Genomic DNA, 113,146 nt, shown 5'->3' with positions numbered 1-113,146 from the left:
GACCCCCATTATTTCTTTAAAAAACTTGATTAGAGCCAAACTATTTAAATAATTTTATTTGTTTCATCCTTTGGTAGATGAGAAAAATACATTACAAAATACATTATACAGAGGACAGCTCACAGTACACATTACTAAAAACACAATCTACATTTCAGCCAGGGCTGGTGATAAGTTCAGAAGAAAGCCACAGAGGTCTTGAAAACCAGATTTCAGCTCTACGGAATGCATTTTCCCCTGGGATCCCCACTTTATCTAAAAATCTCAACATTTTTTAGCACCCCGTATCAGGTGGATGTGGGTAGTTAGAGCAGCATTGAGGGGGACTGTTGAACTCTCCATCCACCCAAAGTAGCAAGACTAATAATATTCCTTAAAAGAAAATAGGGGTTAATGACCAATGTTAAAACAAAGCATTACAGAACTCCTGACAGCCTCTGAGTTCCCAGGTAGCTGTTTCAAGTCTGGGCTTTCTAAGACTAGCACCTTCACTTAGCCATCCCTGGCTTCTGTCATTGCGGTCATTCTTTAATCTGTAGGCATAGTCTGTCCCTAAGAGCCTGTCTCAACCCCAAAGCAAGCTTACTGACCAGGGGAGGCAGCAGGTGTCACACACTGACACCGTACTTACACTTTTAAGCAGCACGTACAAACCACACACAGCACTGACTGCTTAGCAGACTTCCCACCGAGCCTGGGGTGAGGTCACAGGTGTATACAACACCCCCTTAAAGCTAACCTTCCCAGAGGACCCACCTTATGGGAGTGGCTTGAAAGAATCCAGAATTCAAGCAAAACAACTTCAGTGCTATGCCTGTTTTCTCTTAGGAGACCAAGTGAAGCAAGAAACAGGAGGGTGAGCAAAGCAGCAACCAATGCTCCCCGTTCAGTGCTAACTAGAAGCCCTTTCCAGGCAGGGAGGAGCCAACACACAGCGCAGTTGCCGCATACATAGCACATTGCTGAGAACAGAGACCACATGCACACTCGAGCCTGTGCCCTCCACTCAATTCATTTAAAAGCAGTTTTGTGAAACTGCCTTTTAAGCCTCCTTCCCAATTTTCTTTTTCTTAGAAATCTGAAAACATCTGTGACTAGAAGAGAAAAGTAGTCCTAAGAATTAAGGTCATCATTTCAGCCTGCTACACTGTGGTTTTACAGGCCAGGCTCCGTGTGCCAAACGGGACAAGTGCTGGTCGCTCCAGAATCGCTCCAGAAGCCTTCAGAAGAAATCTGAGCACCTGGCATGTGCTTCAGCTCCACCTCTCGCTGGCTGTAGTGGTGAAGTGCAGCCTCTCATCTCAACCCCTCCCCCACGCCCAAGCAGTTCAGGGGATGGGGGGTGAGGGTGGGATGTGGGAATAAAAATAAAGATGAGTCAAGACCAGCATCTTCAAATTAACAAACTGTAATTGTTTTCCCAAAGATACATTTTTTTCATACACATCCATCATACACTGTAACCAAAAAAAGCAGTGTACATGAAATAAGAGAAAATAAATTAAAAATCCATAGCATAGGTAAGGAGGCTCTAGTCTGGAGCACAGCTGAGTTTCCAGCAATATAAGGAGGCTCGAAAGTTTCTTTTATAAGAATGCCTGCTAGCAAGGGTTCCAGCCAGGTGGTTGGTTGGTCTGTAAGTCAGTCTTGAGTACTTGAAACAGTTCTGTGTTTGTTTTTTTCCTTAGCGTTTAGAATAGCCATCATTGTCCTGCAATAGGCAGAGCTATCACGTCCAGGAAAAATGAGGGAGGGAACCACAGAGGCAGCGTAAGATCCAAATACAGCATTCAAAGGTAATTGGTCCAGTGGTGCCTTGGGAAAGAGGAGGGGGCGACACTCGGGGTTAGCCATCTTCCTTTGGGGGTGTGTACCAGCCTGCAAAGAAACCCAACAAAACAGTGAGGTGGAGGCTGAAGGCCCTGCTCCCAGCCCTGATCACTGATAACACCTCCGGGATTATAGGTGGCAAGGTCCTAGGAAGGGCTTCCCAGTTTAGGGAGAGAGGTTTATGGGAAGCTGAGAAATTGCCTACCTGGAGATCATAAGGAAGGGGAGAATGATGTGCCCAACCTGAGATGACATAAGAGGGAGATGAGCTTTCTCAAAGGGAGGTCGGGAAGAGGGGCAGCACCAAGTCCACATGTGGTATGATCATTGGTAGCCACCTCCAGCCCTTCTTTGGAGAACAGGGGCTGAGTTAATGGGTGGTAAAGACTCAAAAACCAAAGAGGGCTCTTGCTATTTGGCTGGAATTGAAAACCTCACGCCTTCCGAATGTCCAAATCTTGAGACCTGGCTCCAGCCTCACCGTTTTTTTCGTGGATCTGCACCAAGGACTTGTAGGACTGCTGTGCTCTTGTCAGACTGTATTGAGACTAGGGAGAGGAAGCCACCAAATCAGGCCATGGTCAGCTGTGGCCTTACTGTCCCTCACCTTCCATAGGCTGCCAACCTAAGGAAGACCCAGAAGTCCCAGCTCCCAACCTGTGTTCTATTAACATCCTAAGTACCCTCCACCTGGAGGGCGCTTTGAGGTGCAACCCCCATAGCCTTCCCTTTCCAGATCTGTGCCCCCCCCCCCCCCAGTCTTAGGAAGCCCTCAGGACCAGGATCTGTTCCTGTTCCCACTGTGGGTGTCCCAGGCCCATTCATTCAATGCCAGCAGCCCAGAAGACTTATCCTGCTAGTGGCTCAAACTGTGCCTGGCTCTCGCCAGTCCCAGCAGCCCCATGCTGCAGCTTCTTACTTTGTTGGCTCCAAACTGCACTCGTGCTTTCCCCTTCACCAGTGTGGCACTGATCTGCATGATCACTGACTCTATTGAGTAGGCACTGCTCCAGCCCTGGGAAACAGGAGGGGACAAAGCAAACAAGTCAGGAGAGTTCCCAGAGACCTTACATTTGTTCTCCAGCAAGGAGCTGCATCTATGGAAAGGCCCTTGCCCTTCACTCCTGGAACAGCCAGCACCAAGGTCAGTGGTTACAGGCTCTGCCTAGCAGTATGGAAGGGCTACATTATGTCCATCACCCAACCCATGGGGGGGGGTGTGAGTGGTAAAGCTCAGCCAAGCCCAGCCCAAGCCAGCCTGGCCAAGAGCAAGAGACAGGCTCACCTGTTTGGTGAGAAGTTCCATGCAGATGGCACCTCCGCCCAGAACATACCTACAGAAGAAAGGTTAGTCAGTTGTGCCTGGCAAAAGCTCCACGCCCCTTTCTCACTCTCCGTAACAGGAGCTGCCCCAGCTACTCACCCTCCGGACAGGACTGGAGACACAACCCTGACAAATGGTGGGTCAAAGGGAAAGTTATCCTGTGGAAGAGACAAAGGCAACAATCAGGGAGGGGAGACCAGTATCCATCAGGGGACTGTAAGGTAGAGGAGGCCCAGGAGAAGGAGGAAGGGGCTGGCAGGGAAACAGTCTTACTTTAAAGGAAAAGTTAAGTAGGATGAAGTCTGCGCCTTCTTTCTCTTTGAGGATCTGGAGATCGTTGTGCAAAGCGCTGTCCTGGTCAACTCTATGAAGCAACAAGCCTGGGCTCAGACTCCTGGTCCCAGCTCAGGAGTCTCATGACAGCGCCCCCTGCCTGGGGCTAGCAGCAGAGGGAAAAAAGACTGTCCACACCTGCTACTTGGACTCTGCAACCAACTAGCTCCTGGAACTGCCCTAGGGATTCCCAGCACAGTGGCTCCACACACACTATGCCTCAACTTTCTTTCCAATCCCAGCATCCCCACTCACTTGAGGAGTTTGACATTCCAATCATAAAGACTGTCATTCACGAGTTCCACTGCATAGTTTCCTGGAAGGCAAGGAGACAGGTGTTACCAGGATGGTCCAGGTTGTGAGTGGATCCATCTCCCAGGCTAAGAGGGAAAATATCAAAGGCTCCAGGTTCACCCAATGGACATGCAGCTAATCTAAGCCACTGGCTCAAAGAGCTACATTCTGGCCTGAGTTCATAAGCATTCATGTATCCAAAACTTCTCAGGACTCTGACCACTATCATATCCTCCTTTATGAGAAGCTCCTATTCAGGCCCTTCTCTGAGGCAAACTCACCACCTTTGAAACTCTGTGATCGGTATATATCCCTGAGCTCCTTCATCAGCCGGTCAGTGGCCTGCACCGAGCCAGACACTGCCCCCTGAAAGGAGGGAAGACAGAAACATCTCATTGTCATGCGGTTTGGAAACACACATATGAGACCTTAGGTGAGTCTGGCAGCTTGCTCAGAATTTAGGCAAGGATTAGGCACACCCATAACTCACCCCAAAAAGAAGTCTGCTCCCCACACTGATAATGCCTGCCATCTTCTAGCCAGTACTCGCCAAACCCTTTGCCCAACCTCTCCCTAGAAGGTACGTACATTTAAGTAATCTTGCCTCTGGTTCTTTTTAATTTTCTCTAGTATGGCCAAGTTTTCTTTTCCGATGCCATCATCTTCAGATTTCTTGCCTTCAGCTGGCTCTTCCTCTTTCATTTCATAGTGATCTAGGTCTTCTGTGTCCTGGGAGAGGTATGGGGTAGGAGTGAGATAGAAAAGAAACCAACAAAGAAGGGCCATCATCCTCCCAGTCCCACTGGGTCTAGAGCTGCAAATTTAGGAACAGTAGTCTATCTAGGGGGCTAAGAAACATAGCACCCTCTGTGTTGTTTCTGCAACAGTTCCCAGCCCCATTTCCGCCACAATCAAAAGGACGAGACAAATCTTCCCTCCCATTCAGTTCTCCAGCAAAATTAAAGGAAGGACGTAGGGAAAGCAAGCAGGGACTCAGTCCTCGTTTCCCAGACTAACCCTGCTCCAACCATTCCTAAAACTCTCCCTTGGCAGCAGAAACTCTTAATTCCTAGAATGACTTTGGCCTAACACTGTGACTCAAAGCTCATGTTTTACTAGATGACTACTGTACCCGGGAGTTCTCAGGACTGCAGGTCTAAAAGAGAAACCTGGATCAGTTACCTCCTAGGTGCACAACCTGACTCAAGGTATGCAAAGGTACCCACTACCAGGAAATGAGGAAGGAGGTATATATAGAGAGATGGTAGAGGTTAAGAATAGAATTAGCCCCTATCCACCCCACTTTAAGTGAGCAAGCAGTTCACTATGCATGGTGGAAGAGCCAATATCCAGGATTTGAACCCTGTTAAGATGCTGGAGGGATGGCGCAGAGGACTCACTGTCTAACAGGAGTAAGTTTCATGTTATTGCCAGTTCTTTCTGTCTTAAGACCCTAACAAAATGAGAGAACCTGGGACATAATTCCAAAGCTAGAAAACAAAGTGATCAGAGTGATCTGGCTCTAGCAGGATATGGTAATATTGACCTCCTAATTGTGCATTTAGCTGCTGACATTTACTGAATGTTTATTATACGTTAGGGTACTGTACTGGATGCTATACACACTAGCTCAGTTAATTCTTACAACCACCATGCCACTACACTATACTGCTCACAAAAATTAGGGGGTACTTCAAAATGAATACAGTGATAAAATATCCCCTAATTTTTGTGAGCAGTATATATTATCATTATCCCCACTTTACAGATGAGGAAGCTAAGATCTAGTGAGCTTAATTAATTCTCAGGTCCAAAGTTATACAACTCTTAGCAGAGCTAAAGTGTGAATCAAATTCTGTCTGGCTCTGAAGCTCAAGTTCTTAACTGTGATATTCTGCAAAAGCATTTATGTTTTTATAGACTATTTCAGATAAATCAGTGGTTTTCAACCGGCAGTCTGTGAAAGAGTTAATCATCCTGATCCTGTGTGAAGATTATAGACCCAATGATTATACTTTTTGATCTTCATACAACATCAGGGTGGTTAAATCTTTTGTGGACCTGTACGAAATTTCTGGCGAACCAGCACCAGTCCACGGACAGGCGGTTGAAAACCAATGAGATTATTTGGCATTTATCATGTACTACAAAAAGCATTTTACAGACAATGCCTCCTCTATCTTCAAGATAATCATATATGGAAGACATCACAACCCTGTTTTATAAATAAGGAAACTGCAGCTTAGCAAAATTAGGTCGTTCCCCAGTTAAGATAAGCTTGGAGATAGAAGAGGATGCAAACTCAGGTCTGATTCCAAAGTCATCTGAAATGAACTTGTTGCGATTTGGGGTAAAAAGATGTGTACTTAACTGTCATGCACTTAACCTGTTGCATGTGGGTGTCCAGTCTCCTCTATTACACTGGCCACTCCTCCAGGTCAGTAACTCTGTCTTTACTCCTCTGGCATTTTTCTCTCCTCAGTGCTAGACTGGAGCTCTATATATTGTGGGCGCTCAATGTTGCTGACTGTGTTTCCTGCCAATGCTACCTCAGGTGGCAAGCCTACCTCAGGCATTTCCTCATCTTCATCTTCTGAAGACACATCTTCCTGTGTGCACTGCAGCGGGGAGAGGAAAGTTGGGAGATCAGAGCCCCAGTGACTTTCTAGAATGTAACCTCTCACCTATTCCCGAGCCTCTAGGTCTGAAGTATGTGCCTGCCATAGTGCTGCCAGCCTCTCCACCAGCCACATCTGAGTGGAAGCAACAGCCCAGGGAATGACTTCACTCCTGGCCCATTACTCTCCCCCTACCATGTGCCAAAGAATAAGAAAAGCAAAATGGTTGTTTGTCACCCACTTCACAAATCCCAGGTTAATTTCCCCAAGAACCCCACCTTTACTCAACTATCTTTAGACTGATATTGCGTCTTTGTTCTTAATAAGTGGCCTGAGACCCCAATGGCCACCAATTGCTACTGGTAAAAGCCCCCCACTTCCTTTCCACATGAGGGATACTGCCCACAAGAATAAGTTTTGATAAAAATTATTAAGGCGAAATTATTAGTGTCCCGTTTAGCTGGGTCCCCCTCTGGAGAAGAAAAGAGGCCAAGAGTCACAATATATGTGTGTTGGGAGTGCATAGGGACGGAAACTACTGCAGATTTGTCTTAATCCACACAAGTGCTGTCTGTGGGAAACCGGTAAACAGCCCAAAGCTCCTCAGCTGCTCACCTGCTCTGCTGGCAAGGGCTGATCCAGCATCTCCACATCTGGATGCTGAGGGAGGTTATAGAGTTTACACAGGTCGGAGATGATCCTCTTCAGATGCTGCAATAGCTGGGGGTAGGGACCACAGTGCCATCAAATACTCCTTCCCCACCCCAATCTGGACAGGTACCTGGACGAGCTCTTAGCTCAGATCCCAAAGTGGTACCTAGTCCCCTGCCTAAACATCACGGACCATGTAGCTGTGGCAGTTTTCTAAACCAATCCCCCCAGACTCTGCCTAAACCAAGGACTAATAGAGGCTAATCTCTCCCTCTGGCTTCAGTAAGCAACTCCCCTAAGAAGTCTGCCCCCAAAGTTCAGCCTAATGCACCATCCACTTTTCAGATATAGCTCCCTTTCACAGGTCATCTTCAAGACATGTGCCCCACCTCAACACCCTGGCCCCCTCACCAGAGTATTCCCTTTCTTTATGTCCACCAGCCTCTCCAAGACAGCAGCCAAGTTAGGGTCATCAGACTCCACCGACCAGATGGGGGGAACAGCAGGGTATGACTCCTGAGGGGAAAAGAGCAGGGAGAGCAGTCAAGATGGGCGACTCTGGCAAAAGCTAGATTTTGCCTGCCCTCTGCTCCCCAAAACTTCTAGTTCCCTTGCTCTTCCCCCAGCTCATAAAAGCTCAGCTCAGCAGGTCAGTATCTAACCAAGAAGCTTTCCAACAAATCTTAAACCGTAAGAGAAAGTGGCACAGCAAGACTCTGAAAACAGTGAGGGAGGCTTCCTATCCAAGTTCCAGACTTGAAATTCTCCCACACCCAGCACCAAGTCCTCTTCTGATTTTCAAACTCCATAATCAGCTGAGGAACAGATCACCTCACCACAATCACACTGATGTGAAAAAACAGACACGACAGAGCACTTTCATTTTAGCTGGGGAAGGAGGGACTAAAAAACTAGGTTGTATCTCCAGAACCTAAAAGTGAAAGGGTAGCAGGGAGAACTTCCATCCCACTCCCAAAAGGATCCCTCAAGGCCAATTCTTCCCACCTCTCCCTTGGGATCCTGCCACCCTCTTCAACCAGGCGTAGGATGTTGGGCTCCACACATGGCAGGCTGGAAGAAAGAAGCCTACGCTGCGAACATTCCCAGCATTCCTGAGCCACGGTGCCAAATGCAGCCTGACCAGACTCCCCGGACTCTGCCTAAACCGAGGACCAGTAGAGGCTAAGTCTTCTGTATAGGAGCCACCTTCTAAATTAACTTCCTTTCAGGAACAAAGATAGCACATGGCCTCTAGCAACTGATGGGCAGCTAGAGGGGGCAAACCTATCCTTAAGGAATTAGAAACTTAATTCAGGAATAAAATTAACTCCTGAGGTCTCCACACATTCAAAAAAACCATACTGACATTTCCTGGGGGTTTAGCTCTGCCATAACGCTAATCCTTAATGCTGGAAAAGAACAAATTATTAAAGATGCTCAAGTGTTCACCCTAAGCCACACCTAGACCTTCAATCTTAACTTTTTACTTTAGTAGGAAAAAAGGTGGTGGTGTGGTGTGGGTGTGTGCGCGCGCGTGCGGGGGTCCCCTCCGCGGGGGGGGGGGGGGGGGATGGAAGAAGAAAGAAGTGAGACACATGAGTTTTGGTGGGGCACCATCCAATTCAAGCTGAGGCTTGCCTCACCAAACCTGGACCTGGTTTGGAGGAAAGGGATGGTACACAGGAACCATGTTAATTGAATTCAGGTCCCAAAGTACTACACAATTCACCAGTCTGCCTTTCCCCAGTTTACTCCAAATAACAGTCTGCCTGCCTGGATAAAGTAGTCTCCTGACTCCTTAACCAATGCCCCAGCAGCCGGGAGAACGCTACCACAGCGGGTAATACCAATCACTACAAGTGCTAGCCATCAGACATTCCCAGATTACCAGATGCCAACACTCTTCAAAGGATATGTGAGGGTGCACTAGCCAAGAGTCTACTAGTCCAGCATGTCTAGGAAGAAATGATGTTCACTGGGGAGAAAAAGAACTGTTACTGCTCAGAGTGGGATAGCCCTCAAACGTTATTACCATTACCAGGTCAGGCACACAACAAACAATCCAAGACAGTTGGGGATATCCACAGGGAACAGGAGGGGAGTGGCAGAACTGCGACCAGCTGGGGCAAAAGGAGGAGAATGAGAGGTTACACCAGAATAAAGGGGACTCGAAAGGAGAGGAAGAAGAGGTGTCAGGGTGCTGGAAACTATCACTGGGTAATATTCAAAGAGCAAAGAGGGGCTGCATGAAGAGATGCTTGGGCAGAGATCCCACAGGTGGAAACGTCCTAAGCTAAAGGTACCGATGACAAGGGGGTATCACTGAAATGTGCAGAGTTCCCAGCCAAGTCCTTCCAGCTGAGATCAGGACAGAGCCCTGGAATCTTGAGAGGACAGTGAGGGGAAGAAAAGAGCATTCCTGGGTGGCAAGGTAAAGTCGTGGAGTACTCAAAATCATGAACCTTGGGATGCAACTGGGTTACTGGAAAGGGGTAGTGGAGGCGCCATAGGTCGGGGTGTCCCTCACTATGAAAGGCTAATGGTAGAGATTCTGGCTATTCGGCAGAACCTCAGAGGGCAGAAACAAGTATAACCTGGAGAGAAGAAGAGAGCCCCAAGAAAGGATTCGGCCTCCCAGGTCTTTCGAGATCAAAAAGCTGTGTGGAGTGATCCCGAGTTCTTGACAAGGGGCCCCCAGAAGGGCGCACGCAAAGGGGTCCTCACCGTGATGTTGCAGTGGATGCGGACAGGTTCCCCAGGCACCGACCCCCGTGCGGAGAGATGCGGTCCGGGTGCGGCCCCCGCCCCGGCCCCTCCAGCCCCAGCCAGCAGGAACTCGCAGCTCAGCTCGTCCAGGCAGGCGCTGGCAATGCGGAAGCGCTCGTGGCCGCGGTGGAAGATGGACTCGAGCAGCTTCAGCTCCCGCCTCAGGCAGGGCCCTGGCCCCGGGCCCCCCCCTGGGCCGCCCCCGGCCCCCGGCGCCGCCCCCTGGCCCCCCAGATGCTGCCCCGGCCCCGGCTGCTGCTGCCCCTGCGGCTGCGGCTGCTGCATCCTCCGCTCCGCTCCGTTCCGGGGCCGGCGGGCCGGGAGCCTCCGGCCTCCGCTCCGGGCTCCGCCGCCGCCGCCGCCGCGGTCCGCACTTCCTGATCCCCCCTTCGCCAAGATGGCGCCGCCGCCACCTCCGGGACAGCCCCCCCCCTCCGCTCGCTACCCCCCAGCCGCCGGAAGCCGCGTGCCCCTCCTCCTCCTCCTCCTCCTTCTCGGCGGCCCCGCCTCCAGCCCTCACGTGACCTCCCAGCTTTGGCCTTTTTCACGTGATCTCTTCTTCTTTCCCGCCCCCTTGTTCTCTACTGCCACCCTCCACATGTGACCGGACCTTTGGGCTCGCGGCTTTCAGCGCCTCGCTGCGTGCTTACGTATGGCGTACGTGCGATGGCCCTTGCCTGTTCTCCCCTCTCACGTGACCCGGCGCCGCGTGCTCCCAGAGGCTAGTCGCACGCGACCCTGTTTCCTACTCTGGGCCCCTTTCTCGGCCTCTGCGCACGTAGCCGGCTTTTTGGGCACCCGGTGGACAGAGAAGAAAGAGTGGAAACTAGGGTCGCTGCTATGCTATCTTAATCCTGCGACCCCGCTCTGGTCCTCGGCGCAGGGTCCCCCAGCCCCTGCCCTCGTAGGGTTGGCATACTTGGTCACCACACTGAACAAGGGGTGTGCGGTTGGGAAAGGAGCCAGGGACCCAGTCACGAGAGTCTTGGATTCTCCTGGTCCTGCTGCTAGTTCGTTGTGTGACCTTGAGTTAACCACCTTCCCTCAGTTTCCTCATCTGTACAATGACTCTGTTGCGGGTAATGCCTCCCAAAGACTTGATGCCAGGAGACAGTAAAGTGTCGGGTGATAGATCGCTGGTCAATTATGTATGAGGAGTAGTCGATAGCTGACCCTTCGCGCTTATCAGACCCAGGGGCCTAGACGAGGTTGGGGGAGGGACAGCGTGGGTTTCTGCAGTGTCAGGAAAGAGTGCATCACCATTAGCTTGGCAGTAGACTGGAAGGAGACAGGCCCGGCGGGACCACATTATCCGTCTTAAACCCAAACGACTAACACTTTGTCGCAGCAGTCCCGGCAGTTGTCGGCGGCAGTGTCCCCGGGCTCTCACTAGGTGGCACTATCACCAAGGACAAAGCTGGCTAAAGTTCCAGAGACCCAGAGCTGGTGTTCCTCTGTCAAGGGCAGGTGTTAACCTGTGGCAGGCTGGTGAATTCTGCTGGGCCAAATCAGCGCTTGATCTGTTGGCAAATTTCCATCTTTCTCTCTCCTACACGGACCAAGATGAGTTATCCCTTGTTGGTAGTTGACTGAGCACCTTGGTTCTCAGTGCTGGGTTATTCATTTAGTCAGTGGTGGTTGATAAGGGCCTTCTTTGGTCAATGTGGACTCTGGGTATTTAAAGATGATTGAGCCCTGGCCGGTTGGCTCAGTGGTAGAGCGTCGGCCTGGTGTGCAGAAGTCCCGGGCTCGATTCCCGGCCAGGGCACACAGGAGAAGCGCCCATCTGCTTCTCCACTCCTCCCCCTCTCCTCCCCTCTGTTTCTCTCTTCCCCTCCTGCAGCCGAGGCTCCATTGGAGCAAAGATGGCCCGGGTGCTGGGGATGGCTCTGTGGCCTCTGCCTCAGGCGCTGGAATGGCTCTGGATGCAACAGAGCGGCCCCAGATGGGCAGAGCATCGCCCCCTGGTGGGCGTGCGGGGTGGATCCCAGTCGGACGCATGCGGGAGTCTGTCTGCCTCCCCGTTTCCAGCTTCGGAAAAATGAAAAAAATAAAATAAAATACAGATGATTGAGTTGTGTTCCTGGTCGTCCAACCAGAAACTTGTCTCCTTTTGGGAGCCTGAACAATTAGCTACATGTCACCTTTGTGTCTAAGTGTGCAAGTTGGTAGCAAGTTGAAAGGCTGTGATAAGAATTCCCATTTGGGCCCTGGCCGGTTGGCTCAGCGTTCCCAGCCAGGGCACATAGGAGAAGCGCCCATTTGCTTCTCCACAGAGCGTAGCCCCTGGTGGGCGTGCCATAGGGGAAAAAAAAAAAAATTCCCATTTGCTGAGCACTTCTTAAGCAGGGCATCTTGCAAATACTTCAAATTCCCCCATCCCCAACATTTTTTAATCCCTGTTTTACCATTGGGGGAAAGGAATGACTACCCAAGGATATACAACTACATAGTAAGTGGAGTTTCTGTGTATGGCTCCGAAGTCAGTTCCTTCCTTCCTTCCTTCCTTCCTTCCTTCCTTCCTTCCTTCCTCCCTCCCTCCCTCCCTCCCTCCCTCCCTCCCTCCCTCCCTCCCTCCCTGTATCCCTCCCTCCCTCTTTTAGCCTCAGCCCTACCTATACCTCTATACCTGTGTCCTACATCTGGGCAAGTGGAGAAAATCTGGGTGCTACCAGTGGGAGATTCAAGCCAGGCAAACCCAGCCTGAATGCATGAACCCTTATCTGAGCCCAGCCCTAGCATCACCTATTTTTGCCTGTGAGAGTTTACCCATGAAAAGCACTTAAGACCGCTCCTGGCACATAGTAGATACTATGTAGGTGTTACTAGTCATCACTGCTATTGTGATCGCTATCCTTGTTGTTGATGGTCTCATCACTAGAGAAAAGGATTGGGACAACCCCCCCCACACACACACACACTTGTGACTGTCTCTTCAACCTTGTGCCATTCCCAAAAAGGGCCCAGAGTGATTCCCAACCTCCACTTTTCCCTAAAGAGTAATTCCTTTTATTAGATATGGCTGGTTATTCATTCATCTGTGGAATTTGTGGACAACAAATTCCTAAACAAGAAATTCTTGGAAACAAGGACCTAACTTCATGTCAACGCCTCAGTAAAACTTTTCCTAATTTGCCCACATAGAGTTCATCACAAACTCTGCTTCCAATGTGGTCCTATGGCCTAACCCCATCAGAGCCTTTGCCACACCGCGCTGGAGTCTTTATATACTTGTCTGTTGTTCCCACCAACCTGTGAGCTTCTTACAGGCAGGAACTGTGCTGGTTCATTTCTGTATGCCCTTCCTTTTTTTCATTCTAAATTGGCCTTCTGAAGGCACAGCTCTTTGTGTTTATCCTTTTCCTAAACCTCATGCAGCCATGTTTTCCAGACCCTGTTCAGCCAGGCTTATGCAGACTATGGAAAGTGAAAATGTGGTTTGTTCTCCCACATGGCCAGAGATATTGTAGTCATTTCTTGATTGGTTTTTCTTTTATTTATAGTCTCTTAATCATCATCCAGGGAGCTACAGGACTTGAAATCTGTGTATCACCTATATTTTTATTCCTTAGACTTTCTATCACAATGCCTGACTCATGGTGGGATGCCAATTTTGAATAAATAAGCTTAAGATGTCTGGAAACTTCCCTCTACCAAAGAGGTGTTTAAAGCTGATGGCATTTCTTAGCAGAGGTAGTTTAGCTATAGTGTTCCTCTCTAATGCTGTCTCAAGAGGTTTTCATATGTCATTTGACTCCAGTCCTTAACCAAGAAACCCACAAATGCAACCATTTGGAAACCCTGAATTTCATATTTTGTAAAGGACTTTATTTAGAATAAAACAAAGTGATGAGATAGTCTCAAAATGTTGCACAAACTTCAAATCACCCCAATGAGGAAACTCAAAAGTCATGGTCACTGGGATGAGCTCTGTCTCCTCCTCTCTGCCGGTCTGTTCGGTTATCTCAGCTCTCTGGTTGAAAAAGTTCCTGTCAGAAGCCTAGTGTGGAGTCGTATTTGGTGTTCTGATGAAATGTGAAAGGAAGAGACATTAGAACTGGAACAGAGTGGTGAATAGGTTCTTTTAATGAATTCTTGGGTGCTAGGGAAACAAGAATGAATAAAACAAGAATCACTGCTCTCATGGAGCTTATATTCTTCTGGGGGAAACGGATATGGCAAAAGTGAAGTCTACAAAGCCAGTTGACTCCCTAGATGTGAGAGAAGATTAGCAAGTATTTACTTAGCACCTACCTGTGAGTCACTGGGGATGCAGCCTTAATGAGACAGAACCAGTCCTCACCTTTTCTGTGCATTCAGCTTGGTAGAAAGTCAGATACTTCCTGAATTGTTAGACATTCAGTCTTTTAATTGCAGTTACAGGGAGTCCTTGGATTACAACAATCTCAACATACAACCTTTCAAGTTAGGATGCTCACTGCCATAAAAACTTTAAAAAATTGAGATGTGAGTATTTCAGCTTATGTTGTTAGCATTGTACAGCGATGACAGTTTCAGTAAGGTCTACAGAGCTGTTATGGATGCCTTGCAATGCTATAGGCAGGTTTTGGAAGAGAAGTCATCAACCTTCCAGACTAGCCTGGAACAATTCTTTAAGAAGGTAGAGAGGCCTGCAACAGATCCTGTACCCTCTACCTCAGCTGCTTCTAGAGATGAAACACCTGTAGTACAGGTAGAATCATCTCCAGCGTCTCCTGCATGTTCCTCAGGCAATCCTGATTCACCTGACCCAGTGTCTCCAGCACCTTCTGCAGGTTCTCCCGCCTCTCCAGCTTCCTCCTCCCAACAGGTCACTCTCTCCAACCTTGCAATGCCCCTTCCAGTGTGCAAGCCAACCACAGGGATAAAGGTAAGGATTTTTTCTTACACTCATTTTTTGTCACCTTTTCTGTTACTACAGCACAGTGTATAGTACAGTATATTTATGTTCTTTTCCTTTTTCTGTGGCTTACTTGTGTTTTTATGTTCTAGATTATGATTTTACAGATGTGTTAGAATAGGTAAGTGACTTAGGCTAGGGTATGTTTTGACTTAGACCAAAATTCAGGTTACTTCATAGTCGTAGAAATGGAACTGTGTCATAACCCAAGGACCCCTGTATAGTAAGTCCCTCAAAAAAGAACAAGACCAGAGATCTGGGAAAGTGTCCCTGAACAAATGACATACTCAATTCTGAGGGATATTGGCAATTACCTATGAGGGGAGAGAGGGCTTGACACTAATACAGGCAGGAGGGACAGCATATGTCAAAGTTTTGAGGTAGGACCATGGCAAGTTGGAGGAATGGAAGGAAGGCCTATGTCTACTACAAGGGAGAGAAATGCAGGTAAGGTTGGCAAAAGTTAAACCTTGGGAGACATTCAAAACTATGTTTGGGAACCTAGGCTTTATTGAAGATCAAGGAAGATAAAAAAATCAGTAGAATTTTGAGACGCTCTGCAAGCTCAGGCAACCAATAATAGCAACACTAACAAAGAATGAGACATCTCAGAGGAGAGCTGAGTTTTGTGGAAAGAGTAAACAGTGGGTTATAAATATATCAAGTGTGTGGAAGGTGGGGGGATGTGGGATATTCTCCAGGAGACCAGTGGGGTGTGAGTTCTGAGCTCAGGAGAGGCAGAGCCATCAGTAATAGTCTTCTACAGCTGTCCTTTGAATTAGACCATAAAGGGTGCAGCACAGCTGAGAGGAAAGAGCATGGACTGGGGGGGTCAGACTAAACTGGGTTTGGATTTTAGTTCCTGTGCTTTGCTAGCTATGTGACCTTGGGCGAGTTATTTCTGTGATACTCAGTTTCCTAATCTGTAAAATGAGCATGATACTCTTTTTGCCTTGCAGTGTGAATCATTGTGCCAGTTTAGATGAAATGAGATATATAAAATTATTAACACTGGTGGGCACATAGTACATTGCTCAGCAAATGCTAAATCTATAACTGTTATGGTTACTGTTAATACTATGAAGTCAAGAGGTATTCACCAGTCAGTAACCATTTATGGGGGCTTTGCCATGTGTCAGACACTGGTCTATGTATGGAAATACAGCAGTAGACAGATAAGATCCCTTCTCTTATAGTGTGTGCTTTCTAGAGCAAAGAGTCAGATACTAAACAAATGAATTACCATAAGAAGATTGGTAAGGAGATGCAAATAATTAGAATTGGGTCATGTGGGAAAGAATGACTGAGGGTCACTTTAAGTGTAGTAGTCAGAGGAGGTCTCCCTAGGGAGTGGCATTTGAGCTGAGATTTAAAGAAGAGAAGGCAGGCATAGCAGGGACAGGGAAGGGCATTCCAGCAAAAAAGCAACAACCTTAGAGAACCTGAATGAAAACAAAGGTGGCATGGTCTAGAAGTCGGAAGCTAGTAATAAAATGAGCATTAAACCCCAACTCAACCAGCTGTTAATCGTGTGACGTAGCTTGTATGTGCTTTAGTTTCCATATCTGTGACATGGAGATCTTAATATACCTACCTCATAAGGCCAGTGGGAGGATTAAGTGAGATAACACATGGAAAGTGCTTAGAACAGTATATACAGTAAGAGCTTGCTTTTTCAAAAATAGAGAGGGGATCAGCATACCTCCAAAGCCTTGGGAACTCCAGAGGAGTAAGCACAAACATGAACACATTCTGGCTGTGTTGACTTCAATAGCTGGGTAGAGAGTTTGAGAACCCCACTCACCACACTGATGAGCTGGACAAATGATACCATGAACTGTACCATCACCAGGTCAGAGCCATTGGTGGCTGGGCGGATAAGCTTGTTGTAGCGGGAAGGATCCAAAAAATGCTCCATTCTTCTGTTCTAGCCATTCTTCTGTGTCCGTACCCCAGGCCCCTGGGCAAGGCGGTAAGAGGCAGGAGATAAGTAAGTAGGCAAGAAAGATCCACCCAGGATTTCATTCTCCCTGAGCAAGTAGGGCAATCAAGGCCCAAACAGGAGACTGAAGCTCCCCAATGCTCCATCCCTAAGGATACATCAAAATGCTTAGGATAGAGAAACCCCTTCCCGAGGTCACTGACCGAGTTACCCAGACAGCCCTACACAGACACCTCCAGACTAAGACACCATTCTGCAAGGATTAATGGAGATCTGCTTTTCCTGCAAGTACTCAGAGGGAACTTAATAGAATTTAATTTAATTTTATTTTATGTGATGGGCAGAAAGAAAGAGATGAGAAGCATCAACTCATAATTGTGGCACTTTAGTTGTTCACTGATTGCTTCTCATCTGTGCCTTGACTGGGGGCTCAAGCCAAACCAGTGACCCCTTGATCAAGCCAGAGACCTTGGGCTTCAAGCCAGCAATCCTTGGGCTCAAGTCAGTGACCATGGGATCATGTTGATGATTCTACCCTCAAGCCTAGTGACCCTGTGCTCAAGCTGGTAAGCCTGTACTCAAGCCAGATGAGCCCATGCTCAAGCTGGCAACCTTGGGGTTTTGAACCTGGGGCGTCCCAGGTGGATGCTCTGTCCACTGTGCCATCACTAGTCAAGTCATAGAAATATTTTCACTAGTTCAAAATAGGAACCCAAATAAGTGATGGGATATTTATACAATAAAATATTCTACAGCAACGAAGATGAATAAACTAATAAAAGTTTATTTATTTAAAAAAGATGAATAAACTACAACTATATTCAATAAAGTTCATGATTCTCATAACATAATGTTAAAAAATACAAAAGATCACACAGTGGTACCTTGAGATACAAATTTAATTCGTTCTGTAACCGAGCTCGTAAGTCAGTCAACTTGTATATCAAACTGCCAATACTGGACCTGTGCGCCAACGCTCCAACTAGCTGCAGCTTCCTGAATCACGACTCGTATCTTGGAATTTCGCTCAGATCTCGAACAAAAATACAGACCGAGTCACGCTCATATCTTAAAAAATTTGTATGTTGGTCTGTTTGTATCTCAAGGTACCACTGTAATTCCATTGATATGAAATTCAGTAGGCAAAGTCAATCTGTGCTCTTACAAGTCAGAATAGTGGCGACATTATTTTCAGTCATTTTTTTTTAATTGTGGGAAAGTACACGTAACATAAGTTAACCACTTTAAAGTGTACAACTCAGTGACATTCAGTACATTTGCGATGCTGTGCAAGCATTACCTCTGTCTAGTTCCAGGGCTTTAAGTAGTACCCATTGAGCAGTCACTCTCCATCCCTCCCTACCCATGTGATATTACTTTTGAAAGGAGAGAATAATGACTGGGGGATGGGGACAAAATAGAGGGCTTCTGGATATTACTAATGCTCTATTTTTAAAATTTGGGTGGGAATTATATTGCTGTGTTCATGTTGTGAAAATTTAGCTGTACACTTACTATATACTTTTTGTATGTATGTTTTATCTAAATACACATAAATATCTAAACTGATTGTAATGCCTTCGAAAAGAAGATGTTTCCTACCATCAGAGGCAAAGGCAGTGTTGCACCAAACTTTTCCTGGTCCCTATTTTGCCTCAGGGCTGATATTTCTATCTCTTCACCCTGCGTGGTTCTGAGCCTTTCAACTCTGCCTGGCTGCCTTTCTTCCTGGTAGATGTGGAAAGAGTGTGTGTGGGAGACATGAGGGAGACAGAATGTTCCAGCTCTCCTTGGCTACTGGGTGGTTGTGCTGAAAGGACACAATCCCTGCCAGGCTGGAATCAATCTTGACATAAAGCTGGGTAATTTGAAAAGAGAAGGTAGAGGCCAAGGTAGGCATGCTATCTGGACTGGATTAAGGGAGCATCAGGGAGCAACCAAGGGCTTCAAGAAAGCGAGGGACCCTCTCATCTGCCAAATCAGAGACAAGCAACCACTCCAGAGAGATCTCTTCATAAAGGAAGACTTCTTTAATCGCCCAGCATCCATCAAAAGGAAAGTACTTCCTGACCAGGCAGTGGCACAGTGGATAGAGCATTGGACTGGGATGCGGAAGACCCAGGTTCGAGACCCTGAGGTCGCCAGCTTGAGCGCGGGCTCATCTGGTTTGAGCAAGGCTCACCAGCTTGAGCAAGGGGTCACTCGGTCTGCTGTAGCCCCCCAGTCAAGGCACATATGAGAAAGCAATCAATGAACAACTAAGGTGCCACAATGAAGAATTGATGCTTTTCATCTCTCACCTTTCCTGTCTCTGTCCCTCTGTCTCTCTTTGTCTCTGTCACACATACACACACACACAAAAGGAAAGTACTAGTACTGTCTACATGTAAAGTTCCCCATCCCTCTCCTTCAGGAATTTAAAATGCCTTTAAACCGCCCTTGTCTTACTGGCTTTCTCATCTTTCAAATCTCAATTTTTATCTCTATCTCTCCAGGCACTCCGACACTATTAACTTTTTCCTCCTCTGTGCTTCCATGGTACCTTGTTTATATCTCTACAAAGCAGACACCAAATTGTGTAACAAGTCTTTGCCACCATACTGATCTCCTGAATAGCTGAGACTAGGTCTTTTATTTTTATTTACTGATTTTAGTGAGAAAGGAAGGGAGAGAGAGAGAGAGCAAGAGAGACAGGAACATTGATTTATTCCTGTATGTATCCTGACTGGGGATAGAAACAGCAACTTCTGTGCTTCAGGACAATGCTCTAACCAACAGAGCTATTTGGCACGGGCTGGGATTAGTTCTTTTTGATCACTGCATCTTCAACACCTATGCAACAGATGTTGATCTGATTTTTGAAAGTCTTCTTCCTGCCTTTAAATCTTTCCTCAAGCAGTGTGATTGCATATATTCCTTTTCTTTTCTGTAGGCTTTTATTCTTTGATCCTTTCCTTGGTTCCAAGATTTCTTTAATTCTTCAGACATTATACATGTTTATACATGCAACTTGCTTTGGAAATTGTGATGCAGATATATGGTCCACTTCCACGTGCAGTACGGGGCCTATAGTCACCCACTTCTCTCCAGTCTTTCTTTTCCTAGTACTTATCCTGGTCTTCCTCCACAATTTCAAGGACTTTTAGAGAGCAGTATCTCACTACATGTTAAAAGGTGTCAGTCCTGTACTAGCCCTTGTCCTTATTTGTTGAGCCCTCACAATATTCTAGGCACTGTACTGGTTCATGATCTATCAGGATAGGCTGCTACAGTATTAGGCTAATTTATTTATTCATTGGACATCTTCTGGAAACATCGCAAGTCACCTGATCTAATTCTTGGTCAGGCATAGCTTTCTTGAGGAACTGACATTTCTGCCAGATGTTCAAAGTTAAGTAGAAGGTGGTTGAGGGAAAATCGGTAACAAAAGAGCCAAGAGGAGTACATATTTAAAGGGTGGAGGGCGGAAGGGACAGAATGGTCAAGGATCTTAAAGACATTGCCAGTATTTGAAGTGTGGAGCTGGGGGTAGTGGGCCAGATGAGGTTGAAGAAGTAGGCAGGGATGGAATAAGAACCTTGATGTATGATAAGGCTGCTTAAGTCAGGAATCTTTTGATTGAAAGTGACAAAAATCTACCCAAGAATAAACGGAAGCCTTTATTGGTTCAGAAGCTAAAAGTCTAGGGCTTTCAAGATCAAAGATGTCATTGAATTTTGACACTACTCTCTGTCTCATCTTTGCTATCCTTTGTGTTAGCTTCATTCTTGGGCTGGCCTCTGTGAAATAGTCTTCTGATCAGCTTTGCCACACAGAAGCCAAAGACTGGAGTGGAAGGAAATGGGGGTGAGAAAGGCTAATTGATAAGAGACACTTATCCTTCCACTCTTCAAGACTTTTGAGTTACCTTCTTTTCAGGCCATATCCATAAGTGCTCACCTTAGACTACTTGGGGGAGGACAGAGCTTGGCCTTTTAAGGAAATTTATGGAGGGAAGTAAAGAATGAAACAGTAGCTAAGGAGATTCTGTTTCCAGACTCCAAAACTGTTTTCTTAAAATAACAAACCACAGCCCCTTGTCTCTTTACCTAAGGGCATTTTCTCTGCCGCATCCTCAGTTCTCCCGGGAGGCAGGATCATTTCAGTTTGGGAAGAGAAAAAAAGGAGGACCCCAGAACCTCCTCCCGACTTCTCACTCTGGCCCTCCCTCCTCTGTACGAAGAGGGCCCTGACCTATTTTCTGACTCTCAGTTTCTCCCACCCCCTTCTCAACCAACCTCCAGGTCCTGCCCCAACTTCAGGGCTTCAGAACTCCTCCACCGTCTGATGAGTCGCCCTTCTCTCGCTTCACACACAGCCTAACTAAGCGGGACCAGTAAAAGACTATCCCTCCCCGAGACCCCTTTTTTCCTGGGATCCGGCGCTTCCGTCTCCGGGGCGGAGACTCCTCCCCCTCACGGTCCCAATTGTGTTCCCGGTAAGAGCTGCCGGAACAGCCTCCGCGGCTCAGACTGGGATGAACGAGAAGCTGGTTCCTTCTCGCAGCCCACTCCCTGAGCGTCAGAAGCACCGCGGCATCCCACGAAGGCCGCGGGCACCTGGGCCCAGCTCCCCGCCGGGCGCGGTTTCAGCACCACGGATAGCACCCCCGCCCGCAGCGCGGTCCTGCCGGTCTAGGTGAGGCGGCGAGCTATGCCCGCAGCATGGCCCAGTGCTCCTGCCCCATGGCGCTGCTCCTCGGCTTCGGCCTCCTCCGGCTGTACTCAGGTAATGACAGGTCGCCCCGCTCTGTCTCATCCCGGTCAGGCTCAAAGGTAGGAGGAAGGGATTCCTAGAGGTAGGGGAATCTGTTGGGGGTTAGGGGAGAGATCTTCCGGCCTGCAGGGAGCCCGTGGGAGACTGAACTAGGAGGAGGACATACCCTAAGGAGAAAGTGATGCAAGGAAGAGATAGAAACCTGGGCTGTGGTGGTGGGGAGGGTGTGGGCACACAAAGGAAGAAGGGAAGGAATTTCGCCAGGCATTCTAGGTGGCAGGAGGGCAGTCGCTGGGGCTGAGATACCATTTGACTTCCTGTGAAACATTATATCAAGAAATCTACCTGATTCAGCACCCTCCCTTGGCTCTTCATCATTTCATGTCCACCACATTGGGCTCCCGGTTCTGGTCACTTCACAAGGGCAAGGCAGAATGGAGAGAAAAGTGACTTTTCAACTATCTCGTAGGGTGGAATAAGAGGCTTGGAAGGGAATAAGGTCTGCCAGACTGGGAGGAGCTCTCTGAGGGGTTGGTGTGTTTGTGCAGAGCTACAGAAGGAGACAGAGTATATGAAGGGCAGGTGCAAAGGGAATATATAACCTAACGAAACTTCCACACCTGCATGTCATCTCATGGGGTGCGGGCTCTTGTATATGTGGAATTTGGGACTAAATATATGCCCTGACCCACAACTTAGTCCAACTCTTCTTCTCCAACCCAGTGCCTTTGAGGGTGGGGATGGGGTCCCAGCTACAATTACATGTGGAAGCACATAATATGAGTTGCACAAATAGATGAGCACTTACTGAGGTGAGAGGGTGTATGGTGAGACATGAATAAATTTCCCCTTGACCACCTTCCAAAGCTGTCTCTGAATTGTAGGTATCTTCTAGGAGCATAGAAATATGGATTTCTCTTGAAACCACCCTCTGAGTACTTGCAGGAAAAGCAGATCTCCATTAATCCTTGCAGAATGGTCTCTTAGTCTGGAGGTGTCTGTATAGGGCTGTCTGGGTAACTTGGTCAGTGATCTTGGGAAGGAGTTTCTCTATCTTAAGCATTTTGATGTATTCTTAGGGGTGGAGCATTGGGGAACTTCAGTCTCCTATTTGGGCCTTGATTTCCCTACTTGCTTAGGGAGAATGAAATCCTAGGTGGATCTTTCTTGCTTACTTACTTATCTCCTGCCTCTTACCCCCTTGCCCAGGGGTCTGGGGTACAGACACAGAAGAACGGCTGGTGGAACATCTTTTGGATCCTTCCCGCTACAACAAGCTTATCCGCCCAGCCACCAATGGCTCTGACCTGGTGACAGTACAGCTCATGGTATCACTTGCCCAGCTTATCAGTGTGGTGAGTGGGGTTCTCAAACTCTCTACCCAGCTATTGAAGTCAACACAGCCAGAATGGGTTCATGTTTGTGCTTAGTCCTCTGGAGTTCCCAAGGCTTGAGAAGTATGGGAGGGACATGGGAGCTTGTGGTGGGACTATAGGCTGCAGGATGTGTGTGTGTGTGTGGGGGGGCTTCTCAGCAGCTTCTTTTCTTTCCTGTAGCATGAGCGGGAGCAGATCATGACCACCAATGTCTGGCTGACCCAGGTTAGTGCTCTTCCTGCCCACACCCTTGGTCTTCTCTTTCCTCCTTTTTCTTTTTTCCTTCCTCCCTCCCTTCCTTCCTTCCTTCCTTCCTTTTTTCCTTCCTTGGTGTGTATGTCTTCTTTTCTCTCTCTCTTTTAATCTCCTGAAGAGAGGCAGAAAGGCATAGACTTTGGAATCCTAAATAACTGGATTTGAATCATGGTTTTCCCACTCACCAGCTCTGTAATGTGAATGTGTTCAACTGTACAACATTTATTTTCTCATGTGTAAAATGTAGAATCTAATGTCTTAACTTACCTGTGCAAATTAAATGAGAATGTATTTTATGAAACATATTTGCTGGGCAGAGAAGTCGCTGTGAGGTGATGGCTTGAAAAGCTTCTTCAAGCCAGATGGGACTGGACCCCTCTTGTCCCTATTGTTGACCTTGAGCCCCTCCCAAGGCAGAAGGTGTTACCTCCTTCTCTCACTTTCTCAGGAGTGGGAGGATTATCGCCTCACTTGGAAACCTGAGGAGTTTGACAACATGAAGAAAGTTCGACTCCCTTCCAAACACATCTGGCTCCCAGATGTGGTCCTATACAACAAGTAGGTAACCTTGGAGCAATGGGAAGCCTGGGAGAGACCATGGGAGTGCTCATGGAAGAAAGAAGTCTTGGGTTAAGTAAATCAGTTCATGCTGGGTACAAAGAAGAGATTTCTCTTTGGCATAGATGCAGTCACTACCCAGCTAGAAAGACCCAGACCAGTGAGGTATAATATGGACAGCCAAGGTGATTGGCTCATGGACAGCCAATTAGGAATCCCAGTGTTTGGAGCTGCAGTGGGATACAAACAAAGATTGACAGCCCCCAGTGCTTAAACTGATTCAAAAATAGGCTTTTCTGGAGGCTTGGGCAGGAGCAGAGAACCTGGAGGTCTCAGCTTCTCTTCCATTTCCATCCCCTCTCTTGAAATAATCCCTCTTATCTCCAAGTTCCAAAAACCACAAGTAGGATCATCTTCTGCTCCCACCTGCTTTTGTCCCCCTCCATTGCATGGGGTGCCTCATTCAGGCCTCCCTGGCTCCCCTAACTTCTCCACCCTCATATGAAGCAAACAGTTTACATAATGCATGTCAAGTAGAAGATGTGTCACTCACCCTCTTCATCCACTTCTTCATCTCCAAGGGGTTTCACAGGTCTGAACAGAACACCTCTTCTCCTAACAAACCCACCCAGATACTGTTCTTGCTCAATTTCTGCTCCACCTCCCTGTACTCTGGATGGTTACCTTCAGACTTGGCTTTCCCCTCCCATATCTTCCTTTGGCTTTCCTCTCCTCCGGCCCAGGGCTGGGTTGGTGGGTAGGGCCAGAGAACGCTGATGCCAGGGCTGACTATGCTCATCCCTTGGCAGTGCTGACGGCATGTATGAGGTGTCCTTCTATTCCAACGCTGTGGTCTCCTATGATGGCAGCATCTTCTGGCTGCCACCTGCTATCTACAAGAGCGCCTGCAAGATCGAAGTAAAGCACTTCCCATTTGACCAACAGAACTGTACCATGAAGTTCCGCTCATGGACCTACGACCGCACGGAGATCGACCTGGTGCTCAAGAGTGACGTGGCTAGCCTGGACGACTTCACACCCAGTGGCGAGTGGGACATCGTGGCGCTGCCAGGCCGTCGCAACGAGAACCCCGATGACTCCACTTACGTGGACATCACCTATGACTTCATCATTCGCCGAAAACCACTCTTCTACACAATCAATCTCATCATCCCCTGTGTGCTTATCACCTCACTAGCTATTCTTGTCTTCTACCTGCCATCGGACTGCGGTGAGAAGATGACGTTGTGCATCTCTGTGCTGCTGGCGCTCACAGTCTTCCTGCTGCTTATCTCCAAGATCGTGCCGCCCACGTCCCTCGACGTGCCGCTAGTTGGCAAGTACCTCATGTTCACCATGGTGCTTGTCACTTTCTCCATTGTCACCAGTGTGTGTGTGCTCAACGTGCACCACCGCTCACCCACCACGCACACCATGGTGCCCTGGGTCAAGGTTATCTTCCTGGAGAAGCTGCCCACACTACTCTTCATGCAGCAGCCGCGCCACCACTGCGCCCGCCAACGCCTGCGCCAGCGGCGGCGCCAGCGCGAGCGCGAGGGAACCGGATCCCTCTTTTTCCGCGAAGGCCAGGGGGCTGACTCCTGCACGTGCTTTGTCAACCGCGCGTCAGTCCAGAGATTGGCTGGGGCCTTTGGAGCGGAGCCTGCGTCGGCAGCCGGCCAGGGGCGCTTGGGGGCGCCCTGTGACTGTGGCCTCCGGGAGGCGGTAGACGGGGTGCGCTTCATCGCGGACCACATGCGCAGCGAGGACGACGACCAAAGCGTGAGTACGGCGCGGGGACTCCGGGCTTGAGATGAGGGGCTGCAGTATCTGGAAAGCAGCTGCGTGGTATAGATGCGCAAAGCTAATAGGGCTGGATGCGGGAAATGTGAGTCTGCTTGGGGGTGTGGGCCTGGGCGCTGGCCAGGGCTCTCAGTTGGTTTTTGGGAGGAGGCACTAAGTTGGAGTCTGTACAGGATGACCTTGGGCATCATCAGTGTCAGGAAGGTGGTCAGGGAATGGAACAGGCCCTTCTGGGTTCGCAGTTGACCAATGGCCGCTTGCATTACCAAGACCAACTTGTTTGTTTGTTCCTTTGGAGAGGAGGGGAGAGAGTGGGACAGACTCCCACGTGGGCCCTGACAGGGATTCACCTGGCAACCCCCATCTTGTGTTGATGTGCAAATCAACCAGCTATTTTTAGCGCCTGAGGCTGAGGGCTTGGACCAGCTATCCTCAGAGCTTTGGCAGATCCAATGGAGCTATTGGCTGTGGGAAGGGAGGGAGAGAAGGGGAAGAGGGTGGGGGAGAGAAGTAGTCGCCTCTTTTGTGTGCCCTGATGGGAATCAAACCCCGGATTTCCATATACTGGGCCAATGCTCTATCTACTCAACCAACCAGGGCCAAGTCCAACTTGTTAATCTTCAGTTCTTAGCACAAACTGAGACTGAATTCTTTGTATGCCCCACAGAGGGCAAAATTGAAGGCAGTGGAAGGAGTGTGTGTGTATTGGGGGCCAGTTAAGAGGTTCCAAGGCCTGCTAGTGGAGGAGAGGACAGTCCCAAATCAATATACTGTTTCTACTTTTCTGGGGCCGGGGGATGGCCTTAGGAAATATTTTGGAGGTGGAGTAGGTAGAAACTAGGGCCTCCGAGACTTGCCCCTCCAGCCTTCTGCACAGCTGGCTTTTTCTACCACAGCTCCCCAAAAGGGGACTCCTGTGTTTCTGCATCTGGGAACCAAGTATGAGGAGTTGACTTGCCCCAGTTTGGGCTATGGCTGGCCTCAACCTGTGTTCAATCCTTGGGTATCTGACTGGTTCCAGGCTGCTGCTCACCTGTTGCTGTGATGGCTGGCGAGATTTCTGCTCAGTCGCTGCCATTCTGATGTGGGCGTGAGGAAGGGGAAGCTCTTGCACTACTGGTTGGGGGGAGGGAGAGGGGGGCTTCACAGCCTGGCATTTGAGCAGGTCCTGATGGAGGAAGAGGGTTTTGCCAAAGCTGGAGGAGCTGGGGTGGAAGACTCAGAGACAGCAGAGGCTAAGTGGGAGGTGCATGGGTGGGGTAGAGGCACAGGGCTCGGCCAGCTTCCTCACAGCCTCTGCCTCCCCTGCTGCAGTCCACTCATGTCATGTGCTTTTACTGAGCTGGCTAATAAGAATGCAGTGACCTACTTGGATGCTTCACAGGCATCTCAAACTTAACGTGTCCCAAACTGAGCGCTGGATCTACATTCCCACCCACTCCTCTTCTGATCTATCTTTTAGTAAATGGCATCACTTTCCCTGATGGTTCAGACTAAAATCCTGGAATGATTCTTGACTTCTCACTTTCTTATCTTCCCCACTGTGCAAATCATCAGAATCCTGCCTGACCTGTGAGCACAATCTCCAATATAATCCTTGGCTTCACCCTCTCTTCACCATTTCCACACTATCCCCTGGCTGTAGGCTTCCATCAATTCTTGCCTGAACCAGGGAAGAGACTTGTAATGGTCTTGATTCACCTTCTGTGCTGCCCCATCCAAACAAACAGTGTCTCCCTCACCTTTGTGGCTTCTCCCCCTTGCTCAGCTCACTGGCTTATCTGCTTGATTGTTTTAAGCAAGCTAAGCTCTTTCTTGCCTCAGGACTTTTGCACATATTGGTCTCTTTGCCTAGAATGCCCTTTTTTTCCTTTTAAAAATGATTTAAAATAAAAAATCTTTTTGAGAGAGGTAGGGAGAGAGAGACAGGAACACGGAGCTGCTCCTGCATGTGTCCTGACCAGGAAATCGAACCAGCAACCTCCACACTCCGGGACAACACTCCAACTGACCAAGCTATCCAGCTAGGGCTTAGTTTCCTTTTTATTTTCAGAGAGACAGTGAGGAAGGGAGAGAGAGGGGAGAGGGAAGGAGAATGTTCATTTGTTCTTCCACTCAGTTGTGCACTCATTGGCTGCTTTCTGTGTGTGCCCTGACTGGGGATTGAACCAGCAACCTTGTTGTTTCGGGACGATATTCTTAACCAACTGAGCTAACCGACCAGGGCCTAAAAGATAATTTTTTTTAAAAAAAGATTTTACTTACTGATTTTACAGAGAGAGGAGAGAGAGTGGGGGGTGGAGCAAGAAGTATCAACTCATAGTTGCTTCACTTTAGTTGTTCATTGATTGGTTGTCGTATTGCATTGACTGGGCAAGCCTGGGGTTTTAAACCTGTGACCTCAGCATTCCAGGTTGATGCTTTATCCACTGCACCACCACAGGCTAGGCTAAAATAAAAAAATAATTTAAAATGTTATTAAATTTTGATGTACTGTTTGAGAGTATGTTGTAGACATTGTGTTCTTTTATCCCAAATACTTCACTGTGTCTCCTAACAATAGGGACATTGCCTTGCATTATCCAGGTTCAATGATCAAATTCAGAAAATTTAGCATCGATACAATATCTAAAGTTCATATTAATTTTTTTCCAATTTTTTCAGTGCTGCCCTCTGTAGCATCATCCCCACCCCAATCCATTGACCTTGAACTGAATGTACTGGTCCCGCCTCTTTGGTTCCTCTCTGTCGGAAACAGCGCCTCAGCTTTGTCTTTCATGGTGTAAACATTTTTGGAGGGTGCAGGATCGTTGAAGTTCCCTCAGTCTGACTTTGCCTGATTGTTTCTTCTTTCAGTTGATTCTTGCCACAGATGGTTCCTTCTTGTTTATCAGCTCTTACCATAAATGTCATCTCCTCAGAGAGGCCTTCCCAGACCATACCCTAAATCAGGGGTCCCCAAACTACGGCCCGTGGGCCACATGCGGCCCCCTGAGGCCATTTATCTGGCCCCCGCCGCACTTCCAGAAGGGACACCTATTTCATTGATGGTCAGTGAGAGGAGCACATTGACCATCTCATTAGCCAAAAGCAGGCCCATAGTTCCCATTGAAATACTGGTCAGTTTGTTGATTTAAATTTACTTGTTCTTCATTTTAAATATTGTATTTGTTCCCGTTTTGTTTTTTTACTTTAAAATAAGATATGTGCAGTGTGCATAGGGATTTGTTCATAGTTTTTTTTATAGTCCGGCCCTCCAACGGTCTGAGAGACAGTGAATTGGCCCCCTGTGTAAGAAGTTTGGGGACCCCTGCCCTAAATTATACTGTCCCCTCAATTTTTCTATCTCAGTTCTTGGTTTCCTTATAAGCACCCAACAGTATGTAATTCTTTTATATTTTACTTATTTTGGGTCTATCTCCCTCAGTAGACTATAAACCAAAGGGTGTGTTTGTCTTGCTTTCATTATATTCCATGCCAGCATGGTGCCAGGTACATAGTAGGCACGGGTGGCACCAAAAAGTCATTGTTCAGCTGCTGACTAAATGAAGGCGCACACTTGCCTCCTTCCCGTCCTCCCAGCCAGCTGGGCTGCCAATGGACATGTGCATCGAGGCCCAGACTCAAGCTGGAGTGGAGAAGCCCCGAGGAGAGGCCAGCGCTTCCCCTGACCCACAGAGGCCACTGTCTTCTTGACTGAGTTGTTCACATCTCAGACCCGGTCCTCACTCATTGGAGCCTGCATACTCAAGATGGTGCCGTTGGATGGGGCTTCCCAAGCAGCCATATAAGGAGCAGAGGAAGCCATGCATTCACTAATTCAACACCCATTTACTGGCACTCTATGTCCCAGGTGCTGGAATTACAAAGATTAATTTGACGCGTCTCTGTAGTTTAGGAGCTGGGGAAGGGGGGTGGGCAGACATGCAAACTGAAGTGATGACAGAGTGCAGTAAAAATACTGTGATAGAAATGGGCACACAGTGCTGAAGGAACCCAGAAGGGACAATGGTTCATTCTGATCAGGGGTATCAGGAAAGCCTCATTGAAGAGGTGACATTTGGTTTGGATTTTGAAGGGTGTATAGGAGTTCACCAGGTATAGAAAGAGAGGACCAGAATTCTAGACAGAAAGGGAACCCAAAGGCACAGAAACCTGAGAGCACATGTGGGGTCTGGTAAATCTGAATTATAGCATGGAGGAGGATGGGGGTAGGCTCCTATTGTCATGGGTGGGTCTTGATTCAAGATTGGGGAGTTTGGATAGGTCCTGAAGGCAGTGCAGCCACTAGAGGCTTTTAAGTAGGTAGAATTGAAACCATGCTTTGGAAATATCATTCTGGGACCATGAAGGGAGAGCAGTGGGGTGTGTGTGTGTGTGTGTGTGTGTGTGTGTGTGTGTGGTGGGACCTGCTTATACCTATTCCACTCCTATCCTGCATCATGTGACTGATATATCTGGGAATCATTTGTCTCTTCTGTCCAGGTGAGTGAGGACTGGAAGTATGTTGCCATGGTGATTGACCGCCTGTTCCTTTGGATCTTTGTCTTCGTCTGCGTCTTTGGCACCATTGGGATGTTCCTACAGCCTCTCTTCCAGAACTACACCACCGCCACCTTCCTCCATGCAGACCACTCAGCTCCCAGCTCCAAGTGAGGCCCCCCGAGCTCCATGCTCCTTCACCCCTTCGCCCTCTGTTGTACAGTAGTTTTGGGTGGAGGAAGATGAGCTACCAAGAAGAGGGGCGCTGCCACCAGGATCCATCTTTTCACATCACCCGGAGCCCCTCCCCCCATACCTCGACCCACACACAGCCAGTTCCACCTGTAGGCTGGGCAAGCTGCAAGCTGCTTTTCTCCTTTTGCACCAACCCAGGCAACAGTGTTTGTGGTCCAGGATGAAGGCTGAGAATTGGAGGACAGAGATGCCAGAGACTTCCAGCCTGAGGAAAGTGTGAAGGAGAAGGGGACAGAATCATCCCCTGCCTCCAACTCAGGGGAAGGGGTGTGGGGGAGGAGGGGAGGTGGGACAGGGGCTTTGACTCTGTGCTGGGCTGGCCAGACACAATGGCAGCTCAGAAGGGGGAGCAAGAGGAGTGGCCCAGGTGTGACCTGACGCCTGCCCCTTCTCCAGTGGACAGCAGCTGGACTGGGTGGGCCCAGAGGTTCCTGCCCAGAGGGTTAGCTTGGTGCTGTAGTCAGACTCCTGGGGGAAGCCTCCAGCCCCTTCCCACAGCCTCTTGCGCCTAAGGGGCTGAGAGTCTTGGCCCAGCTCCTTCTCCTGGTGAAGAATTCCCCACACCCCCTGGACTTTCCTTCCTCTTGCTTGGCCAGGGTGTGGTAGGCAAGGCTGGGTATTGGGGAGCCTCTGAGTTTTGAGTCTTTGCATGACCTGCTTGGAGCCTGGAGTCTGAGTACTCAAACTTTGTGAGAATGACAAGTTCACAGGCTGTTTTATACCCCCAGTTGAACTGACTGGTTGCTTGAAGTAAATGCAGGATGTTAGCTGTAAGCAGACCCAGCATGCCCGCAGCAGAGCTGACCGCCAGGAGGGAGCTGGCAGTGGAGGCCGGCCCAGGGAGCACAGGCACGTCAGCGCTGCTCCTGCTCCGCCCTTCTCTGCAGGGCTCTGCTCTTCCCGCTGGCCTCGCTTCTTCCCCTCACACCCACACCTGAGCAAGGTTGCCGTGGGCCTGGGCTGCTGCCGTGAGTAGCTCCCTGAGAGCATCCCATCCTGTGAGTCCCTGGAGGCTGGAATCTGACACTGCCCCAGGGGACAGCTGGAGGTCACCTGGCCTGTTAGCACAGGAAAACAGACCTCTGATGGGATCATTTGCCCCTATCCCTGCCACATGACTGGCTCTGATTTATGGTCCCAGCCCGTGCTCAGTGCTGGGCCAGCAGGTGGCCAGTCAGAGAGGGGCCTGTCCCACATAGACTGCTGTTCCTGAGTGCAACCAGAGCCCTGCCTCTCCTGGCCCAGCACAGGTTGGGGGGCAGGGTGCTGATGGGTGAGAGGAGACACGGAGCACGTGCAGAGCACTGGACAGGGTTCACATCTGCATCCTGGTCACAGCTCTGCCACTTATTCAACCATCTGGAGCAAGCCTCTGCCTAATTACGTTGCAGCTTCATCTGTTAAAAAGGACAGTGATGCCTTATGGGGTTGCTGTGAGGAAGGAATGATGATTGTGGAAAAGCCCAGTACTCTCTGACACAGAGTAGATACTCTATGAACGTGGAGTCTGAGAGGCAGTCAGAACCGGTGGGAAGGGGGTCATCTGTCATGTCAGCCTCCCTCCAGGCCCTAGCTTATCCTATCTCTTCCTTGAACAAACCAATCCCCCAGAACGAGGCCCAGATGTGGGGGAACCAAGAGCTGGAGGGAATGCTTGGCGAGTCTAGTGGGTGGGTCTCTCTCTGGAACACCGTCAGCAGTTTCATTCCATACCTGGGTGAGCTCTGGCCTGTCCCTGACCTCCCTTCAGGGTCAGGTCCTCCTGCTTCAGGTGTGTGCTCAGGGCCCCCAAGCCGACCTGTCCCGTACTGCTGTGGAGTGAGTGTCTCCAGTGCTTTTCACCTACCTGCCAGAACAGGCTTCCGGACATCCCTCCTGAGGGGGTAGTATCTTGGCTCCATGGACATTCCCTTCTAGACAGCAAATTGAGTTGCCAGTATTATTACTAGGAGACCTGGACCTACCTCAAGCTCCTAGCCCTGAGTAAATACCCCAGAACTTGAAACAGCAACTGGAAGGAAACCCCTCTGAAGGGTTCGTGTCCCTCTGAAGGGTAGGCTGCTGGCTTGGGGCCCACTCTGCTGGCAGCTGTACTTGCTTTTAGTACTTCCCACACTGGCTGCTGCCCAGTAAGCCAGGAGATGGCGCTGGAGGGACTCGAGAGCAGCTTCTCCAAATCCTCTCCACGACCTATCCGACACAGGAGGCCTGGAGATTGCTGCCTGACCTTGTACAAGCACTTAACTGTGAACTTGCTCATCCTCATCTGTAAAATGGGGGTGACAGAGTAGCTGAGGGTTGCAGCAAGGAAGAGAGGGATTGATGTACATGGTGGGTTAGCTGGGCAGGGTCCCCAGGCAGTCCCATTCCCTCCCTCTCCAGCTTCAGCCCTTTGGGGACCATCCCAGGATTTGAACCCTCCCTCCTAGGCACTGGGAAGCTTTGGAGAATCAGTCTCTTCCATTCTTGGGACCTCTGTCCTATTCGCTTGGTGCTGTCTGGGCAGCACCTTGCCCCTTTCAAGGTGGGGCTGTTTCTGGAGAGAGTCAGGCACCCAGCTCAGTACTGGGCAAGGCCCGGAGGCCCGGTCTGAAAAGGGAGGTAGAGACGCTTGATTGCAGCCTGAGCAAGGGGGGTGGTGAGGAACGAGCTCCGTGGTCTCCGTCAGAGGTGGCAGGACCACAGGCAATCTCAGAGCTGTTTCCTTCTGAAAAGAGGGCCTGCACAGGCTCTGCTTCTGACAGTTGGCATAGCAGCAGCAGTAAGGCAGTTTCCTGGCAGCAAAGGAGCTAATACTGGAACAGCTGGCACTAAGTTATTGAAAATTTAATAGCAAACAAGATACAGGCAGCCCGCAGCTGGCATGTTCTGCAGAAGGGCAGCCATTTCCCTCTAAGGACATGTGGAATGCTCTGTAGAGATTTTGGGAGCCTTGAGTCCTGCTGTCTCCCCCCAATTCCAGTAGGAGCTACTGTTTACCAAGGGCCAGCTCTGCCACATGCTTCAGACGCAGTCTTTATTCCTCCTAACAACCCTGCAGGGAAGGGGCCCTATGGACAGAGAAGAAAACCAGGCTCTGAGACCAAGTGACAGCTGATGAGCAATGCTGGGCCTGAAACCTAAGCCTCGTGAGCTCAGAGTCCATGTTGTCGCTGTGGCCTTTGAGACAAGTAGAAAGAACATGAGGGGCATTTGGGATCTTTCCTGAATTCATTCCCAAACCCAGGATAGATCCAGTTGTTACCCTCTGCATCTGGGCAGTCGAGCTGGGGTCACAGCATCCCTCACAGCCCACTGGTGTCGGCCAGTCTCCCACTCACCCACCCAGACTAGACAGAGGATAAGCAGCCATCTTTTTAAAATTAATTTATTTTTTTATTTTTTCTGAAGCTGGAAACGGGGAGAGACAGACTCCCGCATGCGCCCGACCGGGATCCACCCGGCACGCCCACCATGGGCTCCGCTCTGCCCACCAGGGGGCGTCGCTCTGCCGCGACCAGAGCCACTCTAGCACCTGGGGCAGAGGCCAAGGAGCCATCCCCAGCGCCCGTGCCATCTTTGCTCCAATGGAGCCTTGGCTGCAGGAGGGAAAGAGAAAGACAGAGAGAAAGGGGCGGGGTGGAGAAGCAAATGGGCACTTCTATGTGCCCTGGCCGGGAATAGAACCCGGGTCCCCTGCACGCCAGGCCGACACTCTACCGCTGAGCCAACTGGCCAGGGCCAGCAGCCATCTTTTAATGTTCATCCCAATAGGCCCAAGGGGTGAGTCACACGGTTTCTAAGGAACTGTAGGTCTAGGAATCTTTAGGACACCTCACTCATCTGCTCTTGGTATCCCCATCTCACCCACAATGGCCTTGTTTGGCCTTCCTTGTCTGTTTTTGGAATATTTACACTGGTCTAGCCACTCCAGGCAGACTCATTAGGAACTCAAGATTTTTAAGTTGCTTCCAAAGATGTACATCTGTTATATTAGGGGGCAGAAAGGACCCTCATAGGCCTGGGTTGGCAAATATGGGGAAAACCACTCATTAGGTTGAAGGCATTATAAGAATCTAGTCAGTGGCAACTTCTATTATTGTGACTTGTTGCCATACAAGTCCATTCATCAGATGGAAATGAAATGACCAAATGGCTGGGCCTGTAGTAGAGCCCAGAAATCAATCCTGGGAGGACCACGGAGGACAGGGCAGAGGCAAGGACCAGTCTCCTGGAGGCAGGGATGGCTGGGGATTCCTCGTAGCCCTTGTGCTCTGGGGAGTCAAGGCTCTATCTAGTTTGTGTGGAGGCCAGACCTGCTCCCAGAACACTGGTTTGATCTGGGCCCAAATCCTGGAAATGGTATTAAATTGTAGGCCTCCTAAATTAAGTGCAGGGTGAACAGCAACTGAAGAAAACCCTATGGTCCTGCAGGGCAGTCTACTTGCCTGCCCAAGCAGAGGTGGGCAGTGGAGAAGGCAGCCCCGTTCCCTCTGCCGACATGTCTGGCACTCACCTTAGGTATGAAGAAAACGGTCTACTTTCTAAAAAAATCTGGATACATTTCCCTCCCGATGGAACTAGGAGCTGCCTGAGAATAGGACAAAGGTGCTCAAGGCTCCCGGCACATCACGACAGGCAAACACATCAGCCTCACAGCTTTAAAACCTATCTGGCTCACCCAGCACCATTTCAACAGACTGAACACCTAGAGGTCTTTTGTCCTTATTAATGTCTCCCCAAAGATGCGCTCAGGTCTTGAGATGGCAGGGCCTCTGTGCTTCTCTGGAGCATGTCTGCCCGACTTTGGTCCCCTCTGGCTCAGCTGTTACATCTGTATAATGGGTGAGGAAGGAGGCTTTGTTGTGACTTACCCTCTCCGTGGCCTCTGGTACATTGTTTTTAAAATGGCAAGGATGTCTTGTAGAAATTTTGGACTAAATTACAATGTGAAAAGTGGCACATTCTCCTTGAAACTCAAGATGAAAAAAAATACTCTGGATGCCATCTATGAAGTAAAAAAGCAAATGGCCTGTCTCCCAAGACTGGTCCAGGTCCAGACTACAACTTTAGTTCAAATATGAGGGCTGTAGAAAAACAACCCTCAGGAAAAAGTGGAATTCTGTGTGTAATTTGTAATATTGTCTGAAGAGATAGTTTCCTACCCTGGGCCTTGAAATCTTGCTTATCAAGTCTCTGAGAACAAGACATTTAAGGGTGCGCTCTAACGGGAACAGGCCGAGTCGGGGGCACGGTATTAGTGTACCTCACCCCACCCGGACCCAGCGCAGGGCCGGGCAGACACGGCCCGGGCAGGCCCGCTGAAGCGGGGTGCTCCCCTGGGCGGGCATGGCCCTTGCCCTCAGTGCCAGATGCAGCTGGTGCTGTTGCCAGAAATCCCTCTGCCCCCACTTTCACCTCCCCCAAGAAACCAAGACTTGAAGCTTTCTACCAATCCAGAATCTTTTCTTCTTTTAATTTATTTAGGAGGAATGTATATTGTTAGTACTTGTTATCAAGAGACACAAAAAAGCAAAAACAAAAACTGACTGCAGCCATCACGGCACCCCAGTCCATGCCTGGGCTCTTCCCCACTCGCTCTGGGAGCCACTGCTGAGACCCCCAAAACCAGCAGTCCCTTCCGAGTAAAGGAAATAGCTTCAAGCAGTGACAGTTTTTACAAGTGATTATTCAAAGAATGCACAATAGCCACAGTTCAGACAAATCAACTACAAATATCATTTAAAAAGGGGAGGGGGGAAGGCAGGGAGAAGGGGGACCTGCTGATTAAAACAAAGGTTGGACAAGGAAGGGAAGAGAATACTCTAGGCAGGGCTGTCTCCTGTGTGACTCTGGGGGGCACGGCGGGAGCAGCGAGCCCACGTCCAGGCTCGTTTTCAGCAGACACGGGGTTCTGGGGGCCTGGCTCTCTTCCTACGGCAGAAACCGAACCCTGCAAGGTTGCTAGGCAAGACCTTGTGGTGAGCAGGGCTCTGGCCTTTTGAGAGCCTCATGCTTCTGGTTAAAGAGCTAAGTCTTTAAAGAGCTCTGCAGGAGGTTCTAGTGCCCCAGATGGACCAAAAGGGCCGACATTCTGAGGAACCACTGGGTGACACCCTCCAGCCTGAAGAACCAGGAAGATGAGCTGCTTCCAAAGCAGGACTAATGTGCCTCCAGCAGAATCACAGGACTGGGGCAGGCAGGCCCCCTCTCCCCAGAACACCACACCGTTTCCCCCACCAGCTCCATGTGACACGTTGATGTTCTGCAAAGACACCCTTCATGTATTAATAAAACTTGGGTTTTCTTATTTGGTCAATTTGGGGGAATAGTAGCCACAAGAAGAAAGGTGTGCATGTGAATGTATCTACTGTTGAAAAGGCGGGACAAGTGGAAGTTAACTTGTTAGAGGAGCGCGGGAAGGGGGGAGAGATGTAAATCGTGAGGGAACTAGACTCGGCATGTTCACAGATAGAGGAATCCTCCAGAGGAAAAAGATGCGCTCGGGTCTTGAGATGGCACGGCCTCTGTGCTTCTCTGGAGCATGTGTGCCCGACTTTGGTCCAGAACCAGACTCCACAGAAGCTGATGGCTCTGACCACAGCATTGTTAGCGTGAGGCGTAGACCAAGGGTTCCAGCTCACAGAATTTGAGGACAACTGCCTTTTCACCTATAACCGCTGTCATATGTCAACCCTATAAAGAGTCTCTAACAGGAGGGAGACCTTAGGTGTGTGACCTGCCCATGAATAACCTTCTGAAACTATCTGGTAAAACAAAAGCACTGAATAAATGGACAAGTATGTCTGAATACAAATCTGTGCAATTACAGGTTATCTGTAGCAGTTAAGAATATTTATGGTATTCTTTTGAATACTTCTAATTTACCCATGACTTAATCAAGTTCCCTTGTTGTCACAGTCATGAGAAATATGCTAGGTGGAACAGTGATCTGACCCAACATCATTTTTTGCCTCATTCTTGCAAATCCTGTTTATGCAGAGGTGATTTGCCCTCTAGGCCCTAATCACCCCCCCTCCCCCACACACACTGGTAGGACAGATTCCTAGGAATGCTTTAGGAGGGGCAGCCAGGAGCTTGGCAACATTCCAAAGTTTGTCTGTGTCACCCCTGCAGAGCGGTGCCTCAGCTACTGCTTGGGCAATTCCCCCGGCCAGTCTGGCTGGTCCTGGCCTTCCCTGCCGCCTGGGGAAGGGATGTACTTTGGAGTGGCAGCTCTCCCTGACTTTGGTCCCCTCCTGAGCTGGCTGATGTGAACGATCTGAAGATTGCTGAGGATTACCTGCAGATTGCAATCACACTTGGCACCAGCAATTAACTGACTGCAGTTTGAAACTCCTGCCCTTAAAAATGTTTCACCAAATTCTTTTAAGTTCACCTCTTTACCCTCTTGGGGAAAAATAAGAAACTTGATCACAAGGAAGGAATCTTTGAAGGGGCAGAGGGGAGCTTGCAGAATCCACAAATGAAATCATCAGTCCCTGACATGATTCACAGAGTTGACTGGAACCTAACCAAGACCACAAGAGGTCAGGGTAGCAAACAGAGGGAAAGGAAATGGAAAAAACCAAACAAGCGGAGAGGAAACGGGCTGCAGGTGCTCAGTGACTGCTTATGTGCTGGGTGGAGAGCAGAAAGAACCCCTTTTCTCTCCCCTTGGGCCTCTACCTCTTTGCTTGGGAAAAGAGAAGGGGGCCTGGTGAGACCTGGCCTGGTATTCCCAAAGAAAGCAAGATAAACAAGAACCCCAAGGTCTCAGTATCACCACTTGTGGTTCCATTAAAAAGAAGGGAAAAGAAAACAAAAAAAGACCCCTTGACCAATGTGATGAGGGATGCTAGGATCTACCTCTCTCTCAACCCAGTGTGAAACAGCCTCAACTTATCAGTCACTGATCACACTATACTGGGCAGAGGTAAAAATTCTTTTCCTCCTGGGGTTTGCTTATCCAGTTCCCATAGCCCATGTCCTTCAGGCTTTTTTTGAAGTAGTTCTTGGCTATCTCGTAGTCACGGGCAGCTTTCTTGGCCTCACCATAGGAGAGTTTAAGTAGATCCCTGCGGCACCGGAAGGAGCAAAGCTTCTTAAATAGAAGAAAAATGTTCTTTTTGGAGACCCGGGACAGTTCATTCCGTGGCCTGGAGAAAAAAAAAACAAAAAAACACTCGTTACTCACCTGGGACCAGAAAAGTTGGGAAGCCCACGTGGAGACACCATGGCGGGGTGGGTAGTTCTTAAGCTCTGGAGGTTGGCAAACATGTCCCTGTGAGTCATTACTGGGCTCCCCTGCTCCTTACCCATCCACAGTGCCCCTGGTCCCATCCAGGATCTCCAGATCATAGCCGTCAGCCAAACACCAGTTGACGCTTGTCTCTTTGGTCTTCCCGGACTGTCTTTTGGAATCATATACGCTGACTCGGCCAACCTAGGGGTCCCAGGAGCACCAGGAGAAAGATGGAAACCTCTCAGGAAAAAGGTTATGAAGTAGGAATTCAAAACTCATAGGGAAAAGGGAGTGAGGGCTTATGACCTTTCTCCCTTAAGCAGGATTGTATTTGACTAAGACTCTAGGCATTCAAACCCCACCTCGAGTCAGATTAATTCCAGACTAAACAGAGGAAAGCCGCTGGCATTCAAAAGGAGGAAAGGGTAAGTTCTTGGGGTACCAACTAAGGCTCCCCTTGCTCATGCTGTACGTTTCTGCTCCGAGAAACAGAATGCTTGAAAAGGAGAAAAGTGTCGGGGAAAATGGATGGGGTTATAGCACCTTGGGGTGGTTGACAATAAAGGGATGTCGCAGTCCGTCCTCAAATGCCCTCCCATCTCTTGTCACACGACAGCAAATGGCACGAGTCAGATGCCCTTGGCTGAAAAGGTAACCTGGGTATGAAAAAGAAATGTACACACCTGTGTTTGCACCAAATACTGCTAAGAGGCAGAGGCATGTGGGGGAGAGAATGTCCGAGGGTACAAACAGAGTGGGCAAGACAGAGAAACAACTCCCTTGTTAGGAAGCACTTCTGACTGTTGCTACCTAGGGTACACACGGGATCATCAAAGCAGAATGTATGTGATTCCTGGTAAGGCTAAGGGCTGTGGAGATCAAGGAAATGAAGACCCTGCAGATTTAAGTTCCTGTGTTTCTTTAACTTGAAGGAACCTGCCTGGCATGTCCTTTCTTGGGCTTGCTGCCTAAACTCATCTTCCCATTATGACAGACTGGACACTGAGAATCCATTCCTGACCACTGACTCAAACACAATCAGAAAAGGGGAGACATGCTAACACCTGGTAATGAATGATGCAGTTTGCTGAGCTTTGGCTAGAATGATAGACTGGTTCTGGCTTCCGAGCCAGATCCCTTACCCAGTGTGACAGATTTGAGATACACGGGCTGCAGGAAGTGGGTCAGCAGTGCCCCTTGCAGGCCGAGCACATTCCAGCGTAGGATTTTGTCACTACAGGACATGGTACGGAGTCTCTCCCCAAGCCGAATGCCGTCCCACGTAGGCACAATGTCACTGGACTCCACTGGGATTGTGCCTTCCCCTGGGAGAGAGACTTGGGTCAGAACCACGGGGGCCCCGGGCCACATCACTCCCTGGCATGGTGTTTATGCCTTACACTGGGGCCACTGGCTACGCACTCCTTTGTTCTTCATGTTTCACAGCCCCTACTATGTGCAGGGCACTATGCTTGGTGCTGGGAAATCACCGTAAGCAAAATCAAATAAGATCCTTATCCTCCTAGAATGTTTACGGAGGTGCAAGGACAGAAAGGGAACAGGACAGACACCAAACCAACCGACACATATGCAAGGGTTCAAGTGGTAACGGTGTTCTGAAGGCTTCGAAGGACAGAGGGGAACCTCTGGGTTAGAACTGTCAGGGGAGCGGAGACATGAAGGAGAAGGAACAGCAGAGGAAGAGTGTTTCAGACACACAGAGCAGTGAGAGCAGAGGCCTGAGGCAGCACGGCGTGCAGCTGTTCAGGGCGCTGACGGAACCCGTGGGGCTGCGGGTTTGCTTTTATGTGACATGTGGTGGGAAACCATTCTAGGGAGCTGGTTAGCTTGCTTCTAAATAACAGCTTTACTGAGAGAGAATTCACTCATTTAAAGCATACAATTCGTCCTGGCCAGTTGGCTCAGCGGTAGAGCGTCGGCCTAGTGTGCGGAGGACCCGGGTTCGATTCCCGGCCAGGGCACACAGGAGAAGCGCCCATTTGCTTCTCCACCCCTCCGCCGCGCTTTCCTCTCTGTCTCTCTCTTCCCCTCCCGCAGCCAAGGCTCCATTGGAGCAAAGATGGCCCGGGCGCTGGGGATGGCTCTGTGGCCTCTGCCCCAGGCGCTAGAGTGGCTCTGGTCGCAATATGGCGACGCCCAGGATGGGCAGAGCATTGCCCCCTGGTGGGCAGAGCGTCGCCCCTGGTGGGCGTGCTGGGCGCATGCGGGAGTCTGTCTGACTGTCTCTCCCTGTTTCCAGCTTCAGAAAAATGAAAAAAAATAAAAAAAAAAATAATAAAGCATACAATTCAATCATTTTTTGTATATTCACAGAGTTGTAAAACCATCACCCCAATCAATTTTAAAGCATTCCATCACCCCCAAAAGAAACCTCCTACCGTTGCAGTCACACCCATTTCCCCTAAGCCCTCCCAGCCCTTGGCAACCACTAATTTACTTTGTTTCTATGGATTTACCTGTTCTGTAACTTTCATGTAAGTGGAATCATATCATATGTGATCTTTTGTGTCTGGTTTCTTTCACTTATGTTTCCAAGGTTCACCCATGTTGTAGCATGTATCAGTACTCCGTTCCTTTTCATGGTTAAATAAAATTTTGTTGTATGGCTATGTCTCATTTTGTTTATCCATTTATCAGTTGATGGACATATGGGTGGTTTCCACTTTTAGCTATTATAAATAATGCTGTTAAGAACTTTTGTGTACCAGTTTTTCAATGTGGACCTAGTTTTTCATTTCTCTTGGAGAGAAAGACCTAAGAGACGCTTTGTGTTCGTACTTTAGGGTTTGAGCAGGGACCTGACATAATCTGATTTGTGTTTGTGGGTCACTCTGATAACTGGAAATGGCCTGAAGGGAACAGGTGGTGAGGAGACAGTGAGAGACATCAGAGGCCAGTGGAGAGGAGCTGGCAGACGAGGTGTAGAACCAGCAGCCAGCTAAGGGGAACCAGGCACGTGGTGTTGCTGTCACCTCTGCAGGGCCTGGTTCTGCAGCACTTTTCAGTTTCTGCACCCTCCCCAGTGTGCCCGTTCCCACGGCTGTCAAGATGGACGATAGGAGGATGACTCTCATATTGCTATTTCCAGCTAGGCTCTCTCCTCTGAGTTCTAGGATTATCCCTGTCTCTTATTGGATCTTGATCTTCCCAAAGACATTTCCCCCACCCAGACCTTCCCTCTCCCTGTAAACAAAACCCTTATTCCCCAGTAACTGATGGCAAAACCCCAGCAGCTGTGCCCTTGTCCCTGCGGGGGCCCGGGCTTTGCAGAGCCCTTGAGCAGGGGAGGGAGGCCATGTAACTCACCATTCTCTACCTTGGTGCGGAGCTTGCCTTGCTTGGGGTTCTCAAAGACAGGGTAGTGGCGGGAGTCCGTGCTCTCCACCGCCCGGTCGCTGCAGGACTTGTCAAAGAGGGCGCCATCCCCGCACGGGGCCGTGCTACAGAACAGGGGCATCTGTTAAAACCTGCACATGCAGATGCTTCTCTTCCATTCCCTGGGCTCAAGAACCGTTCCATGTGGTGGAAGCAAGGGACTTATTCTGAAGCCTGCCATGGGTGACTGGGGTGGGCAGAAGTATACGGGGGAGTCATTCCATACTAGGTACGTGCAGAGTTGAGTGGGACCCATCAAATAGGCTCTGGTTTATGAACTAGGAGAGCATTCAGACACCCAACCCTGGAAGCTTGGCAGGGCCAGCTCAGGCAGTGACAAAGACAGTACAGACCTGATATAGAGATGGAACGACACTGTCTTCTTTATTTGGAGTTTTTCTCCTCCCCTAGCAAGCTCAAATATACTGTCCTTTGCAGTCTGGGGGTTGTACTTCATTAACTCGCTGTAGAGAAACCTACAAGAACAAAGTCTGGTTAAGAAGACAGTTGATTCTATGTGGCCATAAAAAAAAGAAGGAATCTTACCTCTTATAACAGCATGAATGGACTTGGAGAACATTATGCTAGTGAAATAAGCCAGTCAGAGAAAGACAAGGACCATGTGATTTCACTCATATACGGAATGTAATGAACAAAATGAACTAATAAGCAAAACGAGACAGATTCATACACAGAGAGCCGGCTGACAGCTATGGGAGGGGGCACGTAGGGGGCTGGGCAAGAAGGTGGAGGGACAGAGTTAAAAAGGACAAAAGCACCCCTTCAGGGACAAGGACAGCAGTGTGGTGACTGGGGGTGGGGGGGTGGAGAAGGGTACGGGGTTCAAATGGTGAGGGATGAAGACTTGATTTGTGGGTGAACACATAATACACCATACAGAAATGTGTTGTAGAATTGAGCACCCGAAACATGTATAATTATGTTAAATAGTGTGACCCTAATAGATTCAATGAAAAAAAAAAGTTTGATTCTGAGAAAAGCAGTTGCTTCCCAAATAACGAAAACCTCAAAAAAGAAAAAGCTTTTATATTGTAGACTTTTCACAGTTTCTCAGGCTGAAAGAGGTGGTGGGGAAACTCCCTGAGGACCTACGAATTTCTTACAGCCAAGTTAGCCTTTCAGGCCAGTTTCATTTCTGCCAAGATTCCCCAGCTCCGGCAGGTACAGGGTTCTGGGGCAGAACAAACGGCTTCATGAACTAAAGGAGGCTGTGGCTTCTCCCCGAAGGGCAGGTGAAGTGGAGGACGGAGCTGGCAGGTGGGGGGGCTGTTTATCAAAGACTCCAATGCAGATGGAAGGCTTCCTCATCCCTGAAGCCCCGAGGACCAAGAGGCCATTTTGCACTTTTTGAAAAAGGCACAAAGCAGTTAGCAGAGAAAGGGAGGACACTTCACAGCGGGCTGAGAAATAGGTGTAGCCTGGGCCACAGGTCCCAATGGCAGACGCTGTGGTCAGCGACCTGCCCGTGTGGCGGGCGTCAGAGAGGCCATGCCAGGCAGGCAGCAGGTGCCTGTCGCCCCACAGACCGCGCTCACCTGATGAAGCCTCTGCGGGAGATGATCTCTGCGTGGCAGTCGTTGACGGTCTCTCCCTTCAGGCTCAGAGAGTCTCCTTTCACGCAGCGATTCCCTGGAAAGCCACCGAAAGTAAATGTGAAATTTCCAAAAGAAAATAAAGAGGGCGGAGGCTCTTCTTAGCTTGAAAGCAGAAACAGCCTCAATTGATCAGATCCTGACTCCCCTACTCTTTTCCCTAGGAAATGAGAATTCACTCCTCACTCTGACTTAACTGTAGCTAAACAGAAATAGAAATCTCTTTTCCTGCCTTAAACTCGCCTCCATCAGACTCCAGGAGAGAACAAGGACACGGTTCCAGGTACTGTGGTGGGTGGAGGGGAGCATGCTTCAGAGTCTCACTGACCTGTCCCCAAGCTGACCACGACCCCCAGGTCTTCAGAGTCTTTCTTCATGATAATAGCAGCCAGGATCTTGCGGCCCAGCAGGGAGGGCTGGAAACTGTTGGTGAGGGCGTTGAAGCACCGGTGGCTCAGCATGGCTATCTGGTCGTGGAAGGTGCTGCCGGTGAGAGGGAGCTGTGGGGACAGGTGGCTGGGTCAGGGCCACAGACCCAGGGCTGCGGACACTATGTCTCAGAGAAGGTGGGGCGATCACGTTCACTCGGCTGTGAATCGTCTTTTCCCCTATCACATCTAGTGTCCCAGTTCCATGTTCTATGAGGCTAATATTAAAGCCCAGGAATAATTCACATAATAGCAACTTAAAAGCCAACTCCACTAGATAGGAGCAAGCTGGACCCCCCCCAAAAAAGATAGCACAAAAGTAGACGTCTTAACTGTCTTTGGCTGTGCTTCTGGGGACCTTGAGAGGAGGAGCATAGTTCTTCTGAGACTGGCCCCTGTCACTGGGGTTACCTCTGTGAAACCCATGCGCTCTGCCTTCTCGTTCTCCCCAATCAGGACGCGGAGAGCGGCGTCCGCTGCCTCCTGCTTGCCTTGCTTCTTGCTGTGCGCACAGACGGCTGGGAACCAGCGACCCCCAACTTTTGCTTGGTAAACAAACCTTTGGGATGAGAAGCGGGGGATAAAGACAAGCACCTGAACTTGATGGCAGTTGCAGGAAAGGGCCAGTTTTGCTTAAGATGCAGTCAGTCCCGGGACCATGAGGCCCCGTCACTCTCGCAGCTCAGTTTCTAAGGCAGCACTGCCCAGACTCTGGACATTCATGGATCGCAATGTGATTTCTGCTACATTCAGATATCACCTGGACTATTACTTATGTGACACTTTTCTTTAAATTGACTCTTTTGAAATGTAAACACATTTATAAAAGAAACTTTGTATCACTACTCTAAATGAAAAACATACAGTATGATTTGCTATAATTTGAAGGTGGCTGTAAAACTTAACATGACAAAGTCATTAAATTATGACTAGACACTAATGCCTGCAAAGGCCAAGGCTGGTCTTGGCTATAAAGGAAGTTTAGCAAGTACGACAGAGGGTTTAAAGCAGGGGTCCACAAACTTTTTACCCAGGGGGCCAGTTCACTGCCCCTCAGACCGTTGGAGGGCCAGACTATAAAAAAAAAACTATGAACAAATCCCTATGCACGCTGCACATATCTTATTTTAAAGTAAAAAAACAAAACGGGAACAAATACAATATTTAAAATAAAGAACAAGTAAATTTATTTTTTCTTTTTCTTTTTTTTTTTTTAAATAAATTTTTATTAATGGTAATGGGATGACATTAATAAATCAGGGTACATATATTCAAAGAAAACATGTCTAGGTTATTTTGTCATTAAATTATGTTGCGTACCCCTCGCCCAAAGTCAGATTGTCCTCCGCCACCCTCTATCTAGTTCTCTGTGCCCCTCCCCCTCCCCCTAACTCTCTCCCTCCCTCCCTCCCATGTCCTCCCTCCCCCCACCCCTGGTAACCACCACACTCTTGTCCATGTCTCTTAGTCTCATTTTTATGTTCCACCAATGTATGGAATCATGTAGTTCTAGAACAAGTAAATTTAAATCAACAAACTGACCAGTATTTCAATGGGAACTATGGGCCTGCTTTTGGCTAATGAGATGGTCAATGTGCTCCTCTCACTGACCACCAATGAAAGAGGTGCCCCTTCCGGAAGTGCGGCGGGGCCAGATAAATGGCTTTGGGGGGCCGCAGTTTGGGGACCCCTGGTTTAAAGAAATGCTAACACCAAATGTTGACATTTCTTTGTAAGCAGAGAAGGGAATACCTTTCTCCCCACTGTTTCTTTTTCTTTTTTCTTTTTGCAAAGTTGGGGGAGAGAGGGAGAGAGACAGGAAGAGAGAGAGATGAGAAGCATCAACTCATAGTTGCAGCACCTTAGTTGTTCACTGACTGCTTTCTCATTAAGTGCCTTGACCGGGAGGCTCCAGCCAAGCCAGTGATCCCTTGCTCAAGCCAGCGACCTTGGACTCAAGCCAATGACCTTTGGGCTCAAATCGCAATCATGGGATTATGTTGATGATCTCACACTCAAGCCCGCAACCATGAGTTCAAGCTGGTGAGCCAGCACTCAAGCCAGATGAGCCCACGCTCAAGCTGGCAACCTCGAGGTTTCAAACCTGGGACCTGAGCATCCCAGGTCAACACTCTATCCACTGTGCCACCACAGGTCAGGCTTAAAGCACTGTGTTTAATGCTCTGGTTTTTTTCAGTACCTAATTCCAATTCATTAGCTCAAGAGGACTTAACCTGGAGAAGGCAGAATGTCAAAGTCTTAGATCAGGGAATTAAACTTTCACAAGGAGTTATTTTTTGCTTCCTGGGAGCCTTGAGATGGCTATCGCAAACGGGAGAGCACCCAGGGCACGTGAGCTCTGCTGACTGTAAAGGGCTGGAGTGCAGCAGGGTGGTGGGCAGTGCTGCTAGGGACCCTGGGGTTCCAGCCCTTTCTGGCAGGGATCTCACATACACAGAGGGATGACTAGGATGGAGCAAAACGGCAGGGGCATCTACCAGACCAGGGCTCAAGAATCCTAGCTTTTTTTTTTTTTGTATTTTTCTGAAGCTAGAAATGGGGAGAGACAGACTCCCACATGCGCCCGACCGGGATCCACCTGGCACGCCCACCAGGGGCTACGCTCTGCCCACCAGGGGGCGATGCTCTGCCCCTCTGGGGCGTTGCTCTGCCGCGACCAGAGCCACTCTAGTGCCTGGGGCAGAGGCCAAGGAGCCATCCCCAGCACCCGGGCCATCTTTGCTCCAATGGAGCCTCACTGCGGAAGGGAAAGAGAGAGACAGAGAGAAAGGAGAGGGGGAGGGGTGGAGAAGCAGATGGGCGCTTCTCCTGTGTGCCCTGGCCGGGAATCGAACCCGGGACTTCTGCACGCCAGGCCGACGCTCTACCACTGAACCAACCAGCCAGGGCAAGAATCCTAGCTTTCAACCACATCGTAATCTGCTGGTTGGGGACCCTGCTTTGGCAAATCCAAATGCATATAGAAAAGGCTTCGGTATTAAGACTTAGCAACTCAGGTGGCAACAGGGATCAATCTTCATGTGCAACCACATGGAGCTTCTTGCTATTCCTTGCTTCCTCAGCACTGAATGCCTTCACTCCTTATTTTGCTGATACCAGGTTTGTGCAGGACAGTGGGCTTAAGTCCACTGAAGGACAGGGACAGTGGACCGAAAGACCCTAGAGAGGAGGTGGGGGGGCAAACCATGTAGAATCTCTGCCACAGGAGTCCGGGAGAATTTCATGACCGTTCCATGTGTTTGAACATGTACCATATATCTATGATAAAATTTGTGAATTAGGCAATTAGAATCCTTTAGAAATGCACTAATACCTACTATGGTAGCCACTAGCCACATGAGGCTAGTAACTGTAATTAAAATTCAATAAAATTAATAATTCAGTTAGTAACACTAGACACATTTCAAATGCTCAATAACCACATATGGCTGGTAGTTGGCCTTTTTAGTGAAATGCTAGGGATAAAAGCTCCATTGGAATGCATTAAGAAAGTGAAAACAAAGTCGATAATTCTTTTTTCTTTTCCAAATGAGAGGAAGGGAGATACAGACTCCTGCAGGAACCTCAGCCAGAATCCACCCAGCATCCCTGTCTGGAGCCGATGTTCTGCCCATCTGGGGCCATACTTGCAACTGAGCTATTTCTAGCACCTGAGGTGGAGGCTCCACGGAGCCATTCTCAGTGCTCAGGGCAATGTGCTTGAACCAATACAGCCACGGCTGCAAGGGAGGGGGGGGAGCTGGGGAGAAGGGGAGACGGGGAGAGGGGGAGAGGGAAAGAGAGGGAAAAAAGAGGGGGAGAGAGGGGGAAAGAGGAAGAGAGAGAGGGAGAGAGAGAGAGGGAAAGGGGAGGGGGAGGGGTGGAGAAGCAGATGGTCGCTTCTCCTGTGTGCCCTGACCCAGAATCAAACCTGGGACATCCACATGCCAGGCCGATGCTCTACCACTGAGCAAACTGGTCAGGGCTGATTAATAATTTTTTGAGGAGTTTGTGAGGAAAGCAGAGAGGTGGGTGGTACCTGGAGGGAGATGTGGGGTCAAGGGCATGTCTACAGGCTGACAGGAATAATCCAACATAGGGAACATCTGGTGGAGGGAGGTAAGCGAGGGTGCAGACAGAAGGGAAGGGGCCTCCAGTAGGGATGGAGGAAGGGTGCTTCCTGCATATGGTGCAGACAGAAGGGCAGATGCAGGAGGGAGGAGGGTTTGCTGATGGCAAGGTAAAGTATTTCTCATACGATTACTGCTATTTTCTCAATTAAGTGTGAATTAAGGTCACCAGTTTAGACTGAGGAAAAGGGGTTTTGGTGGAAATTTGAAGAAAAAGGCAAAGGTCTGAAATGGTTTCCTCAGAGTAGGAAAAATGCTAGGAAGAGGGCAAATGTGAACGGACAAGCGGCAGTTCCTTACTTAGAACCCTTCAAGGGCTTTCCACTGCTTGTCTGGTAAAAGTCTAACAGGCCCCCAGGCCCTGTGGGCCCCCCCCCCCCAGCCTCACCTCACTAGGCCTCCCCGCGCCGTCCGCTCTGCCTGCAATGCCTCTGCAGTCCCTTGAGCACCTCTGCCCTCCTCCCACCACAGCACTGAGCTGACTATTGCCTTTGCCTAGGACCCTCCCCCCTTTTCTCTTAATTTCCCTCACTCCTCAGGGAAGCCCCCGCCCCTTTCCGTTCTAAGTCAAGTCACATGTACATTCTCACTGCTTCACGCAACTCGAGCCCTTTCTAATAGATATCAAACATGAGAGCTTACACTTCTTTATGTGACTACTGATTAGTATCTGGCTCCTGTACTAACAAATAAAATGTACTCCATAAATATTTGTTGAACGAATAAACAGAGTAGGGAGATCGGGAGATACTGCCCTGGTTCCGTGACAAAAGACAGTGGCTTAGCCTAGAAGGTAAAGGTGGAGGTTGAAAGAGGAGGAAGGGATTTGGGGTAGAAACTGTAGGTATAATAAACAGAACTTAGGGATGGACAGAGGTGTCATTTACTGAAACAAAAAAGACCCAGGGCAGAAAAGGCGAAGGGAGCAAAAATCAAGCGTTCTGCTTTGGACATGCTGTGTTAGAGATGTCTAGCCAAGAAGTGGTGACAATAAGCAACTGGATAGAAGATGCAGGAGCTCTGAAAAGGTGTTCAGCATTTTGATATTAAAAGTCATAAAATTAGTGAAGGCTGCCAAGAAGAGTAAAGAGAAAGGAAAAAAATGAGGACCCAGCACAATTCACATCCAGAAGGAAGTAACGTGTGTTTATTGTATAAGACATTCAATAAATATAGCTTCTAAATTAGTATTTCCCTGCCCTGTGCAGCCTCCCCGACTCCCCTGCACGCCACCACCATGCACTCTGGGTCCTCACAGCACACTGCTTTCACCCCATTCTAACACTGCACTGGGTGACATGTCTGCAGCGAGTTCCAGGGCAGGCCTTTCTCATATCTTTAATCTAGCTCACAGTAAGTTCTAACTTCTGAATGAATGACCAACTTGAAGTTCTAGAGAGGATTTTATAGAAGAGAAAGAGAAAAATGGACTAAATCTATCACATGAAGGAAGGAGTTCAAGACAGGAGTGTGGCCTGACCAGGCAACAGCACAGTGGATAGAGTGTTGGACTGCGATGCAGAGCACCCAGGTTCGAGACCCCAAGGTCACTGGCTTGAGCCCAAAGGTCGCTGGCTTGAACCCAAAGTTGCTGGCTTGAGCCCAAGGTCGCTGGCTTGAGCCCAAAGGTCGCTGGCTTGAGCAAGGGGTCACTCGCTCTACTGGAGCCCCCCAGTCAAGGCACACATGAGAAAGCAATCAATGAACAACTAAGGAACTGCAACAAAGAATTGATGATTCTCATCTCTCTCCCTTCCTGTCTGTCCCTCTGTCACAAAAATAAACAAACAAGTAAATGGAGTGTGAAGGGCGTGAAGAGAAAAGCAGCTGGAGGGAACCTGCCTTCTCCTTTCCACTGGCCTCACACAAAGGGCAGAGTCCCACTGGTCTGACAGTCTGAACACATTCTGACACAGGAAAGCACCTGAGGGTCTTTGCCGGCCCCTCCCAAGTTGACTGTTCTAAATTGGGACATGCTGGTCAAAGTACCAGTTTTTTTAGTATGTTAATGTTCTTAATGTGTTAAGGAATAATAAGCCAAAAGAAAGATGGATAAGGACAAGAACAGGGAGCTCACAGAAAAGAAGTACAAATAACATAAACATGAATAGATGAACAACACTGCCTACTATTAAAAATATAATAAAACATAAGATATCATTTTATGAGCTTTTCTCCTTAATGACTTTTTAAAATTGAAACACTGAATACCACACAAGTAAAAATTCAAACATATAGTTAAGAGTATATATGAGAAGTAAGTGTCGCTCTTTCCCTAGAAGCAAACACAATTACCACCTTTCGGGAAAATACTCTATGCAGGTATCAGTACACTACTTACATCTCTCCCCTCACTTTATGCCTTGCTTCCTCATTAGAGGTCATTTCATAGAGATATGTCTTCATCTTTTTTCTGGCCACTCAGTACTCCTCAGTGTAGATGTGCCATGGTTTACTTATAGCCTGTCTAAATGCAGGAACTCGGCACCATTTCAAGTCCTGTGCTATTAGAAACAATGCTGCAGTGGGAAGCTCTGTGCTAACGGGGTGTGTGTGAGAGAGTGTGTGTGTGTGTGTGTGAGAGAGAGAGAGAGAGAGAGAGAGAGAGTGTGTGTGTGAGAGAGAGAGAGAGAGAAGAGAGAGTGTGTGTGTGAGAGAGTGTGTGTGTGTGTGAGAGAGAGAGAGAGAGAGTGTGTGTGTGAGAGAGAGAGAAGAGAGAGTGTGTGTGTGTGAGAGTGTGTGTGTGTGAGAGAGTGTGTGTGAGTGTTTGTGTGTGTGAGAGTGTGTGTGTGTGTGAGAGAGAGTGTGTGTGTGAGAGTGTGTGTGTGTGAGAGTGTGTGAGTGTTTGTGTGTGTGAGAGTGTGTGTGTGAGAGTGTGTGTGTGTGTGAGAGAGAGTGTGTGAGTGTTTGTGTGTGTGAGAGTGTGTGTGTGTGTGTGTGAGAGAGAGTGTGTGTGAGAGAGTGTGTGTGTGTGTGTGAGAGAGTGTGTGTGAGAGTGTTTGTGTGTGTGAGAGTGTGTGTGAGTGTGTGTGTGTGTGTGTGAGAGAGAGAGTGTGTGAGAGTGTGTGTGTGTGTGAGAGAGAGAGAGAGAGAGAGAGAATTCCTAATGGCAGCGTAGCTAAGTCGAAGGCACTGATCTCTATCCTACATCACTATTGCTTAAGTTCATCGACAAAGTGTAAATTTAATTGACAGAGTATAAATTTAATTGACAAAGTGAGGATGAACACCTTCTTTTCATTTTTAAATAATTCATTACTTTTTTTCCCTGTGAATGTATAGTTCATATACTTTCTCTAGTTTTCTATTAGATTTGAAAAGACTCCCTTATCTATTTGGAAATTAGCCCTGGGCTGTTGTATATCACAAGTGTCTGTTCCCTCAGGCAGTCCTTTATACCGCATATCAAATTTTCTTATAGTCCCATCTCTTTTTCCTTTATGACTCTATTGTCTTGATTGTAAAGGCTTTTTGCCACTCCAAAATTCTTAAAGAAAACCCCTACTTCTAATCTAGTGATTTTATGATTTCATTTACTTTATATTTGAATCCTAAATCCCATGGAATGTGGGTGTAGGGAAAGACAGGCATCGAGCTGGTTTTGTTTTCAGATGGACAGTCAGCAGCTTCAACACCATTACTGAATGACCCATCACTTCCCCACTGAGCTGAAGCCTCTTGTTTATAATTTACAAATTTTCCACTTATGTCTGTGTCTACTCTTTAAGTGCTTAATTCTGTCCCACTGACTGGCTTTCTATCCACACATCACTGCAACTTTATTTTATAATCTGCATGGGCCAGTTACTTTATCACTCTTTCAGAATTTTCCCATCCTTGCATGTTTGTTCTTCTAGTTCTAAAATATATATTTCTAAAATAAATAAATACATTCTACTGGCGTTTTTACTGAGATTGCATTAAAGGTAAAGATTAATCGGGAGCCCTGGCCGGTTGGCTCAGTGGTAGAACATTGGCCCGGCGTGTGGAAGTCCAGGGTTCAATTCCCAGCCAGAGCACACAGGAGAAGCACCCATCTGCTTCTCCATCCTTCCCCCTCTCCTTTGTCTCTCTCTTCCCCTCCCGCAGCCAGGGCTCCATGGGAGCAAAGTTGGCTCGGGTGCTGAGGATGGCTCCAAGGCCTCTGCTTCAGGTGCTAGAATGGCTCCGTTGCAGCCCAGATGGGCAGAGCACCGCCCCCTGGTGGGCATGCTGGGTGGATCCCGGTTGGGCACATGCATGAGTCTGTCTGTCTGCCGCTGCCTCCTGCTTCTCACTTGGAGGGGAGGGGAGACTAATTGGGGAACAAACACTATCATTAAATTATTCTATCCGTTTTTTCCTTGTAATCAGTCTTCCTTTATATCCCTCAGTAGCATTTTACTTAAGACAGAGCCCACACACACCTTCTATTAGGAAAGAGCCTACATCGTTTACTTTTTTAGTTTCTATTCAAATAGAGCATTTTCTGCTACATTTGCTAATTGCTTATTGCTGTATACAGAACAGTTCTTCATTCTTATATTTTGTAACCCCCTGATCTCCTAAACTCACTGCTGTATACAGAACAGTTCTTCATTCTTATACATTATTTTGTAACCCCCTGATTTCCTAAACTCATCCTGGTCTGTAATAATTTTTCAGTTTTCTCATGAACATTCCAGGTATACAGCCCTATCATTTGCAAATAATGTTAACTTTATGCCCCCTTCCAAATGTTGGAGAGGCTGTGGAAAAAAGGAACCCTCGATTACTGATGGTGAGAAGGTAAACTGGTACAATCACTATGCAAAAAAGTATAGTGGTTCCTCAAAAACATAAGACTAGAACTACCTTATGACCCAGCAATCCCTCTACCGGGTATCTACCACAAACATTTGGAAACACTGGTACGTAAAGACACATGCACCCCCATGTTCATCACAGCATTATTCACAGTGGCCAAGACATGGGAACAACCAGTGTCCCTCAATACAGGACTGAATAAAGAAGATGTGGTACATATATACAATAAAATACTACTCAGCCATAAGAAATGATGACATATTGCCACCTACAACAACGTGGATGGACGCTGAGAACATTATACTGAATGAAATGAAGTAAATCAGAAAAATAAAGTAAACCAGAAAAAGCTAAGAACTATATGATTTCACACATAGGTGGGATATAAAACTGAGACTTACGGACATAGATAAAAGTGAAGTGGTTACCATGGGAGGGGGATGTGAAGGAGGGAGTTGGGGGAAGGGTGTAAAGAGGAACAAGTATAAAGTGACAAAAAACAATTTGACTTTGGGTGATGGGTACACACAACATAATCAACAGTTCAAATGCTACAGAAATGTTTACAGGAAACCTATGTACTCTTATTGATCAATGTCATCCCTTTAAATGTAATTTTTAAAATAAAATTTTAAAAAATCAGGTAGTGTTAGCCTTCCAACTTTGCTATTTTTTTATTTAAAAAATTTTAAATTGAATTTATTAGGGTAATGCTAGTTAACAAAATCATACAGGTTTCAGGTGCCCAATCCTACAGCACAGCTTCTGTTTACCGTCCTGTGTGTTCACCTCCAGTCAAGTCTGTCCATCACCATTTATAACCCCTGCACCTCCCTCCACCCCCCCAACTTTGTTATTTTTAAAGTTGTTTCAGCTATTGTAAATTCTTTGCAATTCCAGTGAATTTTAGGATCAGCTTATCAACTTCTACAAGAAAAAAAATGCCTGCTGGAATTTTGAGTGGGATGGCATTAAATCTTTAATCAATAAAAGAAAAAACCAAAAACAAATGCCATTGGAAGTTGATTAAATAAATTATGTAAAGGTGGAGGCTTCAACAGTAGCAACGTTCTCTTTCTTAAACTAGGTGGACTACATGGTGTCCATTTTAGAAAAGAGCTTTCATATCTGTGGCTTCATAAAACAACTTTAAAACTGTCAGGGTCTAATCAATGAAGTATTATGTGTAATAGTTGTGCAATGCAAGAGTGACAGCTCTCCAGGCTGATCTGCAATGATCGCTAAGATTCACTGGTGAGAAAAGAGTCAAGGCAGAAAGGAACAGAAGATATGTTGTATAATTTTTGTTTAAAACAAAAAGAAAGGAAAATGTGCTAATCTATGCATGGAAATTTCTAGAAGAACTCAAGAAGCTGGTAATAGTGCATGGAGGTTCTAGGAAGGGAAACTAGAAGACTGAGCTAGAAAGAGGTATTTCGTTGCACACCTTTTTGAATCAGCTTGAATGATTTTTTAGTACATATCTAGTTCTTTAAAATTAAAATTAGTTAAAAAATTAAAAAGGATGATGCTCATTGGAAAAGTGATTGTATTCTCCAGGGGCCAGAGAGATAGGGCTGGACTTGTTTCCTTCAAGCTAACTCTTCCTGTCCAGTCATTCACAGCTAAAGCACATCCTCTCTTTCCCTGGGTTACGGGCTATCCCCACCCTGTGACACATGGCCACAGTCAGGACAGGGCACTCACTTGGGCTCATGAGGAGGTCCGGACTGGTCAACCAGCTTGAACTCAGCAGCAAAGCCATGGGAGCGGGCATATTCTAACAGGCCGCCCACGGGATTGGTGTTCAGGTATCGGACGAGCTCGCCAACCTTCCTAACCTTGTTGGGCATCACAGATTCCAAGTCATCAAATGGTTCTGTGTTGGTACTTCCGGGCTAAAGAGAATAAATCAAACAAAGAGGAACTGTAAACACTTAAGGAAACTGAGGGATTTCATGGGCAATCCTAAATCGCCCCGTTTGTTGCTAAGAATGACCTGTATCTTTTTAGTAAGAAACGGCCCCACCTGGTTATCCGAAGGTGATGAGTTGGTCGCCTCCCCTTGCAGGGCCTTCATGGCTTCCTCTGCAGCCATCTGCTTTGCCACTTTCTTGCTGGGGGCACTCGCAGTGGGGAAAGTATGGGTTCCCATTGCAACACAGTATTGGAACCTGGCAGATGAAAGGAGAATTAAAATGGTTTTGATTGAAGAGACTGACCTAGCCTTTGTCAGGTTGTCATCCTTTAGGATTTGAAATTTCCTTGCACACATCACCTCTGTGCCTTGGCTCATGCAGTCAACTTCTGCCTTGAAGAGCTGGTGCCTTTCTCCCTCCTCCTGACTCCAGTCTCTCTTAGCCTGGCTGACCCTACTCAACATTTAAGCATCAACCAACCTAGTTTCACCTCCTCCAGGAACCCTTCTCTTGAACACGTAAGTCTGCAGAGCCTCAGAGCAGAGCTTGTCAGGTATGCCCAGGTCTTGCACTGTTTTGTCCCACCACCAGTAACCGCCAGCCGTGTATCTCCCCTAGTGCTTGGTCCCTGCTTCACCCTTTGAATTCCTAGTCCCAGCTTCTATGCTCCACAAGCAGCAACCATGCCCTCAAGGCCCCCCATCTTCCATATTGAAAACAGGAGTGATTGCTCCGTGAAATAATCTGCCATCTCTGAGGAGGCAAGGAAGAACTGTATCTCTCTCTCTCTCTTTTTTTTTTTTTTGAGAAAACCTCAGCAGAGATACATGATACAAGAGATGTACTTGGGGTCATGGGCAGGGCCTTCTCTGGATAGGAGGCGGAATTCACAGGAGCTCCCCAACTTGTGCACACACTCAAGCAATGTAGTGACGGGGTTCTTCCCAGAAAAGAAGGAAGTTGTTGAAGGGGTGGTGGGCTGGGACTCTGCGTTCTGGAGAAAATGAGAGACAAGGAAAAACAAAACAAAAACAACTAAGAAAACATTGGCTAGTCCACAGCAGAGGGAATGGGGTTGGGAGGATTTCTATAGTTTATCTATATGCTAAGGTGGCTTTCCAAAGACGGTGGTGGGAATTTTGTAAGCATTAGAGGGAAGGGTGAGTTATTTAAATGTTCTGGGTCTCTCTCCTTATCTGCCAAGAGAGGAGATTGGATTTGATAATCTTTAATATCTCTTTCAACTTTGAAATGTCATTCTACTTGTTGGGGGGAGAAGGGAAGGAGCTGGGTATGAGGAGGTGAGGTGGGTTAGCGAGGGGGGATCAGAGGGAACAGGAGGCAGCTGACTCTGAGATACAGAATCAGTGGTTAGGCCGAGATTGCTTCAAGAGGGCCAGTTAAAGCCCTGATCCTTCACTGACAAGGAAAGTAACTGATACCCTCCCAGAGGTCAGGGTACCTACCTTCTCCGATTCTTTCTCTATGGAAGAGTAGTATGATTCTTCTGGTCTTCCACTGTCCTTGGCTTTAGCTTCCTCAAGCAGAATTGTCATGGCTTTCATAGCTGCATCCTGCTTGGCCACTTTCTTGCTGCCAGCTTCAGCTGGGGGAAACTCTCGGCCACTGATGACAACTTGGAATTTAAATCTTGATGGAAAGTGGTTAGATGTGTGAACACTAGTCTAGGCCTCCCTTTTGCCCTCTCCAAAGAGGAATTTCCTGCTACACTAAGGGGTTTTTTGACTTGTGGATGGATGGTAGGTCAAGGGACTCCTGTCCCTTCAGAGGCTCAGTTTGTCACTACTTTTTGGAAACAAAGCAGCCAGTGACTCTCCACATGGCTCATTAGAGCCAAGAGCCACAGGCGATATGAAGCTAGCTCAGGGGAAACCCACTATCTCTCTGCAATGAATTGATATAAAGTCTGTACTAAAATAAGTTAAAATCACCATTACAGTCTTGTTACCAACCAATAAGCCTTCATCCTAAAGCAATCGTGGGAGACTGGCCAACTCAAGGGCAGTTCCTAAAGCAAGTGAAGGCTTCTCACCGCGCTGGCTCACACACCCGTCACCTACAGGGAGCAGACACCTGCCACTTCTCGGGGCCTGTTTTTGTCTAACCTACCCCATACCACACACACAGACACACACACACTCTTGTGGTTTGAATCATTCTACAGCTCTGAAGCCTGAGATGAAAGGAATTTCCCCGTTATGTAGAAAACCAAAAAGCGTTTGTTCTAGGCCTCTGGACTGAGCTTAGAATTCCTTTGTTCAAGCTTTCAAATTTATTCAGCTCTTTGCTCGATCTGGGATTTCATTTAGAAAAGTAGGTCAGATTTCTTATTTCCTGGGTCTTCTGAAATATTTGAGCATGGCATCAATGTTTCTTATAGCTGGAGTCCAAAGAAAGGTTAGCCACAAAACCCACTGCTTTTCCCCAACCCTGGGGAGGGGGAACAGAGGAAGAAGAGAATGGTAGCCATCTAGTCTTGACCCCAAACAGAAACAAACCAGTCTAAGCCCTGTCAGCCGTGGGACAGACACATGCCCTTTACTTAACAGCTGTATTGCATGCCATCTCCGTGTCATTAAGACAGTTACAGTGAGGGATACAGGTCAGGTGGGGAATCCTTACCCTTAGAAAACAGCCTAGGTTACGCTCGCCCACCATCACCACCTGGGGTGTGCAGCCACTCAGCTTCAGTGGGTTCAGCTCTCTGCTAGGCCCTGAGGCAGTTCCTCTGGGTCCACTATCTTCCTCACTCTGTCAGGCCTGCAGAGCCGGGCCAGCTGTCTGAGTGAGGTAATTTGTGATTTCACAGCTTAGGAGCAGCAGCAAGTGCTAGCCCACCCATCTGTGCAGAGGAGGTGTGTAAAATTAGAACCACCACCTGCAGCAGGCAGGCAGCCATGCATGCTCTACACCGTCCTTTCCCAGCAGGGGCTGGGATGGGTCTGAATCCATTGCTGCCAGCAGCACCCACCCCTGCTCCGTGTGTGTGCAGCCTGCCCCAACCCACCTGCTCCTATATGTCTCTTCTCTCTGGGGAACTTAGTGTAGGGAAAGGGGGCATGACACATCAAAGGGGTGGGAAGAAGGTCGTTTTCACTACCTCTGGCCTTTGGAGGCAGATGTCATTGATGCATGAAAGCTAATCATCTCCCAAGAAGCTTCATTTTAGCCAATAGGGTCAACCTCCCCCTTGCTCAGCCAAGATTCTGGCTGCTCTGGGGACTACATTCCCTGCTCAAGACCTCGAGGAAGGGCCAACAAGGGTGCTGTAGCCTAAAGGCAGAGAAGGAAGAGGAAAAGACACGGGCCACCACGTGGCACTGCGCATGATTCAGCAGAGACTGTGTCAGGAGCAAGAGCGCCTGACCCCAACCCTAGGTACAATTCCTGGGGTCTCTTACCGAGGTTCATGGGGTGGTCCGCTCTGCTCTATCAGGTTGAACTCACAGGTCTGACTAGCGAACTGAGCATATTCTAACAGCCCGCTGATGGGGTTCTTCAGCTGGCACTCGGTCAGTTTCTTGTAGGGTGAACACCGTGGCAAGCCATGATTGTAGAAGGAGGGCATCTCCATGATGGCTCGAAACTCACCTGGGGCTGCGTGGATACTATTCAAGTCATCTGGGATGTCATCTGTGGCCCACTGGCCATTTTCAAAGTCAACATACCCTGTTTTTGAGGGGCCATTGTCACAAACAGGTGGTTTCGGTTTTACGGGTTCCTGTGTGACCTCCTGCCTACTTTCTACCTTTATGACGGGTTCCTGCCCATTCTCCACTTTTTCTGTGGTTACGTTGTTTGAGGCATCTGACACAGGTAAGTTACAGGTGGGAAGCTCTATGTTTCTTTTGGTCTCAGGGATAGCAGCTTGAGTGGTTTCAGCAACAGTGTTCATACTTCTCTTGATTTGTATCCTCTCTCGCTTCTTGTCAGTCAAATACCATATTGGAGGGGTTGTCCCTTGCCTGTAGACGTCCCCCTGCCTTTCCAAGTCAATCAGCACAGCATTGACATCTCGGGCTTTTGTGAGGCCAATATTTTTAGCCAAATTCAGGGAGGAGGACTTGAACACATTAAATAGGTAGTTGCAGATTTCCTCCTTAATCTCAGCCATGTCAAAAGGCTCAGGAGGATCTTCTAAGCCAGAAGTGGGGATTCTGTCTTCAGTTTCCAAACTGGGCTCTGAGTTTGGAGCTTCTTGGCTACAAGTGTCTGCTATTACTTCTTGGTTGTGCTGGTTCCAAGCCTCAACTGAGACTGCAATTCTCCACAAAGGGGGTGTTCCTGCCTCCCGATGCACCTTACCCTTCTTTGCCAGAGAGTATAAAATGTGATTGATTTCCTTCTTTGGGGCTTGGAGCTTCCTAGCAAGATCATGTGCTGTGGTGGCCTTCCCTTTGCCAAGCTCCTGCAAGAGCTCTAAAATCCTTTGTTCCTGATTCTGGCTGATACTCAGTTCCTGGAAATGTGAAGAAAGCCTATCAATAGCCCTCCATGGCAGAACCCTGCCCCGTGGGGAAGGAGGCTGAAACCCTCTCTGGAGCACCTGACTTCTGGGAAGCACACCCCTGGGGACACCCCAGATCTCCTGTTGCCTGCCTCTAGCAGGTGGTCCTGGAAACCTTGGCCAGAGTCCAGGGAGGGATGGTGGCTGAGACGGTATCTGCTTTCCAATTAGGGGTACTTCTGGGAGCCGCCCACTGAGAAACTCTATTTGCTGAAGCTGGAAATAGTGAGGATAAGATCCTGACCCTGGCTGCTGGTGTCTCAGTTTGCTGTGTTCATAGCCTTGAAATGGGTATCTGCTGAGGGAACACCCCTGCAGGACAAGAAGATGGAGAAGAAAATGAATTAGGACTGCAGTGTTGAGCCCGGCCCTCACAGGGTGCGGGGATGGAGGGTGCGGGGATGGAGGGTGCGGGGATGGAGGGTGCGGACCTGCTTCCTAGTGGCTAGGAAGGCGAGTGTGCCGAGGGCTGGGAACTCAGCTACGACGCCTGCCCACCTCATAGGCACTCCCTGTTGACCCACCAAAGATGAGAGAGAGGGGCAGGAGGGAAAGCCACAGAGGTCCCGGGAGCAGCATGGCTTCTCCAGTAACCTAATTCATTCTTTTCTTTTTGGAAGAATTTTAGAGAGCTGAGAATGAATTCTTCCCACGCATCAAAAAACTTACCCTTCTAAAATCAGAAAAACAAATATTTTGTTTAAAAAAACAAAAACAGAACAATAACCTAAAATGCAAAGGGAGCCAGGGGACCAGGGAGCGGACTGGTCTCTAAAGATGACCCCTTGTCTCTAAAATCTATCCTTTGGATGATTAGAACAATATATAAGGTCTACCGGAAAGTTCTGTCCATTTTTAGAATAAAACAAAATACAAATTTTTCTTACCGTCAATAAACTTTATTAAATAATATAATTGCCATTATTATTAATGATTTCTTGTCAGTGTGAGGGCAATTTGTATATCCCATTTTTGAAAAAATGTTTTATCTTTTGATGCGAAAAATTGAACCAGTGCTTGTTTGATATCTTCTTCATTTTTGAATTTTTTGCCCTTCAAAAAATTTTGTAAGGACAAAAACAAGTGATAGTCGAAGGGTGCTAAGTCCGGGGAATATGGTGGATGCGACAGACATGCTTCTGTAGCATTTCTTCCTTGTTGAAATTTGTAAAAATTACAGTGGCGTAAATGAACTTTATCAGTAGCCATGGGTACACTATGGCTTCACACATAAGACTAACGTGAATCAACTTTGTTTTAGTTAATTTGCTACGTCAGTATGTATACATTAAGTGATAAAAATAGAGAGGCACACATGCGCCAAATAAACATGTGCTTACGTGTCAAAACTTGTGATAGAAATGGACAGAACCTTCCGGTAGACCTTATATGTAAGTGTCAGCCCAGTCCCCCAAGGCTGTAACAAAGGAAACCTACCCAACCTGGGGTAGGAAGCAGGAGAACACAGGTTCACCTGCATGTCCTGCCAGAACTTAGTATTAGGGCAGCTGGAAGAGTTCTTAGAAAAAAGACACATTCTTCTGACACTCAGTGTGGTGCTCAGGCTCGGAAGGGACACTGCGTACTTACTTCTACCCAAACCACCCAGACTCACCTGGATTAGGGGAGCTGGCCGGTCTATTCCTGGGCCCCTCAGCCCCACCCTCCCATACTCCTTTAGTTCCTTCCCAATAGGTGCTTCCACCATGTGTCCTTCAGGACCCAGTTCTATAGGGCACAGCTACACCATGTCCTCAGACTGCCATCCATTTACCAGACCTCTCCCCCCACCCACATCGACCAATGCTCATCCTTCCTCCCCAGTCGTGGTGGGGGGCAGGAGGTTCTTAGGGGACTCAGGATGGGACTGTCAGAAAATACTTTGCTACCTTCCTCTGGGGTTTGCAGACTTGTGCTGGCGAAGTGGAGGGAACAGCTAGGAATGTTTCCTCATGCTTGTCTGTCCCCCTTGTCTAATTGTTTTGAATGCAGAAGGAACCTATAGGCAACTGCGCCCTTTTTCAATAACTTCAGCCTTCTACTTCCTCGTATCCTCTGTTGCAATCAAGGGATTTTAGCCCTCTTGCTATCCGGCTTCTCACTCAATCTCACTGTTACTCTCTAGTTGGAGCCACCATGAAACCTCAAAATCTGAAACTCTTTTTCTAAGGGTCAGGAAACTTTTTCTGGAAAGGGCCAGATGAGTTTTCAATTGTAGCACAAAAGCAGCCACACACAATATGAAAACTGTTAGGACAAGGAACTCAAAGTCTAGGAAGTTCTCAATGTTATTTCTTGCTAAATGGTAAAATGTAGCACAGCATTCTGCAGATAAAACTGTAAACAGGAAGAGCTGACAGGAATTCAACTGGATGAAAGTAGCCAACTGCAAAGACATAATTAACATGTAATTGACCAAACAGTGCAAATAAGGTTTGGATATGAATCCCATCTCCCTTACTTGCTGCAAGTAAATAAAACTACCTTGTAACAACTAGTTTTGAAGAGAACACCCCAAGTGAACCCCCTGAGTTCGGTAACAAAACTTCATCTACAAAACAGGTGGAACATGCACTTGTTGACCCCTGCTCTTTTCTGATGGAAACTTCCTTTTCTACAACTTCCTCTCCTCACTCTTGTGATCTCACAGTAGCTATGGGTCAGCCAATCCCACTTATCCCCATTCTGGTTGCACACTGCTCCTCATTCAGTCCAGTCAGTTCCCTTCTCCACCCAGGGCCCGCCATCCCCTTATTCTGTTCCAAAGGCTCCACATGCTACTGGACAAAGACACTGACTTGCTAATGGGGCCGTACAAATTCCTCCTCTTGAACTGCACTTAGGTTTTCACTGCAGTTTGGTGGTCTGTTCAGTTCAGTACTGCATTGGTTTACTGCATTGGTTTACTGCATTGGTTCACTGCATTGGTTCACTGTGAACTGAGCTTTCTTTTTTAAAGTCTCTTTCCACAGTTTGGTGACACAGCACCAAAGGTCTCCTGTCATCTCTTTTTCCTTGTCTGTCCTCATCCCTTTCTTCTACCTCTTACATATGATTGGTCCCCAAGGATTTGTCCAAGGGCCTTCTTCCTTCTCCAGGTCGATTTCACCCACACCCTCAACCAAACTAGCCCTCTTGAGAAATCATTCAAATGTTATCTCCTGCCACCTCCTTGTCCTGAAGCTTAAGACTGGAATTTCCAAATGCCTAGATAAGCTGTTGTTCACTTAGATATCCTGCCATCACCTCCAATACCATATATTCCAACCAAATTAATCTTTCCCGCCAACGCAGCCCCTTCTTCTGCTGTTCTTACTGCTGTTAATGGCATCAGTCTCCTCTAAGGCTAGAAACCTGAGTCACCTTTGCTGCCTGCCTGCCTGCCTTCCTCCAACATCAGGTAGTGCCTTCCTCCAACCTTGTCGTCCACCTCTGTATTTTCCTTTAAATGTATCATTTACCATTCTAGCCCCTCCGGACCTCTCACCTGTGTTATGCAGGACAAGAGCCTCTAATCTTTCCATCTCTCTACATTCCAATCCAATGGCCTGCTCCTTCCTCTGTAGCAACCTAGTCCAAGTCAGACCTCTTCCTAACAGATCTTAAATGCCATTCTCCTGGACACTTCTGACTCCCATCTCCCTTGGCTTCCTGTCTTTGAACTCCCACTAACTAGGCACCCTAACTACTGGTTTTTTTAGTGTATGTGCTACCAAAGTAGGCACTCGATTGATTTTTTTAATGGAACACATAGATTGTGGTACATCTGAAAGGTGATTAATAGTATTAGGTGTCCTAGATTATACTCAACTCTCCAATCTCGACATTGCCCAGGTAGTATTGATGGGGGGCTGCAGTCGACTCCACAGTAAGCTCCTGCGGGGGGGGGGGGACACGACAAGGACTACGCTTCAGTTGTCTTCAGTTGTCTTTGCATCTGCGGCACCTAAGAGAGCACTAAGCACAAGGTTGATACTGAACGAACATTTGTGGGGTTAACAAATGCCTGAACTATGTAGATAAGCAATCCCGTCTCTTCTTGCTCCTCGGCTGCACACACCCCTTTCCCCAACACAATGCTAGGGGCCAAGGTGTGTGTATGGGGTGGGAACCTAGCTCAGGCTGATGAATTATGGGGATTTCAGCACTTTTCTGATTAATTCTTTGAGTGACCTTGGTAAAAGAATTGTTTCAATGTGGCTAAAGTCAGTTACTAGCTAAATGCTTTCTAGATTTAAACTGCTTCCATTTGGCCAAAACTAGCAAAACATTCCAATGCCCATCAATATAAGAATAGAATAAATCACAACACATCCATGCTGTGGAAGAGCACGCATAGTAAAAAAAAAAAAGTATTGCAATCTACTCTGTAAGCAAAAGAAAAACTCCAGGAATATGTGTATGTTTGTGTGTGTGTACACACTAGAATGAACACAGAGAAAAGAAGGATACATTAATTTGTTAACAATTGTTATTTTAGGGAAAGATTTAGAGAGAGATTGTAAATATTTTCTTACCTCACCCCCAAGTCTCCTCAAAGCCAAGCCAAAACACCACTTGAGAAGAGCCATTTGGAAAGCCAGGTGAATAGGACAGCAAGAAAGTGGGAACCAACTCATAGTAATCACCCCTAAGTCCCCTACGTCTCTCCATGCCCACTTCATGTCTATTATGCAAATTATGTAGCAAACCATTTAACAGTCATTGCCCTACAAAACCACTTCAACCTAGTCTCATATATTTAGGATCAAGAGATGAGCTCCTACTTTTACCACATAAGCTCCATAGGGTAATATATTGATATGCATGAAAAATTGCTTTTTCTTCAAGTCAGGGGTTCCTGATTTATTTTCAAAAAAGAGAGATAAATAAAAACACAAAACGAAGAAAGATATATGTAAGTATGTATGTGTGTGTATATATATATGAATGACTGAAGTGGTAGTTATAAGGCTATGTGGACTTTGACTCTATGTAGTCAAAAAAGAATTATATACTAAAAAGAGTTTTACTGTATGTAAATTTACCTCCATTTTTAAAATATAAAGTATGTATATATAAATATACATTCTTTTAAAGAAGGAAGATATATATGTATGTATGATGTATGTATGTGGATATATATACATACATATACAAGGTGGGCAAAAATAGGTTTATAGTTGTAATACAAATAAATATAATAAGTAATAGTACAAAAATAAACTTTTGCCTACTCACCACTGTAAGCCTACTTTTGCCTACCCCTGTATCTATCTCCCTTCTTTAAAAGAATGTGTATATACATACCTATATCCATGCATTTTATATAAATATATATATATTTAAAATGGAGGTAAACTTATATACAATAAAACTTACCATTTTAGTGTATAATTCTGTTTTGACTACACAGAGTCAAAGCACAAACAGCCTTTTAACTACCACCATGATCAAGACACAGAATATTTCCATTTCCCAAAAATGTTTTCATGCACTTTAAAATCAACTCCTTCCACTCACATCCAGCCCTTGGCAACCACCCATCTGTTTTCTGTCCTTTTAGCTTTGTTGTTTTTTCCCCCAGAATAAAGCTAAAGGGACTCATATAGTATGCAGTATTTTGCTTAGCATAATGCATTTGAGATTCACCCATTTTGTTGCATGCATCAGTTGTTCCTTCCTTTTTCCCCCCAAGCATTATATGGATGTTTCACATTTTGTTTATCTCATTATCTGCCAAAGGACATTTGGATTTTTCAATTTTTTAGAATAATGAATAAAGCTGCTATAAACTCTCCCACAGGTTAAGAAGGATGGTTTTTCATTTCCCAGATGTCTTCAGGAAGTGCAAAGGGTGCAGAGGACCAGAGGACTGCTAAGAGTAAGACATGCCATCCAAGCAGGGATAAAGGGGGGCGGAGGGGCGGCGCACCGGGGTCAAAGCAGAAAGGGAGAGGGGGCTTTGCCTTGACCTAGGTTCAGGCCTTATTCCTCAGAAGGCGGTGTACTTTCCCACAACCCGTCTTACACCTATCGCTCAACACTACAGAATTAATTAAAATGATACAAATTACTAGAAGAGCAGCAATTCTGCTCGACAGGAAAACACGCACGCGCACACACTCACAGTGCACACATGTCACGGACTGAAACACGAATGCAAGTAAGGTGGCCCAAGGCGCGCGAGTTCCAAGTGACCCACGCTTACCTGCCTCGGGTCCATGGCGCCCCCGAGGCATTTCCAGGCAGTACGACTCCCACCGCAGCGTGACCCTCCCCGCGGGTGGCCGTCAGTTTCCAGGGTCCAGGTTTCGGTTAGGCTCCGCACACACAAGGGGCGCCCCTGTAGCGCGGACAGGAAATACTCCTGGGCCAGGCGCGGGGAGCTGAGCTGAGCTGCGAAATGGCTCCGGTTCAATTTCACTTTCGTTTCTCAGGAAGGACAGCCTCTTTGGAAAGTTTAGCGAAGGGGAGGGGCTTGGCAAGGCTATCTTGAGCAGCTTGGTTTCACTCTGATTACAGTGCTAATCCTTCCATGCCTGAGAACTGGGCAGCATGCTCTTTCTTTAGGAAAACAGCTGTAAATACTGAATTGATAAGGCCCTCTCAGGAATACAAGGGCTAAAGCAAAGGAAAACAAAGACGCACCAGGAAGCCCAGCAATGTAGAAATGGCCTTAGGCTCTATTCTCTGTCACCCTGGTCTGGCACTTGAGTCTCTAAAGTGAAAAGTGGCAGGGGTAGAGGTGGGAGGCAGACCTCTTCAAAAGGCTAACATTCCCTACTGTGCACTAATTTACTCATATTCCTTGAATATTATAAACTGACATGAACCTAGAAGAGCTTCTAAAATGCAGAACGACGATAAGAGCAACTGAAATATGTAGAATCTACACCCATAAAGGCCATTCCCTATTCATTGATCCAAGCAGGACGAAATACTCGACATGCATATCCCCCTAATCTTCACACCTGATTTGCCAGATGGACATGTTTCCCAAATTACAGAGGTGGGAAATGGGCTGTCCAGGTCTGACTGGAAAACTCACCATCATTACACTCACTCAAGTTCCCACATGACTTTCCAAAAGATCATTTGTGTTATTTAGAGGGAAAAAATTCAATTGATTTTGTGATTATGCTTATGTATCCGCTCTATTTTGTTCAAGATACCTAGGAAAGATTCCACAGATCAATTTTAGTGCCAAACAAACCCTCACCCGTGAAAATTTTCCTTTTCTGTGTTTAATTTTATCCCCACTGCTTTTGCGATTTACAAGGTAGCCCCTCTACAGCAGGGATCTCAAACTCGTTGCCATGCGGCCCGCCCACCAATTTTGTGCGGCCCGCAGACTAATCAAACTTCGTGGATTAATCTGCGGGCCAGTCTGCGGGCTGCACAAAATTGGTGGGCGGGCCGCATGCGGCCCGCAGCTGCGAGTTTGAGACCTCTGCGTCTACAGCATTACCACTAGCTGACACCCTTTCTCCACTGTCCTCTTATACCACTGACCCCAAGTGTCAGTCACCCCAGATTTCACATTTAGCATAGACTTTTTTCTCGTGTCTGTATCTTTGCACACTCTATTTTTTGGCTTAGAATGCGCTTCCTGCACTACTTCTGATGAGTCTTTCAAGATCTACTTCAAGTATCACCTCCTGGGGAGCATTTCTCTACTCTGGGTTGGGGGAATTGGTGCAATTTGTGGTTCCTCATTTTGTGCATTTGGTAATCTGCAGTTACCCTGCTAAGAGTACTTTCACCATCCCAGAAAATGCTTTTTTCAATCACTTGACACTTGACTAAGCACTAACATATGCCAGACCTGTGTTAAGTACTGAGGACACCACAGGTATAAGAGGCCTCATCCTCCAGCTGACAGTCAGCCTGGTGGGAAAGACTGATCCTTCAACATTCATCACAACCTTATGAACTACTTGTTTACATATCTACCTTTAGAGTGTAAAGTCTTTTTCTCTGGTCAGGGAACATGTGTTACATACACATCCCATATCCCCTGCATGGTGACTTTCAAAGGGTTGTTTAGTTGACTGAATAATAGACTGTTCAGTAGGAAGAACAATGGGCAAAACAGTGGCACAGGAACTTCACACAAAAAAATTAAAAATATCAGTAAGCAGGGGAGGTAAAGAAGGTAAAGGGGGGATAAACAGTGATGGAAGGAGACTTGATTTGTGGTGGTGAACACACAATACAATATATAGATGATGTATTATAGAATTGTACACCTAAAATCTATATAACTTTATTAACCAATGTCACCCCAATAAAGTCAATAAAAAACATTGATAAGCATATAAAAGAGTATTCAGTCTCATCCCAAAGGGGGCATGCACAAAGCCAGAGAGAGTTCCTGGCCACCCACCAGACAGGCAACATTAACCAGCTGAGCGGGCCAGCTGGGAGCAAGGCAGCAACGCAGCTCCTAGTCTCCAAAGGAAACCAGTTTACCATTATTTAGGAAAGCCTTGAATATTCACACCCTGCAATTCAGCAACTCTACTCCTACACCTGGATAGTGTACAAGAAGTTCATTGTTGCATTATTCAAAATAGTTCCCAAACTGGAAACTGATATAGTAGGCAATTAGACAGACATGAGCAGAGTAAGAATCATAGGCCAGGTGTGGAAGGTCATCAGGGCAGAAAGCCCCAGGGGCCTAACAAATAGTAATAGTAAGGTGGGACCTCCCCCCAGGGTGACTGTTCCCTCCCTAGCATACAGTATCCCTGGTCATATAGTTTAGACCCCCTGGCTTTTCCTATTGCTGGTCATGCAGTTTGGACCCTCTCCTGACCTTTCCTCTCCTAGCATGTAGCTAGTCAGGTGGCAGACCTCCTGAGAGGAGGTACAGGGGGCTGGAAAATAGCCTCATAGGACTCCCATGTAAACTCTTGCATGACCACTCCCTTAAGGACAATGAGGTTCTGGCCGCATCATAAGAACAAAGCCTTGGGTTTGCTGACCACAGAAATAGAGTTTTGGTCAAACGAGAAATAATTTCTAGGCCTCAGTTGTGTTTCAGGTCCAGGTCGAAAAAAGCAGAAAGGCCAGGCAGGGTGACACCATGGCTGACATCAGGACCAGCTGCCAATGACCAATAAGACCCTGCCCTGGTACGAACCAGGGCCCTGAGGAGACCACAACCCTGAGGAGACACACCGGGAAGGTTGATGTGTATTATACTGAGCTCCTTCCAAGACCTGCAGATAAAAACCCTCCAGACAAGGACCCAGGGCTCACTCCTTCTATCTCTGGGGCACACCCACCATTCCCTTTCCCCCAGGTGAGTTCGCTCCACTTTCTCTTTCCTAAGCTCCAGAGGTCCTTCATTTGCCTCTATAACTCAATTCCAGAGTCTATGCAGACCAACTGGCTCACTTTTCTACCTCTGTGATTTTCTAAATAAACGTTATTTTATAATTTTATTTCCTTGGTTCTGAATTCTTTCTTTGCTGAAATCAAGTCCTGAGGTTGCTGGACCAAGGTCTACGAACATTCTGGTGCCATTTTGCTGATAACAAAACAACCCAAATGTTCATCAAAAGTAAAATGCATAAATGGAGGCATATTCCTATGATGGAATATTATGTAGCAACAAAAATGGAAGAACTAGGACCATGTGCAACAAGGTAGGTAATTATCTAAATATGATATTAAGAGAAGCCATATACATACTACAGGGGGTCCTCGGGTTACAATACAGTTCTGTACCTATGACAGTGATGTAACCCGAATTTGGGTGTAAGTCGAAACATACCCTAGCCTAAGTCACTTACCTATCCTAACACAGTTGTAAAATCATAATCTAGAACATAAAAACACAAGTAAGCCACAGGAAAAGAGAAAGGACATAAATATATGTACTGTACACTGTACTGTAGTAACAGAAGAGACAAAAAATGAGTGTAAAAAAATTCCTTACCTTTATTTCTGTAGCTGGCTTGCATACTGGAAGTGGCATTGCAAGGTGGGAGAGACTGACCTATTGGGAGGAGGAAGCTGGAGAGGCGGGAGAACCTGCAGAAGGTGCTGGAGATACTGGGTCAGGTGAATCAGGATTGCCTGAGGAACATGCAGGAGACGCTGGAGATGATTCTACCTGTACTACAGGTATTTCATCTTGAGAAGCAGCTGATGTAGAGGGTACAGGATCTGTTGCAGGCCTCTCTACCTTCTTAAAGAATTGTTCCAGGCTAGTCTGGAAGGTTGATGACTTCTCTTCCAAAACCTGCCTACAGCATTGCAGGGCATTCATAGCAGCTCTGTAGACCTTACTGAATCTGTCATCGCTGGGGTCCTCAGCCTGAAATTTTGCCAACCCATCCTCTACCATAGAAAAACCTTCTGCCAAACCCTTGGTAGTAAATATCTTGGGTTCTGGGGTTTCTATCTCTTCCTCTTCAACCAGCTGCTTCTCCAGCTGAATGAGGTCCTCAGCAGACAGCTCCTCTCCGTGTAATGCCAGTAGCTCTGTGACATCCTTAGCCTCCACCTCCAAATTAAGCTGTTTACCAATGGCAACAACCTTCTCTGTTACAGCCTCCACTGACTCCTCAAAGCCGTGGAAACTGGGGACACGGTTTTTTCCACACACCACTTAAATTTGTTCGCCTCACTTCATCCCATGCAAAAGCAATGTTTCATACAGCATTGTAAACGTTATAAGACTTCTAAATGTCTTTGTCAAGTTCTTGTTCTTCTCAGTTGCATTAAGGCATAGCAAACGTCCTCCGGAGGTAGCAGGCCTTGAAAGAGGCAATGGCACCTTGGTCCATGGGCTGCACAAGGGCAGTGGTATCAAGTAGAAGGTAAACCACCTTGACATTAGGGTTAAAATCACTCAAGGAGACAGGGTGACCAGTGGCACTGTCCAGCACTAGCAACACCTTAAGGTACCCCTTGCTAACACAGTAGTCCTTCACTGCTAACACAAAGTGGCTGGAAAACCTCTCCACTCCTTAAAATTCTGAAGCAGCACCCATGCCTTCTTGTTAGATCTCCAGATGACAGGCAGTTGACCCTTCCAAATGCCCTTTAGTACCCTCGGGTTCTCTGCCTGGTACACCAACAAAAGCTTGAGTTTGAAGTCACCTGCAGCATTCCCCACAAGAGGCAAAGTCAGTCTCTCCTTGTCAGCTTGATGACCTGGTGCTGTCTTTTCCACCTTAGCGATGCAGGCCCTATTAGGATACACTTCCAAAAAAGCCTGTCTCGTCAACATTAAACACTTGTTCAGCACAGTAGGTCCACTCTTTAATTAATTCAGCCAACCTGTTAGGAAATTCGCTTGCTGCTTTCTCATTTCCACTAGCAGCTTCACCCTGCACCTTAAGGTCATGCAAGTTGGCACAAGCTTTGAAACACATGAAATCAACCCCTACTAGCTACAAACTCTTTACTCTTTTCCCCTTTTCACTTTTTATTGCCTCAAACAATTGTTTAGCCTTGTCCTGAATCAACCTTATACTAACTGATACATGCCGCTGATGCCCGACTTCCAGCCACAAAACTAGCAATTTTTCCATCTCGGTCATTATGTCACCTTGTTCTTTAGTAATCACAGTTAATTTCACATGGGTTGATCCCTTTACATGCTCTGGGATACAATCTTTATCCTTGATAATTGTTGCTACAGTAAAGTGGCTAAGGCCTAGCACGTGGCTGATGTTCATTGCTGTTCTCTTTTTTCTGATCTCTTTACAATGACTAATTTCCATTGTGATGGCTTTCCTCTTCTTCGAAGCACTACCATCTGAAAACTCTGACTTTCATTTAGGAGCCATGATAAGGGCCTAAAAGTCACCAATCAAAGCAACGCAAAAGTAACACTGGCGCTTTTAACAGTCCAAATGGTATAGGTAAACGTACTGGGAGACGCCAACTCACCCACTCATATGCTGTGTTACTGCGTCTTCTTCCGCCACGTGCAACCAAACTTGTTCACTGACATAGTCCATAAGTAAGACACATCTCAATTTTTTAAAGTTTTTATGAGTAAGCATTGTAAACTCAAAACATCATATATCGAGACAGTCGTAACCCGAGGACCCACTGTATATGGTTCCATTTAAAGTCCCAAACCAGGCAAAACTAAACTATAGTCTGCACTGAATAAAAGACAAGATGGTGGTTACCTCTAGGGAGGAAGGGAGTGAGGGTTTGATTGAGAAGGAATGTTCTGGGTGCTGGTGATGTTCTAGTCCTTGACTTGGGTAGTGCTACATATATGGTTGTTTTCCAATAGTTTTTAAAGTTACTCACTCTTTATGCTACACGTCACAATTTTGTAAGGTGAAAAACAAGAACATATTCTCACTGTAACAATTTCAGCCTGTCTTCCCACATTCTATTTTCCATTTAGGTCAAATGAGTTATGTCTTATCCCTGCTTTCTTGCCTTCAGCTAAACAATCCTACAGCCTTTAACCCTTCTACAAGATTGTTCCAGAGGAGACTTAATCACAGCTATGTGTGGGGAAAGCGCACTGTGGCTGCCCTTTTATATAGATTACATAGGATGCAGGGGTAAACCAGAGGGAAGTTTGTTTCCTAAGCAGAGGGTCAGTTTGTACCTCGAAGAACAACTGCTCTTGTCATTTAATCTTAGCAGCTCAAGTAACTGCAGACAGTCTTGCTCATAAACATTTCACCCCACTCCAAGTAGTTGTTTCAGGACCCACAGGGTTGTGAGGTGGTGACATAAATCTCTGTGCTATTCTATTGTAGAACGTTGATGAGTTGGATGATGCGCTTTAAAAAATTAACCAAAAGTAATAGGTTGATTAGAGAAAATTTCAGAAAATACTGGCAAGCAGTCACAGGACCCCTATTCCTGCCTTGTTAATTCATCAGTGCCTTTCCTTCCTGTGTTTTCCCTGTGCAAAGGCACCAGGAACAGCCTGGTGCCCCTCTCCTAATGCTGGGTGCTCCACTCCCTGCGGGTCTGTGAGTGTGTGCTGCCTGGCTGTAAAGCAACCCAGGGTTATTGCCTAACAACCACCCAAATGATTAAGAGTTATCATCGAAAATAAGGTGTGCATAAAAATAATCCTCAGTCTAGAGCAGGGGTCCCCAAACTTTTTACACAGGGGGCCAGTTCACTGTCCCTCAGACCATTGGAGGGCCGGACTATAAAAAAACTATGAACAAATCCCTATGCACACTGCACATATCTTATTTTAAAGTAAAAAAAAAAAGGGAACAAATACAATATTTAAAATAAAGAACAAGTAAATTTAAATCAACAAACTGACCAGTATTTCAATGGGAACTATGCTCCTCTCACTGACCACCAATGAAAGAAGTGCCCCTTCCGGAAGTGCGGAGGGGCCGTAATAAATGGCCTCAGGGGGCTGCATGCGGCCCATGGGCCATAGTTTGGGGACCCCTGGTCTAGAGTCTGGCTTTCACGTAACACTGTCAAATTCCCAATTCATATGCCTTCAGGGGCCTGGACTTCCCCATTATGAGGAAGGACAAGGATGTTAGCATTTGGCTAGTGAGCTGGTTTTAGTTTCCAATCCCTGCTATTCTTGCTTTTTCACTATAAATGTTAGTCTGGTTTGTTGTGCATCTTCTGTTTAACCTCACTGTGTGCAGGGATGTGGATTAACAAGTCTTTTTAGTCTGCAATTTCCTATAACCAGACTACTGCACATATGGGCTACATCCAAATGGATCATCTTTCTCCCTATGGTAAAGCAGATGTCTACGAAGTCCTTCCACATTTGCTCATATAGTGACACTGCAACAGAAATGTACTGCTTATGAATATATATACTCCCAAACTTGCAACACAGCATCAAAAAAGTAATAAATTACTGAGTTATTTTTAATTACTAGGTCATTGTTTTAGAAAAGGATATGCATATAAATAAATTCATGTTCCTATTCTTTAGTCCTAGAAAATACATAATAAGCTACATAAGAAGCAATTTGTAGAGTGGCAAGGCATAAATTTATTGTTCTCTTTTTTTGTTGTTTCTTTTAATTTTTTTATCATTGGATTTTTATTCCACTGTAACAGTTACTGCCACATCAACATCATTTCAAAATCCTCAGGGTCTTCCCACTAACCCCACTCACTTTGATCATCTGCAGGGCTTTCTATACCCCTGGTCGGCAAACTGCGGCTTGTGAGCCACATGCAGCTCTTTGGTCCCTTGAGTGTGGCTCTTCCACAAAATACCATGTGCAGGCACTACCTCGATAAGTAATGTACCTACCTATATAGTTTAAGTTTAAAAAATTTGGCTCTTAAAAAAAATTTCAGTCTAGCCCTGGCCGGTTGGCTCAGTGGTAGAGCGTCGGCCTGGCGTGTAGAAGTCCCGGGTTCGATTCCTGGCCAGGGCACACAGGAGAGGCACCCATCTGCTTCTCCACCCCTCCCCCTCTCCTTCCTCTCCCGCAGCCAAGGCTCCATTAGAGCAAAGATGGCCCGGGCACTGGGGATGGCCTCTGCCCCAGGCGCTAGAGTGGCTCTGGTTGCAACACAGCGACACCCTGGAGGGGCAGAGCATCACCCCCTGGTGGGCAGAGCATCGCCCCCTGGTGGGCAGAGCTTCGCCCCTGGTGGGCGTGCCGGGTGGATCCCGGTCAGGCGCATGCGGGAGTCTGTCTGACTGTCTCTCCCCATTTCCAGCTTCAGAAAAAAAAAAAAAAAAAATTTCAGTCATTGTACTGTTGATATTTGGCTCTGTTGACTAATGAGTTTGCTGACCACTGCACAGACAGAACAGTGAGTTGCCCAATTGGCTGAGTAGTGCTCTACAGCTGTATTTATGCTGATGGATATATTCTATTGACATCAATGACTATACTGGCTTTTAAAGTTACAAGAAACAAGAGATGCCTCAGGTACTCCCAGAAGAGACAGGTCTCCAAAAGTGGGTAAGTGCCTGTACTCAAAGTTATCTAGTAAATAAAAAAAAAATGGTAGCTATAATTATCTATAGGCACCAGGCACTGTGATAGTAGGTATTATCATACATTAGTAATAATGTCAAAACAATACTACTACTAACAATGGCTAACAGGCCTGTGCTGAATATTTTAAACGTAAGTTTAAACAGTTAGTGTACATTTAGTCTCGCAGCAACCCCACAGATGACCCTTCACAACTTACGGTTTTATGCATTAAGTCCTGACCCTTGCACTGCCCTCCTATGCTCGGTTGGTCTGTCTGCCCTTTAGTTCAGCTCTGATCAGCACAGAGAGGTTCATCTACTGGCCCACATCTCAATTCCACTGAGTCTGGGTACAAAGGGGGGACATCCCTCTCACTTTTGCCTTCTCTTCCTATTTTCTATGACCCAGCCTATGAGAGGCTGGGCTGAGCCCCACCCTCCTGCAAGGGCAATGTCCCCATACCCACAGCTTGTAGAAAACAGAGGGAACAAGTTCAGTGCTGTTCTGGCAGGCTTGTAGGTAGCCTCTGACTGAGTTCTGCAGTGTTTTCTAGAGAAGTACACTGATTTCACCAACAGCCAATTGCAGGAAGCCAATTTGTCAAATGGTCAATTCCCTAAATAAACAATTTATTTACTAAGCAACCAATATGCTGAATTGCCTTTTTTCTTTAATCTCTCATCTTAATTGACCAGTTTTCATTCTGTCTCTGCCTTCATAACAGTGTTTGAGAAAATGTACTCTGCCTGTCTCCCTGTTGCTGTAGCTGGAAACTGAGGAGGAGACTAGGCAACAGTGGGAGGGGTTAAAGTTGAGGGACTCTTGTAGAATTGATGTTCAATAGACAGATTTTCTGGAAACTGACCTAGAGCCATTTCCAGATGTCTACAGCCTTCTAGCTAAAGGGAATAAACAAGGCTTTGCTATTCCTAACATATATCTTTAAAAGCATTACCTTCAGGCCTGACCTGTGGTGGCGCAGTGGATAAAGCATCCACCTGGAAGCACTGAGGAAACCAGTTTGAAACCCTGGGCTTGCCAGGTCAGCGCACATAGGGAGTTGATGCTTCCTGCTCCTCCCCCCTCTTCTCTCTCTCTCTTTCTAAAAATGAATGAATAAAATCTAAAAATATATACATAGAGAAGATGTGTGAAGACAACACAGAAAGAGATTTGAAGATGCTGGCCTTGAAGACTTGAGTCATGCAGCCATAAGCCAAGTAATGCAGGCAGCTACCGGAAGCTGGAAGAGGCAGATTCTTCCCTTGAGCCTCTGGAAAGAGCGCAGCCCTGCAATACCTCAATTTTGGCCAGTGATGCTGATTTATGACAGTGATGCTGATTTATCTCTGGCTTCCAGAACAATGAGAGAATAAATTTCTGTTGTAAGCCACCAAATTTGTCACTGCTGCTCTACGAAACTAATATACCATCCTTGTTGGGCAGTGCAACCAGGCAAGTCCAAGGGCAGGACTGGAGAGACCCCGCCCTGGAAGCTGTGAAAGGGAAAGGGCTGATACAAACTCATCCTAGATGACACATGCAAGGCTACAATGACCACTTTTTAGTTAAACCAAACTGTACAGTCTTCTCATTATTGTCTAGCAGACTTAGAGCTGTTAATATTATTTGAAGAAAAAGGATATTTTTTAATATAAGAAAGACTATCATAAATCAACAGCCAATATCATATTTAAAATGGCATTCCCTAGCCATTCCCAATGGCTAGGCATTCCCACTAAAACAAATAAAATGAGGGTCACCATTACCACTATTATCTTAGTTCCTTAATTCTGAGATGTACTTCAAGTATTTCTTTTTTTAAAAAATTATTTATTTATTTATTCATTTTAGAGAGAGAGAGAGAGAGAGAGAGAGGGAGAGAGAGAGAGAAGTGGGGGAGGAGCAGAAAGCATCAACTCCCATATGTGCCTTGACCGGGCAAGCCCAGGGTTCCGAACCGGCGACCTCAGCATTCCAGGTCGACGCTTTATCCACTGCGCCACCACAGGTCAGGCCCTTCAAGCACTTCTGATATTGGGATATGAATTATAATATATATACATTTCATTTAGTAGCCCCCAAAAGCTATTATTAAATCAATAGCACGTTCTTATGCCCAATGATCTTAGAATCAAAGAAATATGGTCTTTAACATTGTTTTGGAAATTCTAACATATTCTGTAACACAAAACAAATAAAAGATAAATTTTAAAAGGAAAAAATAACCCAGATTATTTGCAGATGATAATATCATAACCCTAGTTAATATAAGATTACCTGAAAAAACTCTTCTTTAGAACCAACATCAGTCAAGGAATATGGTGGGATATAAGAGAAATATATAAAACAAGACAATTTCTTTATAGGAAAAATACTATATTCTTTATTTTTTTTTAATAATTTTTTTTTTCATTTTTCCGAAGCTGGAAACGGGGAGGCAGTCAGACAGACTCCTGCATGCGCCCAACCAGGACACACCCGGCATGCCCACCAGGGGGCGATGCTCTGCCCCTCTGGGGCGTCGCTCCGTTGCATCCAGAGCCATTCTAGCGCCTAGGGCAGAGGCCACAGAGCCATCCCCAGTGCCTGGGCCATCTTTGCTCCAATGGAGCCTTGGCTGCAGGAGGGGAAGAGAGAGACAGAGAGAAAGGAGAGGGGGAGAGTTGGAGAAGCAGATGGGCGCTTCTCCTGTGTGCCCCAGCTGGGAATTGAACCCGGGACTCCTGCACACCAGGCTGACACTCTACCACTGAGCCAACCAGCCAAGGCCGGAAAAATACTATATTCTTAATAGCAAATAAACTTTTTTTTCCTTTTTTTGCAAATCAACATTTTTAAAAAGAGAAAAACATTTATGAATAATCTTAAGAAATGTCAAGAGCCTACATGTGGAAAAGTATGAACTCGGCTGAGGACTATATGTCTTAAATAGGATACTAGCCCCAAATGTAATGGCCAAACAGTTTATAAATGTCAATTAGAGCCAAATTAACAGTTTTCTGCAAATTCTAATGTATATAGGGGTAGTAAGGAGTGGACAACTAACAAAATGATTATAAAGTTCAAGTGCAAGAATAGGCAAGAATGACAAAAATATTTTTTTTTAAAGAGAACATCTATACTGATTAAGTCAAGGCAGTACTGGCATAATACAAGAACGGAGCTACAGACTAACAGAGCAGAAACCGAGTCTCCAAATAGACCCTAGACTAGTGTGTACAGATCCAATCCTGAAAGGTAGGAGGCCAAAAGCAGCAGCAAGGGGAAGAAGGGTTAGTCAACAGATAGAACCAATTTGTTGGCTTTTTGGGAAAAAAAAATCTATTTAGAGCCTTGCCTTATATTAATAAATGAATATAAATTATAAATGGATTAAAGGACTATTTGAAAAGTATTTTAAATAAAAGCATTAATAAACAAAGTCAGTGTGTATGACCTGACCTGTTTTACAGCAAGGGGAAACATTACAAAAAAGAGAGCGACATCTGTTCACTGCAGGTAAATTCTGTGCTTCAAAAAAATGACACAGTGCTTGAATATGTTCATAGTAAAAAGTAAAAAAAGCCTGACCAGGTGGTGGCGCAGTGGATAGAGTGTCGGACTGGGATGTGGAGGACCCAGGTTTGAGACCCCAAGGTCACCAACTTGAGTGCGGGCTCATCTGGTTTGAGCAAAGCTCACCAGCTTGGACCCAAGGTCGCTGGCTCACGCAAGGGGATACTCAGTCTGCTGAAGGCCCACGGTCAAGGCACATATGAGAAAGCAATCAATGAACAACTAAGGTGTCGCAACAAAAAACTGATGATTGATGCTTCTCATCTCTCTCTCCATTCCTGTCTGTCTGTCCCTATCTATCCCTCTCTCTGACTCTCTGTCTCTGTAAAAAAAAAAAAAAAGTAAAAATATTAATAATAAAATGAAAACAGACATTGAATCACAGTTAACATACATATGCAGGATACAGTTAATACGAATATATGTGTAAAGCCCACATACGTACTTAAGACATGGTATCACATATATATACAATGCTCCTATGTGTTATCACTATAGTTTACCTTTTAATCCTCATGATCACTTTATCAAAGAGATACACTACTACCATCCCCATATTACAGAAGAGGAAACTGAGGCAGAACAAAGTTATAGAGCAGGGGTTGGGAACCTTTTTGGCTGAGAGAGCCATGAACGCCACATATTTTAAAATGTAATTCCGTGAGAGCCATACAATGACCTGTGTACCTTACGCATTATCCAATAAAAATTTAGTGTTGTCCTGGAGGATAGCTGTGATTGGCTCTAGCCACCTGCAACCATGAACATGAGTGGTAGGAAATGAATGGATTGTAATACATGAGAATGTTTTATATATTTAACGTTATTATTTTTTTTTATTAAAGATTTGTCTGTGAGCCAGATGCAGCCATCAAAAGAGCCACATTTGGCTCGCAAGCCATAGGTTCCCAACCCGTTATAGAGGCTGTTCAAGGTAACAGTCGGCACTTTGGCTCCATTACACTAAAACTGCAGTCAATAAAAGGCAATTCACAAAAAAGGAAGCACAAATGCCCATCAAACACTTGGGGGAAATATCCAGTCACACTATTAATTAAAGACATGAAAATGTGATATGATTAAGTGTTCATTTATAAAATTAACAATTAAAAAATGAGATTACTCAGTGCTGATTAGGGATTCCATGGTGATCTTCACAATCTAATTTTGCACTCTGGCCCCCTTCAGAAGGTTCTCACATATGATCTCACTGCTATCTCCTTTCTTTAAACCTTTCAGTAGCTTCCCATTGCTCTTTGGATGAAGGCCCAAGTCCATACCGGTGTGTGCCACTCCACGACCAAGCTTATCCTAACCAGACTTCACAAAAGGCATCTTCCATCCTGTATGTCAACAGCCACAGAGTACTCTTGGCTTGGAACCTTGGGAAAAGCCAAGTCACAGTTTTCTCCTCCACTCCTGTCGCTATGCCAGAGGGCAGAAGGCATATAAAGTTCTTAGTACCCAAAATCCTAGGAAGCTTTCTTTATAATACTTATCACTAGTTTTAATTACTACATGCCTGTATGATCATTTACATTGTCTGTCTTTCCTGAGCAGGACAAGTCTTGTATAGCGCTTTGGCTGTAGAAGGTACTCAACAAGTATTTGTCAAATGAATATACATTAATGATTGAAAGAAAGACAGAAAAGGGAAAACTAAGTTGGAAAAACAGGTACTCTGCTATATAAGACTGAACTGATGGGTTTAATCTTTTTACAAAGCAATTGCACAGTGTGTATAAAAATTCTTAAATATGTTCATAACCTCAGTTAATAGTCAGCAATCATTATTAATAAATATAAATTATTTTTATTTATTTTTGAGAGAGAGAGAGATGAGAAGCATCAGCTTATAGTTGCGCCACTTCAGTTATTCACTGATTGTTTCTCATACGTGGCACTAATTAACCAGGGGCTCCGGCTGAGCCAGTGACCCCTTGCTCAAGCCAGTGACCTAGGGCTTTAAGCCAGCGACCTTTTGGCTCAAGCCAGTGGAATCATTTTGATGATCCCAGGCTCAAGTATGCAACCCCATGCTCAAGCTGACAAGCCTGCACTCAAGCCAGTGACCTTGAGTTTTGAACCTGGGTCCCCAGTGTCCCAGGTCAATGCTCTATCCACTGCACCACCATCTGGTCAGGCAATAAATGTAGTTAATAAAATCATAAAAACTTTGAGATAATTAGAAATCTACCAAAAAATCTTATGTTTGCTATAGTATTGTTTACAATAGCAAAAAGTGAAAATAGCTTTAATGTCCAGAACTGGAGACATGGCCAAGTAGATTCAGGTACAATCATAAATCATACAACACATAAAAGTGATATTTAGAGTATCATGAAAGTGGAAAGAACATAAAATTGTAAACAGAGAACAATTTTAGCTTTGAAAAACAATATGCCTCAATGGCAGACAGTGCTGACTGCCTACCCTAGAACTATGCCTTCCTTTCTGAGAGAGGTCAGATTCTGTTTTTTCCTCTCAGAAGGCCTGGCTTCCTCCCCAGACCCAGAGGGAGGAATGGGATTTGTCTCATAACCTAGTCCTGGCAAGTCCATTTCTCTTGCCAATAATACAGGTGATACAATTCTGGTCAACAAAGCACAAAAGGAAGTCTGTCTGGGGCCATGGCTGGCTGGCTCAGAGGTAGAGTGTCGGCCCCACATGTAGATGTCCCAGATTCGATTCCTGGTCAGGGCACACAAGAGAAGCGCCCATCTGCTTCTCCACCCCTCCCCCTCTCACCTCTCTCTCTCTTTTCCCATGGCTCAGTTGGAACGAGTTGGCCTCTGGTGCTGAGGATGGCTCCATTGCCTCCACCTCAGGCCTAGGAAAAGCTTGGTTGCCTAGCAATGGAGCAACACCCCCCCCCCATGGGCAGAGCATCACCCCCTACTGGGCTAGCTGGGTGGATCCTGGTTGTAGTGCATGTGGGGATCTGTCTCTGCCTCCCCTCTGCTCACTGAATAAAAATAAAAAGTAAAAGAAGTCTGTCTGGGGATTTCTCTGACAAAATTTCCTAGCTGTAAATAAGTAATGCCCCGAGGATGACAGAATGGAGTGCTGGACACTGCTAGGTTGCCCAATCAACCCACCCTGGAACTGCCTCATCTGTGGGATAACCAACAGAGCCTTGCACAAAAAACACCAACCTGTTCATGATGATGCCCGAGAGGTAGTTACCTATGGTTTTACTCATTTTAATCGTTTTCTACAATTTTCAAGTTTTCTATAATAAAACATCATTATCCCTCAATAGGGAAATAAACATGTATTTCATGAAACTTGCCCTTAAGAAGCTCAGCATAGGCCCTGGCCAGTTGGCTCAGTGGTACATCGTCGGCCTGGCGTGCAGGAGTTCCGGGTCCGATTCCTGGCCAGGGCACACAGGAGAGGCGCCCATCTGCTTCTCCACCCCTCCCCCTCTCCTTCCTCTCTGTCTCTCTCTTCCCCTCCCACAGCCAAGGCTCCATTGGAGCAAAGTTAGCCCGGGCGCTGAGGATGGCTCTGTGGCCTCTGCCTCAGGCACTAGAATGGCTCTGGTTACAACAGAGCAATGCCCCAGATGGGCAGAGCACCGCCCCCTGGTGGGCATGCCGGGTAGATCACGGTCTGGTGCATGTGGGAGTCTATCTGCCTCCCCGTTTCCAACTTCAGAAAAATACAAAAAAAAAAAAAAAAAAAAGGGCTCAGTATAATAATAGAAACAGCCATGTAAATAAATCAAAACATGATGTGGTAAAACCACAGAGATATCACTTCACAGCCATCAGATTGGCAAAAATAAAAAACTCGTGACATCTAATGTTGGCCAGGATAATGGAGCAACTAGAACTCTTATACACTGTTAGTGGGAATGGAAAACAGTACAACCACTTTGGAAAACAATTCAGCTGTTTCCTTTAGGGTTAGATACATAACCACCCTATGACCCAGCACTATCTACTTGATTCAGAAAATGGCCATCAAGACATACCAGAATGGTCCTACAACCAGGGGTAGGGAGAAGGGGCAAGGGGAGTTGCTGCTTGATAAGTACAGAGTTTCAGGCTGCAAGATGAAAACGTTCTGGAGATGTTTTACAATGTGAATACACAGAGCAGGGCAAAAGTAGGCTTACAGTTATGCAGAAGGTGAAATAGTTTATTCTTGTATTATTACTGTTTTACTTATCAGTTATATTATTTTCCATATGAACAACTATAAATTTACTTTTGCCCCTCCCTCTATGTACCATTACTAAACTGTAACTCAAAAATGATTAAGATGGTAAATTTCATTTCTTTTTAACCACAATAGTAAAAAACAATATTCATAGAGCTTTATTCTTAATAGCCTCAAACTAGAAACAAACCAACTGTCTATCAACCAAGTGATGAATAAATGAACTCAGGTATATTCATACAGAAGATAATGATGCAATCCACATGGTTTAAATTTGCTGTAAGTAGCCATGCACAAAAGTACAATTCCATTTACATGAAATTTTAGAACTAGCAAAACTAATTTACGATGACAGCTATCGGAACAGTGCCGTCCTTTGGGGATGGTGGTGACTAGAAAAGAGCATGAGGGAACTTTCTTGGATGATGGGGGTATTTTATTTTCTTGATTTGAATGGTGACTAAATGGGTATATTATATATTTTTCAAAATTCACTGAATGTATCACATAAATTATGTGCCGTTTATTGTAAAAAAGAGTTCGCATCCCACTAATAAGGGCACCAGAAGAAGCTAGACTCATCATCTGGGTGGGCTACATACTTGGATGTTGTTAGCAGAACCAGGAGTACTGATTCAAACCAGATCAAAGACACTGATAAACACTGTTTCATGCAGCAATTTATGAAAATGCCAAGGAGATTAAAATCATTAGAATTATACATATAGTTGAATCTGTTTTGTGGAACAAGTTTTGATATTTTAAAAAGGAAAAATATATAATATATACACTAATGCAAAGATCTTTAAAACAAAACATAGACCTTTATCTAATTCAAACGGATTTTATTTAAAACATTACACAATATTTTCATCAAATATCTTGTCATAATCTGAAATAAACTGAATATTAGCTTTTTAAAGTAATATGTCAAAAAGCAAACCATAAAATACTGGAATACACAATGAGAAAAAAACACTTTAAAGCTTACAAGCAGCAGAAGAAATAAAAACACAAAATTTGTCTACAAAAAAATGAAAAATACGTATGTTTAATGATAAAGCCAAAATTATATGGCAAATACCAAATTGGAAAAATATTCAAAGCAAATAAAGTTTTTTGTTTTTATTATAATGGACATACTCATATTTTTTAGAGAATTTGTATAATCTATAAAAATAACACAATAAGTGACTATAGACAAAATATTGAATGACAATTTGAAACACAAAAATAGTTAATAGGCATATGCAAAAAGTTCAATCTTTTTTTTTTTTTTGTATTTCTCTGAAGTTGGAAACGGGGAGGCAGTCAGACAAGACTCCCGCATGCGCCCGACCGGGGTCCACCCGGCATGCCCACCAGGGGGCGATGCTCTGCCCATCTTAGGGCGTCACTCTGCCGCCACCAGAGCCATTCTAGCACTTGAGGCAGAGGCCACAGAGCCATCCTCAGCGCCCGGGCAAACGCTGCTCCAATGAAGCCTTGGCTGCGGGAGGGGAAGAGAGAGACAGAGAGGAAGGAGAGGGGGAAGGGTAGAGAAACAGATGGGCGCTTTTCCTGTGTGCCCTGGCCGGGAATCGAATCCGGGACTCCTGCACGCCAGGCTGACGCTCTACCACTGAGCCAACTGGCCAGGGCCACGTTCAATCTTAATCATAACAAAAATGCAAATCAAAATGAGATGCCACTTTTCAACCTAGCTAAGATTTTCCTTTTTTAGTTAAAATACCCCATCCTGGTAAGGGCAGGTTGAGACAGAGCACAGCAGAATGGTTGGGCATTGCACTGAAAACTGGTATTCACTTTGTTGGATGAAAATCAAGACTAAGCACTAGAAGAGGGTGATGTTTGCAGCTAAGTATGGGGTTAAACAATTGCATCTCATCTCAAGTCTCTACAATACTTTCATGAGAACTCTCCTTTTGTGTTAAAAAATAAATAAATAAATGGGAATTCCCCACCTCCCTTTTTTTGTTGTTGTTAGGAGGTGAGAGTGATATGGATAGCATTCCATAAGGTCCCACAAAAACCAGGAGAATGGGGATGGGTAGAAGGTAAGGTTTGGGTCCTCCCTGGGTGAGAGCTGTAGGACGGATTTCACTCCCTTCAGCTCTGCCACACACCCTGAGGCAGGGAGGCTGTGCTCCTGAGGGAGTAGGGGTGGGTGCAGGAGAAGCAACCTGAAAACTATGAAACAGGCAAAGTGCACATCGGCATGTGGAACCTGGCTGTATTTGGGCGAAAACCAAGCAACAAGATATATATAGTATATTTATTTTACTCGTAGCTGTCAATCTTAAGAAAAGGTCAAGAAGGAGACACACAAGCTATGATTAGTAGCTCCACCTCTGGAGAGTGAGATGAACTGGATGAAGAGTGGTCTTTTTTTATAAAATTTTAATCTGGATTTTTTTTGGCCTTTCTTTAGTGTTCTAGTACTTAAAAAGAAATTTTTTTTAAAGTTTGCAAGTCTTGATCCCAAAACCATGGCCAAAGAATGAGTTATTTATAAAGAGCTTAGAATAGTACCTGGCTCAAGAAAATGCTTTTAAAATAAGTAAGGAAAAAGACTCAACCTGTAGAAAAATCCTTAATATATATCCATCCTACCATAATTCAGAAAGGTCTGAAGGGAATACAACATCTCACAGAGTGGAATTTCCAGGTGGCTTCTCCTTGGGGCCTGACCCTTGGCCTCTGCAGCTTCAGACAGACGCACCTGGGGAGAGAGTTTCTGCCTTTCCAGGATGGACCCTCGTGGTACTCGAGTGTACACATATTTACTGTGAGAACTGTATCTACCATGTAGGTCGGAATCCTCATCAACATGATACCAGCATTTTCTCCCCATGGGGAGATTTTCATTCATTTGTTTAATAAACGTTTATTAAGTGCATACTATGTGCCTGGCACTGCCCTAGGCCCTAGAGATACAGCAGTAAACCAAGCAAAAATTTTTTTTAATTTTTATTTGTTGATTTTTAGAGCAAGGAAGAGGGGGAGAGAAACACTGATTTGCTGTTCCACTTATTTATGCACTTATTGATTCTTGCATGTTCCCTGGGGATCAAACCCACACTCTTGACGTAATGTGAGGATGCTAACCAACTAAGCTACCCAGCCAGGGTCACAAAAATTCTCTTCCATTATTTTCAGGAAGCTTATATGGCAATAAACAAATAAATATAGGCCTGACCTGGGCCATAGTAGATAAAGTGTCAGCTTAGAACACTGAGGTCACCAGTTCGAAACCTTAGGCTTACCCAGTCAAGACACATATGGGAGTTGATGCTTCCTGCTCCTCTCCTCTTCTCCTCTTTCCTCTCTCTAAAATGAATTAAAATACGAAAATAAACAAAAAAGAATAAAAGAAAAAGCCTGACCAGCAAGTGGCGCAGTGGACAGAGCGTTGGACTGTGATGCAGAGGATGCAGGTTCGCAACCCCGAGGTCGCTGGCTTAAGTGCAGCTCATCTGGCTTGAGCACAGGATCAGAGACATAACCCCATGGTTGCTGGCTTGAGCAAAGGGTCACTCGCTCTGCTATAGCTGTAGTCCCCGGGTCAAGTCACATATGAGAAAGCAATCGAATAACTAAGGTGCTACAAAAAAAAGAACTGATGCTTCTCATCCTTCTCCCTTCCTTTGTTCCCAACTGTCCCTGACACCAACCCCCCCAAAACAAAATACAAATAATATACAATGTCAATTGGTTGTATGTGCTACAAAGAAACATAAAGACAGTTAAAGATGGGAGGTGAGGAATAAAAAGCAAAGAGCATCTCTGTTTTCAAGGGTTCCCAATCTAGAGAACTGACCAGTTTATTATGTTTTCTTCCATTGCTTTGAGCAAGAGAGAGAAGCATCAATTCATTTCACTTAGTTGTTTCCTTTAGTTGTGCACTCATTGATTGCTTCTATATGTGCCCTGACTGGGACCAAACCCACAACCTTGGAATGTAGGACACCACTCTACCTACTGAGCCACCCTGCCAGAACCAAGAACTGACCAGTTTAGACAATTAACAAACAGAAATCAAATCCACAGGTGGGTTGTGCTCAGGCGTTTATGGAAGCAGAGAAGGAGTGCCTAATTCATTGATGGAAGCCAAGGAAGGCTTCTGGGAGAAATCTGATCTGAATCCAAAAGGAAGTCAGCCAGATGAAGCAGCAGGAAAGGGCAACCCAAAAGTCAGATGCAAAGGCACGGAAGCGACAGAGAACCCACGATCAATACCACAATAGAATGAGTGTGTGATGGACAAACAAAACGAGGTGGGTTCATTTCAGTTGGAAGGCTTTGGAAGGGCCTCAAAGAAATAGGATATGAAAGCACATACAAACATATGTGTGCGTGCAGACACACACACCTGTGTAGTCATTGGCTGTTTTTTTCTGCTGAGTACCTCTGTACTTCCCTACCCCATGTGGTTACAGAGAGGTAGTTTACTCCTTCATTCCAGGAGTGGGACTGTGACACAGACCTGTCCCATCATGGCATCCCTATCTCCTTGTCCATAGTAATTAGTTTACAATGATAGAAGACAGTTCTAAGGTCATAGCCTTGGGAATGCCGGTAGACAGCCTTTACAGTATTTGTAGAGAAAACAGGAGAAACTGAAGCCAATAAACAAAAAGCAGCGAGAAATGCAGGGACAAAAGAGTCCTCAAAATTTCATTTCAGGCCCTGGCCGGTTGGCTCAGTGGTAGAGCATCGGCCTGGCGTGCAAAAGTCCCAGGTTCGATTCCCGGCCAGGGCACACAGGGGAAGCGTCCATCGGTTTCTCCACCCCTCCCCCTCTCCTTCCTCTCTGTCTCTCTCTTCCCCTCCCGCAGCCGAGGCTCCATTGGAGCAAAGATGGCCCGGGCGCTGCGGATGGCTCCTTGGCCTCTGCCCCAGGCGCTAGAGAGGCTCTTGTCGCAACAGAGTGAGGCCTCGAAGGGGCGGAGCATCGCCACTTGGTGGGCAGAGCTTCGTGCCGGGTGGATCCCGGCCGGGCACATGCGGAAGTCTATCTGACTGTCTCTCCCCGTTTCCAGCTTCAAAAAAAAAAAAAAAAAAAAAATTCATTTCAGCCTCATGATCCAGCCATGCCTGAAGATCATCTCTGCACTTCCTAAATGATCAAAAGAAAGGAAACCTATTTTTGCTTAAGTTAGTTTACACTGGGTTTCTGTCATTTGCAATTAGATTAATATCCCCTTTTTGGGAAAGAGCTTCATCATGTGTGTGGTAGTTGGGTACAGAAGAAAAGGAGGATGAATTATGTCAGAGGGTTTCTTCCATTAAGTTTGTTAAAGATGGTGAAATAGTGGCTTCAAGGTATCTGGAAGGGTATACAAGTAGCAACAAGAACTCCTTGGGGTGAGTGTGTGTGTGTGTGTGTGTGTGTGTGTAAGTCACAGTTTATATGGATGGGTTAGATAAACCTTGTGAGTTCCTACTACTTCACTATATAACCCTAAGTCTTCTTACACAGAGGGTCAACACAGAATAGGTCATCAAAAAACATGAAGAACATCATCTGTTTAAACCACTTTGCTATCCCCACATTAATGCACATTAGTCACAGATCTTTCCCATTTAATTTTGCAACAAACTAGTATTTTGAATACTGTATCCCTGATATTAAACAATCATCCAGTGTTCTCCAGCAAACTTAACTCAAGCAGCTGTATCCATTATGGCCCAAGTCTAACATGTTATAGCAATGTAAACTGCTGTGTCTTAAGAGATCACTACAGAAAGCCCAAAAGCTTAGATCCTGTTGTTCACATATATGAAAGCTCTAATCAGTTGGTCACAGATAATAATACCAATCTTAGTCTGAAACACAGCCTCAAATCTTTAAATCCATGAATCAGAAAGATGCTCATATTACATATAGCTAGGCTCAAGGGAGCCTTTGTGTATTAAGCAATGGGTCTCTTTCTGGCAGAAATAACAGTACCTTATGAATTTTTCTTCTTTCCACAGGAATTTACCAAATACCTATTGAGTGCCTACAATCCCAGCACCGTGTACCCATGAACCTTTCTTTTCTCTGGGTGAAAAGGCCAAATCTCATTTAACATCTGGACAATGCTAGGCAAAATAAAAGATAATTTATCACTGGACAATTTGAGACGTTATTCTTGCAGTAAATACGGGCCCTATCCCTTCCCCCACTGCACAGGTTCACAGTCCCAGGACTCTAGTCTGTGAGAAATAACAAGACCCAAACTACAAGCCTGAGGGTCTGGGTTCAAGTTTCAGTTCTGCCATTAGCTAGTTAGTGTCAGGATCTTGGCCAAGACTCACCTTCTGCATCTGTAAAATGAGGATACTAATTATTGCTCTGGGTTGCTGGAGGGATTAAATAAATAAACATATGTAAAGTGCTTGGTACAGTGTAAGGCACCTAACAAGTTCTCAATAAAAAGAAGCTGTAATTAATAAAGTGAGGCCTTAACCTCTTTCCAGTACTACAATGTTGAGGTCTATAGTAGAAAAATTATGGGCTTGAGGTTCTCTCTCCCCCCCATGCTCCTCCCCGCCCCCCACTGCTTTATCATATCTGTCAGAGGAGCAAACATCCAAAATAGCAAAACGTTTGCCTGTTTCTCAAGCAGCTGTACCAGTGGGAAATCTTCAACATGGAGGGAGCAAATTCAAGTGCCTGGGGACTGTGCCCTTACTAATAATAACTAGACACTTCAAATTCTGACAACAACCCTAAAAGGTAGATATAATAATCCTCATTTTATAGATAAGACCAAGTAGGAGTAGAGAGGCTAAATAACTCAATGTCACACAGCTGCTAAATGGCAGACCTGACTCCAAAGTTCATGTCCCTTTTCACTGTTTCCCTGCCCTCATCTTGCAAGCACTTTACTGTACATCAAATAATGAAATAAGGGGGAAAATGTTTTTCCAGGACCTTTGAAACGATAGAAACAAGCCTCCTCTGGTAAAGAAAGAAGTTGGTATCATCACTCACATTTGCTCGACAATTTAATGCTCCTGTGCTCTCTGCTCCCACTGACCTAGTAAATCTGGCCTCCCTCGCCAGCCACAGCCACTGTGCAGGCCTGTCTGCTCCCTTAGCCGCTTCGATTCTGCTCCCTCAGCTAACCACACCGTATTTAAAAATCCAACGACAGGTGTCCCTTTTTGAAAAGCAAGTTTCTCAAACTCTGACACCAACACGGAACACCTGAGGCAGGCTTACCTTCTAACCGGGCGCAAGAATCAAACCAAGCAGCTAAAGGAAGGGGAGGTGACGCAACTAGGCCTCCTGCACCAGGACCAGACCGAGGCAGAGCGCGGCCGCCGTGACCCCGCAGTGGGCTCTCCACGGCGGCCGCCTACGCCATCCTTGTGTAAGGCACGCCAAGGGCGGCGGATGTTATCCCAGGGATGCGGCGCGGGCCTCTGCAGCTAGGACAACGCGGCGCAGGGAGGCGCGCACCAAGACCAGTCCCAGGCGCCTCGCAATCCAGTCCCTCTCCGTGGCGAGAGGGAAACAAGGGCCTTTGGTACCCAGCTGTCGGGCTCGGGTTGGCACGGGCGCTGGAGCATCCGTACTCTGCCGCCCACAGCCGCGCACACACACGCACACCAGCACACGGGCCCAGGCGCCCGCCTCCCCGCCAGGCTGCAAGCCCAGCCGCTGTCCCCAGCCCCCGCATCCCCACCGGGCCCCGCGGCCACCCTCGGAGCCCCCCGGGAGCCTCCGCGCTACCCGTTCCATCAGTGTCGGAGCCTGGAGAGGCGGAGCGAGCCAGGCGCTCGGCCGAGAAGGTGATGACGAAGAAGGAAAAAGCCTCTTACCCGGTCTTGAAATTCTCCGGGACGCAGACTACAGCGGAGGCTGCAGCTGCCGCCGGACCCTCCCCCCGCCCGCCCCACCACGTAGCCCTCTCTACCTACAGTCGGAATCAATGGCCCGGGCGCGGCTTGGTGACATCATTGGCGCGCCGCGCGTGGGAGGGAGCAACACGTGATTCCTCCCTCTTTTGTTTGCGTCCTAGTTAAACTAGGATTTTGTTGCTCTGTCTTCCTTGGATATTTACTGATCTATTGATGACGTGTGGCACGATGGGGAGTAGGTTCTTGGTTGTGGGATGCTACATTTTTGCTCATATCCTTGATTAAACTCTCACTTATTTATAACGTAGTTGGGCCAGAGCCCTGAGAGGTGTGTGGGTACCGTGTACATGTTTATTTAAATGAGCCTCAAGAACACTGAACTAGTAATGCACTATAATCGGTAGTCCTTGGAAGCCCGTTTATATTAAGTCAATTTATTTTTAAATTATGTAATGAACACCTTAACTCTCCACCTCACCACCCCAACCCAAGAATGAAAATATTACCAATAACTTTCACCTACTTATACCTGGCCCTCATCACTTAACACTGCCTCCCCCTCAAAAGTAACCTCCATGATTTGTGTTTACATAATTCTTACATTGCTTTAATTTTGTTTCACATTTATGTGCTTTATTAAGCAATATATTTGTATTAGTTTTTGTATTTTGGAATTTTAATCTAGTGTTCTGGACTTATATTTTCAGAAACATGTTACTAATGTCTTAATCCATCCAGGCCCTCTAAAAAAATACCAGATTTATAAACAACAGAAATTTACTATACACAGTTCTGGTGGCTGGAAGTCAGGGTGCAAGCATGGTGGGTGATGACCTTTCTCCAGGTGAAAGACTTTTCCTGTGTGGTAGAAAGAACTAGGGATCTCTGTGGGGGTCTCTTATAAGAACACCAAGTCAGTTCATGAGGGTTCCACCCTCACGACTTAAGCACCTCCCTAAGGCCTCACCTCTTAAGACCATGGGATTTTAATATGTGAATTCTGAGGGGACATAAGCATTCAGACCACAGCATTAAGATTCATCTTTTTTGTTGAGTAAAGTTGAGTTTCATTCATTTTTCACTGCTACATAACTATCTATTATGTGAGAGTACCATAATTTATGCATTTTCAGTCTGCTTGATATTAATGCAATTTCTAGGGTTTTCTTTTGCTGTTTTAATCAATATTGCCTTTTGGTGCTTCTGTACAAAAATTTCTCCTGGGTGTATTTACCTAGGAGTGGAATCTGTGGGTCTTGGGTATTTAGTGTTCAACCTTATATGATAATGCCAAATCTTTATTCAAACTGGTTATACTAGTTTACACTCCTTCCAGCATAAACATCTTCTCTAAGACTTCGGATTTCTTGATGTTTGGCAATGAAGTGGGAGTTAAACGGTGTCTCATTCTGGTCTTGTTGGCATATCCCTGAGGTTAACCATCTCATGTATTTATAAGCCACATGTAGCTCCTTTTCTATAAATTTTAGTGTTCAGGGTTCAAGCAATTTCCAGGCAGATCAAGGAAGAAGATATGATCATGAGATGACAGTAGCACACATAAGCTTTATCTGGGCAATCTTTGACAGATTTGCTGCAGGAGTCCCTAGTAGAACTACTAGATAATACTGAGATTATGGGAGGAGGGTGGCAGGAACACATCCATAAAGAGAAGGGCAAGGAGGCCCTGGCCGGTTGGCTCAGCGGTAGAGCATCGGCCTGGCGTGCGGGGGGACCCTGGTTCGATTCCTGGCCAGGGCACATAGGAGAAGCGCCCATTTGCTTCTCCACCCCCACCCCCCCTCCTTCCTCTCTCTCTCTTCCCCTCCCGCAGCCAAGGCTCCATTGGAGCAAAGATGGCCCGGGCGCTGGGGATGGCTCCTTGGCCTCTGCCCCAGGCGCTAGAGTGGCTCTGGTCGCGGCAGAGCAACGTCCCGTAGGGGCAGAGCATCGCTCCCTGGTGGGCAGAGCGTCGCCCCTGGTGGGCGTGCCGGGTGGATCCCGGTCGGGCGCATGCGGGAGTCTGTCTGACTGTCTCTCCCCGTTTCCAGCTTCAGGAAATTAAAAAAAAAAAAAGAGAGAGAGAGAGAGAGAAGGGCAAGATTTTTAAGAGATGTTGCTCAGAAACCTAGCAAAAATCTCTGGGAAAGAAAGCTCCTAGGGCATCAGCAGCTTGAGGTCTTTACAACTACAATGTTTACCTCGTCTATGACTAGCAGATGTTGGGTGCAGTTTCGGGAAGTATGCAGAGCAGACAGCTTTAAATGGCTAAAATTCTGCTTATTGGGGGGATATGTTTAAGAAAACTGGATGTGGGTGAGGGAGTTGTGAGGCTAGGTGAGAACACTGAAGGTATTAAGGGGGAAAAAAAACCTCATAGACACAGACAACAGTATGGTGACAACGAGGGAAAGGGGTAGAGGAGGTAGAAGAGGGTATTGGGGGAATAAATGGTGATGGAAGATGGCTTAACTTGAGGTGGTGAATACACAATGCTATATACAGATGATGTGTTATAGAATTGTACACCTGAAACCTATATAGTGTTTTATTTTGTTTTTAGCAAGAGAGACAGACAGGAAGGGAGAGAGATGAGAAGAATCGACTCGTAGTTGCAGCACTTTAGTTGTTCATTGATTGCTTCTCATATATGTTTTAATGAGGGGGCTCCAACCGAGCCAGTGACCCTTTGCTCAAGGGACCTTGGGCTCAAGCCAGTGACCTTGGGCTTCAAGACAGTGACCTTTGGGCTCAAGCCAGTGACCATGGGATCATGTGGATGACCCCACATTTAAGGTGGGGACCCCGTACTCAAGCCGGATGAGCCATTGCTCAATCCAGCGACCTCATGGTTTTGAACCTGGGACCTCAGCGTCCCAGGTTGATGCTCTATTCACTGCACCACCACCAATCAGCTGAAACCTATATAACAGGGGTCGGGAACCTTTTTGGCTGAGAGAGCCATGAACGCCACATATTTTAATATGTAATTTCATGAGAGCCATACAACGACCCATGTACGTTATGCATTATTCAATAAAAATTTGGTGGTGTCTCGGAGGACAGCTGTGATTGGCTCCAGCTACCCACAACCATGAACATGAGTGGTAGGAAATGAATGGATTGTAATACATGAGAATGTTTTATATTTTTAACGTTATTATTTTTTTTATTAAAGATTTGTTTGCAAGCCAGATGCAGCCATCAAAAGAGCCACATCTGGCTCATGAGCTATAGGTTCCCGACCCCTGCTAACCAATGTCATCCTAATAAATTCAATTAAAAAATAAAGAAAAAAATGGCACAAACCAGCACGGCTAGTAAGTAATTCCAGGTCCCTGAGTGGGAACGGGCGGAATTAAGGATGGGCTCAGGAGGCTTCTGCAATGCTGATGGCAAGAGCAGAGCGCACTCCAGGCAAGAGCAGAGCGTGCTTCACACCCGCTTCTTGCTTTATTTATAGGGCAAACTGGGCCATTAGCAAATCAGAGATCTCTGATCACATTTCCAAGGCAACCCAAGGATTTTACCAAGTGCAGAAAATCCTCACCATACATAATATCTTAACTTCATAAAACAAAGGATAAAAGAAACATACCTCCAGTCTTTACCGGGGACATGATGAGTAGGATGAGTATAAACAATCCAGCACCACAGCTTGACAGCCTTTAGCAACTTCACAGAACAAGTGAGGTGGGGGGTTGGGCAGACTGTCAGCTTACTGCCAGTTCCCCACACCTCTATTCCCCAAAAATTTAAACTGCAAAGACCCTGTTGTCTTTCAGTCCCCAACAAAAAACCACAAAACTCTCCTAGAGTGAACCAGAGTAAAGAAAAGCAATTAGGGATACCAAGTATATTTTGTCACAAGTTTTCACTTCTTTTATTAAGAAGATATGGGTTTTGGCCCTGGCTGGTGGCTCAGTGGATAGAGAGCATCAGCCTAGCATATGGATGTGCCAAGTTCAATTTCTGGTCAGGGCCCACAGGAGAAGTGGCCATCTGCTTCTCTTCCCCTTCTCTTTTCCTTCCCCTCCCACAGCTAGTAGCTCGATTGGTTTGAGTGTGGCCCGGTGCTGAGGATGGCTTGGTTGGTCAGAGTGCATCACTCTCAGGTGCTAAAAATAGCTTGGTTGATCTGAGCATTGGCCTCAGATGGGGTTGCTGGGTGGATCCCGGTCAGGGCACATGCTGGAGCCTAACTATCTCCCCTTTTCTCACTTAAAAAAAAAAAAAGAAGATGGCGATATGGGGTTTACCCTAGTTTTAATTTAACATTAATATATCTTTCAGTATTTATAGTGTTGATCAAGAGATCAAGATTGCATTCAGTAAGATGGTGACTGACCTGTTCTCTGTTCACTGATTTTCTGAGCCTTTTTTTTTTTTCCATTTTTCCGAAGCTGGAAACGGGGAGGCAGTCAGACAGACTCCCACATGGGCCCGACCGGGATCCACCCAGCATGCCCACCAGGGGGCGATGCTCTGCCCCTCTGGGCCATAGAGCCATCCTCAGCGCCCGGGCCATCTTTGCTCCAATGGAGCCTTGACTGTGGGAGGGGAAGAGAGAGACAGAGAGGAAGGAGAGGGGGAGGGGTGGAGAAGCAGATGGGCGCCTCTCCTGTGTGCCCTGGCCAGGAATCAAACCCGGGACTCCTGCACGCCAGGCCGACGCTCTACCGCTGAGCCAACCAGCCAGGGCCCAATTTTCTGAGCTTTTAATGCCACTGATAATAGCCCATATTACTGTGTCCTGCCCAGGTAACTCTAAAGTATTTAGTCATTATACAATAGATACTGTGTAAAACCAAAGTGAAGTCTTGGGACTATTATTATTGTCATTTTGAGAAGGAGTAGGGGACATATAGTCTTGGTAGGCATGGCAAGAGAACAACCTTCACTGATCTGATACCAGAACTGCAACAGACTTTAGATGCTGGACTTTTTTTTTTTTTTTTAATAAATTTTTATTAATGGTAATGGGATGACATTAATAAATCAGGGTACATATATTCAAAGAAAACATGTCTAGGTTATTTTGTCATTAAATTATGTTGCGTACCCCTCGCCCAAAGTCAGATTGTCCTCCGCCACCCTCTATCTAGTTCTCTGTGCCCCTCCCCCTCCCCCTAACTCTCTCCCTCCCTCCCTCCCATGTCCTCCCTCCCCCCACCCCTGGTAACCACCACACTCTTGTCCATGTCTCTTAGTCTCATTTTTATGTTCCACCAATGTATGGAATCATGTAGTTCTTGTTTTTTTCTGATTTACTTATTTCACTCCTTATAATGTTATCAAGATCCCACCATTTTGCTGTAAATGATCTGATGTCATCATTTCTTATGGCTGAGTAGTATTCCATAGTGTATATGTGCCACATCTTTTTTATCCAGTCTTCTATTGAAGGGCTTTTTGGTTGTTTCCATGTCTTGGCCACTGTGAACAGTGCTGCAATGAACATGGGGCTACATGTGTCTTCACGTATCAATGTTTCTGAGGTTTTGGGGTATATACCCAGTAGAGGGATTGCTGGGTCATAAGGTAGTTCTATTTGCAGTTTTTTGAGGAACCACCATACTTTCCTCCATAATGGTTGTACTACTTTACAGTCCCACCAACAGTGAATGAGGGTTCCTTTTTCTCCACAGCCTCTCCAACATTTGCTATTACCCGTCTTGTTGATAATAGCTAATCTAACAGGGGTGAGGTGGTATCTCATTGTAGTTTTGATTTGCATTTCTCTAATAACTAATGAAGCTGAGCATCTTTTCATATATCTGTTGGCCATTTGTATCTCTTCCTGGGAGAAGTGTCTGTTCATGGATGCTGGACTTTTTTTTTAGGAAAGATGTCAATCCTTCTTTTTGCTTCTTTTCTGAATGCATCTGATTTGATCATATATTTTGGTATGGTGTAGCATCTGCTTAAGAAATTTCAGACAACAGAGGATTCTGCTTAATGGAATAATCTATGTATATGTGTTTGTATATGTGTGCCTGCACGTGTGTACATGTATGTATGTGCATGTTTCCACCTCTAACTCTCCTGCCCTGAACCACCAAGCAGTGCTGTGACAATGAGAGTTCCCTCTTGTGCTCCCAGACTCTTTCAACACTTCTTTTTATCCTGGATAACTTTTCATGAGTTACAAAAAAATAAAAATAAAAAACACCTTAAAAATTATAGGACTAATTTAACATTAAAAAATTAATTTTAAGTGGTATTTTCTCATGAAAGCAAACAAGAGCTTTTGAACTTATAGGTCCCAGCCTACTGTGAAGAAATAAAAACCGTAGGGGCCAATATATAGAGGCTGTCCTGTCTTATTTTTATAATAGTCGGCTTATGTCTTTTGCCCCCCTTTTTTTAGTGGCTTCTCAAATTCTTTATATACTCTGAACACCAAAATTTTTATTTTTGTAATTTACATGCGTTGCAAATTTCTTCATTCATATGTAACTTGCTTCTCTATTTTGATAAATGGGTGTTCTTAATTTTGAATTTATAAATATTTATTGTGCTTTTCTTTCTACCCTAATATATATTAACTTACTCTTCTAAAAGTATTTAGTTTTGCTTTTGACATTTAAATCCTTATTCTTTCTGGAATTTATTTTTGTTTATGGTGTGAGGTAGTGATCCAATTTTACTTTTTACATACAAATGACTTTTTTCCAGATTTGTTTGTTTACCAGACTCATCTTTTCCAACTGATCCATCATGCCAACTTGGTCATATATCAATATTCATTTATGTATGGGTCTTTTTCTGAGCCATCTATTCTGTTTTACTGGACAATTTGTCTATTTTAGTGTCAACACCACACTGTTTAATTACCATAGCTTTATAAAAGTCTTCATTATTTAGTAGGGCAAGTCTTCCTTATTTTTCTTCTTCATCTTCTGTCACGGCTATTCTGGGTCCTTTGTTTTTCCATACATATTTTAGAACAAGCCACTCAAGTCATATGCTGCACATACGCACATATAACCTGTTGAGTTTTGTTTTGTTTTTTTAGATTTTATTTATTCATTTTAGAGAGATGAGAAAGAGAGAGAGAGAAGGGAGAGAGGAGCAGGAAGCATCAATTTCCATATGTACCTTGACCAGACAAGCCCAGGATTTGAACCAATGGCCTCAGTGTTCCAGGTTGACATTTTATCCACTGCTCCACCACTGGTCAGGCAACCTGTTGTGACTTTAATTGGCATTGAATGAAGATAGATAGATAGATAGATAGATAGATAGATAGATAGATGATAGATAGATAGATGATAGATAGATAGATAAATAAATTTGAAGAGGATTAACATTTTTATAATTCTGAGTCTTCCAACTCATGAACAAGGGATAGCTCTCTTTTTATTAGGTTTAATTAATGTATTTCAGTAAATGTTCATTATCTTCTGTCTGGATCTTCCACTTTTGTTGGATTTATTCCTAGATACTTTGTAGTTTTGTTGCTATTATAAATTATGTATTTTAAAATTATGTTTTGTAATTGTTTGTTGCTGTTGTAGAGATAAATTGGACTTTTGTATATTGATAGTGTATCCAGCCAACTTGCTGGATACAGTAATTTGTCTTTGATTCTAATCATTTGTCTATTGATTCTTTTGGATTTTCTAATGTTAAACAATCATTATCTGACAACAGTGCCAGTTTTTTCCCCCTCTCCCGTCTGGGGGGGGGCACAGGGGAGGGGATGTCCTGCCTTTTGTTTTTCTTTAGATATTACACTGATTAGGACCTTCACTACAATGTTAACAGAAATGTGATATTTTCTTGACATTCTTGATTCAGGTACTCTAGACTTGATCTTGATTTTTGAGGACATTTAGAATTATTTTTGTAAATTTTTTTATAAATAAATTTATAATGATATTTTGGTAGGCTTTTTGTAATCCCTTTTTTCAAGTTAAAGAACATTCCTTCCATTTCTAGTTTACTGAAGATTTTTAGAATCTTGATATATACAGAATGTATATTGAATTTAATCAGTTTTCTACACCTATTGAGATGATCATATATATTTTCTCTCCCTTTAATATTTTAATATGATAGATGACTTTTATAGATTTTTCTAAAATTAAATTATCCTCGTGTTCTTTTTTTTTTTTTTTGTATTTTTCGGAAGCTGTAAACGGGCAGGCAGTCAGACAGACTCCTGCACGGGCCCTCCCGGGATCCACCTGGCATGCCCACCAGGGGGCGATGCTCTGTCCATCTTGGGGCATCGCTCTGCTGCAATCAGAGCCATTCTAGCGCCTGAAGCAGAGGCCACAGAACCATCCTCAGCATCCGGGCAAACTTTGCTCCAGTGGAGCCTTGGCTGCAGGAGGGGAAGAGAGAGACAGAGAGGAAGGAGAGGGGGAGGGGTGGAGAAGCAGATGGGCGCCTCTCCTGTGTGCCCTGGCCAGGAATGGAACCCGGGACTCCTGCACACCAGGCCGACGCTCTACCACTGAGCCAACCGGCCAGGGCCATTATCCTTGTGTTCTTAAGTAAACAACTTGACCATAAATGCTATTGGACCCAGCTTACAATTTGTGTAGAATTTTTGCATTTTTATTAATGAGCAACATGGGCTTGTGATTTTCCTTTCTCATTTCATCTTCATCTGTTTGGACATAAAGCCTCATAGAATGATACAAGGCATATTCCTTCTGTTTATATGTCATCTGAAAGAATTTTAATAAGATTGAAATAATCTTTTCCTTTAAGTTGCAGTAGGATTCACCTATAACACTGGATATTTTCTTTGTGGGAAGATTTTTAAATACTGCTCTCATTTCTTAAATAATTATGGGTCAATACAGGTAACTATTTCTCCTTGAATCCGTTAAATAAGTACTATGTTTCCATAAATTTTTCCATTTTATCAAAGATTTCAAATTTATTAGTATAAAGTTGTTTTCTTCTTAATCTCTGCTGTATTGCAGTCATTCCTCCTTTTTAATTTTTAATATGTCTTATGGTAGACTGTATTTATTGTTCCCCAAATATGAATAACCCTTCTTGTAAAAGGACTATACATTCCCACCAATTGCTGTGTGGTTGGAAGTGCCTCTTGTGTGAGGAATATGCATATCCACCCTGCTGACAATAGATTTGGTCACAGTGACATCATAGCTGAGCAGGAACTTTAAAAGATATTGTGTGTTCTCACTATGCCTCTTGCTCATTTCCCTCTTCTATGAGAATAGCATGTTTCTGAATGGGGATCCCAGAATGAAGAAGATACATGGAGCAGAGTCTGGCAGTGGAACCTATAGTCAGCATGTACAGCAAGCAAAAAATAAACTGAGACTTGGGACTTTGTTAGTTATCATAACATTATAGTGAAAACCGATAAATGATCTATGCCTTCTCCTCTTTTTTTCTTAGATAAATCATTGCAGAGGTTTGTTTATTTTGTTGATCTTTTCGAACTGAATTTTGGCCTTATTTATTCTCTCTATTGTATCTTTGTTTTCTACTTCTATTTATACCCTTATAATAATTATCATTTTTATCATTCTATTTTCTTTTTCTTGTATTTTTCCAAAGTGAGGAGCTGGAAGGCAGACAGACAGACTCCCGCATGCACCCAACTGGGATCCACCTGGCATGCCGACCAGGGAGCGATGCTCTGCCCATCTGGGGCGTCACTCTGCTGCAACCGGAGTCATTCTAGTGCCTGAGGCGGAGGCCATGGAGCCATCCTAAGTGCCAGGCCCACTTTACTCCAATGGAGCCTTAGCTGCGGGAGAGGAAGAGAGAAATAGAGAGAAAAGAGGGGGAAGGGTGGAGAAGCTGGTGGGTGCTTCTCCTGTGTGCCCTGGCTGGGAATCGAACCCAGGACTTCCACACACCAGGCCAATGCTCTACTGCTGAGCCAACCGGCCAGGGCCTCCTTCCACATTCTTTGCATTTATTTTGTTGTTTGTTTTCTTCCTCCTCCTCCTCTTCTTCCTCCTCCTCCTTCTTCTTCTTTTTGACAGACAGAGAGGGACAGACAGACAGGAAAAGAGAAAGATGAGAAGCATCAATTCTTTGTTGTGGCATCTTAGTTGTTTGTTGATTGCTTGTTTATTGATTGCTTTCTCATATATGCTTTGACTGGGAGGCACCAGCAAAGCGAGTGACCCGTTACTCAAGCCATTGACCTTGGGCTCAAGCCAGTGACCTTGAGCTTCAAGCCAGTGACCTTTGGGCTCAAGCCAGCAACCATGGGGTCATGTCTATGATCCCATGCTACAGTCAGTGACCCAGTGCTCAAGCTGGTGAGCCTGCGCTCAAGCCGGCAACCTCGGGATTTAGAACCTGGGTCCTCCACATCCCAGTCCAACATTATATCCACTGTGCCACCGCTTGGTCAGTCTGTTTTCTACTTCTTAAGTTGTGTGCTTAGTCCATTCATTTTCTTTTTTTGTAAAAATTATTTAAGGTGCCTGACCAAGCACCTCCCTCCCTCTTCTCCTTCTCTCCCTCTTCCCCTCCCATAGCCGGTGGCTTGCTTGGTTCAAGTGTCTGCCTGAGGTGGGGGTTGCCAAGTTACCAGTTGCAGCTTATGCAGGAGTCTATCTCCTCTCTTCTCAAAAAAAGTGTGGAGCTGAATGCCTACTTTGGTTTGTCCCATGTCCCTTCTGTCCCTCTTCTTATAGTAGAACCCCCCTCTTTCTTATGAGAAATCTATCTGATTGGTCAGTTTGGGCTAACCTTCCCCTCTCTAGGGTGGGCCTATGACCTGTCTAGCCAACCAGAATCCTCTTCTACTCTTCTGCCACCCAGATTAGTTGATGGCTGGGCATGCAACTCATTTGGGACCAATCAGAATTTCTTCTAGCTTTTGTAAGGCTTTTTCCTCCAGGTTGTTAAACTAGGCTGGTATGAGAAGAGGCCTTCCTGAGGTCATCTCACCACCATTTGGGGAGTGAATGTAGAAGAAGAATGAAGTCAAAGAGGGATAAATAAAACTAAAAGATAAAGCAAGCAGAATCCTGAGGAAATCTCTGATCCATTAGAATCCAGAGTTGCCCTTGGCCTTCTCAATTTGGGGAGTCAGCACATTCCCTTTTACTGCTTAAGTTTCTGTCATCTATATTCAAAAGAACCTTATCTTACATAAGAATTATATTGACCTTTATTTGAATTTAATAAAAACAAAGCAAAATTGAAATATAGTGGAAGAAATAATAAATTTGAGATAAAAGCTTTTTTGGGAAACAGATAATTTCTTTTTTTTTTTTTTTTTTTCTGAAGCTGGAAACAGGGAGAGACAGTCAGACAGACTCCCGCATGCGCCCGACCGGGATCCACCCGGCACGCCCACCAGGGGCGACGCTCTGCCCACCAGGGGGCGATGCTCTGCCCATCCTGAGCGTCGCCATATTGCAACCAGAGCCACTCTAGCGCCCGGGGCAGAGGCCACAGAGCCATCCATCCCCAGCGCCCGGGCCATCTTTGCTCCAATGGAGCCTTGGCTGCGGGAGGGGAAGAGAGAGACAGAGAGGAAAGTGCGGCGGAGGGGTGGAGAAGCAAATGGGCGCTTCTCCTGTGTGCCCTGGCCGGGAATCGAACCCGGGTCCTCCGCACGCTAGGCCGACGCTCTACCGCTGAGCCAACCGGCCAGGGCTGAAACAGATAATTTCTAAAATGACTTTTAAAGTTAACATTATGAAACACTTCAAGATTGAGGCAATTGTGTTTTATAGTTTAACTTGGTTTCTAAATAAACATAAGTTTAAGTTTCCAGAACAACTTAGTCAATTGTCTTAATAACTGAAAGCCACCTCTGATGTCTCACCAGTCAACCAACCAACCAAACAAACTCCTTAATATATTTTTTAAAGCAAAACAAACCATCTTTTAAAATGTAAGCCTACATTTAGGCTCATTCTTTAAATTAGTAGGGGAAGAAATTAATAATGAAGTGAATAATCTATAAGCAAAATATTCTTTATGAAAAGAAAACACTTTTCAGGAAAAAGAAAAACACCCAAAAGAGGAGAAATAATGATTGCTATTGCTTATAATAGATTTGAGGTAAACTCACTTAATCCAAATATTGCCAAAGCATCATTCAAACGATTCCCTTCTCCCTCTTTTGCATGTGGCCGTGTAGATTAAAGCCCATTATTATTGTGTTCATGTGTTCATTGTTAATGCGTCCAATTTCTTTTAATGTCCCAAGGGTTAAAAAAAAAAACCAATTCTCTTTGAGAAGCTTCAGAATATTTGAGAAAATATTTAAGCTAATTTAACTACTGGCACCAAATATTCCCCAGTGCATTTTATTCCAGGAAGAACCATTTAGTCTATATGCTATTGAAAGTAATCTGGTTATCAGAGGGAAGAGCCTATCTTGTCAAATGGCATATTTAATAAAAGTAAAACATACTTTGTATGACCATCTTCTCATTCTGAGAATGAAGGTTGCTCTGCAGTGGAAGTGTGACCTGTTCATAGTTTCACCAACTTAGAAAGGATCAAGCCCAACCTGGGCAGTTGTATGTGACTTTAGGGAGGCCAGCTGAGGGTCCCGGTTCAGTGAATGCTATAGATTAGCAATGCTCAGATTAGGGAAAATTCTCTCATGCTCATATCTCTTGTGGGGGGTTTAGCTATTTTGAGAATCCCTTTCACCATAAGCTTTCCTGTGACTTCATAATAAACGGGGTAAAACATTTCAATCAGTTAGCATAAAAATTGTAGTTATACTGTCTTTTAGTTATTCTTTGTCTTTTATTCTAGGAAATACTTGTGTTTTTTTTTTAAAGATTTTATTATTTATTCATTATAGAGAGGGGAGAGAGAGAGAGAAGGAGGGAGGAGCAGGAAGCATCAACTCCCATATGTGCCTTGACCAGGCAAGCCCAGCGTTTTGAACCCGCAACCTCTGCATTTCTAGGTTGATGCTTTATCCACTGCGCCACCACAAGTCAGGCCAATACTTGTGTTTTTAAGCTGACTAACAGATTTCTATATGACAGGCAAAGTTGTGTGGTGCTGTCAAGGATGGGGCAGCCTAAGATTAGACCTTTGAGTCCTGGCTCTCCTGAGTGTGAGTACTTTGACCCTCTTTAGTCCAAGTCCTGAAATGGTCAGAGCCTCAGTTTTCACATGTATGAAACTGGCATGATAAAATAGTAATGGATAGGAAAGGGCTTTGGAAATGAAAGGGGGCCGGATAAATATGTTGCTTATTGCCCACATAGCATTCTGAACTATTTTTAAAAAATTCCTTCATTTGTTAGAACTTGCACACCTAATTACCAAAACACCATTTGCACAAGGCTGTCACGTCTATGAAGTTTCAATAAAATAACTTCCTTACTTAATTCCTAAGTAAACCACCACCACCACAAACCTATTTAGTGAAATGTAAAAACATGTACTTTTAAACATCCAAGAGTAATGTTCTTCCCTTTTGCATTTGAAATTAGGTGTAAGCCTTCCTCACTGCCTGCTGCTAATAAGCTGCACGTTAACAAATAGCCCTCTGGTTCCTGGAGAGAGAGATCTTTCAGAGATCCGCTTTTTCCAGATGTTGGCAGTTTTTCTCACCCACCTTGGAGGTTGTGACTAGGGCTCCCCCTGCAGTTGATTAGAGCTCTGGCAGCTGCTGGGGGGGGGGGGGGGGGCTGGGGCTGGGGCAGTAGTCCTGCTGTCTCTGAGGACAGGAGCCAGGGCACTGCTCCATTTGCTATTTGGCCACTAGTCTGCTTCTCTGGATGGTGCGGTTTTTCTTTAAATGTTGGCTTCCCAATGTGGCTGAGCATTTGGCCCAATGATAACAAGTCATTTTGCTAATAGCTGTCTTTTAGCCTATCAGCTTGGGAAGAAGAATTGAAGCTTTAAGATACCATTTAAATACCAAGACAATATTAGTTATATATAGGAACAAACAAAAAAAATAAGCTTCTATGAAGAAAGTTGTAAACCATTACTGAGACAATTAAAAAGAAAAAAAAAAAAACATTCGTGGATAGGATGACTCACTATCATGGCAGTTGCAATTCTAATGAATTTCCAGGCTCCCTCTCCTTGGCTACTCAACCACCTGTTGGTTTTGCTTCCTTTTCTTCCATCTGTCCACTTCTCTCTTTCTCTCTCACGGATTCTAATTTATTCCAAGTCCTCCTATATCTCTCCTAAATTACCGAAACAGCCTCTTAACTGTGTTCCTTTCCGAAACATCTTTCCACAACTGCAGCTAAATTTAGCTTTCTAAAGTGCTTATCTAAGCATGTCATTCTTGCGTCCCACCCTCCAACGACTCGGCATCACCCTTGGAACAGAGCCTAATCTGTATAGCCAGACATCCGAGGACTCCTCTCTCCTCCCACTCCAGCTTCCCTGGCTGATGTACTGGTTTCCCAGGAGGCCCCCGTTCCTTTTGCCAGGCACACTTCTTCCTGTACCCCTCATCTTCTCTTCCCTTTGTCACCCGATGAACTCCTGCTAATCATTCCAAACTGAACTTGACTCTAACCTCCTCTGGGAAGTTTTCCTTGGTTTGCTAAGGCTCAAGGAGCTGCCCTTCTTTTTTTTTTTTTAAGGAGCCGCCCTTTTTTTTTTTTTTTTTTTGTATTTTTCTGAAGCTAGAAACGGGGAGAGACCGTCAGACAAGACTCCGGCATGCGCCCGACCGGGATCCACCGGCACGCCCACCAGGGGGCGACGCTCTGCCCACCAGGGGGCGATGCTCTGCCCCTCCGGGGCGTAGCTCTGTTGCAACCAGAGCCACTCTAGCGCCTGGGGTAGAGGCCAAGGAGCCATCCCCAGCGCCCAGGCCATCTTTGCTCCAATGGAGCCTTGGCTGCGGGAGGGGAAGAGAGAGACAGAGAGGAAGGAGAGGGGGAGGGGTGGAGAAGCAGATGGGCGCTTCTCCTGTGTGCCCTGGCTGGGAATCGAACCTGGGACTTCTGCACACCAGGCCGACACTCTACCACTGAGCCAACCAGCCAGGGCCAGGAGCTGCCCTTCTTAATGTCCACTACGCTGTACAAGCAGTCCCTGGGTTCCAAACGAGACAGGTTCTGTAGGTTTGTTCTTAAGTTGATTTGTATGTAAGTTGGAACCTATTAGATGTTTGTCTTAACATAACATTTATTTTTACCTTTCTGTGCATATAAAAACTTAAACATTTTCAAACTTACAGAACCTATCTCACTTATAAACTGGAGAGTACCTTTAGATCTCCAGAACGTATTTATCCTGAATACCTGAAATTTTATGCTCTTTGATGGTCTCATTTCCCTCCCCCCTGCCCCTGGCAACCATCATTCTACTCTCTTTCTATGAGTCTCCTTTTTTAGGTTCCACATAATTGAGATTATGAAATATTTGTCTTTCTGTGTCTGGCTTATTTTCCTTACTATAATGTCCTCCAGGTTGTCACAAATGACAAAGTTTCCTTCTTTCTTAATGCTAAATAATATTTCATTGTGTGTGTGCATAGGTGTGCATGTGTGCATGTGTGTGAATGTCTGCATCACATTTTCTTTATACATTTTTTTTTTGTTAAGAGAAACTTAGGTAATTTCCATAGCCTGGCTATTGTAAATGATGCTCCAAAAAATGTGGGAGTGCAGATATCTCTTCAAGATGTTGATTTTGCCTGGCTTGTGGTGGTGCAGTGGATAGAGCATCAACCTAGAATGCTGAGGTCACTAGTTCAAAACCTTGGGCTTGCCTGGTCAAGCCACATACAACAAACAATCAATGAACAACTAAAGTGAAGCAACTATGAGTTGATACTTCTCGTTCCCCCTCCTCCTTTCTCTGTAAAATCAATACATAAAATCTTTAAAAATTAGATATTGATCTCATTTCATTTGGATATGTACCTAGAAGTGTGATTGCTGGATCAGACAGTTAGTTCTATTTAATTGTTTTAGGAACCTCCATATACAGGGTTTGACAAAAGTAGCTTTACAGTTGTTTGTATGGAAAATAATACAATAATAATAATAATAATACAAGAATGAAACTGTTTCATGCACTCACAATTGTAAACCTACTTTTGCCCTACCCTGTATTTTTTATTATGTCTGTACCAATTTACATTCTGTGTGATGGGATTTAAAAACTGTGTAGAAAAACAGTATGGAGGTTCCCCCAAAATTGAAAATAGAACTACCCTACGGCCTAGCATTTCCACTTCAGGGTATTTAATCAAAGAAAATGAAAATGCTAACTTGAAAAGAGATATGCACCTCCATGTCATTGCAGCATTATCTAAAATAGCCAAGATAGGAAAACAACCTAAATGTCCATAGAATGGATAAAGAAAATGTGGTGTGTTTATATTGGAATATGATTCAACCACAAAATGAGTGAAATCTTGGCATTTGCGACAACAGGAATGGACCCCAAGGGCACTAAGCTAAGTGAAATAAGTCAGACAGAATAATAAAAATACCATATGATTTTGCTTATATGGAATCTCAGAAAAACAAACTAACAAAAAAACAAACTCAAAAATACAGAGAACAGATTGGTAATTGCCGGAGGCTGGGCAGTGGGGATGGGAGGGTAGGAGGAGAACACACTGGGTTAAGGGAATCAAAGCGTACAAACCTGCAGTTCTAAGATAAGTATCATGAGAATGTAATGTACAGTATGGCGGCTATAGTTAATAATACTGTATTGCATGTTTGATAGTTGCTAAGAGAGTAAATCTTAAAAGTTCTCATCACAAAAAATTCTATAATTATGGTGACAGATATTAACTAGACTTATGGTAATGATTATTTTGCAGTATATAGAATTATAGAGTCATAATGTTGTACACCTGAAACTAATATAATGTGTATGTTGATTACATCTCAATAAAAATGAATTTAAAAGTATCCTATTTTTCATCAAACTTTTTTTTTTTTAAGAGAGCGACAAGGAGACACAGAGAGACAGGAACATTAAGCTGCTCCTGTTCCTGTATGTGTCCTAACCGGGAATCGAATCAGCAACCTCTGAGCTTTGGGATGACACTTCAACCAATTGAGCTATCTGGCCAGGGCTTCAGACTTTTTTTTTTTTTTTTGAAAAAGAGAGAGACAGGAAGGGAGAGGGATGAAAAGCATCCTCTCATAACTGTGTCACTTTAATTGTTCATTGATTGTTTCTCCTATGTTCCTTAATGGGGGTGGTTGGGGTTGGGATGGGGGGTATGGGGCTCCAGCCAAGCCAGTGACCCTTTGCTCAAGCCAGAGATCTTGGCTCAAACCAGCAACCATGGGGTCACGTTTATGATCCCACGCTCAATCCGGCAACCCAGTGCTCAAGCTGGCGAGCCTGTGCTCAAGCTGGCGATATCAGGGTTTTGAACCTGGAACCTCATTGTCCCAAGTCGACACTTTATCCACTGCGCCACCACTGGTCAGGTTTTTATCAAACTTTTTATTTAATTTATTTAGATCAGTATATAGACTCATGTTTCCTATTTTATTTAATGAGCTATAATCATTGTTTTTCAGATTTGGCCATTGGGAGTGCTTTCAAGCTGCCTTCCAAATCTTTTTTGACATATTCCACCATTGTTTTAGCCAGTTTCTCATTCTGGTAGGTAGATAAGAATTATATTTTTTTCTTTTTCTGAAAGTCTGAATTAGGTATACATAGAATTCAAGTTAGTTACATTTGCTCAAAGGATGGCATTTTTGTGTTAAAATGAAATATCCTCCCAGGATTTTAAATCATGAGGAGTGAACAGATACAAATGAGAGCTCAGTTTATCAATGAGAGCTCACAGAGCCTATGTTACATCAGGAGAGAAATGAATCCGTTCCACATTTTCTCTATTAAGAGACTATAATTAGAAATGGCCTTTGAATAGCATTTTAAAATTTCTCTTAATTTTTAGTTTCTCACTTAAAAATCTGTATATTTGTTGTTTTGTGAAAAGTTATTAATAGTTCTGCAAATTCTCTGCTGCCCTTAGGGAACAGGTTGTATATTTAAATAGTCTTTTCAGGCACCAGAGAGTAAGTAAGCACCTCCTTCCACTGGTCCTGCACTGGGCACATAACTGTCTGTTCATATGCTCCTCAGGCCAGGGGCTTCAGAGGCTACACCTCTGTACCGGCCTGGACCCGGATTGGGGCTGGTATGTGATAGATGCCCAGCATTGCTGGTTGGATTGCCAAGTGGTCATGAACTATCTCTCGCTTCTGCCCACAGGATGGCAGCATTTAGTCAAGGCTTCAGCCCCACCAGTGGCTCGGCTGTTTGGGAATTGGAAAGTACCTGGTTTCTTTTTGAAATGAAGAAACCTCCTCCTATGAAGGAGCCACATAAAATAATGCACCATGTTATCTGCCCACCCTCTCTTCAGTGTGCTTCCTGGAAGATGACTTCTCTGAGCTGAATTACATGTTTTGGGACTGAGGGCATCCATCCTGGAAGGACGGTTTTGTTTAGAGTTTGTGTTATATGAAACCAATCAAGGAGGCTGGAATCATTAGCTCATTTCACGTCTGAGTCATTAGGTACAAAGAATTGCTGGTTGGTGCTATGTAAAGAGAAAGAAGGAAAACCGAACTATTGAGCACTTGCTGTATGTCACGTTCTTTAAACCAGGCGCTCTCACATGGGAGTGGCCGTCAGAATCACCTGGAGGACTGGTTAAACCAGAACTGCCCCACCCCAAGAGCTTCTGATTCAGTAGGCCTGGGCAGGGCCTGAATTATGCATTTGAACAAGATTCCAGGTGCTGCTGATGCTGGTCCAGGGAATCACTGCTTTCAAACAATCACATTGATTTTTATTTTTATTTTTTTGGTATTTTTCTGAAGCTGAAAACGGGGAGGCAGTCAGACAGACTCCCGCATGTGCCCGACCGGGATCCACCCAGCATGCCCACCAGGGGGCGATGCTCTGCCCATCCGGGGCGTCGCTCTGTCTCTACCAGAGCCACTCCAGCGCCTGGGGCAGAGGCCAAGGAGCCACCCCCAGCGCCCGGGCCATCTTTTGCTCCAATGGAGCCTTGGCTGCGGGAGGGGAAGAGAGAGACAGAGAGGAAGGAGAGGGGGAGGAGTGGAGAAGCAGATGGGCGCCTCTCCTGTGTGCCCTGGCCGGGAATCGAACCCGGGACTTCCGCACGCCAGGCCGACGCTCTACCACTGAGCCAGCCGGCCAGGGCATCACATTAATTTCTAAGCAGCCCTTTCCCATAAGTATTATTGTCTTCATTTTGCAGATGAGAAAACTGAGATTCAGAAGCTTAAATAACTTGCCTAATGATACACCTAATAAAAGTAAGACTGGAATGTGAACTTGGTCAGTCTGACTCCAAACCCTGGCTCTGTCTACTACATCATTCTGTAAGAAAAAGGGAAAGACTCTGTATGAAAGTGAGAGGTGTGTGGGGGGGTGTTCCGTAAATCATACTTCTCCTAAAAATGTGAAACAGTGCCCAATGTCAGAGTGATGCTTTTTACATTTAAGAGTATAGTAATAACAATTAATCTTTGCAATTCTTCTGATATGAAAGTAGTGAAGGAAATGGCCAAACTGGAATAAACAGGTGCACTTGTATATGATGCTTTGCAATATTCATTTAAAATTAAAGTGTCTTTGGAAACAAAATATTGATGTTATAGGTATTTAATCATCAAATCCCAACTTTTAAACTCAAATAGGATGTGAAAATAAGGCAGAAGTAAGTCATTATAAAATTCATTAGCTTGCCCATGGAGAGGAAGTACACAGTTTGTCTATGGAAATAAATGAGGAAATCAAAGCTGGTGGGCTTTGTCTGGAAGTGAGTCAGCAGATGAGAGAGTACAGGTTCCAGCAATTGTTGAGTCCCTGATGTGTCAGCCTATGATGTATTGAGAATCTGTTTTGTATTTATTATTCCGACACAACTTACCTCCAACTCTCTTCCTCCAATTTTGCAAAAAAAAAAAAAAATAAAATAAACTTGATCTCTCAGAGGCAGGGATAGATTTTATTGTAAACATTTGTGGAGAAGGGGTGGCACATGGAGCAAGAGGCTATAAAGAGAGAGATGACTTTGGCTAAAGCTGAGGCTTCCCGTCTGGCTGAACAAAATGGTGCCCTCCCTTTGATGGCTCCTGTTTCTCCTCTGCAGTCAGGCGTCACCTGTTTGGTTCAAACTGATCAGGTCTGCTTGTGCTGGCTTTTGAATGCAGCCATCGATTGACTTATTAGTTCATGGAGGGGAAGAAGTGGCCAAGCTGGAGGCCTTGACACTCAGGATACTGCCATGCTGCCCACTTCCGGTCACCTCCAGGTGAGTCTCACCTGCTGCCTAGAGTAGTTGTCTCTAAAGAGAAACTTGTTTATTATAACCTGTTTGATCTGAACTTCCAGAGCCTGCCTCAGACCTAAGGGTTCCTAAATATTTCCTCTGATTTCCTTCCCCAAAAGGGGTTATAACCAAACACCTGGAAAAGAGAATTGTCTCTGTTGGGGAAGGGATGGTTCTCTGAGGGCACTGGGAACAGGGAGTGTGGAGACAGCCTGTGTGCCTGTGGAGCATCCCGTCCCCTCCCAGACAGCAGGGTCCCAGGTCAAAGGCTGGGCTGCAGTCCCTTCACCCTCACACAATGCACTTCCCAGGGAATCTGAGCTCACAGAGGGAAACAGAGGCTTTTGAGGAACAGAATGCTATAAAATAAAGACAATAAACTGAGAAGCTTATACGATACAAAGTAAAAATAATAACTGAAAATATTACTTGGTGGTCTGGAAGTTGGGAACCATATTGTGATCTTGACTCATGGTCCTCATTCTTTACTACCCACTGAGCTCCAACACTGGTCCCTGAAGCACAGAGTGACGCCTTGCTGGTTTAGAGCCGGCTTAGGCTCTCTTTCCGGGTTCAGGTGTTGGTCACTGCTGCTCTCCCAGCCAGAGGGAGCTGTAGTCACATGACTTCCACCCATCAGAGAATGATTCCTCTTCGTTAAATTAGGTTTTCACTGCTGTTCCATTGACATTGACCAGTTGCTCCTCCAGGCCTCCCTGGGTGAATGAAGTCCCTACAACCTACCACATGCCTCCTTCATGAGACACATATGCTTTAAAAAAACCAAACACAGCCTGACCAGGTGGTGGCTCAGTGGATAGAGCATCAGACTGGGATGTGGAGGACCCAGGTTTGAAACCCCGAGGTCATCAGATCGGGCACAGGCTCATCTGGTTTGAGCAAGGCTCACCAGCTTGAGCTCAAGGTCTCTGGCTTGAGCAAGGAGTCATTCAGTCTGCTGTAGCCCCCCAGTCAAGGCACATATGATAAAGCAATCAATGAAAAACTAAGGAGAGGAGAGACAAGATGGCGCTGGAGTAGGCGGACGTACCAACATCTACCTCCCAGAACCAAAGTGGATTACAAACTAATTTTAAGAACGATCATCTGGAAAAACCAACTTTGGACTAAACTAAGAGGACTCTTCAACCAAGGAACACTGAAGAAGCCACACTGAGACTGGTAGGAAAAGCGGAAACGTGGAGAGGGTTGCCCAGCTCCCTGGAGCGAACGGCAGCAGGGAGAGACTCGCGTGGCGGGAAGTGAGTTTAGCAGAGGGGGAAGGGTCCTGAGCCCCAGGAACAAAGCCCCAGCCTGCAGCCCCAGAGCCCAGAAGAGGCGTAAGGACAGTATTTAGCTGGAAACAAGTCAGGATACTGTTTGTGAGAAAGAGTCTGATTTCTCAGATCCAGGATCCTTCTTAAAGGGACCGCGCAGAACATCTCTCTCACAACCACTCACCCGGGGCTCCTGGGGACGGGGGGAGAGAGGAGAGGACCAGAGTAACAGGAAGAGAGTATAATCTAGGAGGCACAGGGAGAAACATTTTGGGAGATAGCCACCCTAACCCCTGGGACGAGTCACTCCCCAAAGCTGAAGTGAATATTTCCCCCCAGAAACAGCAATACCAGCAAAGGGAAGCAGGAGAGCAGCCAAACAAGCTCCCCCATGGCACTCAGAGCAGAGTCGCATAGAAGGAGGGAGCTTTTGGGTCTATAGTAGTGAGTCTTAGGGTCCGAGCTACAACGCCTCCACCCACGTGGCTGAGGGCTCGCAGGAGGGCAGGCGGCAGCAGGAGACAAAAGCGCGGTTCTGCTGGCAGGGGTGGAAGCCAGCTGGCCACCACTGGGCTCAGGTGTGAGCTCAATCTTGCCTGGCCAGGGAGAAGGGGGCGAAGGGGGCGTGCAAAAGCGGTCAAGCTCAGCTGCCAGCAGCCTGTAATCCAGCCTGTGGGAGAAGGGCGGGAACCCCGGAAAGGGTGGAAACCAGCCCCTGAGCAAGGGCACAGGAGCACAGCCTTGCCCCACCCGTGCAACCCAAGCTTGCGGTCTGACTTGGTAGCTGGCTCCTCCCGCAGGGGTGGAGCCAAAAGCCCAGAAGAGGCGGAGTTCCACTACTGAGCTGAGCTTGGGCACGCAGTCCTGCCTGGTGGTAGAGCCAAGGCTAGCAGCTGTTCCTTGAGCGGGCTCCTCCTGCAAGGGCAGGGCAAAAGCTCAGAAACAGGCAGAGACCCGCAGCTGAGCAAAGGTGCTTGCCAGTGCCCTCAGGACCGAGCATAACATCACACACGGGGGCAGGGCAAAGGCCAAGGCCACCAACGCTTGTGCACCTGAGCGCGTGATCACAGCCACTCCTGTGAAGAGAAAATGCGGAGGCAGAGAAATACAACACAAATAAACCAAGAGAAATCCCCAGAAAAGGACCTAAGTGAATCAGATATAACCAAATTACCAGATGCAGAGTTTAAAATAACGATTGTTAGGATGCTCAAAGATATCAGAACAACCATAGATGGCCATTACGAAAACCTAAATAAAGAGATAACAAATATAAAAAAGGACATTGAAATAATAAAAAATAATCAGTCAGAAATGGCAAATACAATATCTGAAATAAAGAATACAATGGAAGGAATTAAAAGCAGGATGGATGAAGCAGAGAATCGAATCAGCGAGTTAGAGGACACGATAAATAAAGGCACGGAAGCAGAGTAGAAAAAAGAAAAGAGACTCAAAAAGTCTGAGGAAACTCTAAGAGAGCTCTGTGACAACATGAAGAGAAATAACATTCGCATCATAGGGGTTCCTGAAGAAGAAGAGAAAGAACAAGGGATAGAGACTTTGTTCAAACATATCATAGCAGAAAACTTCCCCCAATTAAGGCAGGAAAACATTTCACATGTTCAGGAAGCACAGAGAACTCCATTAAGGAGAAACCCAAAGAAACCAACACCAAGACACATCATAATTAAAATACCAAAGCTAAATGATAAAGAGAAAATATTAAAAGCTGCTAGAGAAAAAAAGACTATCACCTACAAAGGAGCCCCCATAAGGATGATTTCTGACTTCTCCACAGAAACACTTGAGGCCAGAAGGGAATGGCAAGAAATATTCAAAGTAATGCAGAACAAGAACCTACAACCAAGACTACTTTATCCAGCAAGGCTATCATTTAAAATTGAAGGAGAAATAAAAAGCTTTACAGACAAAAAAAAAAAAAAACTCAAG

General features: G+C 45.9%; 3 protein-coding genes and 1 long non-coding RNA gene across 12 annotated transcripts; 1 reads left to right on the top strand and 3 right to left on the bottom strand.

Annotated features, from left to right (window-relative positions):
• Positions 1-1,392: 1,392 nt before the first annotated feature.
• On the bottom strand, positions 1,393-10,239 carry UBE2Q1 (ubiquitin conjugating enzyme E2 Q1). Of its 3 annotated transcripts, XM_066261996.1 has the most exons (14): positions 9,775-10,239; positions 7,462-7,566; positions 7,015-7,119; positions 6,349-6,399; positions 4,370-4,510; positions 4,063-4,147; positions 3,743-3,803; positions 3,428-3,518; positions 3,254-3,312; positions 3,116-3,164; positions 2,750-2,845; positions 2,312-2,378; positions 2,036-2,073; positions 1,393-1,878 (listed from the first exon to the last, which is right to left on the bottom strand). In XM_066261996.1, the coding sequence occupies exons 1-14, from the start codon at positions 10,099-10,101 to the stop codon at positions 1,642-1,644; spliced, it is 1,512 nt and encodes a 503-aa protein (XP_066118093.1). In that variant the 5' UTR covers positions 10,102-10,239; the 3' UTR covers positions 1,393-1,641. The 3 variants fall into 3 exon arrangements, with proteins under 3 accessions (XP_066118093.1, XP_066118094.1, XP_066118095.1); XM_066261997.1 differs by lacking the exon at positions 2,036-2,073 and having other exon boundaries at positions 1,393-1,815; positions 9,775-10,238; XM_066261998.1 differs by lacking the exon at positions 2,036-2,073 and having other exon boundaries at positions 1,691-1,878; positions 9,775-10,236.
• Positions 10,240-13,622: 3,383 nt separating this feature from the next.
• Positions 13,623-21,054, bottom strand: LOC136326280 (uncharacterized). The gene is made up of 3 exons (XR_010729421.1): positions 20,936-21,054; positions 16,521-16,676; positions 13,623-13,841 (listed from the first exon to the last, which is right to left on the bottom strand). It is a non-coding gene; the product is annotated as an uncharacterized lncRNA (long non-coding RNA).
• On the top strand, positions 20,985-33,526 carry CHRNB2 (cholinergic receptor nicotinic beta 2 subunit). Its single transcript, XM_066261995.1, has 6 exons — positions 20,985-21,425; positions 22,623-22,768; positions 22,970-23,014; positions 23,493-23,602; positions 24,412-25,384; positions 29,891-33,526. Exons 1-6 carry the CDS (start codon positions 21,362-21,364, stop codon positions 30,059-30,061), a joined length of 1,509 nt encoding a protein of 502 aa, XP_066118092.1. The 5' UTR covers positions 20,985-21,361; the 3' UTR covers positions 30,062-33,526.
• Positions 33,527-34,550: 1,024 nt separating this feature from the next.
• ADAR (adenosine deaminase RNA specific) lies at positions 34,551-89,718 on the bottom strand. Of its 7 annotated transcripts, none has more exons than XM_066261994.1 (15): positions 89,618-89,718; positions 58,060-59,477; positions 56,104-56,287; positions 55,483-55,631; positions 54,748-54,892; positions 54,426-54,616; positions 44,137-44,362; positions 43,704-43,875; positions 43,319-43,412; positions 42,116-42,238; positions 41,694-41,827; positions 39,509-39,691; positions 38,910-39,022; positions 38,440-38,567; positions 34,551-38,280 (listed from the first exon to the last, which is right to left on the bottom strand). In XM_066261994.1, the coding sequence occupies exons 2-15, from the start codon at positions 58,770-58,772 to the stop codon at positions 38,043-38,045; spliced, it is 2,793 nt and encodes a 930-aa protein (XP_066118091.1). In that variant the 5' UTR covers positions 58,773-59,477; positions 89,618-89,718; the 3' UTR covers positions 34,551-38,042. The 7 variants fall into 7 exon arrangements, with proteins under 7 accessions (XP_066118091.1, XP_066118085.1, XP_066118089.1 ...); XM_066261988.1 differs by lacking the exon at positions 89,618-89,718 and adding an exon at positions 65,356-65,560; XM_066261992.1 differs by lacking the exon at positions 89,618-89,718 and adding an exon at positions 65,356-65,560 and having other exon boundaries at positions 44,215-44,362.
• Positions 89,719-113,146: the final 23,428 nt, after the last annotated feature.

The sequence above is a fragment of the Saccopteryx bilineata genome, chromosome 2, assembly GCF_036850765.1.
Source record: "Saccopteryx bilineata isolate mSacBil1 chromosome 2, mSacBil1_pri_phased_curated, whole genome shotgun sequence".
Lineage (NCBI taxonomy): Eukaryota > Metazoa > Chordata > Mammalia > Chiroptera > Emballonuridae > Saccopteryx > Saccopteryx bilineata.
The sequence above is the reverse complement of the archived record's forward strand: the minus strand, read 5'-3'. Positions and strand labels throughout refer to the sequence as shown.

Excerpts from the sequence above, each read along its gene's own strand:
- UBE2Q1 (XM_066261996.1), bottom strand. The coding sequence starts at position 10,101 with ATGCAGCAGCCGCAGCCGCAGGGGCAGCAGCAGCCGGGGCCGGGGCAG. Across the intron at positions 3,313-3,427 it reads TACTTAACTTTTCCTTTAAA|GATAACTTTCCCTTTGACCC; the intron begins GTAAGACTGTTT and ends TCTCTTCCACAG. Across the intron at positions 2,074-2,311 it reads GCAGATCCACGAAAAAAACG|GTTGGGCACATCATTCTCCC; the intron begins GTGAGGCTGGAG and ends ATGTCATCTCAG.
- CHRNB2 (XM_066261995.1), top strand. The coding sequence starts at position 21,362 with ATGGCCCAGTGCTCCTGCCCCATGGCGCTGCTCCTCGGCTTCGGCCTC. Across the intron at positions 21,426-22,622 it reads CCTCCTCCGGCTGTACTCAG|GGGTCTGGGGTACAGACACA; the intron begins GTAATGACAGGT and ends CCCCTTGCCCAG. Across the intron at positions 22,769-22,969 it reads TTGCCCAGCTTATCAGTGTG|CATGAGCGGGAGCAGATCAT; the intron begins GTGAGTGGGGTT and ends TCTTTCCTGTAG.
- ADAR (XM_066261987.1), bottom strand. The coding sequence starts at position 65,386 with ATGCCTCGGGGGCGCCATGGACCCGAG. Across the intron at positions 43,876-44,136 it reads CAGAAGCACAGCCAAAGACA|CTCCCTCTCACCGGCAGCAC; the intron begins GTTAAGACGTCT and ends CTGTCCCCACAG. Across the intron at positions 38,281-38,439 it reads ACCAGGGGCACTGTGGATGG|GCCACGGAATGAACTGTCCC; the intron begins GTAAGGAGCAGG and ends TTTTTTCTCCAG.